This window comes from Cavia porcellus, unplaced genomic scaffold (genome assembly GCF_034190915.1).
Source record: "Cavia porcellus strain 051 isolate PalLab524CR breed Dunkin Hartley unplaced genomic scaffold, mCavPor4.1 scaffold_18, whole genome shotgun sequence".
Classification (NCBI taxonomy): Eukaryota; Metazoa; Chordata; class Mammalia; order Rodentia; family Caviidae; genus Cavia; species Cavia porcellus.
This window is the reverse complement of record NW_026947501.1, coordinates 53,357,791-53,497,418: the sequence shown is the minus strand read 5'-3', so window position 1 is coordinate 53,497,418 and position 139,628 is coordinate 53,357,791. Positions and strand designations below refer to the sequence as shown.

General features: G+C 52.0%; 4 protein-coding genes across 16 annotated transcripts; 2 read left to right on the top strand and 2 right to left on the bottom strand.

Annotated features, from left to right (window-relative positions):
* Window positions 1–2,005: 2,005 nt before the first annotated feature.
* On the top strand, window positions 2,006–14,676 carry Arid5a (AT-rich interaction domain 5A). Of its 6 annotated transcripts, none has more exons than XM_063229936.1 (7): window positions 2,006–2,128; window positions 8,490–8,605; window positions 9,320–9,440; window positions 9,743–9,795; window positions 10,139–10,236; window positions 10,590–10,749; window positions 11,060–14,676. In XM_063229936.1, exons 1-7 carry the CDS (start codon window positions 2,125–2,127, stop codon window positions 12,272–12,274), a joined length of 1,767 nt encoding a protein of 588 aa, XP_063086006.1. In that variant the 5' UTR covers window positions 2,006–2,124; the 3' UTR covers window positions 12,275–14,676. The 6 variants fall into 6 exon arrangements, with proteins under 6 accessions (XP_063086006.1, XP_063086009.1, XP_003471748.3 ...); XM_003471700.4 differs by having other exon boundaries at window positions 2,011–2,128; window positions 8,487–8,605; XM_063229939.1 differs by lacking the exons at window positions 9,320–9,440; window positions 10,139–10,236.
* Window positions 14,677–38,962: 24,286 nt separating this feature from the next.
* On the bottom strand, window positions 38,963–74,083 carry Kansl3 (KAT8 regulatory NSL complex subunit 3). Of its 4 annotated transcripts, none has more exons than XM_063229930.1 (22): window positions 73,944–74,083; window positions 72,458–72,718; window positions 69,206–69,376; window positions 59,800–59,890; window positions 59,507–59,692; window positions 55,610–55,741; window positions 55,093–55,209; window positions 54,811–54,912; window positions 54,656–54,727; window positions 53,313–53,387; window positions 53,050–53,207; window positions 50,886–50,949; window positions 50,328–50,528; window positions 50,025–50,181; window positions 48,646–48,720; window positions 47,592–47,759; window positions 46,991–47,075; window positions 46,507–46,637; window positions 45,543–45,652; window positions 45,000–45,222; window positions 44,560–44,693; window positions 38,963–40,871 (listed from the first exon to the last, which is right to left on the bottom strand). In XM_063229930.1, exons 2-22 carry the CDS (start codon window positions 72,670–72,672, stop codon window positions 40,851–40,853), a joined length of 2,688 nt encoding a protein of 895 aa, XP_063086000.1. In that variant the 5' UTR covers window positions 72,673–72,718; window positions 73,944–74,083; the 3' UTR covers window positions 38,963–40,850. The 4 variants fall into 4 exon arrangements, with proteins under 4 accessions (XP_063086000.1, XP_005004504.2, XP_063086001.1 ...); XM_005004447.4 differs by lacking the exon at window positions 73,944–74,083 and adding an exon at window positions 73,100–73,776; XM_063229931.1 differs by lacking the exon at window positions 48,646–48,720.
* A 928-nt stretch (window positions 74,084–75,011) lies between these two features.
* Window positions 75,012–120,231, top strand: Fer1l5 (fer-1 like family member 5). The gene is made up of 54 exons (XM_063230343.1): window positions 75,012–75,158; window positions 76,950–77,118; window positions 78,794–78,846; window positions 79,526–79,617; window positions 80,175–80,283; window positions 81,254–81,308; window positions 81,614–81,726; window positions 82,473–82,601; window positions 83,428–83,490; window positions 84,265–84,315; window positions 88,489–88,519; window positions 89,427–89,542; window positions 89,773–89,893; window positions 90,255–90,307; window positions 91,700–91,768; window positions 95,123–95,166; window positions 95,254–95,336; window positions 95,410–95,504; window positions 96,602–96,730; window positions 97,275–97,452; window positions 105,815–105,939; window positions 106,339–106,439; window positions 106,928–107,105; window positions 107,177–107,332; window positions 108,062–108,193; window positions 108,974–109,137; window positions 109,374–109,488; window positions 110,043–110,145; window positions 110,796–110,965; window positions 111,054–111,363; window positions 111,395–111,505; window positions 111,608–111,685; window positions 112,144–112,325; window positions 112,521–112,682; window positions 112,829–112,933; window positions 113,853–113,999; window positions 114,072–114,234; window positions 114,361–114,386; window positions 114,737–114,787; window positions 114,873–114,980; window positions 115,182–115,301; window positions 115,495–115,656; window positions 115,814–115,905; window positions 116,242–116,412; window positions 116,594–116,742; window positions 116,942–117,081; window positions 117,933–118,021; window positions 118,212–118,307; window positions 118,412–118,553; window positions 118,775–118,874; window positions 118,949–119,142; window positions 119,271–119,380; window positions 119,590–119,737; window positions 119,826–120,231. Exons 1-54 carry the CDS (start codon window positions 75,012–75,014, stop codon window positions 120,042–120,044), a joined length of 6,519 nt encoding a protein of 2,172 aa, XP_063086413.1. The 3' UTR covers window positions 120,045–120,231.
* An 846-nt stretch (window positions 120,232–121,077) lies between these two features.
* On the bottom strand, window positions 121,078–139,368 carry Lman2l (lectin, mannose binding 2 like). Of its 5 annotated transcripts, XM_023565817.2 has the most exons (10): window positions 137,634–137,752; window positions 137,455–137,536; window positions 137,024–137,096; window positions 134,777–134,894; window positions 133,961–134,043; window positions 125,729–125,761; window positions 124,656–124,817; window positions 124,462–124,576; window positions 122,604–122,723; window positions 121,078–122,278 (listed from the first exon to the last, which is right to left on the bottom strand). In XM_023565817.2, exons 4-10 carry the CDS (start codon window positions 134,784–134,786, stop codon window positions 122,136–122,138), a joined length of 666 nt encoding a protein of 221 aa, XP_023421585.1. In that variant the 5' UTR covers window positions 134,787–134,894; window positions 137,024–137,096; window positions 137,455–137,536; window positions 137,634–137,752; the 3' UTR covers window positions 121,078–122,135. The 5 variants fall into 5 exon arrangements, with proteins under 5 accessions (XP_023421585.1, XP_003471770.1, XP_063086004.1 ...); XM_003471722.5 differs by lacking the exons at window positions 137,024–137,096; window positions 137,455–137,536 and adding an exon at window positions 139,153–139,368; XM_063229934.1 differs by lacking the exons at window positions 137,024–137,096; window positions 137,455–137,536 and adding an exon at window positions 139,153–139,368 and having other exon boundaries at window positions 121,078–122,162.
* Window positions 139,369–139,628: the final 260 nt, after the last annotated feature.

Here is a 139,628-nt window from a genome sequence, read left to right as displayed (position 1 = left end):
TGGAGGGACACCCACCATGACACTAGAGAACAGATAAGTCCCCGGACCACCCTGAGCTGGGATCCTGTGACTGCAGGAGGGGGTGGAAGCATGTGAGACAGATTCTTGAGCACTCACTTAATACTTTGAGCAAGGCAAATGGAGATACCCTTTCTCTGCGGGATTTTTTAGCCATGGTAAATTACTTTCTATTGTAAGCAGTCACCTGGGGAGGCAATTAAATTTAGATCATATTATTCCCAAGAAGGCTGGGCAGGTGTTAACTTGCTGAGGTTTTGCACAATAGCCCCTGCCTTTAAGAGCATGGTGGCTGCCTGGATGGCAGGATATCCCTGTTCTGAGATGGGATGAGCTACTGCTTCGAAAGGTAGTGAGCTCTGCATCAGAGGGAACATCCATTCCAGCAGATGGCGGATAGGGGTTGGCCTAGACTTTTTAGAAACTGAGTGTCCAAACTGCAACCGAGGCCAGGGATTTAGCTCAGTGGTATAAGCACTTGTCTGGCAAGTGTGAGGGTCATGAGTTCAATCCCTGGTACCAAAAAAAACAAAACAAAACAACACAAAAAACAAACTGCAACCTAAATCCACATTTTTATCATAAAGTACCAATAGTGCAATTAAGCCCAAATATTCGGCTGCTGGGGCGATGCTGGGGTATTGTGGCTGGCGTGATGACAGGTGGACTCTGTGTGCCCCCTGTGGTACATGTGCCATAAATTCGGCACCACTGGACTAGACTGGGACCCTGAGGGCAGCATCCAAGTTTCCATGCCCAACTTTGGGCACAACGTGTGGCACCATCAGTCCTTACAGAGTGGATAAGTGGGACTAGAAGAAGGTTCGGCTTCCTGCTGGTTGTCCATCATAGTGTCCCTGCCACAGCCTCAGCTGTCCTGTGGGGACAGTGGTTTGTAATCCTGGAAGGGGAGGCTCGAGTGCAATCACTGGGCATTTTTACATATCGATAATGAGAAGGCTGTTGCCCAACCTGCAGAGCGTGGCTCTGACAAAACCACCTACGAGCTGTCAGCCCCAGGTGAGTGGGAAGCAGCTGCTCTTCGAGGGCCAAAGGGCAAGGGCCCATGTGTTAGGCAAGGCCACCCAGCAGCAGCCTGGTGACAGGGGCCCACAGGTGGGTGGGTTCCAGGTACCGGGACTCCTCTACCGAGCCTCGGTGCCTGGGTTTAGCTGCAGCTCTGCCTCTTACCAGCTGGATTACCTGAGCTCATGGACCTCTCAAACCTCAGTTGTACCCTACAAAGATGAATCACAATACTGTGCAGTGCACAGAGCCACTGTGGGTATTAAATCCCTTGGCACAGTTTTTGTGTACCTGCTGTGTGCTGGGAACACAGTTCAAGTCAAATCATAGGTAGCCACACCGTGAGACATAATGCTGTTAAATGCCAAGGCTCGGTCTCCTCTGTGACCTCCATGGCTGCCTGGGGACCTCCTCCTGCCTGTACTCACCCTCTTCTTCCTCAGCTGGGCGCTTTGCATTGCTCAGTTTGTAGCAGCTACTCTGTGATGATATTTTGAATATTGGCCACCAAGGGCAGACCTGGGACATCAGGCCTTTCTGGAACCCTGCAGAGCAGAGCTTAGGCCCAGGCTTGCTAGTTTAGTCCCTGTGAGGGTAACACTAATCCCTCGGCTCCTAGGTTGATGGCTGGGAAATGCCCAGGGCTACTTCAGGTCTAAGTCACAAGTGCTTTGCTCCACCACACGCCACCCTCAGTACATGGACTTTTTTTTTTTTTTTGCAAGACTCTATTTTTGCCTCTAGGAAATTGAGATTTAGGGCAGCAATGACCCCTGGGTGTCGTACTTCAGCCACTTTAGGTGAGATGGCTGGATTAGAGTCCCAGTCTAAACCAGTGGAAGGGAACGCTCAACTACAACTCCCAGACTTCCTTGGGTCTAAGGGGTGGACCTCGCCGGCTATAAAGAACTGGACTAGCCAATGAGAGCCCAGAGCGGGCCTGGGCGGGGCCCTGGCGGGGCGGGGCCGCGGGGAGGTGGCCGGCGAGCGGCGCTGGGAGCCAGTCGCGCCAAGAGCGCGGAGCCCGGGAGTTGTGCGCGTGGAGGGTCCTCGGGCGGGCGACGCGGGATCTCGCGGGCCATGGGTGAGCGACTGGGCTGCTCGGGGCAGGGCTGGGCGGCCCCGCGGGGAGGACGAAGGACAAGGCGCCGGGATCCCGCGCACGGCCGTGGGTGCGGCTTTGGGGGAAATTGAGGCGGGCCGGGGAGGGCTCGGAGTTAGCGGGGGCGCCCGGAACGACCCCGGACCCTCACGGGAGACGCGGGAGGGTAAGGCCTGGATGTCTGCGGGCAAGCTTCAAGAAAAAAAAAAAAAAAGGAAAGACAGAAAGTTTGGGGCGGCCAGGGGCTTCCCGGGCGCTTATCTCGAAACTCTCCTCCGTCCGAGCCCGCGCGCGCTGTCATCCCACTTCCTGCTGCGGTTTCAATCTCGAGCTGGGCTCAGCGAATTTGTTGTGACGGCTGTGACAGCAGCCTCCGGGCCCCGGCCGCCTCCCCCGTGACAGCCCCGCGCTTCTGAGAACCGAGAGGGGGCGCCGCGCGCGGGGCGCTTTCCACGCCGCCGCCGTTTCCCGAAAGCGGCCGCGCGGGGCGGAGAAGTCGCCCGGGGGCTTTGAAGAATCCACGGTTCCGCTTTCGGCCCGGCCGAGCCCCCCGCGCGCTCCCGGCCCCTACCGGGCTCTTTCTCTTCTCTCTTCCCTTTTTCGCTTCTCTCCTCCTCCGCTTTTCTTCTGCAGCCCGCCTCCCCGGCCCGTTTTCCCCCCTGCGCCCCTTTCTTCTGCCTTTCTTTCCCTTTCCTTTCCCTCCCGGGGCCCGGAAGGGTTGGGGGTCTTCTCGGGCCTCCCGAGGCGCGAAGGGGAGCAGGGTCGAGTGCAGATTGTGGGCGCCGAGAAGGAAAGGAGTTCGGTCTCGCAGGGAGCCCGGCCGGGGATGGAGCCCGGCCGGGGATGCAACCCGGGCGCGCACCCCCGACCCATGCAGTGTCCCAGGAAGGGTCGGGGTCCCCAGTTTTTACTCCGATCCGGCCCAGGTCTCCTGGTTTGCCCGGAGTCTTGGGCAGCAAGGAGAGGCCTGGGACTCAGTGGAGGGTAATGGGTGTTTCTCTGCTCACCCTCACCTTGGAACAGCCACACCTGTGGGAGGCTCTGTGCCCGCAGGTGGCATGGTGCAGTGTCCAATCCCGACCTGGAACTTGATGTGACAGAGGTAGAAATGGTCTTAGAAGGAGGCCTCCAGCTTTGATTTACAGTCAGATAAACTGAGGCATAGAGAGCAGCTCTGGTCTGGCAGGGGGTGAGGAATGGGGCTCCAAGACTCCGGGCCCCTGTCTCTTCATTGTGGCCTCCTGTTTCCCAGGGTGGGGCACCGGGTGCCTGGCCTGGAGGTCCTCACCTCCCTTCTAGGTAGACCCGGGGCACGGTCTAGCTTGGAGAGCCACATGGGGTTGGTTGGGAGCAGGGGCAGAGAGGAAAGGTAGGGAAGGTGTGGCAGTGCCTCTGCTGTGGGGCGACATCGTGCCAGAGTCCCTTACCAACTCCCGGATTGCTGCTCTCACCACCCCATCCCATCCTGGGATGGGATCTTTCGGGACGTCAGAGCTGGTAAAGAGCAGGAAGCCACAGTGGGCCTTGGGAGCTGGCAGGCTGCCCTATCCTGGCCCTCTCCCCTCCCCAGGGAGGTGCTGCGATGGGCTCCCTCGCCCCGTCCAGAGCGCTGGCCCTTGGCATGTCCCGAAAGGTTTCCCCTCATCGCTGTGCAAGCTCCACAACTGGACTCTGCGGGCAGCTGGCTCCAGAGCCATGGAGTGGACCGGCCACCTCAAAGGCTGTCATTGTTTGGGCTCAGAGAAATTTAAGCCCACAACCTGGGCCGAGGGGGTGGGGCTGTGCGCTCAGTGCTATTGTCATGTAATTGCGGCAGTGTTCTTGGTTGGTGACTTTTCATGAAAGGAAGTGTCACTTCCTTTCCCCTGTACCAAGGGTTAGTGGGGCCGGCGAGGGGCGGAGAGGAGTGTGCTGGTGCCACACAGTGAGGCTGGGAAGCCCTCAAGGGGCAGCGCAGTGCTGTGGAGGTTGTGGGCAGGACAGGCAGGTGACCGATGAGGCACGCCTTGGCACATACACTGACCTGTTTGCTGAAAATGCTGCCCACTGAGTCCGGAAAGGCTGAGGAGCAGGAGCGGTGACTGAGCTGGTGAAAGATGCACCGTGTGACGCCTGCCCCAGCCGAGGCAGCCTCCAGCTCCCCCTGCCCTGCTGGGTCTGTGGCTCCTGTCTTGGAAGCCCTGGCCCTGGTGGGCTGGGGCTGGGCCCACCCCTCCACTGGGCAGCAGGTGGAAGCTCTGAAAGGAATCTAAATAGTGTTTTTCTTCCTCCCTCAAGATTAGGGCAACAGTGCCCTTATTCAAAGATGGGGCCACCAAGGTCAGGGAAATCAATTCACAGGGGACAAGGGTCAGAACCCTCGCTCCAGCCTGCAGTGTGGGGCCTGGCTGACCAACAGCCCACACCAACCAACTCCTGTCCATTGAGTTGATCCACTAGGGGAAAGTGGGCATGTTTTTACCCTCTCAGCACAGACCAGAGTCTTCCTGTTTATAAAACAAAACAAAAATCCCTCTGAATCCCTAGGATTCAGGGCCTTGGGCAGTCAGACCTCTCCAGTTCTGAATCCTAGCTCTGTCACTGGGAAGTTGTGACTTCAGGCAGGTTACTTAACCTCTCTGAGCCTCTCGGCTGTTAGATGGCTGGGAAGATTGGGTAAGGCACATACAAGGTAGAGTACTACTCTGCTATGAAAAAGGATAAATCGAGTCATTTGTAGGGAAATGGAGGCACCTTGAGGCCACAGTGTTAAGTGAAATAAATCAGATAGGCAGCTTAAATATCACAAGGTTTCTCTTATATAAGAAACCCAAAGGATAAAAAAGATCAAAATAAAAAATAGATAATAGGAAGCAGAGAGGTAGATTTTTCTTAAAAGGAAGAGGACCAAGAGATGGAAGGAGGAGGCAGAGGGGAAGAGGGAAGGGGACACAGAGTGAAGTGTGGTGTCCTTCTGCTGACTCCCCATGAGAGTGGAATCTTTCTGTCTTGTAAACATGGATTTGTAAAAATTTATTTATTTATTTGTCTTTTTCCTTTTTATCAGGCTCGGGGATTGAACTCACGACTGCCTGCTTGCAAGGCAGGCGCTTATGCCGCTGAGCTAAATCCCCAGCCCAAAAATTTAAATTTTTAAAAAAGCAAGATACCTGTCTGGCAGTGGCCGGGGCACTGATGTGGGGAGGTGGAGCACGTGGCAGGGAAAGGGAATTTGGAATGGCTGAGAACGCGGTGGCTTTGGGCGGCTTTGGTGGGGCATCAGAATGAGCCAGTGACCCTGCTGTCACTGAGATGCACTCTCTAGAGAGACCAGATTCATAATCCAGGAGGGGCCATGGTAGCACCACCCCAGCTCCCCGCCTCGCCCAGGAGTGGGTCCAGAGCCTGGGCTCCTCCCCTGGGGTTGTGACCGCCAGGCCAGTGATATGAGGACACGGAGGGAGGTCCTGCCTTCGCAATCTGGGCTCCTCTGACCCCTTACCAGCTGTGACTTAGACAGCGGCTACGGGGTCCTAGGCAGGAGCAGTGCGGAGGCCTCGGGAGGGGACCCCAGCTGCCGAGGGGACCAAGGGGACTGGGCAGAGTCCATGGGGACCTGTGGTCCTGCAAAGAAAGAGGTGGAGTCGCAAAGCGGTTGTTTCTCCTCAGAGTAGCTTCTGAAGTTACCTGCCATCCAATCAAAACCTGACGGGCGCTTTTTTCAAGGAAGGTAACCCAGTTCCCCACCAGTTCAGATGGGCATGTAGTAAGAGTGAAATTGGGAGGCCACACACCCAAGAGCCAACTGTTGCACAAAGCCACCCAAAATTAAAACTGAGTATGCAGATGCTGGCATCTACGACAGGGAGGGCATCCGTGAGGACCACAGCCAACGGGAACCATGGCAGAGGAGATTCCTGATGTGTTCTGGGTAAACAGTGCAGTGTCAGTCCCTCTGCGGCTGGTGTCCCCCATGGGAGAAGTCATGTCTGATGGCGTTCTTGTGCAGAGCACTTGCTGTGTAGTTTAGCTGGGTGGGAACTCACTGTGTAGCCCAGGCTGGCCTCAGGCTCGCAGTGATCCTCCTGCCTCAGCCTCCTGAGTGCCAGGATTACATGAATGTGCCATCACTCCTGGCCAGGACCCTTTGTAGAAATTAGTTGGATCTATAGTGGGGCCAGGATATGGAACCTAGATTGATAAATGGTCAGGGAGGGAGGGATTAGGGGAGACTGGAGGACCAGTACAGACACATGGCAGTGGGACTCGAAATTATTTTTCATAGCAGAAGCCTTTTTACAACTCAGGATAACCTGGATTTATAAATGGAACCTGGGTCTGGCCCCCAGGTTGGGGAAGGAGAAATGAGGGCTGCCAGGGACGGGATGGAGGGCACTGTGGAGAAGTGAGGAGAGGACCCTCCTGGGTCCCCAGCCCAGGCCCTGCCAGGACAGAGCTCACCAGCTCTGCATGCGGAGGACAGGACCAGGTTCATCTGGGGACTCTGCAGGACAGGAGAGGAGAGTGCCTCCCTGTGCGGCCCCGGTCCCTGCCCCAGCTGGGGCTGACAAGCTCCGGCTGATGACCTCCTTTCCAGGTAACCCGAGTGCCTGTCGCCAGGTGATTTTTCCCTGTGCTCAGCAGCCCAGGCAGAGAGCTAGAGTCCTAGAACCGAACCAGGAAGGAACAGAGGTGCCTACCCAGCCTATTTACCCTGGGGAGCTTTCAGTTCCAGCGTCCCAAGCAAGACCTTGAGCATCAGGGTCTTTAAAATGTTCTCCCAGGGATCTGGCCCAGTCACCCGACTTTTGTTCTGTTTTGAGCCCAAGTAAGGATCTCGGTATGTCACCCAGGCTGGCCTCAAACTTGTAGGCTCAAGCAACCCTCTTGCCTCAGCTTCCCCAGCAGCTGGGACTTGTGACACTGCTTGGTTGAGCCTCCTCTCTCTGAACCCCAGGGAGAGTGATGTGCAGGAAGGAAGCATGGAGAAGCCCAAGTCCCACTCAGAAAGACCCAGGATCTGTGGCGCAGGGGTCTGTGGGGTACAGTGTGGGTTAGGGGTGGGAGAGCAGAGAGGGAAGAGAAGGCTGACGATGGAGAGTTAGCAAAAAACTCAGGAGTCTCATTTCCAGCTGGTGTGGTGGTCTCACCTATAATCCCAGCACTCAGGAGGCTGAGGCAGGAGGATCACTGTGAGTTCAAGGCCAGCCTGGGCTGCATAATGAGTTCAAAGCCAACTTGGACCACATAGTGGGACCCTGTCTGAAAAAACAAAATAACCCCTCCTGTGACTGTACAAGAGGGGGGGGGAGGCAGGGACACTGACCGAGGAGTCACGTGGGACACGCGTGAGCACCTGCAGCTGTTCTGCACCTCTGGGGTCAGCTGTCAGATGGAGGCTGCTTGGTGGCCCAATTCTAACACTGGCTGCTGGGTTGGTTGACGTTTGTGGTTCCAAGGGAGACGCTGGGATGGAGGTAACGTTTTGCAAGTTTCCAGCAAGCCAGATGGAGCAGAAAGAAGGCCGGCAGGAAGGTTGTCACGAGGTGTGGCTTCCCGGTGCCCGGGGCACTGGCAGCCTGCGGTGTGTCTCTGCCATGGCTGGAGTGCAGTTTTTGCAGATTGGCACGAGGCCGCCTTTGGGAGCGCAGCCCGGGCCCCTCAGGGGCCTCAGCCCTCCCTGCTTCCCTGGCTCCTGTCATGGGGCCTGGAGGCCTCACTGAGGGCTCAGAGGTGGACAAGCAATGGCACCTCAGTTAGGGTGATGCTGAGACGTTGAGGTCAGTGGGACAGGAGCGGGAAGCCAGGGGCCACCAAGGACTGGACCAGGGTCCCTCACAAGTCATGTCCTGGAGGGCAGCACAAGGCATAGGCAGCCGTGGCTGAGCATTGCACATGCTCAAGGAAAGGCCAGGAGTCCCTGCGATGGACACAGGGTCCCTGCTGGATAATTCCTGCAGGAGATGGTGTAGACAGCTGGGTGTCTGGGGCCACAGACTTGGAAGCCTTTGCAGGACCCTCCAGGTGGACAGGGGAGGTTTTGGAGACTCAGCCCTGTCCAGCCCTGGACTTGTCCTGAGATTTAGCAGTTCCTTTGGGGATGAGAGGGCTGGGATGGGAGGGGTAGAGTGGAGAGGGCCAAGGAGGGGAGAGGAAGGGGGCTGAGGGCCAGGGTGAGCCCCGAGAGTATGCACAAGTGTACATACGTGTGTGGTCTGGACACACCACCAAGGGCAGGCAGAGGACACACACACACCACGCTGGCAGACCGCAGCCAGGACGGCAGGATGGGTTCTCTCTATCTGCTCCCCTACCCGAGTCTCACATGCCCTCTCCCCTTTTGTCCTTCCCTCTCTCCCAGCAGCACCCCCTATCAGAGGAAAAAGGAAGCCGTCTGAGGAGGGTGACCCCCTAGATGCCCCTGCGTCCCCCAATCCTGATGGTGAGCAGAGCAGGAGCCAGAGCCCCATCCAGCTAGAGGTAAGTCCAGTGACGCCCAGGACCTTGTCCCTGCCACCCTCAGCCCGAGCACAGCCTCCAGGGGACTCACAGCCCCGGCAAACTCTTAGAGGGAGACACATATCTGTCCCTGACCCCATAGGGCACCCGTGGCCTGCTTGGAAGGTGCAAGAGCTGGGCACTGGACAGTGGGCTTCAAACATAGATTAAGTAGTAGACCCAACTCTTAAACGAAGATGACCTGGCACTGATTGCAGAGCCGGCAGAGGCCCCGTGTTTATACTCATCAATCCAGCAGCAGTGGCCAAGGCTGGGTGGACACTGCCTGGGAGAGTGGCCCCATGGTGCCCAGAAGCACAGAGCACCTGCTTTTACCCTGGGGGCCTGGGGATATTGAGCGCACCTCCCAGGAACTGGTAGAGCAGCCAAGTCGAAGACAGAACAAATTCAGAGCAAGATAGACACGATCCCCACCCAGTGAGGGCAGGGATGCCTGGGGCCCTGGAGATGTGGCCTTGGGCTCTGGGCCCTGTCCTGGCCATTGGGCCCCTGCAGCTGGCACCTGGCACCCTTGCCTGTGTGACCCAGCAACCGTCACTGTAGCCCAGGGCAGGAGGTTGGATGTTCTGGGAGCCTGGGCAGGGGCTGGCACCTCTCCCCCACACACCCAGTGGCCAACACTGATGCTCAGCCCTGGCCCCCAGGCCCAACCACACGCCTCCCTTCTTTCCCCAGGACTCCCCCGAGGCAGGTGGGGAGCGGGAGGAAGAGCAGGCCTTCCTGGTCAGCCTCTACAAGTTCATGAAGGAGCGACACACACCCATCGAGAGGGTACCCCATCTTGGCTTCAAGCAGAGTGCGTTCCTGGGGTGCAGGGAGGGCCCCTGGGGGAAGAGGGGGCCAAGCAGGGGACCCCTTCCTGACGGGGCAGCGGGGCCCGCTCCTCACTCCGGGGGGACCTAGGTGCCGCCCACCTGAGGGACGTCCCAAGATGCCTCCCTGCAGGCTGGGGCTAGTAGAGGCAGAGCCAGATTCCATCTCTGTGGGCTTCAGGCAGCCGCACTTGGGCCCAGCCTGCTCTTTAGCATCGTGAGGCCTGGCGTGGGTGTGGGGGACTACCGAGACTGACTGCTGCTCTGGCCTGTCCCCTCCCTCTAGTTAACCTGTGGAAGATCTACAAGGCGGTGGAGAAGCTGGGGGCCTATGAGCTGGTAAGCTGGCTGGGGAGACCCCTCCATGTCCATGCCCATCACCTCCCCTGGCACATCCCACCGCACTCCAGGAGAGGCAGGGAATTGAGGCAAGTGGCAGGGCCGTCTTGGCCTGCAGGCAGAAGAGGCAGAGCCAGGATCCCTGGTCCCAGCCCTGGCTGTGGGCGCTTTGCCTCTGTAAGCAGGTTCTCTGCTTGCCCATCTGTTCCTGCTGGTGCGCCTGAGCTGCTTGGGCCAGCAGTCAGCCAGGTGGCCCCTCAAGGGGCACTGTGGGAGGTGGGGAGGGAGGGTACCTTCACCCACAGTTCTGTTTCGGCCCTGGCCTCACCAGCCGCCTTTGCAGGTGACTGGTCGCCGCCTCTGGAAGAATGTGTACGACGAGCTGGGGGGCAGCCCGGGCAGCACGAGTGCGGCCACGTGCACACGGCGCCACTACGAGAGGTGGGAGGGGACCAGGTGCCACGGTGCCACTGGGTTGAGACCCCTGGGCTTTCCCTCTGTGCTTTGGTGAGAATCAGGATTGGGGGTGGCTGGAGCACGCCATCAGCTGCCCTATGTGTGCCCAGCGGCGGGAGCAGGATGACTGGACCGGCAGCCTGGGCAGTCGGTACCCCTGCGCCTGGCCTGCAGCAGCCCCTCCAGGGCCCGGAGGTATACGGAAGATAAGGGGCAGTCAGGTGGCTGTGTGCACCATAGGAAGAGAGGTTCCTGTTGGCAGCAGAGGTGGGGTATCGGGTGGGCCGATGGGGCAGAGCGGCCCTGGCTCCTGGTGGACGTGCCCGGCTCCTCTGCAGGCTGGTGCTCCCGTATGTGCGGCACCTGAAGGGGGAGGATGACAAGCCGCTGCCCCCCTCCAAGCCCAGAAAGCAGTACAAGATGGCCAAGGAGCCTCGGGGGGACGACGGGGCCACTGAGCGGGCAAAGAAGCCCAAGGAGGAGAGGCAGGTGGCACAGGTGAGCGCTGAGCATCCTGGCTCCTGTCCCCTAACCCCGTCCCTGCAGCTCCTCCCGGCCTGACTGTGGCTGGAGATCTCCCAGCTTGGGCCCCAGAACTGCATCCGGGCTGAGGTAGGGACATGGGTCCCCATGAATGGTGCCACACATAGACTCTACCGACCAGGCCCCACATCCTGATCCTGGGTCCACTCACAGCACTGGAGCTCACTGGGGCCCTGTGTAGCCCCGAGACTGTGCCATCCCTGGGTCCCCAGGGAGGATGCCTAGCCCAGCCCCAGTCCTGAGGCCTGGCCTTTCCTCCTTCCAGGTGACACCAGGAAAGACCAAAACGGATGCCACCGAGCTGGCTCCGCTTCCCAGCCAAGAGCCCCCCAGGCACAGCACGGAGCGGCTGGGCCCAGCTGCAGGGTCCTCCTTGCCCTTTGTGGGTGCTGGTGTCTGCCCGGAGGCCTACAAGAGGCTGCTGTCCACCTTCTACTGCAAAGAGACACATGGTGTCATGTCACCTCTGGCCAAAAAGAAGTTGTTGGCTCAGGTCAGCAAGGCAGAGGCCTTGCAGTGCCAGGAGGAGGGCTGTCGGCACGGGGCAGAGGCCCCTGAAAGGGAACTCCCAGAGAGTTCCCAGAACCTGAGGGGGCTGGCCGAACACTCTGGGCGCCAGCTGGCTCCACCGGAGGAGTTGCACACGCTGGGAGGTGGCCTGCGGACGGAGGCTTCAGGGGGCCCCTGCCCCGCACCCCCCGTCTTCATGGGTTCTTTCCACAGCTGCCCCACGGAGGTGCTGAGACCTATCAGCCAGCACCCCCGGGACTTCTTCTCTAACCTTAAAGACAGGGTGCTGCTGGGGCCCCCAGGCAAAGGAGAGGGGCTTTCGGCCAAGGAGCCCCAGCTGGTGTGGGGCGGGGATGCCAGCCGCCCCTCTGCCTTCCACAAAGGCAGCTCCAGAAAGAGCGGCTTCTACCCTAAGCCCAAAGCCTGCTGGGTGACCCCTATGGCCAAAGTCCCTGCCCACAGCCCTGTGCCACTGCCCACTGTCCCCAGCAGCCCCAGCCTGGGCAACAAGCGCAGCCTGGATAGCGAGGGCTTTGCTCATGGTGGCAAAAAACTACGGGCAGTGTCTCCTTTCCTGAAGGAGGCGGACACCAAAGAGTGTGGGCCCAAACCCGTGGCACCCAGCATGGCTGTCTCCTGCCTGCCCCTGGGGCTGGCCCTGGGGCCGGCCCCAGCAGAGGCCTACAGGGGCACCATGCTGCGCTGCCCGCTCAGCTTCGCCGGCACCCCAGACCCGCTCAAGGGCCAGGCTGCGCTGCCCTTCAGCCCCCTGGTCATCCCGGCCTTCCCGGCCCACTTCCTGGCCACTGCCAGCCACTCACCCGTGGCCGCTGGCCTGATGCACTTCCCCCCGGCATCCTTTGACAGTGCCCTTCGCCACACACTTGGCCCGGCTTCACCAACCTGGCACATGCCACCTGGCACAACCTACGCACCACCCTCCTTCTTCCACTTGAACACCAAGCTGTAGGTCGGCCCATCATATCATGCTGCACTGCAGAGGGCGGAAGTCCCCGGAGAGGGATGGGCACCACTAGGTGGCTCACTGCCCAGGACAGGTGGGCGAGGCAACCTGGCACAAGCAAGGTGGCAGTGGGAAAACTGGGTTTGTCTCAAGGTGGCAGTGGGAAAACTGGGTTTGTCTCAAGGAAGCAGAGCCTGGGGACCCTGATAGGAGAGGCCTTGGGTGAAGATGTGCAGGGTTGGTGGTGCCCAGGGGGTGACCCTGGTGCACGAGTTGGGAGCCGGTGGAAAAGTCTGTCTTGGTTAATGGTGTCCCTGATGCCCACCGAAGTCCAGTAAAAAGATATACTCGGACCTCTTTGCAAAGGCAAGTGGGCAGAACAAGCTGGTGGCCACCCATGTGGTAGCCCAGGAGATGAAGAGATTCCGTTCAGTGGTCCAGTTGCCACAGAAGAGGGACTAAGCAAAGCGTGGCCTCCAAGTTATTCCACAGGCCTCCTGGCAGATCCGGTACCTTCCTGGGTGGGCTTCAAGCCACCTGCCTGTCACCTCACGTGCAACTGGGAATCCAGCAGGCAGGTGACCTGGCAGGTGAGTGCAGGGCTGGGCAGTGCCCTCCTGCACAACCCTAGGTATGGAGCTGGCCCTAGAACTCTGGGCCCAGGACCAGGTGCACCCTGTGTCTGCTCAGCAGCTGTGGAGAGGGAAGGCACTTTCTTGGTTCCAGCCAAGGTTCCCTGGCTCCAGTGATCTCGGCCCAACTTTTGGAGCAGCTGAAACCCAAGGGTGTAATCATGGAGCCCAAGTCAGCCTGCTCTGGCCATGCTGGAGACCTGTGGGCTCTGCTGCTGCATGCAGTGGCCGTCACCACCCAGATGCACTTCCTGCCCCTTGCGGAAGACCAGCAAGGCCACTGGGGTCCTGTGGTGCTGAGGGAGAGGGAAAGCCAGCTGCTACCTGGGCATCTGCTTTGGCAGTGAGTTGCCCATGGGTTTCAGGTGTGCTTTTCTGAGGGAGTCAGCAGATGCTCAGTGTGGCTTCACTGCAAGTGCCAGAGAGGCAGTGACCCCTAACCCCAGGGATGCCAGGGCAACCCAAGGGCCCAGTCCCAGAACTTGATCTGCCCTCTGGGATAAGACCCTCCCATCCTGCCAGTCGTGGAAGGCTGAAGCCAGGAGTGGGGTGGGATCTCTGGGGAGCACAGACCAGGCCACACACAGCAGGTCTGGTGCCAGGGATGTGTCCCGGGCAGGGCTGCAGCTGCCTGTGGAGGACCTCAGGCCAGGTGCCCTCCAAGCAAGGCCAGCAGCAGGGTGGCTGTTGCTGCCTTGTGAGCAGGGGCCCAGGATGCCAGCCTGAGTACCTGGATGACCATCTCTGAGCTCCCCCACTCTGCAGGCACTGCACCATGCACTGCTTGTCTCTGAGCCTGGGGTTCCCTGTAGGTGACAGAACCAGGAGGTATGGAGTTCTGACCATGGTGCAGATGTCCTGGGTGCTGGGGTGATTGCATCCTCTGGGTGAGATGAGGGCTGCTGATTGTGGGGTGTCCTGGCTGGAATGGGGCAAGGTCCTGGGATCCCCTTTATTTGCAAAGCAATGCCTGTCTCAGCCTCACGGAAGGGAGCAGGTGGCGGTGCTCAGCGCTGGGGTGGGGCGCCCTCTGGAGGCAGATCTGGAAAACGCGTTTCTCTGCACCCCGAGTTGCGGCGGGAAGAACCCTAGCACTCAGGGTAGGTACTGATGATGCAGGAGCAGGGTGCAGGCCGGCCTTCCTGGGGCAGCTGAGGCCCTGAGCTTCAGCACACTGGCCTTGCACTGCCATTCTGGCTCATCCACTTGCCACGATTCCCCAGGGGTGGGACTGTCCCTGTTTACAAACAAGGACACTGAGTCCCCAGAGCGATGAAGCCCTCCGGATGTCTGGCTGTGCCACTTGGCTTACCATGGTCATTCCTTTGCTGTGTCCCTGTTAAGCTGCCCTGGGGACTGCAGTCCAGCAGGGTCAACAGGGCCCATGTGTGGAGTAAGTTGTATTTCAGGGCCATTTTTAGAACGCCTTCCAAAATGTCAGCGGCTCTTGAGTGGCTGATGGTGGCAAGGAGCAGAGGCCACTTTGGGAAAGCACTGACTGCTCCCGATGGCCCTCAGTGTGGGCCACGGCAGACCCTGGGTGTCCATGTGCTGAGGGCTACTGCCGGTGTGGGTGGGGACACTCAGAGCTCTGCCCCCCTGGAGCTGGCATTGGGCAGGGGCAGGAGGGAAGCTGGTGAGTAAATCACAGTGTCTGGGGACAGCGTGGTCCAGCAGCAGGCTGTGCAGTTTTGTCTGCTTTTGGGGCTAAAATGTTTTTCATTGTCACCTTTGTAAGTGTACAGTGCTGTGGCATTAAATGTATGCTCACTGTCAGCGTCACCATCGCTTGTTTCCAAAAACGGAGTGTTAAACGTATGAGAGGTCATATAACCTTTGGCCAGTGGTGCTGAACAGCATCTGGAGGAGGGGACTGAGCCTTGTGGGGAGTGGAGAAGCAGGGGCACCAAGCCCCCAAGGTGGTAGCAGGCAAGGGTGGCCTGGGAGCTGGAGGTTGGAGCAGTGGTGTGTGTGTGTGTGTGTGTGTGTGTGTGTGTGTGTGTGTGGCTTTGGGGGAAGCAGGGGTGTCCTGGCTGCCAAGATTTTGCAGGGCTGTGGCTGGACCTCTGGCCTTGTTCTGGGTAAACACTGCACCCTGGACCTTCACTCTGTTTAGCGAGAGCCTGGACTTCTAGGTAGAGTCAGATGGGAGCCCAACCCAGAGGAGGGATGATGGGGCTCTGAGCTCAGTGCCTGTGCTGCTCAGTGGGCACGGTGAGGCTGGGAACAAGTGACTTCATAGCAGACCAAGGCCACACTGGGATAGCACCTTCGCTCCAGAGACCCAGGTCCCACTGGAGGTCAATGGTGTGTAGCTCATTAGGAGAGCTGAGTCCCAGTCAGATGGGCCAGGGGTGCAGGACTGGCAGTGGGGGGCATGCTGGATGGGTGATGGCACCCACGAATTTGGGTCCCTGAGGGGCTCTGGGAATCTAAGGAAAGGAACCTCCTGAGAAGCTATCCCGGGTACAAGGAGGGCTGGGCTGGGAGGGGCAGCTGTGGGTCCCAGCAAAGCAGAGGAGGCAGCGTGGGGGGCGGGGGCCTGAGAGCCAAGGTGTGGGGAGCCTTGGGACCACCACGAGTTAGGAGTGGGGCACTGAGCAAGCACAGTGAGCCAGGGCAAGTGGGCAGGGTGGCAGGAGCTCTGCAGCAGGGTCCCAGCAAGGGCGTGGGTCCCGGGGTGGCAGGACAGTGCAGTGAGACAGCCCACACTGGAGGGGCCCAGGAGTGTTTCCCAGGTGGGTGCAGCTCCGGGGTGGGGCAGGTGGACTAGAACAGCAGCTGGGCTCATCAGGGAAGGAAGAGACTTCCATGACTGTGCAAGGGCTTAGACCCAGCACCAGAGCCACCAAATGGATGGGAGATGTGGAGCCACAAGAGGATTGCTGGGAGTTCAAGGCCAGCCTGGACTACGTAGTGGGATCCTGTCTCCAAAACTTTACACACACAGAATCCACCAGAAAATGTATGCATACTTAAGGAAAAAAGTTTTTATAAATATTTTAATACTAAATTGATTTTCTTTGGCCTCCACAATTATAAAAGGGGCTCGGAGTGGCGGCCATCAGCTTCCGGGCGTTTTTCTTTTCCTGCACTGTGCACAGTTTTTTTGATGGACTCTTTGTATATCTAGGTCTATACATTGACAGCATTAAAAAGTCAAATGTCACAGAAAGCTTTGGATGACAGGCTTCTCCTGAAGAATCAGAATCTGTCCCATGAGTCTCCTTCCTGAAGCTGAGGCCTGGCTGCTTCCCCTCGGTCCTTCCCCCTATCTCCACCCCAGGGAGCCAACCCATGCTCATGCCTGGGTGCCCATCAGGCCATGTCCTGCCGCTGCCCAGCCACTAGGTGGCGACTCTCGCTCTTCCTGGTCATCAGCAGGGCCAAGGCAGGTTTCCTGAGCAAAGGGCTTGGGAACATCGGGGTGTCACTGCTGGACACTCACGGTCTCCACTACAGGGTGCAGTGGTCACTGCAAAGTCACCGGGCCAGCAGGGCCAGGCAGCGAGGTGGACAGGGGCTGGTGTAGGCTCCTGGCCTCGGGCTCCTGAGATAGCAGCCAAGGCCTGCCTGAGCCCCATGCCCACATCTGAATGATGGTCGTAGTTGTTTGCAGGTTCTCTGGCCCAGAGTGGGGGTGCGGGGGCTGGCGGAGCCCTGAATGCACTACCAGTCCCATGAGGGCAGCCCTGGCACCCCAGCCTCTCTGGGTCCCCAGCCAGGCCTAGAAAGGCCACGTCACCAGCAACCCTGAGGGTCCCCCCACTGCACAGCAGGGTGTGTGGGCCCCAGGAGAGGGAGGGGCTGTAAGCAGGGAGGGGGGGAAGGAGAGGCTGGGCAGGGAGGGACGCTCCCCCGAAGTGGACAGGGTGTTGGGCTTTGGCCTGTGGCATGGAGCAGGAGCCAATCACAGTCCCAGAACATGCTGTGCCGAGGCTCAGTGGGGCAGCGATGGTTCTCAGACCCTCGCCTTGAGATCAACAGGCAGAAAGCATGGCCTTTCGCCCCAGCTGCTCGGGGACCTGGGGAAAAGGAAAACCTACCATCTACAAAGGATGTGGGAGGTTTCATTGGAGCTCATGGAAAGCAAGCTTAGTCCCCAAAAGAGCAGAAGGAAGCAAGGAAGAGAAGGAGAGAGATAAGGGGAGAAGAAAGTCTGGCCTCAGCAGCTGGTGCTGGCCCTCTTGGCCCTGACAATAGTTGTGGGCATCTGTGATACCCGAGGGGGTGCAGTCTGTGTTACAGTGGGAGTATTTATACCACCCAGAAACCATCAGGCTCACAAATCTGAGCTCCCCACCCCTAGCCTCTAGCCGGTGGCCAGACACCTTGGTTTCCCTGTCCAGGATGAGACTTCAGGGCAGCTGAAGCCATGCTCCATGTGTCCCCAGGCCAGGCCGTCAGCTCAGAGCAAGTGTCTGCCAGGTGGTGCACCTCCCTACCCGGCCCTGTGCTTCGGCCTCTGAGAAGTGGGAGTGAATCATCGCAATCTGGCAACAGGCGCATTTGGTAAAAGGGCTCCATTAACTAAAACCCTGCTGGGCTGAGTCATCTGCCTGGCCAACCTGGCCACCCTGCCCTGTCCTTTACCTTGCTGCTCTTGGAACTCCTGTGTGTGTTGTGACCGCTACCCTCCCACCAGTCTTCTGACTCAGAGTCACCCCAGCCTTCGGATCCTGTCTGCGTCTGGTCCAAGAATGCAGGTTGGTTTCCCCAGGGTAGCAACTAACAGATCATGGTTGGTTGTCCACCGCTTTGGGCTGACTCAGGGTGAAATGATGCAATCAATTAGTCATGTCTGCTGAGACCAGGCAAGGGAGTGGGGCTCACCATCTCAGTACCCATTATCATCCCACACCAGTGCCGGATGAGGGGGTGGCTAATGCAGGTCCCTGACTTCACTGCCACATCTCAGCCGCAGTGCCAGCACCGTGCCGCTAGGTCTCCTCCCACATGAGCAGGATCCCAGCAGCAGGTGACATCATGTGCCCAGGAGTCCTCGAGCTACCCGTGGACTCCTGAGCAGTAATCAGGGGGGAGGCAGCCATGAGCCTAGAGACCTCCCTTGGCCCTGAAGTGCATGCTGGTCCTGGATCTGAAGTCTCCCCATGGCTCACCCGAAGTCTCTTCCAGGAAGCTTTCTCCATGTAGGTGCCCATCCCCTGTGCCCCACAGCACCGTGTGTCTCCATCCCCATGCTGGTGACCTGCATACCTTCCCTGACCAGTTGGCTGAGTCCTGTGAGCATCCAGGTGCCCTGATCATCCCCAGCCCCGGGGTTACCTAGCCCCATGTGACGGGGTCCTGACCTCACACAGATTATGAGGGCACGTGTGAAACAGATCCTTGTGCATACCCGTAAACACCCAGAGCATCCCCAGGGCTCTGAGGGGCTCCCAGAGCCCACTCAGGAGCCAGCCCCAGGTTGTGCCACCTGTGGCCAGAAGCTTGGTGGTCTGGGGAGCAGCTCTTTCCACCAATGACCCAGTCCGTCACCAGCTGGCTTTGCAGGGAAACAGAACCCACCACGGACTCTTCCTTCACAGACGCGGGCCACGCCCCATCTTCCCTTCTCTGCACAAACTAGGACCAGGCAGGGGCCCTCAGCAAGATTTCACCTGAGTTTCAAGGATGTGGGTACAACTGCCACAGGAAGACACTTCTCAATCCTTCGCACGCCCAGCTTCTTCCTGGGGCCCAGGCCTCCAGCCATGGGCAGCTGCAAGTGGCTGCACCCCTGTGACCTGGAGCCTTGTTACTCACTGACCCTGAGAGAGGGGGAAGCTCATCTTCCTTCACCCTTTCTGCCCTTGGGGTGGCAGTGGACACATTTGCTCAGGCTGAACTTTGCTCTCAGTGAAACACAATGCACTGAAGCAGAACCCACCTCCTCTGAATGTGACTTCATTTTTGGTACTGAGAATTGAACTCAGGACCTCGTGCTTGCCAGGCAGGCACTTATGCGGCTGAGCTACATCCCCAACCCCTGTGACTTTAGTTGGAATAGCATCCTTGCAATGGGGATTGGTGAAGATGAGGGTGTGCTGTGGGGAGTGGGCCCCAACCCCAGGCAGTGGTGACCTTGAGAGAAGATGGTTACGTGACCGCACGGTTGGGGTGGTGTAGCCAAAGATGGCCACAGACCACTGGGAGTTGGGGAGAGGCAAGGAGTACTCCCCAGAGTACTCCCCAACTTGTCATTCTGTAGTGCATTAGCCTTTGTTGCCCAGGTGTCTGTAATCCCAGCACACTAGGAGGCTGAGGCAGGACAATTACTGCAAGTTTGAGGTCAACCTGGTCTACATAGGGAGACTGTCTCAAAACACAAACAAACGTACAAACTAACCATTGTTTTGGACCACTCAGAGTGTGACTGGTATCTACTGACAAGCATCCCTGCCAATCAACATCAGCTGCCCAGAGACAGTGAACCTCAAGCAGGCGGGATGCGTTTATCAGGCTCCAACTTTCTCAGCCCCCTGATGGGGAAAGTTCTCTTTGAACCCCTGGGTGAGGCTAAGGAGATGAAAAGCCGCGGAAGTCCCAGCGGGGTTAGGGCCAGCTTCTGGGTGCCCAGGGCAGCTTTCCCGGTGACTTGAGAACTGTTTCTGACACAGGGGTCTGCAGCATGGAGACTGGCTCTCTGAGGTATGGCCTGTGCCACCATGTCCCCCACCATGGACGCACAGTGTTGCTGAAGGGGGAGGCCCTGAACCAGGGCCAGGCTGGCGTCCAGGTTCATGTGTCTGTGACAACCTCCCAGGGCTCCCGAGGCTCCCTTCCCAGACAGGTGCCTGAGATTTGGTCATGGTGACCAAAGGATCTTTTTGTTCCCTGCCATCTTTGTAGCTCTACAAATGCTCTTCTGGCCACTGGTGTCCTTGTGGAAGCAATGGCCAGCCGGCAACGATGTCCAGGGCGGCCCTGCACTGCCTCTCTGCCAGTGCACGGTGCTGTCTGTCAATCTCCAATGTCCCTGGGGTGCGCGGGGACTCAGATGCAGTTTCTGCCCCTTGCTGTCCCTGAGGGGGATGTTGAGGCACTCGTCATGGATCCCAGGTGCCAGAGCGCAGTGACAGAGAAGGTGAGCCATGTCCCCTGCCCCAGGTAGTAATCACCAGGCCCCCGGCTACCCCTGTAGCCACACCAGATATCAAGCTTTTGCCAGGGGTCGTCCTGGAAGTCAAGGGGCCCTGGGCACCAGGCTCCATCTCACAGGCACCGGCAGGGCTCCCTCATGTGTAAGAAGGGCGAGAAGGCTTGCTGGGTGGTGAAGAATTTGGATTTTCAGGAAACACAGTGCCGGGTCCTAGGTCAAGAAGAGGGAGAGGAAGCAGAGCTGGCCACTCTTCCCCAGGGGAAGAGTGTGCACGGAGTGAGGGCCGCGGCACCTGGGGACGCCTCGTGTGCCAGGACACACACCCTGTGCCTGTGCAGGGCACGTCAGCCAGACAGGTGGAACAGGAACCGAGTGAGGGAGGAGAGACAGGGAGGCCGCAGGGGAGACCGGAGTCCGGCCGTCCTCCCCAGGAGAGGGGCTGCCCTCGGGGGGCAGGCAGTGAGGCAGGCGTGGTGCGTGGTGCTGCAGGAAGTCGGGCCCTGGTGCCACCCAGCGCCCTGGTGGCCGTAGGTGTCCTCTGCTTTCTTCCCCTTCATCACAAGTCCACCCTCCCAGGCACAAGCGATTGAAAACATCGGCTCCAAACTCTCAGTGCCTCTGAGGGGCCCTGTGAGCAATCAGATGAGACACACGGCACAGCCAGGAGCCCCCAGTGGAGGCAGGCAACTCAGTGGGCCCACGGTGACAGCGGTCACATCCTTGTGGGGAGGACCGGGCACCTAACTTGCCACTCTTTTCAGCTCAAATCAATTAGCAATTTGCACCTGCAGGAGAGAAAAAACTCTCGTGGATAGGAAACGTCAAGGGCTGAGGGGCTTTTCATTTTGTTTCGCTTAGTTTTTTGTTTTGTTTTGAGACACCGTTTCACTCTGCAGCCCTGGCTGGCCTTGAACTCTCAGTGACCCTCTGCTGGGATCACAGGTATGTGCCACCATGGTTGGCAAACTTTCTCCTGCTTTTTTAAATCCATTTTATTTCAAAGAGGAAAAAAGCTAAATAAAACTAAATTTCAAAACAGATCAGTTGGGGCAACACTGACCCACACATTGTGGACTCTCATTCCCAGATCAATCACCCAGAGCACAAGACACCTGCATTCCATTGTCCGAACAATACCAGATCTTTCTCTTCAGCAAACTCAGAAATATCAGTAGTAACTATCTTAACTAGTTATATACATAAAAACACACACATACAGTTTCAGCCTCTCACATCAGTGAGACGGTATGATGTTTACACATGGGTCTGATTTGTTTCACTTATGAATAAAATCTCAAGTGGCATCCATTTACCTATAGAAGTCTCCAGTTTATTCTTTATGGCCATGGTGGACTCCATTGTATAAAACACCACATCTTTTAAATCCATTTCTCAGTGGATGGCCATTTAGGTTGTTTCCAAGATCTATTACAAATTGTGTTGCTATATACAGGGGTGCACATATATCGCTGTGATATGATGTTTTTAATTCTTTTGGGAAGATACCCAGAAGGGCAATAGATAGATTCAATGGGACCACTAGTCCTAGTTTTTTGAGGAATCTCCATGGTGATTTCCACAGTGGTTACACCAGTCTACACCAATCAACAGCAAAGTGGGGCTCCTTTGTCCCCAGGCCCCTCCAGCATTTGTTATTGGTTGATTTCTTGATGATAGCCATTCTTTCGAGGGTGAGGTAGAATCTCATCTTAATTTGCATGTCTTAACCAGTAATGTTGAACATTTTTTCACATATATTTGCTGTTTGCCTTTCTTCCTCTGAGAAGTTTGTGTTCCTCTTAGATGCCCATTTTTGGATTGGGTCTTTAAATCCGGGAGGACTGATTTTTTTGTTTAGTTCTTTATATGTTCCCAAGAGTAACCCTTTGTCTGAGGAACAGCTGGCAAACAGTTTCGCTCATGTTGTGGGTTGCTCCTCACTCTGTTGGTGGTTTCTCTTGCTGTGCAAAGGCTTTTCAATAGGATGAGATCCCAGTTGTTGATTCTTTGTGATAGTTCCTGTGCAATCGGGTTTTTTTTTTAATAGTCTTTGCTTACACTCTATCTTCCAATTAGTTTAACTTCTTCCTTTCCTGTCTTTATTCCTTTCATTTCTTTCTGTTGTCTAATTGCTCCTGCTAAAGTTTCCAGGACTGTGTGGAATAAGAGTGGACATCCTTGTCTTGTTCCTGATTTTAGAGAGATAGGTTTCCGTTTTTGTCCATTTAGCATGATGTTGGCTGTTGGTTTGCTGCAGATGGCTTTTATCAAATTGAGATAAAGACCATCTATTACAACTTTCTGCAGGGTTTTTTTTTTTATGATGAATGGATGCTAGACTTTGTCAAAGCTTTTCCTGCATCTATTGAGATGATTATGATTTTTGACCTTGGCTCCATTAATATGGTGTATTACATTTATGGATTTATGTATGTTGAACCATCCCTGGGATGAATCCCACTCGACCATGGTGTATAATCTTCCTGATGATTTGCTCCATTGTTTGCCAGTATCTTATTAAGCGTTTTTGTTCACTAGGAAATTGGCCTGTAATTCTCTTTCTTAGATGGGCCCTTCTCTGGTTTTGGTATCAGGCTTGCTCCCAGGAATGAATTTGGGAATATTGCTTGCCTTTGAATTTCATTAAAGAGTTTGAGAAGTAGTGATGTTAGGTCTTCTCTAAATTTCATATAGAATTCAGCAGTGGAATCCATGAGGGCTTGGGCTTTTCTTTGTTGATAGGTTTTAAATTACATCTTTGATTTCATTGATTGATATTGGTTTAATATTCTTATATCTTTTTAATTCAGCTTTGGTAATTCACATGTATGTAGGAATCTCCATTTCTTCTGTTTTCCATCTTATTAAAGTAAAGTTTTCAAAGTACGTATAAGATGATCTTCTAGATTTCTGCAAGGTCTGTTGTGATTTCACCATTTTCATTCCTGATTGTGTGGTGTGAGTCTTTCCTTTTTTTGATAATGTTGGCTAAGGGTTTGTCACTTTTATTTAATCTTTCAAAGAACCACTCTTTGATTCATTATTCTTTGTACTTTTAGTCTCCAGTGTGTAATCTGCTCTGATCTTTGTAATTTCCTGCCTTGTACAAGCTTTTGGCTTAGCCTGCTCTTCTTTTTCTACAAGTTTGAGGTTCACCGTTAAGTTGTTTAATGTACTTGCTGTTTTCCTGATCTGAGTATTTACTACTATAAATTTCCCTCTTAAGACTGCATTCACTGTGCCCCATGATTTTCAGTATGTTGTACTGTCATTATCACTCAACTGTAAAAACTGTCTAATTTCCTTTTTTATTTCACCTCTAACCTACTGGTTGTTTAGGAGGGTGCTATTTAATTTCCATGTGTTTATGAAGTTCTTGTGGTTTCCTTTGGCATGGATTTCCAATTTCATGCCACTGTGGTCTGATAGCACGCGTGAGAGAATTTCAATTCCTTTGCATTTACTTAAGCCTACTCTATGAGCCAGTATGTGTCTGTTTAGGGAGAATGTCCCATGTGCAGGTGAGAAGAATGTGTATTCTGATGTTGTGGGGTGAAACACTCTATCACCTACTAAGTCCATTTGTTCAAAAGTTTGTTTTCATTCTAATATTTCATTATTGATTTTTTTTGTCTAGTTGACCCATCTTTTGTGACAGTGGGGTATTGAAATCTCCCAATTTTAGGGCTTATTTGATTTTTCATGTCTGTTAGTAATTGTTTTATATAGTTGGATGCACTGGTATTTGTTGCATATATGTTTATGATTGCTATCTCTTCCTCTTGGATTTTTAGCTCTATGAGGATGTAGTGAACTTCTTTATCTCTTAATCAGTCTTGGCTTGAAATTTACTTTATCTGCAAATAGAATAGCTACCCCTGATTTTTTCTGGGTTCCTGTCATATGGAGTATTGTTTTTCATTCTTTGACTTTCATTCTATGAATTTTCTTGAATTAAATGTGTTTCTTTTTTTTTTTTTTTTGTCTTTTTCCTTTTTATCGGTACTGGGGATCGAACTCATGACTGCCTGCTTGCAAGGCAGGCGCTTATGCCGCTGAGCTAAACCTCCAGTCCCTAAATGTGTTTCTTGTATACAGCATATTGTTGGATCTTGCTTCTTGATGCATTCCACCAGTCTATGTCTTTTGATTGGTGAATCGAGACCATTAACCTTGATGGTTTTAACTGATATGTTATAACTTATCCTTGTCGTGTTATCTTCCTGTTGTTGGCTCCTCTCTGTTTTTTTGTTTTTTTGTTTTTTTTTTTTCAAATCCCTCCAGTTGTTTGCCTTTCCTAGTGGATTCCTCCTATTAGGGTTCATGGAGTTGTAGTCATTACCTCTTTCTAGCATGTCCTTTGGAACATTTTGGAGTGCTGGTTATAAATTTCCTCATATGTTCTTCGTCATGGAGGTCTTATTTCTCCATCAATTTTGGAAGATAGTTTTGCAGGGTACATCAATCTGGGTTGAAAGTTGTTTTCCTTTACGACTCCAAGCTCTCCTTGACTTGAGAGTCTGTGCTAAGAAATCAGTTGTGATTCTGATGGGCTTTCCTTTTTGGTGATTTGTTTCTTTTCTCTAACAGCTTTTAAGATTCTATTCTTGTGCTGAATTTCTGTAATCTTGACTACGATATCCCTGGATGTAGGGGTTTTTTTTTATCATAGCTAGTTGGGGTTCTACATGCCTTATTTATCTGAATGTCAAATTCTTTTTCTCTACCAGGAAAGTTTTCTTTCGTGATGTCTGTGAACATTTTTAAAAATGTCATTTGTGGCACCTCCTGCTTTTTCATTGACTCCAGTCAATCTTAAGTCTCATTTTGTCTCATCTAGCAGCTGCTGGATTGGTTTCTCACGATCCCTTGTGTTTTTTGAGAAGTCCTTCTTTTTCTGCTTGCTAACTGCAAGCCTGTCTTCAATATCTGACCTCTTGTCCTCACCTTGACCGCCTCAGATACTCTCAGTGGAGTTTTTACTTTCCTGGATATCTGCTTGAATCTGCTTTATACATTCCATTCCTTTCCTGTGCTGAGCTTCCATAATTTTCTTATTCTTTTCTTTTTTTTTCTATGCATCAACCAGTAGCTGTGTTTTTCCTCATATTTTCTTGTTGCTTTTAAGTTTTTTTTGCTGTTGTTGTTACTTTTTGGTACTGGGAATCAAACTTAGTTACCTTGTCCTTGCCAGGCAGGTGCTTATGCTGCTGAGCTTTCTCTCTGGCCTATAATTTTGTTAAGGTAACCTATTTTTTTTGTCTGCATCTGCTCTAACATCACTAAGCATGGTGTGTATTTTGGTAATCTCTGTAGTTATGTGACAGATTATTTCTGATTTCATTTTTTCCAGAGCCTCATTTAATTGCTTTGTTGTTACCACTTCAGAGAGACCTGACAGGTGCTTTCACATTGTCCCACCTCATTGCCCCCTAGATTTGCCTTTGGTAAATGGATGTGTGAGGTTGCATTTTGCTTAAGTGTCTTCTCATCTTCTTTTCTCTCCTTTTTTAGTTTAATTCCTAATGCTTGTATGTTGCCTATGGTGGGTTGCTTTATTGGTAGTATTTCGGACTGTTAGGTGATAACTACTTCTCTGAGATTTCTTCCAGGTGTAGCTGGTTTTTGGGTTTGAGTCTGTTGGAAGATCTGACCTCTTCAGTTTGTTGGAGATGAGAAGCTGTTGCTTGTTTGGCCTGATCCCTGGTTCTCTGGCACTGTGCCACAGTATTTTCTGTGACCCTCAGTCAATCTCAGACATGGAGGAACAACTGTGTAGAACAGTTTTGTCAATTTTGGCTGTAGAAATACCAATGGCATCAAATAGTCTACAAAAATGGCAAACTGTTCTAACCTTTAATTTGCCACTTTTAACTGTGTGGGCTAAACTTGTGAATATATAAGAAAATGTAAACCAAACCAGAAAATTATATGCAGTATATAAGTCCTTAATGTGTCAATTTTGCCCTTGGGGGTTAAAATTTAAAATGGATTAAGCAGAAAATAGAGAAGTGGAAGAAGAGGAAGAGATTAGAAGTAAGGTTGAAGGACAAAGGGGAATCATACCCACTTTGGGAGACCTGTAGAAGACTGAAGGAAAAGAGATAAGGAAGAACAGAACAGAACAGAACCACACCCACAAAGGGGCTGGGGCCAGTCACACTCATAGAGAAGGAGAAGAGGACAAAAAAGTCCACTTCCAGGATTCTCCCTGGTGTCACTAGTAGACGACCTCGGAGACAGAGCCCAAATCATGCTGATCTCTCCCAACAAGCCAGCAGTAGCTTTTTGGTGGGGCAGTGGATAATCTCAGCAGGACTTCCTGGAGACCAGACACGTTGGACTCACTGCTCTCCCAGAAATTTTCATGAGTCTGAGCCCAGCTGCGAGCTGCTAGATGGAGCTGGCAGCAGTTCTGGGTTCTGAGCTCAGCTGCCCATCTCCAGGAGGGCTCCCAGCTAATCACTTTCTCCCTGCGGGAGGACTAAGTCCTCTGAACTCACTGCCAGCCAACACAGTCTCCACATCCACTGCTCCCCTCCACTGCAGGGTCTCTCTGCAGAGGCTTCTGGGGTCACCAGCTGTCCCGTCACTGTGACCATGAATCCCAGGTTCAAACAGCTCCTCTCACATAGTGAGTCCTGCCTCAGAGAAAAGGCACCACCAGCTACTGCCTTCTTCTTCCTTGAAGTTTCTCTCTTCACTCTCTGTGGGCTTCAGTTCACACTTCAGATTCTTCCTGGGTCCAGGGGACCCGCTTCCCTCCTTCCTGTCTTCCTCATGATGCTATTTTCCAGTGTCTGGATGGTGACTCTCAGAGAAGCTGTTTTCTCTGCTGCTTGCCACTCCACCGTCTTGGTCTTTCTCCCCTAATACTTTCAATGTGAAAAAAATGTTCTTCCCAAAGTAACAATTATTTATTACTAATTTTGTGTGGTGGTGGGGATTGAGCCCAGGGCCTCAAGGATGCCAGGCAAGTTCTACCAGTGAGCCACTTCGCAACCTCTTATTTTTATTCTGAAACAGGGTGTTAATCTCATTCACTGAGAGGAAGTGGGTTTTCCGCAGTCCAAAACCAGCCCCCAAGGCAGGCAGGGTAAAGAGGCCTAGATCAGATGCTATGTCAATTAACAATTCGTGGTTCCTAACACATCACCTTTACCCAGTGTCTAAGACTAAATGTAAGTTTATTTAAGTAATTTGAATCGCTATGCTGGTAACCTTTATATCCACAGCATGCCAACTAAAAACATTCCCAAGACCTTTAGATAAAATCACCTTGGCAGGGGTTGGGGATTTAGCTCAGTAGCATAAGCGCCTGCCTTGCAAGCAGGCAGTCATGAGTTCGATTCCCGGTACCGATAAAAAGGAAAAAGACCAAAAAAAAAAAAAAAAAAAAATTCACCTTGGTTAGGCTAAGGGTACCACTCGAGTGGTAGACCATAGGCTGAGTCCTGAGTTCAAATCATAGCATAAAACAAAACAAAAATACGGACTAATTCCAAACTGCATTAAAAGATAGTCTAAGACAAAATACTAAAATATTAATTATAAGCATAATTTTGAGTGCATGTGTTTTTATCTCTTTATATGACCCTGAAAGGCAGAAAAGAAAAACTTTGATTTTTTAAAATTTATTTTTGAGACAGGATCTTACCACATAGTCCAGGCTGAATCTGTATCCCCTGTGTAGCTCAGGGTGGCCTCAAATTCACAGTGATCCTCCTGCCTCAGCCTCCTGCGTGCTGGGATTAGAGGTGTACACCCCTAATTATAAACAGCTAAATCAGATACAACTAATATACAGCTAGAGAGGGTCTTGGCCTTCAAGGAAGTCAGCACACACACAAAAGGCATCAAAAAAAGATATCAGAATTGTGGCTGGAGGCCAAGCTGAGGAGGGAAACAGCAGCCTGAGATTGCATTGTGATCAGCATCATCTGGTCCAGAGGGCCCAGCGAGGCCTCTGGGCCATGCGGTGGGAGAGTGACCAGAACATCTGCACCTATACTTCCTCGCTTCCCTGTGTGGCCTGCTATGTGACTCGGGCCCATGTTAGTTAAGTGACTATACTTGTAATCCTGCAGTTTGACTGTAGTCTGACCCACACTGTGACTCCTCTGTCTAAGTGACCCCTGACACAGGGCCTTGCCAGCCAATCACTCAGGACCCTCCTGGAAATCCAGAACTGTCCTTATTTCCAGCAAAACTCTCCTAACTTCCTCCCCTGGCTCCCCTCCTCATGCCTCGATGTTATGAGATCACGAACTCACACATCTAACAGGTTGCGGGTTATATTTTTCCTATGTCACCATCACAGCTGGCCGGAAAGGTAACACTTCAGCCAAGCCAAATCTAAGAGTTTCGCTGAGCCAAGAATAATTCCAGACTTAGGTGACCCTCAGAACCCTAAGAACTGTGGTCAGCCCACAACTATGCACCCGAAGAGGCAGCGAGGCAGCTTCCTGGGGTTCGGCAAGGTGTTCTGGCTTCTGTGAGTCAGCGGCCTCCTGTCACCGCCACTCAGCTGCCGTGACCGACCCAGGTCACAGCAGGGACGTGGGAGAGGCTGTGATGCCTTAGGGAAGTGTGGCAGCCCTTCAGGTCACATCCAGCTTCAGTTCGGACGGGCCTGGAAGGGCGTTTTTGACACCCTGGGAAGGGATGTGCACAGATAGAGTTGGAAGTTTGCAGAAAGGAACTGTACTTGTTCAAAGCTGGCTACGTTTGATGGATTTATTTTTACAAGATTTTCAAAAGGAAATTTAGACACAAAATAAGAAGGTGACCATTTCTCTGTTAAAATGACATACTTTTCATGGGTTATAAAAGACTTAAGGTTATATTACCTCCTATGTTCCTTTTAAATCATTTTATTTTGTCTTTCATTAAACAGGGTTGGCTAGGCATTGTTCCCCAGTAATCCATGGTCTAAAGTGAACTCTGTGGGCAGCTTTTGATCTCTGTCTTGTCTAAATCAAGACCTGAACAGACTCTCATACCTAAAACTGTCTTTGAGGCTTCCCACATTGTCCAAGGACATCACAAAGGATTTGTGGTATCAAAATGATTTAGTCTCTCTGATATATGTGCCTGAATGAATTCAGGAGGCCTTGTCAGATGAGAAGAGAGGATTACATGGTACTGACACAAGCTTTTCAGAAGCTGTGTGCTATAGAAACTGCTGAGGAGGGCCATGTGTAATGACCCACAGGGGTCATTAGAAGCACTCAGGAGGCTGAGGCAGGAGGATGGCTATGAGTTCAAGGCCAGCTACATGGCAACCTTCAGCTCATAAACAAACAAATAAATAAATACCTAGCGGTACAAACTGAGTTCAAGGCCAACCTGAACCACATGGCAGGACTGTGTCTCATAAATACATACATAGCCACAAACTGCTGGAGAACCAGCCTGGTTGTCCAAGATGGGATCCCACTCATCACACATCTGGTGCTGCTTTGCCTGAAACTAAACCAAGAGGCACAATGCCATCAGCTAGAATCTGTTAGTCCTTGAAATGTTAACTTGCTTGGAACTTTACTTTTTAAATTTGAATCTACCATCTTCCAGGCTGGTGATTTTCAATTGGGGATCCACTCCTCTCATTTACAGTTTCACTACAATATCGGTGCATGGCTTTTAGGATTTAAGCCGTATTTACTGAGTTGCTTCCTTGATGTTCTTCATATATTCTTGGTGTCAAACTTTAAAAAAGCAGCAGATCCTGGACCTGGGAGCTGACACTCAGTGGTAGATCACTTACTTAAGATAGGTGGTCTTACCCTCACATGGGTGAAGGTCAATTCCCAGCATCAAAAGATAGTATTTGGGGAAGAAAGAAAACAGATCCACATGCAGTAGAGACTTCAGGGCTAGGGGTGAGTCTCAGAAGGGCAGCACTTGCTGGGCATGCCGAGGCCCTGGATTTCACATCCACTGTGGGGCTAACACCACAGAGAGAACAGTATCTCCGAGCTCAAGCAAGGAGGCCTTTCTCTTTATAGAGAGGAATAAATAAGCCAGAAAGAGAGAGGCTGAACTCTTCTATTTTGCTCCTATTGATCAATATGGGTAGCTGAGCTAAGCGTTCATGAGGCACAGAATGAAACATCTGAGGGTCTGAGTGTGCCTTGAACGTCCTGGCTAAACCTGGGGCGTCTAGAGAGTCTTGTCCAGGTGACATGGGAAAGATCTATATGACCTGAAGGGAAAACACAGTCTCCAGGTGACACAGGGAAGCTGTCCCCCAGAACACGGGGTTCCCAGGATGGCAGGGCTCAAGGACAGTGAGTCCTAAGTGCATGCTTGGTGCGTTCCTGATACATCTCCAGATTGTTATATATACTCGGGGTGGGGAGGTAGTTACAGTTTATAAGTATCTTTTCCTGAAAAGATTACTTTGATTTTTTTCGCTTTTGTAAGGTTGCTACAATGCCCACCTAAAAACCCTTTCCTTGGGGCTAGGGATTGAACAGAGGGCCCTGTGTGTGCTAAGCAAGCACTCAGTCCTGGAGTCAGAGTTAGACATTATTTTTATATTTCATCTAAAACTTTTGATTGACTTTATCTGCTTTTGCGTGCCCCAGAAACTACCTAATTTTCTTGTCAGTTTCTTGTTTTCTTGTCACCGTCTCGTAGTGAGTTCTCATCAGATCTTTCACTTCTGCTAAATCACGATAGTATTTTAACCACAGCCACTTGAGGCCTTTTGCCGGCTACAGATCTGTTCTGTTTCACGCTGATGCTTCTCTGAGGAAGAGTAACCTTTCTATGAGGTCACTTTTACCAAGATGAAGCTGACTGAGGAGGAAACTGTTTCAGCAGGAAATTGTGCACTACCATCCCGATGACCAGACCCTGGCTCTTGCACCTCTTTGTCAACTGCAGAAGACACATGAGAATTCTGTTTTGTCTGCTGGTGGTCTGACTGGCTTCCTGCCACTCTGTGGAAAAGCTAGTTTGGGTACCTGGATACACTGGATTGGGCGCTGTCACCTTGCCCAAATTGTCAATTCTTACAAAATTTCAATTCTGCCTGTTATTGTCAATATCTGGCTATAATCTTCCAAATAAATAAGTGTTTCCAGATTTTTTGACCTCCTGCTTAACTCACTATCAGGTGCCACCTGTCTTACACAGTCCTTTCTCCCGGCCTGGCACAGACTCAAGGGCCCATCTCAGCACAGAGCGCACAGGCCTGGACCTCTCGCAGGACAACCCACTGTCAGGGCCACCAAGAAGCCCAAAGAGATGCTCAGATATGCATGTGTGTGTGTGTGTGTATGTGAGCAGAATCAACACTGCACACAACGAGTGTGAACCCAGCCTTCTTTGTTAATATTCTCTTCTTCATTCTGAACATCCCCTTGTAAGATCCAGGACCCTAAAATGACTGTCCTTGGCCATCACCTCTCAGCAGATGGTTCAAATGATTCTGCAAAGACAACACCAACAAGGTCCTTGACTGATGGCTTCTTAGGCCCCGTTGCCTAAGTCACTTGGAAGTTGTTCGGTGATAGACAATACTCATCTTGAACAAAAGGGGGAACTGGTGATGATGAGCTTTGCTTCAGCCCTATCTATGTTCCCCAAAGCAATCCTGCCCTGCCCAGCCTGTGTTCCAGGAAACAGCGAAGCCCTGGCACCACTCTGCCCTGGCACAAACCAATGTAAGGCCAGTTTTCCTCCTTTAGCAGGACTTCCGCAGGACTCGGGGATGAAGCAGATGGCTCGCTCGCCCACCTGCCTGCTAGGGTCCCAGGTCTCTGCTGTGTCAATCACTTTCCTGATGCTGGGACAGAATACCCACTACCCACCGCATAAATGAGGAGGAGAGTTTATTTTGGCTCATAGTTTTTGAGGGTTCAGTCCATGGTCATCTGAAAGGGCATGGTTGAAGGGCCGTGGGGAGCAGAGCTGCTCCCATCATGGGAGCAGGAAGCAAGGATAAGACCACGAGCTTCAGGGACCAGTCTCTTCCCAGGGATCAGTCTCCTTCAGCCAGGCCGCATCCCTACCAGCATGTTCAGTGTGAACAGATCACAGGGCTACTCTACCGACGAACACACCAGCACCTGGAACCAGCCACCTCCCCAAGCCCTGCCTGTGTACAAGCTTTTTGGGGGGACATCTGCATCCACATCATAGCAGCGTCTTTTTCTCTGAGACAGCCTCACTGGTGGATGTTCTCCCAATTAATTAAGGGCTTCTTAATTGCCCTAGGCATTTTGTCTTTGATGACTTACCAGGTGGAGGAGGAGCCCTAGTTTGCTTTCAACATAGAAAAAGCGTAAATGCTTTTCCCAGCTAAGGCTAAAGAGCCAGTGAGGGAAAGTGGGCCAGCACAGGTGAGAAGAGCCTGGAACTTCTCACATGCTCAATAAGTGGACACGGAGCTGCTGAGAGGCATTCACAAATCATCCCTTCCCTCGGGGGCTGGCACATGGAGGAGACATGTTGAGAGCATAAATAACCACAACACGAAGCCAGGAGTACTATGCATTGTTGTGTTAGCCACACTGTTACCTTCCAGAATGAAAAAGTGCTCTGGGACTGGCCACAGTGGCACACGCATGGATCCTAGGTATTCAGGAAACTGAGGCAAGAGGATCGGGTCTGTGCTCAGAGACCGAATGGAGACCTGTGGACCTGAGTCACGTACCGAGGTAGTTTTTTTTCTTTTTGCGGTTCCAGGGAATGAACCCTGGGCCTCCCACTAAATTACATCTAGAATTCTTTCTGTGCCTGTCCCCCGCTGGTCGAAAGCGGCAGAGTTAGCAAAAACAGTATTTTTAAAAAACCACACGAAACTTGTTGGATAGAGGAGCAGGAAGTGGGCCAGTTATGCAGCTGCTGAACACACTGATCTTGGTCTGCCCCGCACCACCCTGCCTACCCAGGCTGGGGAGCGGGGGCTAGAGGGCTGCCACTGCCTCCTGCGGAGCTGCTGCCAGGACGAGGCACTCACTAGATGGGGGCTGCGAGCTGGCAGTGGGAAGGGACTTGCTTCTTCCATGTCACTTCCTGGCCTTCTGTTCTGATTTCCATATTTCGGAACAGAGGGATTTTTTTCCTTGTACTAGGAATTGAACTCAGGACCTTGCACTTGCCAGGCAGGTACTATGCCACTTGAGCTGTACCCTGGCTGGAACTGATGGAAATGTAACCCCATTTTTCTGTGTGTGCCTTTTTGACACAGGGCTTCACTATGCAGTTCAGGCTGGCCTTGTTCACTCTATAGCTCAAGCTCCTGCCTCAGCCTCCCGAGTGTTGGGATTATAGGCAGGTGACACCACGCCTGGCTGTGGCTGTTGTGAATTACAGTGGACCCAGGACATCTGCAGACCCAGCCTTGTGGCTGAGTCCGAAGCCCACAGCCCACTAACACCACATGGTAGCAGCTGGCTGAATCCCTCCATGTTGGCTTAGCCAGGAAGCTGAGCAGAAGGAAGCACTTCGGGGACTGAGACAGACGCAAGGTGGGGTCACCTCAACCTCCAGCTCACTTACCTGTCACGTGACTGCATCGAGGGTGGTGACTGAATGATCATGAAGCTGGCCAGGGACCACCTCCAAGTATGAGGGCCATGGAGATGCAGTGTCTTTATCGGCACGGATAAGTCCATCCCTGACAGTGGGGGTGCTGCTGTGGATGTGGAGAATGATTTCCCCTTCATTTCAGTGGGTGAGGACTCCAAAATGCTCCTGCCCCGGCCCAGCCAACAGGAGGCATCCAGGAACTTTAGGGCTGTGTGAACCCCCGGCTTTCTGCTCTGACACAGAGGTTGGAGGTCCTAACCACAACACAGAGGTCAGCTAAACTGGCAATGATATACTGAATCTGATGGGCAGAAAAGCACTATCGGACTGGACAGCCTGGAGACCTGGGCAGAGAAGATGGACCCCAGGAAAACCCAAGGGCCTATCAACAAGACATCTAGAGATACAATGGGAAGAGCAGGTGAAGGCAGGCCCACCAAGCGGGGCCTGGTGGCACCTGCCTGTGATCCCAGCACTCAGGAGGCTGAGGCAGGAGGATTGCTCCGAGTTTGAGACCAGCCTGGGCCACAAAGTGAGTTCCAGGCAGCCTAACCTGCATAGCGAGACCTATAAATAAAGACAGTCCAAAAAAAAACAAACAAAAAAAATGGGCGTGGTGACTCACACCTGTAATCCCAGCACTCAGGAGGCTAAGATGGGAGGATCGTTGCGAGTTTGAGACCAGCCTGGGCTACAAAGTGAGCGCAAGGCCAGCCTGAACTGTATAGCGAGACCCCGTCTCAAAAAAGGCATAAATAAATAAAGACAGTCTCTCCATGGGGAAAGGTGCTGCTGTACGTTGCTTCACTTACCCCTAAAAAAAGAAAACTCTTGGCGGACCCCTTTTGCATTTGGAGGGAATAATACCAAATTTGAGTGTGTTAATTCAACCCACTTGCTGTGTTATCAATTTCAAGGAAAGAAAACAATTTTTTGAGCAAAGACTGAAGCAATGGAAAATCTACATCAGGTCCTCTTATAGCTGGACCTTAGGACCCAGCACATGTAACACACAAGCGTCCGTGACAGACAGCAAAGGCCAGCGGGAGAATGGGAGAATCCCAGGCAGACTTGATGGCTTGGGGATTTGACCTGCCCAGATGGGAGTGCAGACCTGTACAGGAGGACGGGAGGGACCAGGCTCAGCAGGGCCAGAAGACACAGGCGCCTGCTGCTTCCCTCCCGTCCCTGTGCCACACAGCAGGCTCCTGGAGGCCAGCTGTAAGGAGGAAGTAACTCCGGTGACTGCAGGGCACACTCCCCGGTGGCCCTTTCGGCAAGGGATGCTGCAGCACTACGCTCCTCCTGGAGGTGATGCTAAAGGACGGATACACCGGGCCTCCCTTGGCACAGAAATCACACAATGTGATCAGAGAGCAGGCGACGACCACAGTCCTGCAGGATCCCATCTACACACGTCCCTGAAGATCCCATGGTCAGGTGGTTAAGGACCTAAAGGAGAGAAACTGAGGGCAGGGCTAACAAGAAAGAATTTGCTGAACACTCTCCAAACATGCGAGAAAGGTGTAAGGTACAGACTTCAAGAGCTCAGTGAGTCCGGTGGGGTTCCTGCACTCGGGAGGCTGAGGCAGGAGGATCACCACAAATCCGAGGCCAGCCTGGGCTCCATGGTGAACTCAAGGCCAGTTTGAACTACAAACAACAGAATAGAAATCCATGCCAAAGGGGCTGGGGATTTAGCTCAGCGGCATAAGCACCTGCCTTGTAAGCAGGCAGTTGTGAGTTCAATCCCTGGTTTACCGATAAAAAAACGAAAAAGACAAAAAAAAAAAAAAATCCATGCCAAGATAGGTCACAGTCAAATCTGGAAACCGAAGACAGAAAATACTGAAAGGAAAAGGGAGAAACACCACCTTATCCCTTAGAAATTAAAGAGAAACTGGGGCCAGGGATTTAGCTCACTGGCATAAGCGCCTGCCTTGCAAGCAGGCAGTCGTGAGTTCGATTCCCCGTATCGATAAAAAGGAAAAATATTTAAAAAAAAGAAATTAAAGAGAAATTAAGACATTTTCAGGTGAAGGAAAATTGAGTACAATAGATTTTCTCAAGTGTTTAAAATGAAGCTTAAAAGCAGGACTTTACACAGACCTGAGAGCCGGGACACGGGAACTCGGGCCCAGCTCACGTGTACCCTCAGGTACATACAGGAACACTTCAGGGCAGGAGCTGCTCAAAAAGCTATGGACAACAATGCAAAATTCTATTCTAGAAAAATGTAGAAAAGGTAGGAAAAAGAAAACAGTGTACAGAGAACAAACACCAACATGGCAGGCTTAAGCCTTCGCCTACCTGTAATTACATATAATAGAAACGGTCTGAAAACATGAATTAAAAGATTGACAGAGGAAGAAATCACACGCTGAATGCGGCTTGTCTACAAGACAGTTATTTCCAAGAGAGCAAGAGAGGCCGTGTAGAGCCAGCGGCAAAGCAGAGGCAGCATGCACCAGGCCCCAAGCACCAATAAATAACACAACATAAAATAAAGCAAGCATGGGGCTGGAGGTTTAGCTCAGCGGCATAAGCGCCTGCCTTGCAAGCAGGCAGTCGTGAGTTCGATTCCCGGTACCGATACAAAGGAAAAAGACAAACAAATAAAAATAAAAAAATAAAACAAGCAAGGGGACTACATTAACTTCTGAGAAAACAGATTTCAGGGCAAAAATATTATCAAGGACAGAGAGGGACATTATGTCCTAAATGGGCGAATCCACCAAAAAGATACAGGCATCCCAAAGGTGTATATGCCAAATGACAGTAACACAAAGTACATGGACCAAATACTAATAGTGATGCAAGGAGATGATTCCACAATTAGAGTTGGGAAGCAAATAACTTGACGGAAAATCAAGGACATACAAGAATCTGCTAGGCATGCTACAATCCTAGCACTTGGGAAGCTGAGACAGAATTTCCATGAATTCCAAGCCAGCCTGACCTACACAGTGAGATGCTATGTTAAACAAAAATTAAAAAAAAAAAAAAATAGAAACAACATAGGAAGGCCCCCAAAACCGAAAAACTTACTATAGGAATAATTACACACCTGAGTATACGTCCTGGAGAAAGAAAAACATAAAAATCTGTATGTAATAGCTTACAGAAGCCCTTTTTTCCCCAAAATAGTTCAAAACTGAAGACAAGGATGGGCTTGTCGTCCTGGAACTGTTGTGAGGCTGAGGCAGGACGACTCCGTTTGAGCTCAGCTTGGGCAACTCGCAGACTTAAAACTTTCTCTCCAAAAAACAAATAAAAGGGGTTGGGGCTATAGCACAGTACAAGGGCCCTGGGGTCAATCCTTAGTGCCATCAAAAACAGAAAACTCTAGAAATATTCAAAATATCCTGCAGCACGTGACAGACATAACCACGTGATGACGGCTTTCGGCAATGCACGGAATGAACTTCAGGTGAGCGCATCTTGGATGGACGTCAAGGGAATTACATGGGTGGGAAAATCTCCAAAGGTCACATCTGTACGATTCTGTTCATGTGCTGCTCTGTGCAGAAGTGGCAGAGAAGGGCAACTGCTACAGATTTGGAGTGGCAGCCTGGGCAGGGGGAGGCCATGGTGGGGCAGCATGAGGGAGCTCCTGTGCACACAGGACGTCCAGTGAGCTGGGGTGATCACAGGGACACACACCGTAGCCATGTCAGCTCCCGATCTGGATGCTTTCCTAGTGTTATGGCTTGTGTCTGGATGTCCCTGCAAAGCCTCAGGCAGTCCTGTGGCGGTGGGTATTTTGGAGGCGGCTGAACCTAGCTTGTGATGGATTCAGGGTATGAGGGTTTTGTCTGCCCTCGGGCAGGCAGCCTGCCTACAATACAAGGGACAAGAAGAGGCCTGTGCATGTGCATTCCTTTGTTGCTTCTGCTGTCTTCTGCTGCCATGAACTGCTGCCCCATGCCACATGCCACCCTGCCTTAGAGCCAGCCGGTGAGGGACCAAAACATCTACAAACCATGAGCTAAACAAATCCTTCCTCCTTTAACTTTGGGTGTTGGGTATTTGTCTCAGCAAAGAGACAACCAGTTATCTGAGCCGTGAGCAGCAGATGGGGTCATTGTTATATCACGTGTCCCATTAGCCCAACAGCAGTTTATGGTGTATGCCTTTTTAGCCTCTTTTCTTCTTGGAAAGGTAACAGGAACCACAAGCTCCTGCAGAGAAGAGGCCTCCTAAGAAGGCCTCCTCCTAAGAAGAGGCCTGCAGCCGTTAAGTCAGTCGGAATCTGAACAGGGACACAGCCGTCCATACAGCCCGAGCCGGGGACTGTGGACCCTGCAGGCTGCCCTCAGCAGAGGACACAAGGTACTCAGCAGACACGGAGGCGCCAATCTGCAGTGACCCGAGAGCACGGTCCTGCTCCAAACTCTGCTGACACTGAGTTTGCAACAACCTCGTAACCAAAACACAGGCACTTAGAAAAGGGGTGAAAGGGGCCTGCTGCATCTCAGCTCCTATGACCCTGCCCCTGCCCTCCTGAAGACAGACAGCTGTGACTTACACACCTTAAACCTTAGTGTTCTCACTCTCTCAGAATGGGTGTGGCTGACCCAGCCTTGGCCTCCACCAGACCCAATGCCCAGTGAGGGGCGGGAATGTGCTGGTGAGGTGGCTCCAGACATTCCCCACATACCAGCCAACCTGCTCAAGGGCTCTTCGGACCGTGACCCGCATTCGGACTAGCCACACCGGGCTGCGGGTGGCAGCGCAGCCTGCGGGGTCCCTTCCTTCCTCTGCAGCGGGGTTACACCTCACAGCACCACATGTAGGGGGTATAAGTAAAACCACAAGCTGTCACGCTGGACTTTCCTCTGACCACTTCTGTCCTGAAGGCTGTGACACACATGCTGTGTATATTGCTCCTTGCATAGCAACCAGTTCATTAAATGAGGAACCGCAGGAAAGGGACTCGTCCTTAGCCATGAGATGCCTGCATGACCACAGCCACCTCGAGGCTGGGAGTCACAAGTCCACTTCCAAGTCTTCACAGACTTGCTGGGGGCAGGGACACAGGTACAGAACATGCAAAGGGACACGGTCCTAGGGCCCCACCTCCCAACTCAGGCCCAGCCCAGGGGCCCCCACACCAGCAGTGGCCTGTGCTCCAGCCAGGGTAGGTCAACTGAGAAAGGTCACATGAGGCCAAGCGGACCCCACCTCCAGGAACAGCAGCACTGCTGGTCTCCAGCTCAGGAGCCCAGCACGGGGCAGAGCTGCGCAGCCGTCAGGGAGCCCGGCTTCTGGCCTGCCCTATGGGTCTCACAGGTGCAGAGTGAATCACAGCCCCAACTGTGGTGGGATCACTATTGGCATCACACCATCACCTTAGCTGTTTCTTGTGCCCACTCCTGGGTGGTCCCCAGAACAGTCAAATGAAAGCAAATGGAAGGGTTGGTTTTGGTGTTTTTAATTGGCTTTGCTAAGAACATAGCGACTCAGCTCCCGCCAAGACTGTGACCTCTCCCAAAGCCCAAAGCCATCTACAGGGCAGCAGCACGCATCTGCTGTCCAACAACTGAACACCTTCTGGATCCTTCTACATTTCCTGCCAAGAGCATCACCTTCTGAGGCCTCTGAGCTGGCTGTGTGACAGCTGGAGATGTGGGGAAACCTAAGGCTCAAGAAGGAGCGGGGAAGGCGTCGCTACATGGCGCCTCTCTTGCCCTGGGCTGGCCCTCCACAGTGAAGGCCAGTGTTCTTGGAGCCTGCTCTGCACCGCAGGCCTCAGCAGTGACCACAGGCAGGACGACAGCGAGGCCTTCTGCTGCCCGTCCGCCGGGGTCAGGGAAGCCCCTGGTGTTGTCTGCTGGGCTGCACTGCTATTATGGGGTGCAGGGGCTCCTTCACAGCCTCAGTCTTACTCCCCATTGCCCTTCCGGTGTCCTCTGGTCCTACCCATAAAGCTGCAAACCCTAAGCCCTGGATGCCTTATACATTTCATATCTTCCCTAAATTTATTAGATATCTTCTGAATTTCAGAAGGCAGTAACCTACCAGCTAATGGAAAGACACAGCCCAATTGTGTGTGAATCAAAGCAGGAGGCAAGGGAGAGGGCCTGGGGTTGGAGGCCCGCCTTCTCTGTGACTACCAAGCCGAGTGTGCTTGCTCTGGCCACCACCCAGCACGCAGGCACGGCTCTGGGACTGACATGCAGGCCCGGCCTGATGTGTACCACACCACGGTCAGGACCCTGGATGGACAGTCACATTCCAGGTGCCTTCCCTGGGCCTCATGTATTGCCCTGACTGGAACAGTCTAGATATGAAAGGGAAAGGAGCCTGCGCTGGAGCCCAGGCGCTGACCCCAATCCCACAGCACATTGCACACAGCCCTGTGAAGGTCAGGAGGGTCCCGGCGCTCCTCCCCAGGGAGCCTTTCCCCAGGGCTCAGGCTGGCACCGAGCACAGCACCGGAATCGCCATCATACTCTCCCACCTCTAGGCAGGAGACAGAAGTTCTGTGAACGGAAGCACTGGAGCGGCCTTCACTGTCCTGATGCCCCAGCTTCAGCCCTGTGCCAGAGACAGGGGTGGGGCTTTCCCCAGCCTGGCAAGTTCTGCTTCTCATTTCCAGCTTGTCACCAGGTCCTCAGGGGCCCAACACACAGCCCCGGGGTCAAACTGTCTGCGCCACTGGCCGCTGCACTCCACCTCTGTGGCCCTCAGGGCCTACAGGCTCTCAGTGGGGAACTGTCCACAGCATGATCAAAGAGGACAGGGCCAGCGCTGTTCCCCACATCCTAGAGCCAAGGGGCTGAAAGATGACACGGCCAGTGGTCACTGCCTCCATCTGGGAGCTCCTAGCAGGCTACTCTGCAAGTGCTGTGCTTTCTAAGGTGCTCCTTGGCTGCTTGGTGATGTGAGAGGTATGTCCACAACAGCCCTGGGACTCTGCCAGTCTGGGAAGAGCCGATCCTCTGTGGCCCCACACCGTGTGGCCCATGGAGGACACGCTGCAAAGGGAGGCTCCTTTTCCGATGCAGTGAGCCGGTCAAGCACATGGCGCCAGGAAGACGTGCCTCCGGTCCGTGAGCGCCGGATCCGTGACTGGGCTGTGCAGGGACCAGAATGTGGACGCTGGAGGGCACTGCTTCCCTTGCAAGCGCCATGTCCCTCTGCCACTTGGTTGCCTGACCCCAAAGACAGCAGACACAGAGGTAACACGGCTGCCATAAAGAGGTCTCCAGATACTCGGACAGCTCAAGGGGTGCATGTGTGCCCACAGCCACTGTGAGGCGACCTTCAACAGCCTTGTGAGGAGGACACATGCGCTGCATCTTCAGGGTGCGGGAGGCAGGCGCTGTGCAGGAAAGGCAATGAGCAAGGGTCAGAGCAAAGGTCAGAGCTTTAGGCGCCCACACCCCGCTCTTCTAACCCTGTCCCCCCACCCGAGTGGGTTCCAAGGGCAAACTCAACAGGAAGCAGCCAATGCACAAGGACACAGACTCTGGAGTTAGAGGTGCCCTATCTCAGGACACACAGCTCCTGGAGACCAGAAACCCCTTTTCCCTCACTGACGGGACCCAGGCACCCACCTAAGTAGCTGTGAGGATTAAGGGAGTCGGCCCAAAGCAAGCACCTAGGATATAGTATGCACTCAGCCACCATGGTCAGCTCTCACAAATGAGGATAGGAAGGGAAGGCAAAGGTGACCACTGAGTCACAAAAAGTGACAGAAATAAAGGCAAGATGCCGTAACTGTTCTGACGTCATTTCTCGGGTCACTGTGCAGGTGTGTGGTGGGTGCCACAGCTGCTGTGCCTCGGGACTAGGGCTGTGACCTAGGGACAGAGCACCTGACCAGCACACAGCAGGCCCTGCATTCCAGCTGCAGCGCTGTGAAACTGATAACCCACCACTGTGCAGAGCACTGAGGGTAGGAAAGTAGACAGGGGCCTCTGCTCTCTCCCAGCTTTCCCCGCTGTTCTGGACCTCACCCGGGAGAGGATGCAGTGGAGCGCGGAGGAGGGAGAGACGGGAAGCGAGCACAAGGCAGTCATTCGGGCTTCAGGGGCCCCACCCACCAGCAGCTGCCAGGCGCTGGTGAAGTGCTGGGCTGTGGCGAGGCTGGGAGGTCACTGTCCCGGGCCACAGCTCCTCCTCCCCGGCAGCAGAGGTCAGGATGGCCAGAAGGACAGAGAGGCGTGGCGGGGACTGAGCGAGAAGGACTCCTTCCCTCCACAGCCTGCTGCCTGCGAGCTCACGCCGTGGTGCATCCCATCACAGAGACATGGAGCCAACACTAAACAGTTCTCAGAGACCTTACAGAAGTCTACCTGGTGTTTACCGTCTTCTTTTCCCTTTGGTACTGGGGATCAAACCCTACTCTACTACTCTACTACTGAGCTACATCCTCAGTCCTTTTCTTTTTTATCGTGAGACAAGGTTTCACTGAGTTGTCCATGCCGGCCTCCAATTAGGGGTCTTTCTCCCTCAGCCTCTGAAGTAGCTGGGACTGCAGGCATGTGCTACTATGCCTAGTTTACAATCCTTTTTAAATTCATTTCATGGAGATATAGTACGTAATCCCAAAGTAAAAAAGTATTATTATGGCTGGAGATTTAGCTCAGTGGTGTAAGCACCTGCCTGGCAAGCACAAGGTCGTGAGTTCAATCCCCCCCAAAAATAAAAAAAAATTTTAAAAAAAGGATTATTAAAACTTAAACACAATACCATTATCATGCATAAAAGATAAACAATTCCTTTACATCAGGTGAAAGTTCAAATTTCCAACTGTTTCATCCATGTCAAAAATGGGTGGTTTTTCAATCTTTCAACATTTGTGTTTCCAAAGCCCGAGACACTTTGAGGTCCTACTAATCCCACCAACTACAAGTCACTGATTTAAGCCACTGAACTGGATCAAAAACTGAAGTCCAGAGAGGTCACCGATTTGCCCAAGATCACATGACTAGCTGGAAAAAGGACAGTCTGTCCTTAGTATCACTGTGTGCAGTATAAACACTGAGGTGGTGACTGGAAGGAAGCCTTAAGTGCATAACACCTGGCCCCCAAAGGACCACTGTGACACCTCTGGCAATCACACCCACCTGGCCCATAGGTGAACTAACCCAATGCCAGCACCACCAGGCAGAAGCCAAAACTTGCCCTCTACCCTGGCCTTGTTTTAGCCCTGAAAGATGAGGCTCTACTCTCTTCCTGCCACTGCCCAGCTCCCTAGGCCCAGCAGGCTGTGAGGACCACCTGCCATGGAGCAAGTGGTGTGGGTAGGGACCTACAGTCCAGCTGTGCATCAAGGTGACACTGCAAAGGTGAAGATGGCCTAAAACAGCCCCAAATGGCCTTGGGAGGTCACGCCCACCAAACCACCAAGGAAAGCAGCATTTCTACGTTACTAAACTCCATGCAGTACAGTATGAGAAAAAATAAGACACTACATATTTCACTTTAATATACAAAACCTTTAAATGTGGGTACAATAGAAGATCCAGAAATAGAAACCACTACATATCAAATAAAGAATGTGACAAACAGTTGGGCCGGGTGCACACCTGTACTCCAGCACTTGGGAGGCTGAGGCAGGAGGACTGCCATGAGTTCGAGGCCAGCCTAGGCTACATAGTGAATTCAAGGCCAGCCTGGACTACACAGTGAGATCCTATCTCAAAAAACTAAAAAACAGAGAGACAAAAGAATGTGATAATTCATAAAGACATGATGTTAGAAGTAATCAGGAAAAACGCATTATAGAAAACAGGTATTCTCATCACTGTGACTAGAACCAAAGATTACCAAACATTCAAAGGGCAGTCAGTCAGCACCTGGGCCACACTCTCCACTTTCTCTCTCTCGGGCTTTCAGAGGTGGCAAGAACACAAACTGCACACTGTATCAAAACACAAAACACAACCAACTGCCATATCACTGGAGAGGGGTGAGACATGTTTTCATAAATCAACGCGGTGGACCACTAGCCCAGCTCTCAAAAGGCAGTCAGGGCTTTGTGTCCCCCACAGAGAAGCATGTTACAAACGTCACTAATAAAGACTAGTTACAAAACAACTCATACCCTGTGAACCCTCTCCTGCGCCCCCCAAATTACCTACTGTGATTAGGAAGAAGTCTGCAAGTCCCTAAAACTAGCGTCACGGTGGGCATCACCTCCGGCAAGGGCACGATGGGAAGCTTTCATCTGAATTCATTATTTCTGCAGTGATTGAATAATTTAAAGCAAGCACAATTCCTTTTGCAGTTGAAAAAAAAGCAATTAAATAAAAACACCTCTAGCCCTCTGCAAAAAGATGCTCTATGATGCAAACGGGTATTAGGTGTCCCCTCAGCACCGAGCTTTCCCTTAAAGTGATGAAAACACAAAGGCTGTGCAACAGCTCGGAACCAGCACCTGCCAGCGCACCCAGGTGGGCCCGGAGAGAGGACAGCAGCCTTCCCTCCAGGACGTGCTGAGGCTGAGGCTATCCACAGGAAAGCACACTCCACTCCACTCCACTGGGCCACACCTTCTTAAGATTACAAACATTTTATTGATAAGGTCACGTTAGAGCAAGGGGTGAAGGCACACACCTGTGATTCCAACACCTGAAAGCCCAAGGTAGGAGGGTCAGGAAGCAGACACTAACCTGGGCTACCTAGTGAGACCCCACCTAAAAAACAGGAAAATCAAACCCAGGTCAACAAGTCACCATGGAAACCAGACTGGGTAAGAAGTGACGGTGACAGACTGGGACAAGCTGTGCCCTAAGACAACAGTGACCAGCACTATGACTGCGAAGGTGTGAGGCAGAGAGAATGAGCTGGGCAGTGCCCTGCGCTGCTCCAAATGAGGGCCGGGGGACAGGCGGAAAAGGACGTCAGGAAGCGGCGAGGCACCACTGTGTTCACCCCTAGTCCTTGCCACACCCAGGGAGTGTCACAGAGGAGACTCACGGTGGCTTTCCAGTGCTCAAGTGGCAGAGCCACAAACCCCGAGTGGACCTGATCTGGTCTGCTGACGGCCGCAGGGGACTCACCTGTGAGCTGGAGGCCAGTGCCTGGGACGTAGGCTCCTCAGGCCCGGCCGGCCCTGAAGCCATGGGGCTCAGTGTGGTGATCCTACTCGGCTGGCCGCGAAGTGTCAGAGTTATAGTGGTGGGGACCTTCAGACCTGAGCAGAAGAGAGGAAGATGGGAACAGGGCTTTCAGTCACGGCCCCCGTACTTCCCCCTGGGAGAATCTGCCCTACAAGATACAACCCTAGGCCTCCTCCCAGCTGGGCCTGCACACCCAGGCAGCAACCCCAAAGACTGTAGCAGGACACAGCCTGTGCCCCTCGCCTCTGGGGGGCGAGTCTGCGCAGCCAACCTTGAGGGTGATCCCAGGACGTATGCCGCTGGGTTTACACTTCGCCCACACAGCATGAGGTTCCGGAGGAACAGCCCCCCTGCAGTCCCCATGTTCCCATGAGACACACCTGAGGCTTGGTTAGAGATCTGAGCCAGGCCAGGAAGGCTGCTTGCCAATTTAGCGAGGCCCCCGTTGGTCAGCAGTTGGTGGATGGCCGTGGGTTTCCCACCAGGGGTGGTGCCCAAGGAGGAGAGAGTGGTGGCCACTGGAATGGTACGGACAAGGGTGCTGGTGCCCGTGGTGATCGCACCCAGGCTCTGCATGGGGGTGGGCAGCTTCACACTGGTGGCCTGTGAGACACACAAGCTCAAGCAGTCAGAAACTGCCCTCCAGCAGTGGTGTCCCCGTGTTGGTGCCCGCAGGACACTGCTAAAGGCTGATGTGCACCGGGTGCCCACCCATGGACCAGGTCTTCTGCTGGGCTCTGGGCATGCACACCTTTAATCCTTGCAACTTGGAAGGTGCCACTACTCTTTTCCTCACTTTACCAACAAGGGAACAAGATAGAGAGGCCAAGATACCTGCCCTTAGCTCCACAGTCAGTGAGGGGCCTTCCCCACTGGCAGGTCCTCCCCACCCTGCCAAAGCCAAAGCGGAAGCAGGAGCCCACCTGTGCGGCCAGGCCCGATGGGGAGTTTGGGGGAAGGCCGGAGCTCTTGCCGCTGATGTCCTGCAGGCTGAAGCTGAGGCCCTGGAGGAGGCTGCTGGCTGAAGTGGCCCCTAGGAGAAGGCACAGTAGGCGTCAGCAACTGTGCATAGGTCCCCCCAGGGTAGCAACTGTGCACATGGTCCAGCAGCACCAGCCCTAGACTGCTAGGTTCCCCTGAACACCTCCTGCCTCCAAGAGGGTCACTGCCATTGGTAGAGTGGGGTGCTACACAGGTGCAACCCAGAATTTGCTCTGCACATCTCAGCCTGCTCCCAACCCAGTGGTTCCCACTAGGTGGCCCTAGGTTCAGGACAGTGCTGGGAAAAGCCATGATTGCCTGAACCACACTTCAGAAATTTAAAGTCCTTCCGTTCTTCCCAGTGGAGAGGAAGGAAGTGCTCTTCAAGGCCAGTGGCTTCTGCACAGCTGACTTACCCTTCACCTGCACACAGTCCTGCAGCCTTGGTGTAAACAAGGGGTCCTCTTGGGGGGGTCTGCAGTGCCAGCCTTGGGGCTCAGCTAACTGCCTCTCCAAGCAGGTGGGGTCAGAGACAATGAGGCACAGCACAGGCAGGAAAGCAGCTCGTTTTGCTAATGACTAGGACAGCACTGTTTCCCCTTGTGTCCAGTCAGATGTGTTTAAAACCTCAAATACAACCCCAAAACACCCATCAGCTATTCCTCATCCTCAGTCGTATCCTCCATGCTGGGGATGGAAGCCAGCATCTGGCACCTGCTAGGCAAGCGCTCAACGGGAGTAACACTGCCCGCCCTGTTCCCAGTCCCACAGGAGAGGGCACAGCCAGGACCCAGCTCGTTCTGGCTCCGTCAGCCTCAGACACCCACGATGTCAGGATGGAGTTACACCTCCAGACCAGCTCCACAGAGGCTGGTCCAGGACTGCCCCCCTCCCCGGGACAGATACCTGGGAGGGAGCTGCCAGGAGACGTGGCCACCAAGCGGCTCTGGAGTGTGTGCAGGGCAGTGGGCGAGGTGCTGCTGGAGACCCCTGCTGGGGCGGGGCTGGCCGCGACTCCACCTTCAGACGAGTTTGACCTGGAGACAGACAGAAGCCTGGTTGCCCAAGGGTCAGCATGCAGCAGACTCTAGCAACACAGGCAGGGCTGACGCAGGCCTGACAAAACTCTTAACGCTGGACAGACCAGAGCCCGTGGTTTCTCTGACCCACGCCTGAGGCTGGCCTCCAGTCCTAAAAGTCAGGCTCAGAGAACCTAGTCCTTAGAGCAAGCTACTGCAACTGCCACCTAATGGTGAGTGCTCAATAGGCCCAATCAGAGACAAAGGTGCCCCTGACTGAAGAAGCTGGACTCCACCACCTCCCTGAAGCATGAGGAGCTAGACGGGGTGAAGGGAAAGCAGGGACCAAATAGCCACAGCAGCTGACTCACTTGGCTGTGGAGAGGAGCCCGGTGAGCTCCTTGGTCCCCGCCGATGCCTGCCCCAGCGTCATGGTGATGGGCTTCCCGCCTGCAGCTGCAGAACAGAAGCCCAAGGTCACTGTCAGCCCCACATGGCCCCTATCTTCCCACGTCCCTCAGCCCAGGCTAAGCACAAGACGCTGGGATGGAATGTGGGAAAGAAAAGCCATGTCGGCGCACGGAAGCCATCGAGGTCACCTCTGCTTTCCACTGTATTTTACTGTTCCGGTACCGGGAATCAAACTCATGACTTGCTAGGCAGGCGCTGTGCTGCTAAACTGTATCCCCAGCCACCCCTCCCATTTGTGAAGCTTCCTGGACTATCTTATCATTCACTGAAGTCGAAAAGAACAAACCACAGCACACGGTGCCAGGCAGCCCAAGTCTCCCCTCCAGGGCGGCCTTTGCACCAGGGAGCCAGGCTGTTGCTCCCAGCCACAAGGCTCCCGCTAGGCACTTTCTCTTTTCTGTATTAGGGCTACTGGCACAATTTAGCTGTGCAAGGCGGTTACCTCACAGGGGGAATCTGTTCCTTTGCACGGCACACTTTAGCTCCTCTTTCGAGGCTCACCTTCTGGGGCCCCTCCGGTCACATCCCCCTGGGAGATGAGGGACACTTTGATCTTTGGCCGCTTGGAGGCCTTGCTGGCAGGAAGTGGGCTGGAGGGATGGTGCCGCTTCAGCTGGACCCTCAGCTCCTCCTTCTCCACCTCCTCTGTCGGCTCTGAGGAAATGGGGACTGAAAGAAAGGGTGCACGTGAGATCCACCATGGCCAGAAACATGGACAAAGGGAGCCCCGAGGCATGGCCCTGGCTCAGGCCCACCTGTCACCCTGACCTAGAGCCACACAGATGGGTCTCTGCGCTGGTGGGACAGACAGAAGACACCCTGACCCTGGCCACAGGGACAGTGACATACACGAGGGGCTACCCACAGTCCTGTTGGACCCAGAATGCGCCACCTTCCAGTCACAAGTCCCACGCCCTCCCGACTGGAGGCCTCGAACACCACACAAAGCTCCCCGGAGGGGCAGGCCACCCATTGTGGTACAGGACTTTCCATGAGGCTTGCAGGAGCCCCCAGCTGAGGACCTGCCTGACCAATGGAGGCAGGGAAGACGGCACTGGGGCATCGCAGGGCCCTCAGTAACAGGGAGCAGCGGTCCACGGCACAAAAGAGTCCCCAGCGCAGTCACTGAACACAGCCAGCCCATGCTTTGGGGCCCTCAGCCATTCCCACCTCCAGGTCAGAAGCCCCGGCCCTCAGTACAGGCACGCAGGACAGGGCGGGGGTCATATCCCACAGAGGGACAACTCCGGGGACAGGTGTGCTGGCCGCAACCAGAGAAGGAAGGCAGGCAGAGAAACAGGAGTGACAGGTGTCACATAGAGAGGCGGCTGGTACGCTTGCATGGCCGGGATGGGGACAGAGGAGGGGGAGAGAACAGACTTCAAGACTCAGCTCACAGGCAACAGGCACACAGGGAAGCCAAGGAGCAGGCAAAAGGCACGGGGAAAGAGCAGAGCCTGGCAGCCGCGTGAGCAGAGTGGCTCAAGAACCAGGAGACGGGGACCTGGCCCGGGGCCGAGCAGAGCAGCAGCAGGCAGGAGAGCGCGGTACTCACCGACCAGACAGGAGGTGCCGGGAGGAAGCGCTTTCCTCACCAGCATGTTTTGTTTCAGAAAAGCAGCGAACTGTGCTGGAATGAATGAGAAAGAATTACAGGATCTCAGCCAGCCACAGAGAGGAGGACAGGAGAGAGAGAGAGAGAGAGATATGGAAGTGGCCAGCTCCTGCCAGGTTTCTCACTGCGGCGGGGCAAGCAGCTCCCGGTCTCCTTAAACCGAGGGCCTCACACAGGTACCTCCAGGGCCACTGCTGAGAGGCAATGGAGAGGGCGCTGGGGGCTGGGCCTCCCATAGGAGGTGTGGCCCCACCTGCCCACCAACTCTGACATCACTGCTGCTGCCCGGGAGCCCCTCAGCCCTGTGTTGAATACAACTTAGCCTGCGGCCTTCCAGCACTCCCTGGGTTCTCGACTGTCACACTGCCCAGAGACTGCAGGCGGCTGGCCTAGCCTCATCCAATGTCTCTGGGGACACCACCCACCAGCAACTTGGCTGTGGCCACTGCTCAGGAACAGCAGGTCACAGGCACCCTCACAGAGCTGAGTGGCCTGGCCACAACTTGGCCGTCACCCCCGACTCACATGGCTGTGCCTGTCCACACCACTTACAGGAGGCCTGGGCTCCACTAAGAGCCCCACAGGGGAAGCCAGCTCGGCCTCCTCTGCTCAACAGCCGGCTCAGGCTGCTGCCTCTTGGCAGGGACCATTCCCAAGAATCTCAAACACACTGCTCTTGGATGCATCATCAAACACCAGTGCTGAACAGGCATCCACCAGGACCTGGGTGTGTGGGGGGAACAGACACTGCTGCTGCTGCTGCTGTGCTCTCCACCCCCGACCTCTTCTTTCTTGCAGCTCCTCGAGGAGCACGTGTAGCTCTCCAAACTATTTCAACCATGCAAATGTTGCCCAGCCTCACCTAAACCTACGGGCGGAGAACCCTGCCCACTTCAATCACCCCAGCACAGGAAGCGTAACTCTTCAGGGGCAAAAGAAAGGACACGGGCCTGAGTGAGGCCTCCTAGGATCTGGGCATGAGGGCTGGCACCCCACAGGTAAGACCTGGAGGTTCCTTGACAGCAGGTAAGGCTGGCAGGGCTTGGGTACATGAAGATGCGTCCCACCTCGAGTGTCAGAAACACTCTCGGGCTGGAGCCCACGCAGTCAGCGCACAGCCCCTTCCCCTGCACGGCAAGGAAAGCGTAACGAGGGCCACAAAGCCCTGCTGAGGCTGAGGCGCAGCCTGTGCTGCCTGGACAAGATGCGGGGAGGCTGCCTCTCACTGCCCCTGGACAAAGCTGCGGGTCACGCACTTCCCAGCTCTGCACCACGGGGACTGTGGAGGCGGAAGCCAGTTGCTGGGCTGGGAGCTATACCTTGGGCTTGTTTGTGACTTAGTACAGCTTCTGTGCGCTGCATGTGCCTCTTCAGCAGCTGAGAGCTCCCAAGCTGACCGGACTTCTGGGCCAAGGGAACTGTGGTCACTCTGGTCTTGGGACTGGAGGTGGGGCTGCTGGATACGCTGGAGAGATCCTGAGTACAGGAAGAAGCGGAGAGATGAGCCAATGTCATCCGGGCCACTACCACTGGTGCGACCCCCAGCAGTGCCCTCGTGGGAAGTGAAGGAGCCACGCACGTGGTCCTCACTCCCTGCCCGCGGCCCTTCCAGCCTGTCCTACCTCTGAGCCTGAGGGTGACGCAGGCAGCTTGGCGGCAGGGGAAGCAGGCCGACTGCCCCGCTCAGGGATCTCGAAGGCCAGGTCTCTGCGGGACACATCTCGAGGCTTCTTCTTCTTCTCGGCATCCTGGTCCCGAGGCTCTGAGCCCACATGGCCCTCAGTGCGAGTGAGCACCCCAGTCAGGAAGTCCACGATTTCATCCTAGTGTCAGAAGCAGCCAAAGCTGCAGAGGCCTCCTCGGGGGGACAGGTAGCACCCAAGAGCTCAAAGTATGACTCCACCAGGCTCCGGCCCCCAGAGGTGGCTGGAGATCAGCGGGGGCCACGAAGGATGCCATGAAGAGGATGTGCCATGCACACCCTTGACCTTCTCTGCTCATGACACTCTCTGCCCCCTCTCTCCCTCTATTTCCCCTTGCTGTGTTTATAACTCAGGCCCGCAGAGGCCCAGGGGACACCCCTCGGCATTCAGAGCCGCTGAGGCTGCTGCCAACAAGACTGAACCTCAAGGATAAGAGAAAGGGGGTCCAGCCGAGAAGGATGCAGGACCACTGCATACCTGAATACATCTGTCCACCATGCTCTGCGTCAGCCCTTCTGATTTCTTTTTCGCTTTGCTTATTCTAACACAAAAAGGAGAAAACGTTTTACTTTTTCAGCATAGCAGTCCACAGCATCCTGCAGAAGTAAGAAAGTTGCAGCAATTAAACAAAACAGCCTGTATAGTTGAGTATGCTAACACATGCCTACAATCTCAGCACTTGGGAGGCTGAGGCAGGGAGATCATCACAAGTTCAAAGCTAGCCCAGCATGGCAAGACCCTGTCTGAAAATGAAAAAAAGAATCAAGTGGACAGTGCCAGAGATTGTCCACTCTAGATGTCATATATACCTGGCTTACCAGGTAAAGTCTATATGAACTGTAAGGTCCTCATTGAGAGTGCCCCCAAAATAGCCTCCCCCGACTCCGAGGTTACTGGATTAGGAGAAAGGGAGCGGGGAGGGGAAGCTCACAGGTTAAAGGGATACAACAAGAAAATGATTACAGACAGCTGCATTCCCCTCTTCCAAAGCTGGTCTTAAAGCGCTGGCTTCTAGCAAGGGATCATGGCAAAAAAAGACCAGGTCTCCACGTCACAGGACAGGAGTAACATTCTTGACACCCCACTGACCGCTGTCAGCCTTCAGTCTCCAGGGAGGTGCCTGTTAATGCCAGGCGTCATGGCACACGGCCGTAATCCCAGCCCTTGGGAGGCAGAGGCAGAAGGGTCACTGGGTATTTGAGGCCAGCCTGTGCTGTGTAGTGAGTCCAAAGCCAGCTGTACTACAAAGACAGACCCTGTCTCAAAAAAAGGCTATCTGGCACTTTTCACATTAGCACAGAGCTGGCCACACTAAGCAATTTACCCCGGCTTCGAAGCAAAGAGATCAAGGCTGAGGTCTCCCAATTCTCAGCCAGTGCTCTAGCATCATGGAAATATGACTCCTGACCCGCTCTGCAACGTGACAGGGTTCCTATCTCCAATTCCCCCACCCCAGGGCAACACGCTTTCTTCTCTTGCAGAGAAGAATGTCTGAATTACTAAGAAAAACAATGTGCTCACGTGGAAATATGGCAGTGAGACCCAAAGACTAAACAATAAATTTACCAAGAAGCTGAAGAATAACCAAAGCCAGGAGGACTTCTCCCAAACACTTGCATAGCAAACTGGAAAGACAGGAGCAGGGACCTGTTTCAGGCTCTCTATAAACCCATAATAAAAATTAATCTGGAAGACTTGAGGGTATAGAAACACAAGGCCACATAAATGTCACAACCTCATCTTCAGTGCATTTCATGAAAACCTAACTACAGGCCCACGTGCCCGCACTGAGCAAGCTGAGGGCCGCCCCACAGCAAAGCCATCTTGCAGCTGCCCTGCATTCAGACCCGAGACACCGGAGGAGGAGCATCATGCAAACACCATCTAACGTTCACTTTCATCCTCAGGGATAACTTTAAATTGCCAGCCCCAGTGAGAGTAGACAAAAGGTATGTTTACAAAGTCTCAAAGTATCTTCTCCCACAAGATAGCTACTGATTATACAGAGAAAAACAGTAATTTCACAGTGGAGAATCTGGCAGCAGCACCCTTCACCACGTGGTCAGGGGTCAGGGTCACAGCACTGGGCGGCAGGTATTCCCGACAGGAGGCGCCCAGCAGCTCACCACTGAGGCCCTTCTGCCAAAAATGCACATCTTGATGGGATCAGAATAAAAGTCAAAAACTTAAACCGAAAGAGCTTACAAAGCAACTGACCAGTAGTCTTCAAAAATGTCACGGTCATGAAAGATAAAGACAGATGGCAGAACTGAATGACATCACAGGAGATTAAGGAGATGCTAATGAGGGCAGTGTAGAGCCTGGGTTGGATCAGGGTCAGAAAAAGAGTACCAGGGAGACGAGGCGGGAAATCGGGGTCTGCAGACGTGACAACGCTGTCCCGGCAGCGTGCAGCTGGGAATCACACTTTGGTTACACAAGACATCCACACCTGGGAAATCTAGGTGAAGGGCACACGCAATTCTTTGCACCTAATTTTACTAGCTTTTACAAACCTGAAATTAAAATTTTCAAACTGTTAACATGACTCTTAACAGTACCAGACCAGCGTGGTTCCCTGCCCCTTGGGGTACTGCTCTAATGCTGCCGTGTGCCCTGCGCAGCTCGGGGACCTGCCCACCTGAGGTTATCGTCAGCGCCTCCAACCACCACCAAGCTGTTCTCAGCACGGATCTTTTCCCGGAAGTCCTCCATGGCTTCAGGGTGACACTGCAGGGAGTTCTGGCCAATGACAAAGAGGACTGGGGTCTTCATGTCCAAGAGGGGATCGTCCACATCCTGAAACAGGGATGGGTTTTAGAGTCAGCTGGCTCACACTCAGTGAGCACTGGCCCCAGCTGGGGTGCTGTCCCCCACTCCCCCCACTGTTCCCCTCACTCTTACCCCTCGGGGGCCGTCCACTGTCAGGAGAGGAAACCCAAGGCAGACGACAGCTGTGACATACTCCATCACTGACACCTGTGAACAGTGGCACTGTCAGTCTGAAGGGCAGGTGGCTTCACTGTCCCTCAGCCTGCTCAGAATCTGGACGTAGTCCAGACCCACCTGCCGGTCCCATTTCCTCTGCCCTTGCGCTGATCCCAGAGGAGTCGGCCAGGGAGGCAGCAGCAGGCCACAGCACACAGGCAGCCACCACTCAGCCTTTCAGCGGCAGATGGCTGAACCGCAGCCCAGGAGGTTTACTACCTTACCCGCCAGCCCCTGGCTATAGGGGTCTTGCTGTTTCTCTCTGCACTAAGATAAATGGAGAGGACATACGCAGGGCTGTGATGGAGACGCAGCTCAGTGGTCAAGGAAAGACCCCTGGTTTAATCCCAGCACCGCGAAGTACAGAAAAGAGAACAGAGGTTGCCATTCTCCTGTGCTGCGCTTCAGGAGAGCTCCTGGACACCCTAGAGCTCTCAGGGCAGTGAGGGACGGGGCCTGCCAGCCCTGGGCCTGTAGGGGGGTACATCAGACGCCTCCCCAATATTTAAGAATCGTGCTTGATAGAAGAATGAAGCTTTGGACACGTCAAGGATGCACTAACTGGTAGACATAAGAAGCTAAGATATTCAAAACATGTCCTCAATAGTATAAAAAAAAAAAAAAGAAGAGGCTAAGATAATAAAGAACAAGTGCCTCTGGTCTTAAAGGAACCAAACATAAACAAAACATCAAATTCTGGAGCTATTAATTTGTGCCTACTGGAATTATTAGTAAGGTGGGAGAAGGTGGGACTGACTGAAGACATACATAAATGATACGGCGTTTCAAACTTTCTTCTAAATAACCTGGGAAGCACACTGGGAGCACATCTGTAATCCCAGCACTTGGGAGGCTGAGGCAGCAGGATCATGAGTGTGGGGCCAGCTCGGACTGCTGAAACAACCTATCTGACAGGAAGCGGGAGAGGAAAGGAGAGGGAGACCCACACTGAACCCGGCTGGGGACTAAGAGACTGGGCAGTTAGGACAAGCCAGGCTGCCAGCAGACGGCCAGAGAGCTGGGTGAGAGGCCAAGAGTTTACTTTCCCTGCTTGTGCTTCTTTTACAGTTTTCTACAATAAAGTTAAAAAACTAATGCTTTTAAGATTACGATATACAGTGCATTAACTTGTTATTCTCTTATTTTATGAATTTTTTTCAAAAAAATAAAAATAATAAAGCTAGCAGCAATGGCAGCATTGTAACCCAAGACAACTTTAGGTTCCTCAGTGACCTCCAAATGAGAAGGGAATTACTTACGTGACAAGCCACCAAAGCTCCCGTGTTCCAGCCGATCAGGATGACAGGCTTGTGTGGAAAATGGCTGTGAACCTTTTTGGGAAAAGGAAGAATAGTGAAGACAGGAGGCCTAGACAAGGGCAGACCCCGCCCAGGGAAGGAGCAGGGCCCCTCACCTCCAGCACTTTGCTCCTCACTCCCCCGATCATGTGCTCCAGACACTGCAGGATGCCCACCCCGTTGCCGCCGTTCAGCAGGTGGGTGGCCACAGGGATGACCTGGAGCAGACAAGGACACCCCGCCAGTGGAGGTGAGCTCTGCTCATCCTGCGCCTGCCCTCCGACCCCAGACAAGCACCACCTGAAGACAGACACACAGGGCTCCCAGTCCATCTACCGACTCCCGCCCCCCAAGCCTCTTCCTGTCCTCCTACCCGGTGTCCTGAGGCCCACACATACCTTGCCCAAGCAGGACAGCTGAGACTGCCAAAAGCGGTGGCGGCGCGAGGTGGGGAACACGGAGCTGGAGGGGCCCGAGGAGGCGATGAGAATCAGAGGCGAGCCTGGGAGCTTGCTCTGAGGGGAAAGGACACCGCCCAAAAGCCAGTGAGGGGCAGCACCCAGCAACTGTTAGGTCAGGGCATCTATGGAGCCCTGTGAAGCTCTACAAAAACCCAGTTATTGCCAGGCATGGTGCCACACGCCTGCAACCCCAGGGACTTGGGAGCCTGGGGCAGCCTGGGCAATACCGCAAGACCCTGTCCCAAATAAAGTTTTAAAAAGGGGGCTGAGGATGCAGCTCAGTGCTCCCTGATTTCAATTCTCACTACCATTAAACAAAAATAAACACAAGTGTGAACTAGGAAACAAGAACAAGCTAATAAGGAGAAGAATTCCTCCCGAGAGCCATGTATGGTCCTCCTGCAGGGTGGAAGCACTTTGCATGGTGCTGTTAAGCCCGAGCCATCCAACTTACCGGTTTGTTGTGAGAAAGGACACCTACAGCAGGGTCCCATGGCCGCTTGAGGAGGAGGGACAGGGCTTCCGCACCTGCGGCCCCGGTCTTCGTGTTAGACGATACGAGCATGCGGTCAATCAGAGTCGGGATCTGGGAGGGGGAAGATGGGGGGACACAGATGCTTCCGGCCCATCCTCCGCAGGCAGTGGGAGGACAGGCCCCACCAGGCCTCCCACGGCTGCCCTGGGAGCAGAGGAGTCCTCTGGGGATGAGTGTTGAAGGCGTAAGCTTATTCCCTCCTTTACCCCAACAGTTCCACTTCCTTAGGAAAACACACCAAACCCAGGCACAAGGGTGAGGAAAGCTATCACAGGCAAATCTACCGGAGTAATGATAAAAAGTAGGGTACAACCTAAATGGACACAGAACAGGCAAATCTACCGGAGTAATGATAAAAAGTAGGGTACAACCTAAATGGACACAGAACTTGTTAAGTAAATTATTCAACTTCCTGGATATCTTCAAGTATTTATAAAAGCTTGCATGACACATAGAAATAATTTTAGTTGGGCATGGTAGCACAGGCCTGTAATCCCAGCACTCAGGAGGCTGAGGCAGGAGGATCACTATGAGTTTGAGGCTGCCTTCAGCTACACAGACAGTTCAAAGCCAGTCTGGATTACATAGCAAGAGTCTGTCTAAAAACAAACAAACAAACAAGAAGTCTTTTGCTAAATGTTAAAGTGCAACAGAAAAATTTTGCACTCAGGAAAAAGGCTAGAAAGTAATATGCTGAAATGTTTATATAATGATCTCTATGGAATCATGGGTCTTTTTCTTCTACAGACTTCTCAATGTACAAGAACAGTTGATTGTATAATTTTTAAAAATCTGCATTTTCCTCTAGAATACAGCATTCAAACTATGAACATGTGGCATATTACATACCTGCTGTATCCAAAAAATATATCTTACTGTACTGTAAATACTATGGTTTACACCATATCTTGTTTTTTACTATTCCCTAAAATGTGGCCTCACAGATATGTAAATGCAGGTTTCAGACACGCTGATGCTCACACTACGAGGAAATCTCTCAGTAACTTTCATACCACCCACAAAAGACCAGGGGATCTCTGGAAAAGAAGGGCTTTATGGTTTTCAGAAAAGCAAATGACAAACGAAAAAGGCTTTGAGGGACTAAAGAATAAAAAGTGCTAAGGTCTGAAACAGGTTATAAAGGTAGCAGCAGGTCCACTGTTCCTAGAGGCTACGGATGCGGTGCAGTGGTCAGTGCCTGCTTAGCACGCTCAAGGCCCTCAGTTCAAGCCCTAGCACCACAAAACATAGAGGGAGAGAGGGACTAAAAACTTTTTCCACGTGAGAAATTAGTAAACTATAACCCTGAGACTGTCTCAGTTAACACAGCAAAAGAATGTCTATGCAACAGCTGCCATCACAAGGTGCCAGAGGAGTTTATTCTACGAGGAGTGAAGACATACATGGGTCAACGTGGGAGAGACAAAAGTCCAGCACTGCTCAACCATCTGCCAGAGAAGGGGAGGTTACCAGGCAACTCTCAAGTGAGGATGAAACATGCCAAAGCCTATTTAGGGCAGGTGGGATGGTAATGGCAGAGAGCCAAGCGAGATGGCCACGGCTGGGGCTTACTCCAGGCATGCACCGACTGAAGCCAAAGCTCTGAGCAGAAGTGAAGCTGGTAACGAAGGCTACAGCCTAACTGCAAAGGCTCTCTACCTGACCTGGCCATTCTCTACAACTTCCTCTCACACTGTCACTGGACACTTGGCAGGCAGTGAAACCGAGCAGAGTTGACCTAAAAACCTTTATCTGCAGCCAGGCATGTGTGAGAAACCAAAAAGCCCTGACACCCACTTTCCATCCACATAGATTATCAATAACTGGCTTTTCCTCTCAGTGCTGGGAAGAGCAAGCTCCCTGGCCTTGCCAATGCTATCCTCACGTGATTCAGAGGCTGGGCATGTGTGGTCTCCACCCTGCTTGTAACAGAGCTCCTGGTGAAAGTGCCTAGGTCGACAGCAAGACACCAACGGCAAGACCCAGCTGCACCTAACACCCAGCAGGTGCTTTAAATGCACAATAACCCCTAATCATCTATGTCCCTTGGGAAAAACCAAAGCATCTGCTGTGACTCCGAACAGAGTCGTGGTGTCAGAGTAACCACATGGAAAGCACAGCCCAGCGTGGACAGCACCCTGGCCCTAGGACCACATGATAACCTGGTGGAACATACGCCCTTCCAGCTGACCTGCACAGTGGCCCAGCAACATGGCCACACCATCCCACTGTGCACACCTGTGGAGTCCCCAAAGGGGCCTGTGACATTCAAAATAGCTGATGCTCTCTCCCCATGGGAGACACAGCCAGTCAGCATTTACATGATTAAGTGTCTCTACAAACAAGGTGGATGCTATCGAATTATGCTGGCCACAGAGCCACCAGACAGCTGGGGACACCAGTGAGTGTCCTAGGCCCCATCAGCAGTCACCCCCAGGACAAGTGCACCAAGGCCGTGTCCGCACGGCCTTGGGGGACAGTGATAGGAGAAAAGACGCACAGATGCCCACATCACTCCCGGGCCACTGCTCTCTGCCAAGAGCTCTCCCAGACCCCAAACTACCCTGCCTGCACCTAAGCCCGCCCACCACTCACGCCCAGGCCGGGGTCCTTGCTGTGCAGAGCTCTCGGGCACTCTCCATCTGTCTCAGCCTCCACTGGAAAATGAGCTTCAGCAGAGCTCATTGTCTTCACCTGGGCCTGATGCATTGTTAGCATAAAATAAACAGTAGCTGAATAAAAAATGTGGGTCAAACTCCCTACCATGTACATCACTGACATACCCGATCCTAAGTTTAATTTCAGCACTAAAGCAGACTTCTTTAGCTTTCTAGCAAATGTATCATCCCACAACTTAACAGGCTAACAAACAGTCTGAAAGTCTGAATGACATGGCTGAAGGGAGGTGACTTATAGCAGCCAGGTGGGCCGGCAGCCTGCAAGAGAAAGACCAACTACAGATGGTGAGAAGGCATGCTGGGAGCCAGCTATGCCCGGCAGGCTCTGGTTCAATCCCTAGCACACATACCAAAAAAAAAAAAAAAAAGAAGAAGAAAGAAAAGTTTAAAAAAAGTCAAGAATTGAATTAATCAAAGTTGCCCGAGGCCTTTTTTGTATTGCAGCAAAACATGCCCCCATTTCAAGAATCCTAGAGGGACCCCACAGACACCCTTGACAGTCACTACAGTTCTCTATTTCCATTCATCTTCTCCAGGCTCCCTGATCCTAGGCAGTGTCGTGACCAGGCGCCCCTTTAGAGATGAGGAAATCTAGGCACTTCTCCAAGCAGTACAGCGGCTGAGAGGCCAGGACCGCTCTCCACCACACCTCAGAGGGCGGGCGGTCACTGACCCGGACTAAGCCAGCACCTCCAGTTTAGGCTGCGCACTGCTGTCAGTCAGAAGCAGGGCATGTGACGAGGCCTGCGATGAGCACCGCTGTCCCTGGCTGCTACCAAAGGCTCCACAGCACCTCCTGGCTTTGTAATCACCTCTCCCCCCTCCCCCCCCGCATGAACCCTGTCTCCTCCATGACACTTCAAGTCCACGAAGACTCAAATCATGAGCTGCAAGGCTGCCAGGGATGAACTGTGCTTTGGTGTCCAGGCCTCACAGCTCACGCTGATGGACAGGGCTGGAGACACTGACACCAGATGCAAGTATAAAATTCCGCTGTCTCCGCTATTCAGTGGCAAGCCTGCCATCCTCAGTCCTGCCCTCCCCGCTGACCAGATAACGACCTCACCCAAGCCCACACCCTGAGCCCATAGGTGAGGCCGGCTGCCCGCAGGACAGGCCACTGTAAGCACAGCCTTACCTTCCCTTTCAGCGTCTGCAGGGCATCCAGGTAGGCAGCCAACATGGGCAGACTCAGGGTCTCCACGAGGGTAGTATGCAGCCACTGAGTCAGCTTGGTGTCCCAGCTCACACTCGCCAAGGCCTGCCGCACCCTCCTCGCACACTTGTCCACGGCAACACGGCGCAGCACTGGCTCATTACAAGCCTGCAAGGAGAAAGGGAAGGAACACAAAAGTTCCCCGGGGTCACACATCAGTTGGCCACTGAGGCTGGACGAGGAGGAGCCCACGCAGGCAAGTTCTGGTGTCTTACCCCTTCATTGGCCAAGCGGGCAAGCCGGTCAGACTGCAGGGCTTTGAGGATCTTGTTGAATAGCTTGTTCTGGGCCACTGTCCAGCCAGTCCTATAATGGAAACTCTGAGGAATTAAGGTCAAACCCCGGAGACGTGCCCTATGTATGTACACCACACACAGAAGACTCTGCCATGTGTTTTGGGCTCATTATGAAGCAGCACATGGGAGCCCACTCAGTCTAAGACCATGGCTTCTCGTGTGAGACTGAGGCCCTGGCCCCGTCCTGTCAACAGACACCGCTGCACACATGCTGAGCACTCACACCACAGGGTAAGCGCGGAAGTCGTTCCGTGCCAGGAGAGGTAATTATCTATGCCGTAGCTAAAGCAATCATATTAGTGAATGAAGCAATAGCACAGACATACTGGAATTTCCTAAGTTTTGTGTTTCACATAAAGGGGGCATGAATTACAAGCCCTGTAATATACTAAAAACTCAGACACAGGTAAGTGTTCCAATAGAGTAGATCCAAGTCAAAAATTAGCAGACATATAACCACTGCCCCAATATTAATATTTCACCCCCTAATTTCTCTACCATTTCTATAATTTTCTAATTTTTTTCTGTCACAGCAAAATTTTTTTGTCACTGCAAATGTGTATGTTCCACGTCAGCTAGTATTTTAGGACACCAGCATACACATCTGCCCCACTTATAGACAGCTTTGGGTCTTCCACCTACTCAACTTTAATCCTGCAGTTAGAGCTCCCAGCTGTCCCCCCCCAGGTCACTGTACCCACCCCACAGCACGGGTCCTATCGACGTCCCCTTTACCCTACACCCGGCACTCTCAGTAACTCTAATATTCTAACTTGGACAGAATCTTGCTAAAGATTCAAAGGCAACAAAAAATACTCAAATTAATACAGGTTTACCAACCCTTCCTGCCACTAAAAAAAAGAAGAAGAAGAAAAAAAAAAGAAAGCTGATGATTAAATTATTTTTAAAGGGCCAGGGATACAGCTCAGTAACACAGCACCTGCCTGGCAAGCATGAGGTCATGAGTTTGATTTCTAGTACCAAAAAAAACCAAGAACATCTTGATAACTTATTTCTAAAAATACAAAAGGTGGGCGGGGGATTTAGCTCAGCAACCTAAGTGCCTGCTTGGCAAGCACAAGGTCATGAGTTTGATTCCCAGTACCGAAAAAAAACCCAAAAGGGTACGAGCCCAAATGAGACAGACCAAGGTAGGGTTTCATGTCACGGATGAAGTTGCTAGCAGGGTGGAAACAACCACCAGTCAACTGAAAAAAAGAAACTCTAAGTCCCTACATATCGTTCTTCATACCAAATAAATTTCAGATGTAATACAAACCTAATTACCGAAACAAACAGAAGCCACCAAAGTTATAGAAAAAAATAGCTACCTAAAAAAAAAAAATACCTGCCTACCCACCTACCTACCTACCTATCTTTGGATAGGACTTTCTAAAGGTGACCCCGGACACAGAGGAAGAAAGATAACTTAACTACATAAACATTTCAAGCCTGTGTAAAAAGAAAATATTGTAAGGTTAAAACATAGTGGAAAAATAACAGCACTGCATTAAAACAGAAAGAGGCTCTAGAAAACAAGATAGATAAAATATTTAAAGAGCAAAAAACACAAAAAGGCAGATTACAGGAAAGTACAGTCAACCCCATTTCAAAATTCAGCTAATGCAAATTAAAATAATACATTATTTTCACATATCAGGTAAAAATTCAGTCTGCATTTTGAGGGTGTAAGTAACAATATCCTGTTGATGAAATATAAATCAGACCCCTGGACTGTCAACTGCGAGAGTCACGGAGAAGTCAGTCAAGACCCTGCTCAGACAATCACCTGTCCTCAGCCCTCCTAGGCCCGAGACAGGCCGCAGGTCCCCCCAGATCCCACTCCCCAGCCTGGCCAGGGTCCTGCAGACGGGCCTTTCCACGCATCCCACAGCTCACACCACGACTCCCGGCTGCTCTCCTACCCCGCCTTCTGCCACGGCCTCAGCCCTTCACATCCCTCGCCCTGCTGAGCACACGGACCGAGCGGCAGAGGGCTCCGGAAAGGTGGCTGCTCTCCAGCGGGGCTACTAAGGATGGTGCTCCACCACTGGCACCAACGCCTCTCCAGGCTCTTCACTTCTGAGGCGGAGCTTGCTGGGTTGCCCAGGCTGGCCTTTACCTCTCGACCCTTCCGCCAGTCCCCAGGGCCTGGGGTTACAGGTGTGCACCATCAATGTGACTCATGCGTGGCGACCACCATACCGAGGTGGTCAGGTTCAGGGATGGGCCTGAAAGGGCGTCCTCAGCCGGCCCCTTGTACCTCCCAACAGACCAGCATCCTTCCCTCCAGCCCACCCAGCCAACCCATGCTGCAGGCCAAGGCCACGGGACACAGCGCCACGTCCCAGTGGGTTCACAGAGGTGACAAATTACCCTTCATACTTCTTTCTAGTATCCCTGCAGCAAGCAGATCTCCACTACGAGGGAAGAACGTAATAGTTTAAGTCCTTCTCTTTCTGTAAAAGCGCATCTCCACCTCCCAGCTCTCTGGTTCTCTAACTTATCAAAGAACCCTCACCAGGAGACAGGACTCCACCTGGCTGTGATGACACCTAAATTCCTTAAAAATTCAGGTTAGCTATGATCACTGATACAAGAGCAGCTAAATCTACATTGAGAAAGAAAGCCCTGGGATTCTTCTAAACTACTTTCCACTTATCTTCACAGCTTTCTTTATTCAGCTAAATCTCTTCCTAACCTCCAACGCTGCTCATGTTCCCCTCCGCCCCCTTCTCTTCTCTTCCCATCTCTTCCCCTTTCTTCTTTCTTCCTTCTTCTTCCCGTTCTTTGGCAGTACTGGGACTAAACTCAGAGCCCTGCCTGAACTACATCCCAGTCCTTTTTTTTTTCCTGCCTTGAGACAGAGTCTCACGAAAGCAGTAAGTTGCCCAACTGGGTTGAACTTGCGTTCTTCCTGCCTCAGACTCCCAGAGTGCTGTGGTTACAGTCAGGCCTGACTACACTGGCCAAAGCTGCTCTCTTTTAGAGTCTTGCGGCCAGTGCTAGAAGCAGCCTTATGTGTCTGGGACTGTCCTTTTTCCCTCTTCCCCTCATTCTCCTGGCATGGCTCTTGTTACTTCATCAGATTCCGGTCTGTTTTGGTTGTGACTCGCCATCAGAGTCTAAGCTGGGGAGGTGGACAGCGAGAGCCCCAGCTGTGCTGGGAATCGGGCACCTGACAGCGGCTGGCCTGCTGAGCCCAGCGCCCTGGGCTATGGCTGTGTAGCCCCCTCCTCCTCCCCATGCTGAAACGCACAGCACACTCCAAGAAGGCCGGCTCTGCACCGTGTCTCTCAGGTGGGGGTTAAGAGCTGGCCATAGGCGGGAAGAACACGAGACACCCACCAAGAGTGTGGAGAAGCGCTCTGGGCAGCAGTGGATAGCATCTCCCTGTGAATAGTTCTTTGTTTTTAATGGCTCGTTAGGTTCTACTCCATTTTGAGGGATTCAGGTTTCTTTTATTGCTATTTATTTGGTTTGCTCTTTTGAGTCTCACTATGCTGCCCAGGTCAGTACTGAACTCCTAGGGTTAAGCAGCTGGGACCACAGCCCGCTTCACTGCTATTCACATATTTCTTGTATCAGCTGAGGGGACCCTCCTCTCCACCACTCACGCACACACCCCTACCCCTTTATACGCCGAGGCCATTCCTCTGAAGAATAATGTCATGAAATACAAATGAAAGAGCAAACGCGGTCTGTGTTTCAATTTCTAAATTTCAACTTCTGCGAAAACAATGGTAAAGAACCTGTGGTATACGAAAGTGGGATTGTATCGGAGCCTTACTCCAGGAATAATGCTCCCTTATAACCAACCAGGTTGGGTGGGAATGAATACAGTTTCCATGCAGTCAACAATTTCTGGAACTTTCTTGAAACCTACAAATCATTACAAACTTTTGCTCCTAGACTAGAAGATGTGGCATAACTGATTGTTAAGGAACTAACAGCATTCCCAAAATTGTCTTGGCCTTTATTATGTAATAGGATATTTTCTCTATTTTTTTTCCTTAGTCTATACTTGTTCTGCAACTCAAAATGATGTGGAAAAGGAGAAGAGGGTTAGAATGCTATTTAAAAATTACCACCATACATCAATCACTGCTGAAATTACATTTAAAACCATAATGCTTAAGAGTCTAAGTTCTCAGGAAAAGTCCTCAGATTGTTGCTGGATATATAACAAAGAAGTGAAATATGTTCTTGTATTTACTGTGTACTCTATATTTGGTCAGCTTCGTGGGAGGCTGGAAAATTAAGTGGGCAGAAAAAAATGATCTAACCCAAGATTAAGATAAAGAGCATGCAAGAGATATAATTAGGGAAAATTTAAAAACAGGAGACAGAATCCTAAACACAAGTCTACGTAGTCAACGCACTGATGGGAACTGTGGAGCACCAACTCCCTCTGCCCATCCATTCAATTTTCAGGGGTGCAAAAATGCCTTTCCTTCACTTCTGACATCAGATCAGAGTCTTTTGCTCTGACCAAACCCGAATGATATGCTGACCTCTGACTCATCCTATTCGAAGCACCCAAAACGGTACACTGGGCCTAGAAAACATGGTTATCAGTGTATCCCTGATATTGTTTCAGGAGATTCAGTCAACATTAAAATGTCTGAAAGATTTTATTATTTAAACTGCAAGCTCAACAGAGAGACAAAGAATACCAGAGAAACTCAACAGATTGTCACACTACTGAGACAGGAAGCAATGAAGGAAAGAAAATGGGGCCAGGGAGGGAGACTGTAACGAGATATCTTAGACATAGAGTTTCAAATATCTGGTCTAAGGTTTTACATAGATACACACAATATCGTGACATACAATTAGAGAAAGTTCAGAAAAGGAAGAGAGTTTTTGGGGGACTAGAATTTAGAAGTTTCAATTTCTAAGAGAAGACAGCCTGCTTTCCAACACTAGCTTGCACTGAAATGCTGGAAATGCCTCAAAATTCATGGAAGCAAATGCTGAGAGGTATCACAGTAAGGAGTATTTTGTTACGTGTCTTTCAAAAGCTGTGCATTTAATAAAATTTGCCACTGGACAAATACAGAACCTAGAGAAAAACAAACAACAACAACAAAAGCCAGCCCAGCATCTTTAGGACTACACTGTTATGCCGGCAAACACGAACCATTTTCAGAGCTCCTCCAAGTCACATGACTGGCACACAGACACGAGCATGACCCAGACCCAGTTGGCTAAAACACTTTTCTGTTTTGAGAGGCAGTTTTCCTATGTTGCTAAGCCTGGCCTCAAACTCCTGAGGTCCAGCAATCTTCCTACTGCAGGGCCCTCAAGAACTAGAACTAAAGACATGCACCACCATGCCGGCTCCAGAGTAACCTCCACAAGCGACCAGACAGAAATACTTAGGGCCTCTGCTGCAGCTCCTGGACTCTGTGGCTGTAGTGCACAAGCAGCCAAGGGCACCACCCAGTGGGTGGGCAGGGATGTGCGATGCTAGTAAATTTTATTTCTGGACACTAAAATTTGAATTTGGCTGAAGATAATGGCCTATGCTTGTGATCCCAGCACTTAAGTGGCTGTGGAAAGAGGATTTTGAGTTCAAGTCAGCCCAAGCTATGTAAAGAGACCTTGTACCTCCAAAAAAAAATTGCATTTCTTAAATTTCAAGCTTATTAAATGCTATTCTCCTTTTGATTTTTTTGTAACCACTTAAAAAAGCATACAATCCACTCATGTCTCATGGGCCAGACTGAGTCTGTCTCACAGTGAATCAAGCAAAGGCAGATTTAACCATCTCACAAAACATCAGCTACTCGCAGAGAAAGGCAGAGTCAGACGGGGCAGGCTGTCACCTCTACACAGCAAACACAACTAATTACTGGGAAACAGATCCCATGGAAAACTCAAGAGGGTAAAAAGAGCCCTGACAAAGAAATTAAGTTTCTGACTCCACAGACAAAAACAATCACTACGCTCCCTGGAGGCACAAATCTAGAGGTCCTGCATGTTGTCCACAGGCCCTGGAGTTCTCCATGTGGGAATCTGTAATTTTACATGACTTTCCACAGGAAGAGAGGAGGCAGCAATTTCACAATCAACTTAAGGCAGAGAACAGCAACCAGATGACTATAATCAGAGGAGGGAACTGCAAGCTCCGCAGGCCACAGATTCAGGGACAGGGTCATAAAACGGTGACCTCTGAGGCTGAAGCCAATGAGGATCCCTAAGTAACAGAATCCGTGTGTGCAGAAGTGGCCTGCCTGAAGAGCCCACCGCCGCTGCTGAGAAGGGCGCCTCCAACAGTTCATCTGACACTAGAAGTCACATCATCTGAAGTGAGTCCTAGCAATGTGCAGCAACACCCAGCAGAAGGATGGAGACCCGTGGGGACCAGAGAGAAACGGAGGCGGAGTGCCTGCAGTGCCTCTGCAGGCAGGACAGGGCCTGCTGAGAACCAGGAAACAGGAGCAGGGAGCCGGGAGCCAGGAGTCAGGAGCCAGGAGCCAGCAGGCGGCATCTAGCTTCACTGCTCCCGGATGGCTCCTGGAATTCAATGCTGCCTGACTCTACCAGGAAAGGACGTGCCTGGCCAGGTCACTCCACTGCCTTGTGCTCTGCAGTGCTCTCTCCTTGGAAAGCAACAGACTGCTATTCCCATGGATTAGGTCTCTAAAACCTTGTAAGTACATGCCCGGGTGAACTGATTAAAGACGCTGGAAAGCTGCAGGTGGGACCGGGCACAGGTGACACAGAGAGGCGCAACCACTGAAGCCCTGCTCTTGCTCAGCCACCATGAATCAGGCCTTCTCGCTGCTTTGCTGCCCTCGCAGCAGGAGGCACAGCACTCAAAGACACAGGGCTTGGGTCCCACTGCTTGGTTTAAACAAATTCCTCCTCCACGGCCTCCTAACTCTGTCCCTTTGGGCCTCAGGCCTGCTTCTTCATCTTGTAAAGCAGAGATGGAGGAGGGCCCCATCTCCAAGGGGCACTGGAGGATTAAACAAGGGGACGCACTGGAAGCAGGGGCTCGGTGTCTGGCCCCAGAAGACAGCGCAGCAGCTCCTTTGGGTTCCCACCATCATGGTGCTCTTTACTGTCATCCACTGTATCAGGCAGAAACCCTTCTGTTAAATTCGGTGACTGGCCACACTCTGGGAGCTGACCTGTGACAGCCGCTCCCTCCTCTTTGGAAACTCCAAAGGGCGTGTCCCATCCTTAGGGCGCCACACTCATTCCAGCTCAAGACCCCGACCACCTGCACACTCTTTCCCCACGGCGCCCTCACTGCTCCCTCTGCAGCAGGCGCACCTGACTGGTCACCCCAGCTTCCAGGCAGCCTCACCAACCATGCCCACTGCCTCCCAGCCCCTTGCTAGCTCTGGCACCCACATTGCTGTAAGAGTTGTCTAACAATATGGAGCATTTGCCACCCACTATGCTAATTCCTAATGCAGGCAGTAACTACCTCACACACATGAGTCCACGAAGGTGCAGCACTGCTAGAAAAATGAAAATTAAAACCCACAATGAGAATGACAATAAAGACAAGTGTGGGCAAAGAGATGGAAAAATTATAATGCTCAAATACCACTGGTAGGAACGTGAAATGGTGTCGCCACTCTGGAAAGTAGTCTGTTAATTTCTCAAAAATTAAATGGGGCCTGGTGTGATAGCAAATGCTTATAATCCCAGCACTCAGGAGGCTGAGGCAGGACTGCCACAAGTTCGAGGCCCAGGCTACATAGTGAACTTAAGGCCAGGCTGAACTATAGAGGAAGACTCTGTGTTTAAAAAAAAAAGAAAGTTATGGGCCAGGGACTTAGCTCAGTGGCACAAGCACCTGCCTAGCAAGTGTGGGGTCATGAGTTCGATCCCCAGTACCGTTAAAAAAAAAAAAAAGAAAGTTAAATGGACTGTTACCACATGGTCCAGCAATTCCACTTCTAGGAATGTACCCAGAAAACTGAAAACCCACATTCACACATAAAACTTCTACGCTAGTGATGTAGTTCAGGGGAGAATGCTTGCCTACCATGCTCCAAGTGCTCTGAGTTCAGTCTCTAGCACCACAAAAAACAAAAACAGAACAACCCGTCCACAGATGTTCCCAGTAGCTTTATTCACAGCCGAAGTGGAAACAACCTAAATGTCATCTATTAATCAGTGCATAAATAAACTGCAGGATGCCTATTCAATGAAACATCATCTGACAGTAAGGAGGGAAGCACTGGAAATGTCACAGCACACACGAACCTTGAGAACATCCTGCTACATGACAGAAATCAGACACAAAGGCCACACTGCCGGATTCTATGCAGAACGTCCTGAACAGACCAATCAGCAGAGGTAGAAAGCAGCTGGTGGTTCCCAGAGCCTGGTGGGCTAGGAAGGAAGGGTGAGTGACTGCTAGTGGGTTCTCTGTGGGGTGATGAAAATGCTCGCCAAGCTGATTACGGTGACTATGAGGAGACACCAAAAACCACTGTTATACTCACCGAATGGGTGTGAACTGTGTGGAATGCAAACACCTCTGCCAGGGGATCATGCAATAAGCAAAACCAATGTTCACTAAATGAACACAGAAAATGACCAAGAGAGGAGTGCTGAGTCCCCTGAGGGCTGGAGGCATGGGAACAACACTAACCCGAAGTCTCAGGAAAATCTGTGAAGGGTAACCTCAAAATAAATGACTGCAAATCTGTTTGTTAAAGCCATTCAAGTGGCTCTGCAGCACAGCACCTGCCTGGCAAGTGCAAGGTCAGGAACTGATTCCCAGTACCAAAAAATAAAAAAGTCACACAGTCACTTATCTGTTAGCTTTTCATGCAACTCCAAACATTTTGATTTTCTTAGACACAGGCCACAAAAATGCTCATGCACATTTAATGTTTTTTGCAGTCTGGGCAACCCTTATATCGTATCATAAACTACAGAACTAGTCGTAACTATCAAACTGAAATCACTTACTTATTCCACAAACCTGTTTCCTTTCTTTAAGGGATGGGTGCCTCTAAACTGCCCAAACTGGCCTTGAACTGCTGGCCTCTCACAGTCCCCCTGCTGCCTACCGCCCAAGCAGGTGAGGCCGCAGATGCCCACATCCACGCCTGGTCTCCCCATTTCCCCTAGACTCAGGATTCCAACTCAGGGATGCTGAGATGGCCACATACCAGCCCTGTTCTCAGGAGCTCACAGTAGAGAGAGTTGAGAAATTCAATGTGGAGAGGACATTGTGACACACGTGGCTACAAATGAAATAAGCTCCTGATAAATGTGCTTCAGTGAAGACAGTGACACAAGGCGGTGACCACTATCCCCATAGGGACTGCACGGAGCAGCAGCCTACCTGTTGACGTGCTCCTCCCAGTCCTCTGGAGGGGGCGGGGCGTCGGCATCAGTCCTGGCGAAGATGACATGCCGCTCACACTCGTTCATCACGCTGCGTGCCTTCTGGTTGTCATAGAGTGGCACAGGAGTCGATGTGACCGTCTCCACATCTATGGGGACATCTGATTCACTGTAAGGAAATGGGAGGGAGGCCACACATACGTCATGCATGGCGGGTGTTTAATGATCATCTGGCTGCCAAAAACTCTGCTCTTTAGTATAGCATATTACATCCACAAGAAAATGTTAGTCCCAAGTAATTTTTTACACTCTTGCCTAGATCGCTCCTGTGACATGTGCTATATAAAAATGACACACAGCTACTTAAAAAACACACACACACAAGTACATTCCATGAGCAGTTGTCATGTCAAAACACGCTGTCCAAAGAAAGAAATTAAAAGCCATATGCAACAACTGAAATAACTGTGAGTTAATAACACCAAACAGAGCCTAAGAGTCAGTTCCCACCACATTACCCACATTTCAAGTGCTCAGCAGACAGACATATGCAGCTACAGGCTGCCAGAGTGGGTGTTACAGGATTAGGACATTCCTGTCACTGTGCAGGGTTCTGCTGGACAGCACTGGACTAGTTCTACATTATTCACACACTGTCTCTTTCATTAGCAAGTCAACCGGTGATATGCTTGTTTTACAGGCCTCTGACAGCCTAAGACAGGTCACCTGGAATACTGTAGACACCTGAGCTATTTAACTCGCTGTGCATAGAACCTAAAACAAATACAAGCAGGTTTCTGAAGGGTCTTTCACATGCTAAAGTGATGTTAGTGAAATCTCAGTGCCTAAGTGTTCTCCCTCCACCTCAAGGTACAGATACTGAACCGACCTGGCTGCCCAAACACGATACTAAACAAATTGGCCCCCTGGCCATTACTAAATATCATTTTTTTTCTTGAGACAAGGTCTTGTTTTGTAGTTCGGGCTGGCATTGACATCACCATGCAGCCCAGGCTGGCCTCAAACTCAATGATCATCCTGCCTCAGCCTGCTGGGATTACAAGTGAGCGCCACCACGTCCAACACATCCCATTAATTTTTGACCTCGATGATCTTATTGCGCTCATTCTCAATGACCAGAAGAATTACATCATCATGAAATGAAGTGAAATAAACATGTACCGAGATTTGGCCCTAAGTAAGGAGCTGATTACCCTAGGTCAGCAGTGGGCTCACACTTGGGACTCAAACAGCTAAAGCAGTCACCTTGATTTCGTCAGCCCAAACCATCATCCCCAATCCTCCCAGCTCACGGTACCACCCAGCTGCTCAGCCAAACAGATAAAAGTCATCCTCATCTTACCTTTCCCTTCCCCGGCCTCTGCTGGCTCCCACAGCCCAGCCTGCAGGCTCCACCTAAGCAATTTCTCTAGGCCGCCCGTTTTCTGTGTGAGCTCTGCCCACCCTTATCCAGGCCGCCGGGATCTCTGGACCACCTCCACATACAGCAACAGCCTAACCCGGTTTCTGAGTGCCACTTTTGTACTGTCATCTATTTCATAAACCAGAAAATGAACTTTTCTAACTCTACATTGGATCTCTACCTTAAAATCCTTCAGTGACTCCCAGCCTCGGTCAACACCTCCCTTCCTCCTACTTGCACCCCTATGGCCACCAGGGTCTAGCTACAGTGACCTGTGAGTCCCTCTATGAAGCCAAATTTCCCACTTGGGGTCTGTATATAACTTATGTAAGAAAATAATCACCTAAGCACCAAAACAACCAAGTCTACAGAACCTCAGTTTAAAAAAATGTCAGGCAATATGGACCCAGGAGTTTCAATGGGAGCAAGAATTTTCACATAGGGTCAGGGCTTTAGCTCAGCGGCATAAGCGCCTGCCTGGCAAGCATGCAGTCGCATGCTTGATCCCAGATACCCAAAAAAAAAAAGAATTTTCACATAGCAGAGAAGAAAAGAGTTCATATTTAAGGAAATGTTTAGTTATACCTCAGGCCAGAGGCATCGAGATTCAAGTTACTAGATTCAAGGTCAATAAGCAACATGAAGTTTATTTCCTTATGTCCTTATTCTCCCCGAAGTCACAGACCCTGTGCCTTAAACAAAAGAGCCAACAAAATATTAACATCGTTGGAAAATGAAATACAAACTACTATTCTACATGCTTTTTTTTTTTTTTAATCGGTACCGGGGATCGAACTCATGACCGCCTGCTTGCAAGGCAGGTGCTTATGCTGCTGAGCTAAATCCCCAGCCCCTATTCTACATGTGTTTAAGACATATCATGGTCTCTCTAACTCATTCAAACTCAATGGGGGGATTTGAAGCAAAATACAAACTAAACAACTATCCCCCAACAAAATCTATAACTTGTACTTGAGGAAAGATTAAACATTATGTCAGATTAAAAACAAACAAAACGACTAGTCTCCCACAGCTTACAATTAAGGGCACGACGTTAGCTGGTGTGGTGGTACACATCTGTGATCCCAGCACATGGGAGGCTGAGGCAAGAGAGTCATGAATCTGAGGCTAATTTGGACTACAGAGGGAGGACTTATCTCAAAAAACAAATAGCCTTGGCTAGATTATCAGAACACAGCAACAAATTCTGAAATACAAGAAATCAGGGTGCCTTAATGCTCAAAAGAACTGCTAGGCAGTTTTAGTTAGGACAAGTGTGACTGTGTCACCTCCCAGGTAATAAATTTATGAAACTTTCTTCCTCTATAACGTAAGTCTGCTGAAAATATTAGTTAGACCTAAGAAGGGTCTGGATTAATCCGTGGCTTGGGAATTGGCTCCTAACCTTTGTGTACAATGCCAGGAAAAGCAAAAAGACACCAGTATAAAAGGGCTGGCACTGGCACTGTCACGCAAAGCCGAGCACCACATGGAGAGGCAGACGGTCTAATCCTGAGCAACAGTCTTTTCAAATCAACTTTTTAGCCCATTTCTTCATCAGCTGAATCCTCTTCAATGTCCCTGTTTCCTAAGTGAAAGACGTGTTCTGCTTTGCTCTGTGCCTTGCCTTCCTAACTTTTATGAGATGTCCTGTGGGCTACTGTTCACACTTAGGCCTGATAGTGCTACACTGCTTCACAGAGAGGCCTGAATTAAATATCCCAACTCCCTAGCCGAAGTCCCCAGGAAAATCCTCCCTCATCCCCACAGTCTCATCACTGCCTAGCCTGGGTATTGGTCACCCTAAGGAAAGCAGCTCTGACTCACATGGTATTCTCCTGCTGCCGCCGGGGAGTGACAAAGAGCATGCGGGTGGGGCGGGCGCTGCTGGCATCGGGGTGGGCACTCCATGGCTTGGCATAGCTGTGATCCAGGAAAACCAGGTCCAGCTCCCGTTCGTGCACCGACAGCTGGAAGAGCAGGGAGGTGCCCATGCGCCGAGCCGAAGTCTGGAAGTCCCTTTCCCCACCCCGGTGGGCCATGTCAGTCGAGGGGCAGCAGGTCAGGGCATGGGCACATGCTATTCACCTGCATTGAAAAGATTCAGTCAATTCAAATATCCTCAATCGCTCCCAACCTGAACTAAAATACTGACCTTTCCTTCTTTCTCATGAGTTCAAGATGGCCTCAAACTCATGACCATCCTCCTGCCTCAGCCCCAGTGTTGGGATTACATGTGTGCACCACCAGGCTCCGCTAAAACACTGACTTTGATGACTCACTGTCATTTGTATTGAGGATCTAACATTCAGAACACCTTGTCCAGGCAGAGGGCCCCTGAGATACCAACCACACACCACACAGGTGATGATGCTTCGAGCTCCTTGTCATGCCACAGCTCTGAAATGTGACTGGGAGGGAAATTGGACAGGGTCTAGCTATAATAGTTCAGGCTGGCCTTGAACTCACTGCATAGTTGAGGCTGGCCTCATAAAGGAGCAATCCATCTGCCTCAGCCTGACAAGTAGCTGGGATTACAGGCTTGAGCCACCATGCAAGGCGACAGACATCTTCTGAGAGCCGGGTCAGACCTTGGTTTACCGCCTTTTTGCAGCCTTATAGTCCCCTATTTTTCTGAGGGCTCCCTAGCCGGTGCAGATCCCACCTAGACAGACTCCCAATCTGAGAGCCAGCACCATTACCTACAGGGCACGGTGTGTTTGCGCAAACCGTAAGAATCACAAACCCTTCCAGCCCTCGGATCTACTCCTCATTGGGTGTAGAGAATGAGACCCGCGTGGGGCCCGCCCCCGGGGACCCCAGGAAGAGCAGGGCAAGGCAGGCTGCAGGAAGCTGCTCCCACCAAGGGCTCGCTCGCCCCGCTCCGCGTCAGGAGCAAATAGAAGTTCTGCATGTACTTTGTGACGCTCGGGAGTTTGTGAAAACATAAAAACCAGAGCCTCCAGCACAAGGCCTGTGCCGGGTGACAACCCGCAAGTGCCCGCTCCCTCGGCCCGGGGAGACCTCGCGGGTTCCCGCCCTGGCCCTCAAGGCGCTTCCGATCTCATTCCCGCCCCAGGGCTCCGGGACGCGGCCCTGGTCGCCGGGAGTCCGGACGAGGAGCCGCCGCCGGCCCGGCCCGGCCCCGCGTCACCACGGCCCCCACCCGTCCGCCCCGACCCTGCGGTTCCTGCCCCGGCCCCCCGCATGCCGGGGAGCCCCGAGACCCTCGCTGAGCCCCCCCGCCCCTCCCCCACTCTGGGCTGCGGCCCCCACGGCCCGGCGCCCCCGCGGGGACCGACGCGCGTCTCACCCGCAGTCCTCGGGCCGCGCGCTCGCCCGGGCCGGACCCCAGCGCGCGTGCGCGCCACCGCCTCCCGGGCGCCCGGGGAAACGCGGAAGCGGATAACTGCGTGGGAAGGGAGCGCGGCGAGCCGCAAAGCCCGGAATGGATTCAGCGGCGACGACTCAGTCCCTAAGAGAGGAGCCGAGAACGCGCGCGCCTGAGTGCGTCTCCGCCGCAGAAACACTCAGCCGCTGCACTTTTGGCAGGGAAGAGGATCCAGGAGCTGGGTAGCTCTCACTGCTCATCAATCTCCAGCCCCACCCCAACAGCCTTTTGCGCACCCGCCCAATTTTCTTATTAAAAACTTCCTGGTGAGCCGGGGCGTGGCGGCTCATGTCTGTAATCCCAGCATTCAGGAGGCTGAGGCAGGAGGATCACTATGAATTTGAGGCCAGCCTAGGCTACATAGTGAGATCCAGCCTCAATAAAAGGTTGCTTTTTTTTTAAGGATGGGGGTGTAGCTTAGTACTAGTACACTTGCCTAGCACGCTAGATACTCTAGGTTCAATCCCCAACCCCGAAAAAAAAATTATTCTTAACATTAGAAACACAAAAGGGCTGGCGATTTAGTCTCAAAGCACGTGCTTGGCAAACACGATGTTGTGAGTTCAATCCCCAGTACCAAAATAATTAAAAATGAAAACACAAAAAGTTGCCATGAGCCAAAAAAATGACTCTTAAAAAATAGACTATTAAATGGGGTGTGGTGACTCACATCTGTAATTCTAGCACTCTGGAAGCTGAGGCAGGAGAACTACAAGTTCTATCCTAACCTGAAAATGTAGAGATTTGGCAACATCTTGTCTCAAAACAAAACCTAAAGTCTGTTAAAAATACTTAGGGACTGGGGATGTAGCTCAGTGGTAGTGTGTTTGGGGAGACCCCGGGTTTATCCCCAACACCTACAATAAATAAAATTTTTTTTAATTACAGGAAGCTTTGCTGAGTGTTGTTGGTTCCTACAGAGGGGCATCTGGCTTATGGTTTTCAGAATTCGGTCCATGGGAAGCTGACCCCAAGCATGGCACCTGCGACATGGATCAGGGCACAGTACAGAAGAGGAACAGGCAAGGGACCAAAGGCAGTGCTACCCAGGTGCACCCAGCATGCGACATGTGTTTCACCACTCTGCTGGGCATTTCACAGCCCAATGAAGTCCACCTATCAGGATTGACGGTCACGGTATTGTGTGCATACAACAGATTGACTCAGCCAGGAAGAGGAAGACAGTACTGATACACCCTGCCACATGCACAAAGTTTGAAAATATGCTGACTCTGATATGAATTTGGCCAGGGTTTTGCTTTGGAATAGTCTATTCTACTATTAAGAGTTCATTCTATAAAAGCAAATAATCTTTTAGATATTAAATATGTTGCAAATTTTTTGTACTCTGATATTTGTCTTTTAACTTTAAGCTCCATTTTCTATACAGGAGTATTAATTTTAAAAAAAGCAAAACAGAAAAAAGGATAGAAACAATACTGAATTTCAAAAAAATAGTAGGAAATTAACACTTGTTAATATATTGTATATTGTTATCTTAGAAGTAGTTGCTTAGGTAACAAGATTTAGGCATTAAAAAAATGATCAAACAAACAATGAAAGCCCAAAGTGTTTTTGATGAACTAACAGATTAATAGTTTAGTTATCTATAGGAATATTAAATTTTATTAGGCAAGTATGTCAGCCTTTTCCTCTCTGAGGTATGCTTAGTTTGAAAAATCATTAGCTTGAAAAATCATTAGCAAGCTCATGCATGATGGTACAGACCTGTAATCCCAGAACCCTGGGAGGCTGAGGCAGGAGAATCACAAATTGGAGCCCAGCCTGGGAAATTTAGCAATTTAGTAAGACCCTGTCTCAAAATAAAAAAGGGCTGGAATGGAGTTCAGGGCAAAGGTCCTGAGTTCAGTCCCTAGTACAAAAAAAAAAAAAAAAAAAAGGAAGGGAGGGAGGAAGGAAGGAAGGAAGAAAGGGAGACAGGAGGGAGGGTCAATCATCATTTTGTGTTTATAGAGTTCAAGGAGTGCTTTCTCTTTAAATCTGCTGTCTAGAAAAGTGTTGCACTGTGCTCACACATTCAGCTTTTAATGCCAGGCACCTTTTAGAATGCACAGTAAGCTCACTGCTAATTAGTCTGTCAACACATACTTTAAAAATATTAACTTTCATTCTCACCACAGGTGATGGTGCCATTTATACAGTATTAGAGGCTTATCTCACAGGAACCATAGAAGAGAATGACCCAGCTCCATCTTTAAGAGTAGGGGCCTTGGGAGCCATAGACAGTCACAGGGAAATTACTGGCTTATGGGTTTTTTTTTTAACTTTTACAAACCCAGCCAACATAAGAGTTCATTAGTCAAAGCACTGATTTTCTTAGCTGGGTGTGGTGGTGCATGTCTATGATCCTAGCACTTGGGAGGCTGAGACAGGAAGATCTCAATGAATTTGAGTCAGCCTGGGCTACACAGTGAGTTCAAGGCCAGCCTCGACTACCTAATGAGCTCTGTCTCAAAAAAAAAAAAAAAAAAAAAAAAGCTGACTTTCTTTTATTAAATAAAGACTCATACCTAAATTTAGGTGTCCTTCAGAAAAAAGGAACCCTCAATGTTGTCTTCCCCCTGGGCAGGGCTTCCTCTGAGCCTTCACTAAAGTAGTTCTTGATTTGCTTTTACCTGTTCTCCCATGGCCTGCCTTCCTTTGCTCGTCTAAACTGTGGGACTTTGGCAGTGGTCCACTCCAGACAACTTGGCCTATGTAAAGAAAAAGAAAAAAACAAACTTTATCACAAGGACAGCGAAGATGGGAAAGAGAAGAGAAATCAGCGTCAGAGCAGCCCTGTCCCTTGATTTCTGTCTCCAGTCCCTGGCTGGATCCACACTCTGTGGTCCTTGCTCCTGTGGGGGCTGGCATAGGGCTCCAGAACCAAGGCACCCCCCCCTCTGTGACACCCCCCTCTGTTGCTAGGCCCCACTCACCCAGGGCCACCAAGAGAAGCCTGGGAGCAAAGGGTTCCAAGAAGGAGACAGGGCTGCCGGAGGAGGGGGCGCCATGCTGCGGCTGGTCGTGGAGTCTGCCCGGATTGAGCCGCCCCTGAGCCCCCCGCCCAGACCCTGCCTGACTGTCTACTTCAGAGGTGAGAGCCGGGCTCCCAGTGGGCAGAACCGGGTGCACTGATGAGTTTGCTGATGTGCTGCTGGGTACAGTGATAAGGTGGGCGCTATCCAGCTGTCTCATGAAACAGTTTTGCAGAAAGAAGAAGGTCACACTTGTTAACCTCCTTCCATGAGCTCAGGCTGTGCCATAAACAGGTTATAGGGTGTGGTGTGTGGGTGTGGTGGCACACACCTGCCATCACAGCACTTGAGAGGCTGAGGCATGAGGGTGCCGGTACATTTAAAACTAGTTTGGGCTACATAGTGAGTTCAAAGCCAGAAAGAAAGAAAGAAGAGAGAGAGAGAGAGAGAGAGAGAGAGAGAGAGAGAGAGAGAGAGAAAGGAAGGAAGAAAAGAAAGGATGGTCCCTGCTTTATAGGATTGATATGAGGATTTAAATAGAGAATAAGCAGGACAAGGTGGTGCACATATGCCTGCACCATCTGAGAGGCTGAGTCAGGAGGATCACAAGTTCAACCCAGCCTAGGCAATTTAATGACTTAATGAGACCCTGTCTCAAAACATAGGACTGAGAATGTAGTTTAGTGCCACATCCTGAGTTTAATTCCTAGTACGAACAAAAAAAGAAAAAACACATGGAAGCTAGGTGTGGTGGCACACACCTGTAATCCTAGCACTTGGGAGGCTGAGGCAGGAGGACCATAGAGTTCAAAGCCAGCCTGGGCTACAAAGTGAGTTTGAGCCAGCCTGAACTGCATAGCAAAACCCCATATCAAAAGAAACAAAAAAATTCAAAGTATTCTGGGGAACGCTGTGTCTGTACTGAACAGGTGAAGGCTTTATCTTGTCACCATTCCTGAAGTAGTACAGTACAGTAACAGTTCACATAGTGCATGTGTGTGTGTGCAGGCGTGCGTGTGTGAGTGTGTGTATGTATGTATATTGCGTGGGATCCTGTAAATCAGCTAGGCTGATTTACAGTTACATGGAGGGATGAGTGCAGGTTGGAATGATATGTAAATGATATGCAAATATCATGCCATTTTACATAAGGGACTTAAACACACATGGATCTTAAACACACTATCAGCTGGGGAGGAGCATCCCAGAACCAATCCCCAAGGACAATGAGGGACGACTCCAACTCCTGCAAGAGAATAAAATGCCTTTCAGGTTTTCCCCTGTTCTATAAATTATAATAGCCAGACAGGGGACATTTAGGACTCTGGACTCACAGGGTGACATTCACTTATGTCTCCAGTCTGTAAGTCTATAGGCTGTGGGAGCTCGGCATAGATTGGCCAGGCAAGAGAAATGCTGCTCCTCCGTGAGATTCCAGCCATCCTCACCTCTGTATCACGGCACCATCTTGCTTTCTCCTCCGAGAAATATCTCTTATAAAAAGGCTACCTGGGGGCCAGGGGTTTAGCTCAGTGGCACAAGAGCCAGCCTCCCAAGCACAAGGCTGTGAGTTTGATTCCTGATACCAAACAAACAAACAAAAAAGCCTGCATACCAGCCGTGGTGGCCACACCTGCAACCCCAGCATTGTCCAAACAAAGGGTGACGCAAAATGAGACAACGTGAAACTCTCAAAGAAAGAAACAGTCGCTGCCACGTCACAGCTGCCGATGTCCTACCTCTGTGGACCCCATTCAAGCCTGGATGCTGAAACACCCTTGTTGTCTTCACCAGATATCAAGAAGAGAACTCGTGTCGTGGAAGGGAATGACCCCACGTGGAACGAGGTAGACACCCTGGGCAAGGCCTGAAGAGGGACCAACAACCTCAGCAGCCCGGGGGAAGCCGGCATGGTGGCCTATACCAGTGTTCCCAGCACCTGTACGAAAGGGTGGGACTGCCCCAGTAGGAAGACCCTGTGCTCAGTCTCCGTTCTAAACAACAAAATACAAACCGATAAGGGGCAGAGGAGGGGTCCAGGCAGGGGTTCAGACATCCCAGAAGCAGCAGGTAACCCCCAGCTTCGCTCCAGGCTGAAATATCTTGGTCTTGGAGTTAGCCTCTGCCCTGAGGGCCACAAAAACACACAGCTGCCCACAGCTGTTCTTAGTTCTCCCCACACTGATGGGCATGGATCATGGTGTGGCCCATCAACTAACCCAACCAGGCCCTCCGGATGCACCTAGAAGCCTCCCTATGCAGCCCTCCTTCCATTCCTGCTGCCCTGACCCCCACACCCTTAGCTCCTAAGGCGCCTACCAATGCAGTCCAAGTCACTGAGACCCAGGTGAGATGCTCCACACCCGGGCAAGGCAGCAAGCACCAGCTTCTTAGGAAAATAGACACGAAGGAGGCTCCCAAGTTCTAGAGAAATGCAGTGCCAGCCCTCCTGGCTTCTCCTCCTCTCCTGGGGTGTGGCCTGGGAAGGGCTGGGCAAAGCAGCTTACTCCTCCGTGTCCCCCATAGACTCTCATCTGGCACCTCTGGAGCCGCCCCCTGGAAAATGACTCCTTCCTGCAAATCATCCTTCGGGACATGGTCCCAAAAAAGACAGAAAGGTGAGCTGGAGATGGAGGAGCCTAACTGCTGGACCGAAGGCGTAGCAGACGATGTATGTCTTGTCTCAAGCCCATAATTCACCACGATGCAGGGACCAGAGCCCACTCCAGCCGCTAAAGGAAAAGAACAGGCCAAGGGCAGGTTTTGGAAGCCTAGTAAGGCTGGGAAAGCAAATCAGCGAGGACTAGGGGTCCCAGCCGTAGCTCTGTTCTGAAGCCACAGACCCCAAATCTCTGCTTTTCTCCCCTGAATCCTGGTTTCCCATTGTGAACAGAGACCAAGCTCCCACGCAGGGTGGCGGTGTAGCTCATCAGGGTAAGGTTTCCAGGGAGGGAGAATCTGATTGGACCAGCTGTGGTCAGGTGTTCACCTCTGATCCAATCAACGGTTACCTTTTTTTTTTTTTCTTTTAGACTCCAAAGCTCTGAGCCCTCTGGTGGAGTCCCACCTTACTGGGGTTTTCAGCTTCTAGATGGAAACCATCTATAGCTAAAGCGACACCCTGGGACCCCCTTTCCTTGGGATTGCATCTCACACCTGCTCCTTGCCTCTCCAGGTTCATTGGCCTGGCCACGGTCCTGCTCAAGCCATTGGTGCAAAAGCCCAGGAAGGTCCTTTTCGTGAAGGACCTGACTCTGCTCAACCATGCCATGATGCCCACAGATGTGAGTCAGACCCCAAAGAGCAGCTGGAAAAATAACAGCAGCTGGTGTAGCTGAGCTCCTCTGGCTTCCTACCCCGGGGTCTCCTTCCTCTAACTCCCCATCCTGCCCTCCATCTACTGACAGGGGTGACTGACCTTTCCCGGGCCACTGTGCTCGCCACGGGGAGACAAAATAGAGCTTTGGCAAAGACTCAAAAGCAGGCACGGGTGGGAAAGCTTGGTAAGGGACACTGAGAAGTCTTCCGGTTGACCCCCTGGTTAGAGGCTGTTGGCTTGGGACAGCAAAGGTAGGGTAACTAGAAGCTCAGCATCTCATGCAGTTGGTTTTGGGGTGCATAACTGGTTTTCTCCTGTTGGTCCTAAGTTGGTAGTGGGAACAGAAATTAAGGCAGCTGTCACCTTGTAATTAGTCATCAAGCCCTGGCTATTTGGGCCTGATTAGTATTGTTCGGCTTTTTTAATTGGTGTGAGAACAGCATCTGACTACAAGCCTTCCTGGACTGATTACTGCATATAATGTATATGGCATCCCTCAGAAGGGAATGCGTTTTCCCAGTGGGCATTAAGGGCATGGAGAAGGGATAGGTTCGAGGAGGGTGAGCTCCCTGCACTCCTGGTACATGGTAGAGGGTGGAGGAGAAGAGAACAGAACTAAGACTGGGTGACCGGCAGAGACCAGAGGGAGAAGGCCTGTGGTCTCCATGCTGAGCACACCCGGTCCTGGGCTGGTCCCTTATCGCCCTCTTGTATCTTCTGCCATCGTTACTACTACGTGGCCCCTCTATTGTCCAAATCTCGCTGCAGTGCATTGTTCTGTCCTCACCAGTTCATGTGCCTATGGGGTGGCTCTGTCCCATGCCAGCATCATTGTCCCCAGGAGGGCACCAACCTAGCCAGCCTGGAGCGGGAATAGGTGCTAAGACTCAGCCAGGGCTCCCAGGGTCCAGCTTACTACTTCCCTGCCTTTGCAGAGCACTGTCAACCTGCAGGTGGCCCATGTGACCCACTGGGACAGTGAGAAGACAGGTACGTCCTTCTCTGGCTCCATCCCTGTCTTTCAAGCAGAACTGGACAGGCTTTGAGGGAGCTTTGAGACCAAGCCTTTGAGGTTAGGGTGCCTAGAGCCCTCCTGTGTCCCGAGTCAGGTCCAGGGCTCCATGGTGACGAGGCTGGGTGGGGCCTTCGGAGTGCCCTGGGAGCGCATGCACTTCATCAGGGCCTCTTGGGCGTGGCTCTGTCCAGTGCTGGTCACTGTGGACATAGGGTAAATTGGTAGAAATGTTCCATGCCTGCCAAGCTCCAGCCTCTGACTCCCACTTGTGTTTCTCCAGGCGGTGGAGACCCTTTGGGCATAACCACAAAGGAGGCGGTCCAGCAGAAGTTTCCGATCCCCGGCTCCACAGGGATGCCCAGGATTCTGTCCTCCAAGCCTCAGCACTTTCAGGTGAGGACCCTGCAGGCTGAGACGCCACATGGCCCACCTGACCCTTTTGCGGGGCTCCTAAGATGTCTGCTCCCCGGCCTAAGGTTGGCACTCAGACCCAGCTTTAGGTCCTCAGGTTTTCACTGAGTCACCAGCTCCTCCATTCTGAGTAGCTTCCATCTGTGCCTGAGGCAAGAGAGGCATAAGGAAGGGCTGTGGTGCCCCCGCAGGCCCCCATGGGTGCTGGGTGGGGGCAGCACAGACTGGCCTGTCCCAAGCCCTCGAGTTGCTGACAAAACAAAGCTAAGCCCACGCAAGGCCAAAATCTCTGTGCAAGAAAACCAAGAGGTGTGGAGAAGGCTGGGAAGCCCATCCCACGCCTCACTGACCTCCGTCTGAGCTGACCCCAGGGCCTGGCATCACTGCCACATTCCGTCAGCTCCCCGGCCTGCCAATGCCAGGGGCTCAGCATCCAGTCCATGATCACCCCCACTTCTGCACTGCCACTCCCTGCCCCAAGCCACTCCTGTCACTTTCTGGACCACCCCATCCAGACAGCCTCGTCCTGAGCTCACAGTCAGCAGCTCTCTCTTGGCCCTTCTTTGGTCACTGTAGTCTCTCAGAGAGATCTGTCTGCCCTGTGGTGCATTTTCTTAAAAAGCCTGAGTGTCCTGGGACCAACCTCGCTCCTTACACAGGCTCCTGGTCCTTGAGAATCCAACCTTGTTTCTCGAGGGAGCCTGGTCCCCACTCACTCTCCTCTGTAGGTTCGGGTGAAGGTGTTTGAAGCCCGGCAGCTCATGGGTAACAACATCCAACCAGTGGTGAAGGTGACCATCGCAGGCCAGCAGTACCACACGCGGATCAAGATGGGAAATAACCCTTTCTTCAATGAGGTGGGCTGAGCCAGGGCTGGTTGGGCAGATGGGGCAGCCAGCAGCTGTGTGCCCTCTGCAGGCAGCAGGCACACTGTCCTGATGAGGGTGTACAAAAGTGCTTGTTCTCCAAGTGTTAACTGAGCACCTACTGAGGGCTAAGCACTGGGATACAGTAGGGTACAATTCAGAGCCCTGCATGGAGGAGCTGGGGTCTGGTGGTCAGTGCTAGAGCCCCAGTCTGCAGCATCATATATGCCTCTGCATAAATACTTGTTCAGGTAGCTTTAAAGAGAAGAAAAGCACTATGGGATGTGGGAGGAGTGAGCCAGTCACAAGGCCAGGATCCAGAGAGAGAGAATTCAGAAAACTTCTACCAGGGAAAGATGGGCTGGGAGGAGAAAGATGATTGAGGAAAGAGGAACCGTGTTTACAAAAGCTGGGAGCAAGAAGCAGCTCAACTCATGGGCAGAACAGGAGACGAGGGTGTGAACCTAGAGTGTGGGTTGGGGTCTTGTCACTGACACACTCAGGATCCATGGACTAAAGCAGCGAGGTGAGAGGAGAAAGGGGTTCTGGGTCCTGCAGGAGCGCGGTGGGGTGGACTTGGGGTGATGTGGGAGGAGACAAAGCCTCTAGTCACCATCCTGGACCTGGAGCTGCTCACTGCTCTGGGGAGCCCCTACTGCTGCCTGTCCCCTGGGAACCCGCCAGGCCCCGGGTGCTCTTTGCGTCCAGAGGGGCGACAGGGTCTTTAAGAAGCCGTGGGACAGGCAAAGTCAGGGAACAAGCGTGCAGCGTGGTGGTGGAGGAAACACAGCCCTCCACCTTCCTTTCTCTGCTGCAGATCTTCTTCCAAAATTTCTATGAGGTCCCTGCGAAGTTCTTCGAAGAGATCATCATAGTCCAGGTGAGGAGTCAAACTGGTCCCCAGCAAAATGGGTCCAGCTTTCTTGTCCTGCCTCAATACTGGGAATCAATTTGGCCCCAGCCCTGCCCTGAGGACTAGCATCCCTTGAGAGGCAGCATCTCTACCACCTTTGTCACCCACTCCCAGCCCAGATTCTTTATTTACTCAACAAATGTTACAGATTGCCAGCTGGCAAGCTCTGAGCAGGCTCTGAGGTGAACAAGGCAGCCCTGTCCCATGTGGCAGGGTTCTTGTCTCCCCAAAGATGTTCATGTCCCTGTGTCCAGGTGTGACTGTGGGCTACCAGCTGCCTGAGGAGGACAGGAGGCTTCCCCTGGAAGTGTTTGATGTTCTTAGGGAGAAGACAGGAAACAGCCAGGACAATGAGTAATGTGAGAAGTTACTGCGACACATAGTTTTGTGTTGAGCTGGGGGAGTGAATCCGTCTCTCCGATCAGTTTCCCCCACCCATGAGATGGAACTGAAAACCTGAACCTCTTAGGGTTCCTCTGAGAAGTAAGTGAGGGCAGCTGTGCTGAAGCACTGGCTGTTAGAAACAGTGAAATCGGGGCTGGGGATTTAGCTCAGCGGCATAAGCACCTGCCTTGTAAGCAGGCAGTCGTGAGTTCGATCCCCGGTACCGATAAAAAAGGAAAAAGACAAAAAAAAAAAAAAGAAACAGTGAAATCCTGGGGACCCTGGATATGCCGCCACTATTGCTTCTACACGAGGTGGGGGTTAATAATTAAGATCTTTCTGGAAACTGCCTTGCAGGTGCTGAACTCCTCTGCTATGAGATCCAAAGCAGAGATTGGGAGATTCCAGGTGAGCCCTGTATATAAGACAGGAGGCTGTAAAAATGCTTGTAGAGACAGCTTAGAGCCTAGGGGATTTGCACACAGAAAGGTCCAGATTTAGATCCACCTACTTAGAAAAGTTATTCCTACTAAATGACATAGGTAGGGGCTGGGGATTTAGCTCAGCGGCATAAGCGCCAGCCTTGTAAGCAGGCAGTCGTGAGTTCGATCCCCGGTACCGATAAAAAGGAAAAAGACCAAAAAAAAAAAAAAAAATGACATAGGTAAGCCTCTGTTTCCTCATCTGTCAAGTGGAATAATTATTTACCCAACCTGCAGTGTCATAAATTACCAAAACCTGTGAGCTGTGGACAAAGTTTGTATCTCCCCCTAATGAAAGCAGAGGTTCCAAAAAGGCCAGGCTAATTTGTAGAGACAGACAGACAGACAGACAGAGACAGAAAGACAGAGAGGGCCTGCTGTCTGTGAACGCAGAGTAAGCTGATATGATCTTTGGAGCCACAGGTAGAGAGATGAGGGACCTCACACACACACAGTTGTGACGGCCTAACCCAAGGCTCTCCAAATCCAGAAAGATCAGGAAAAGGTGGGTCATGAAACTAAAGACAGGATGGCCCATCATTGCATTTGACTCTTAGGGCAGCAGGCTGTGGCCACACCACCTGGATGGTGCCAGATCGCTCCTGATCCCTCCTAGATCCGTCAGAGAGTAAAATTACAGCCATTTAGCTTAAAGATTTTAACTAGCTTTGAGGTTCTAGGATGAGGCAACACATCATTCCCTAAAACAGAAGAAGCGATTCTCCGGGCTGAGCAGAAGTTGATTTTCCCAGGCATGGTGGCACACACACCTGTAACCCCAGCAACTCTGGAGATTGAGGCAGGAGGATCACGAGTTCAAGGCAGCCTGGGCAATTTATCGATCTCCACTCCATCTCTCAAAACAAAGAAAAAGAGCTGGATTTTATGCACAAAGAAGCATAAACAAAGAACAAAATGCTGATTGGTCATTCCAAAGTTACTTCCTTTTTGGGAGATAGACAGGGAGACAGAACAAGAAAATAACTGATTGGTTAATATCAGATTACTTGAAGTCCCTTTAAAATTTTTTTTATTTAAAAACTTTTATTGTTACAAGTACACGTTTGCGGGGCTGGAGATTTAGCTCAGCGGCATAAGCGCCTGCCTTGCAAGCAGGCAGTTGTGAGTTCGATCCCTGGTACTGATTAAAAAAAAGAAAAAAGACAAAAAAAAAAAAAAAAAAAACAAATACATGTTTGCAGTAGCCAATGATTACATTGACCACGGGGAGTCAGTGCATACGCATAACACTTCTTTCTTTCTTTCTTCATCCCCTTCTCCTCTCTTCCCTCTCCCTTTCTCCATTTCTTGGCTCCTTTCCCATTGCAAAAGCTCTATCTGCTCACTTCCTCTTGTCCATCTTTCACTGCACTCTTTAATTTATTTGGACTTTGGATTTCTCCTAGAAGAGAAGCCACAGGGCAGTTAGCGTGTGTGTCTGATTTATCTCTCTTAACCTTATGGTCTAAGGGTGTAAGACTATAAAGATTAAAGCAGATGGAAAGTCATTGTCCTGCCCGCTGGCCTGTTTGAGAAAAGCGGCCACCTCCCTCCTCTCCGATGTCTTGGAAGGTTAGATAACAATTCAGTTTCTGTTCAGCGGGATGGCACTTCAGTGAATCAAGGCTGTGCTGGCTGGGGTGACAGTGTGGGTTCTGGGTCTTTCCGGTGCAGACTTGGGCTTTCTCTGAAACTCAGTGTCCCCCCTTGCAGAGCAGGTGAAGATGGGCCTCCTTTCCAAATTGCTTTAAAGATTAGAGTAGTTGAGAAAGGCTGTGCTGCAACACCAGCAGCCGGTTAATCTGAATTGTCTGCTGGACTGGGTTAAGGGACTCCTGCAGAGATGAGTAGGAGGGGGAGCCTGGCTGGAGGAAGTAAGTCACAGGGTGTGACCTGGGGGACTACATTGTCCCTGACCCTGTCTTCTTAAAAGCTTTCCCTCTCTTTTCTTCCTGGCTGCCATGAGTTGAGCAGCTGTCCTGTGCCACACCTTTCTGCTGGCATGTCCCTGCCTTGCCATCAGCCAGCCATGGACTGAACCCTCTGAAACTGGGAGCCAAAATACACCTCTCTTCCCTTAAGTTGTAAGATCAGGAATTGAGCCCTGGTGGCCAAAGCTGACCAATACAGCATTTTCATCTGCTTAGCTGGTATTACTAATGTTGGCTGGGGTCTTGATAATCAGCTTTCCGTCACTGGAACAAATGTGTGATAATCGACCTACATAACAGAGGGTTACAGTTCTAGAGGTTTCAACCCATGATCATCGGCCTGGTTACTCTGTGTTTTAGATTGTTACGTTTGTGAGTACAAGCTGGCGGTACATAAAGGTTAGTGGGGAGTTGGTACACATACACAGCATCTCTTAACTCCTTCTCCATTCCCTTTCTTTTCCCTTCCCTCCCCTGCTTCCTCCTCCCTCCATCTCTTGCTCCCCTTCCCATTTGTAGAACTTTTATCTTCCTGCTTCCTTTTTAAAAAATTTTGAGGTGTATTATCTTTTTATATTTTTTATTTTTTATATTTTTTATTTTAAAGAGAAAAAAACAAAAATAAGAAGCAAACATAAAAAACAACAACAAAAACCCATCAATAGCTATATAGGTTTTCAAAACAAGATGATAAAAATTTAATGGTAGTTGTTATATTGCATATTGTTATCTGCAAAATAGTTGCTCAGGTTACCAGATACAGAAATACAACAAAACAGTAAAACAGAACAAAATATTGGATTTCAAAAACATGACAGAAGCAAATCCCCCACAGCTGCCACAGTGCATACTGCCATCCTCCAAATAGATGCCTAGACCGCCAGCTCCAGGGCTGCAAAGTCAGTCAAACAATACAAGCATTAAGTTATTTTTTTTCTATTTCGGTTGCTATCATGGAAGCCTGACTCACTCCAAATCAGCCCATGGCTTACCAGGGGGTGGGTGGGATTTGCTCTTCTGGTGTCCCAGGCTCATGGGAAAGTGTGGTTTGACTTCTTGATTCTCTTTCTGCTCCCCATGGCAGCTGCCCCTGGCTTATGAGAAGATGTGGTTTTCCTAGTATTTATTTTTTTATTTTGCTCTTTATAATTTAGGTTTCTCATATAAGAGAAACCATGCCATATTTAAGCTTATGTATATGATTTATTTCATTTAACTTCATAGTGTCAAGATGTATCCATTTTCCTACAAAAAACCTCAATATCCTTCTTTATGGCAGAGTAGTACTCTACTGGCTGTAAATATCACACTTCCCTTACCCACTCATCTGCTGATGGACATACAGGCTGCTCCCCAGGTTTAGTGCTGTGAGCTGTGCTGCTACAAACTTGGGTAATGATGGATCACTGAACTGTGCTGTCTCTGACTCTTTCAGGAAGATGTCTAGAAAGAGGATAGCTGGGTGCAATGCATTTTTGCTTTAGCTCTTTGAGGAATCCCCATAGTGGTGGTCCTGGCTCACATTCCCACCAACTGTGTGGGAGGTTCCTCTGCCTCACAGCCTTGCCAGCGTTATTTCCTTGCTAGATAAGGGCCGCTCTTTCTGGGGTAAGAATGGATCTCAGTGGTTTTTTGTTTGTTTGTTTTTGTCTTTTTCCTTTTTATCGATACCAGGGATCGAACTCACGACTGCCTGCTTGCAAGGCAGGTGCTTATGCCGCTGAGCTAAATCCCCAGCTTTGGTTTGCATTTCTTTTTTTTGAGTCAGGGTCTCACTGTGTAGCCCAAGTTGGCCTCAGACTTGTGGCAATGCCCGTGCCTCCGCCTCCTGAGTGCTGGGATTACAGACATGCACCACCACACCCGGCCTCAACGTACATTTCCCTAATTAACCTGGTTGCTTTGGTCCCGTGATGTCACAGCATAGTGGGGACATGTGGCAGAGTAAAGCCACTTGCTTTGTGACCAGGAAGCAAAGGGGAGAGAGAGGAGGGACAAGGCTACCATTTCCTTGGAGACACAGTCCCCGCCCCCAGTGACCTGAGACCACCCATTGGGTTCCCTATTCCCCATAGCACTGGGTTGGGGTCTAAGCACAAGCTGTGACCACTGGGGTCTAAGATCCAGACAGAGCTGGGCTCTGACCACCACCCGCCCTGTCTTTGCAGACAGACGTCGGGTTCGTCTACCATTCTCCAGGTAGGTAAAGGTGGTTGCAAATCTGCGCACCTCGAGAAAAATCAGACCAGGCTCAGACTAACTCAGGATCGCCAACAAATGAGGGGAATATTATGGGGTTTGAGCCATTTTCTGTACTTGATAATATTTTTCTGAACTATATGATATTATCTTTATAACAATAGCATTTTTCTCTAAACAATTCAAGGTATTCCTTTGAGTCAAAAGCTAACCTTTTATTGTAACCCTGGGTTGGATTTCTATATTTTTGAACCCAGTTTTGGGAGATTGAGGTTGTTAACATCTTTACTTGACTGCTAATAATTGTACATGTTTATGGGGTACCCAGTGACAGTTTAATACATGTATATGATGTGAAGATCAGCTCAAGGTAGTTGGTATCACCATTGCCTCAAACATTTATCATTTCTTTGTGCTAGAAATATTCAAAATCCTCTCTACTAGCTATTTTGAAATTAGCAACGATTGTTAACCATAGGAGGCTGAGACAGGAAGGGCGAAAGTTTCAGTCCTGTCTGGAAAATTAGTGAGACCTGGTCTCCAAATACAAATGAGGGTTAGGAATGTATCTCAGTGCTAGAGCTCCTCAGGGTTCAATCCTTAGTACCAAAAAACAAGGAAGCATACTTGCCTGTGGGCAGAACACTGCAGGATTCGCACTCTGTACGCCTCTCCTCTGTAACCCTAACCGAGGATACACCCTTCTGGCTGGTTCCCAGGGTGCCCAGAGGGCTGCCTGTGAGTACCCTTCATCGCCTACTTGGAGAAGGGACCCCCATTTCCTGCTGTCACAGTGGGAACCCAGTGCACAAGACACAGGCATCCCTCTCTGTCTCCCCTGGAAACGCAGCATTAGGGCAGCATGGTGGGACTGGGCCTGGTCTCCCACAGTCCTCTCCTTCTGCAGGCCACACTCTCCTGAGGAAATGGCTAGGCCTCTGCCTGCTGAACGAACCCGGCAGTGGAGTGAGAGGCTACGTGAAAGTCACCATCTGCGTCCTCGGTGTCGGAGACCAGGCCCTGGTGAGGCTTCCCCCAGGCCCTGAGACCTTCCCGCCCCTGGCTGGCTGCTTCTTGGTCACCCCTGGGCCCTCGAAGTGGCCATTCTCCTGCAAATCCGTCCTTTGTCTTCCTGTGCCATAACAGGGTCGTTCCACTCTCCCTGCACCAAGTGGGAGGTTGGGGACACAATGGGTGGCCTTGGCTGTGACAGCCCTCGACCCTGAGGCTTCCCGGATCTCTGGTCCCTCCAGGTGGATCAAAAGCTGCTGTACGGAGCTGACACAGACGTCGAGGTTATCAAGTCCGCGGCCGTGCAGACGACCATGGCTTACCTGCAGCTCTTTATCTACTGTGCTGAGGACCTGCACCTCAGTTAGAGTCGGGGAGCAGGGCAGGAGGTCCCCCAGATCCTCAAGGGGCTCCCCATCCCTTCTGACACTGACCTAAGATGTGGGCTTGGGAGTGGGAGATGATGAAATCCGCCATGGGTTGCTATTCAAAGGCCCTGTGGCCAGCCTTCCAGAGGGGCAAGTGCCTCTGATGCCCTTGTGTAGACCCAGGCTCCTGTGACTGTCCTGTGACTGGCCCACCCTGGGCCACTGTGAGAGTGATGCACAGAAGGGACAGAGTGGGAACTGGGCATGGGGCGGTTCTGCAGGTGGCTGTCACCTCTGCATTTCCACCTTTAAAATGCTGCTGCCCTCTCAGTCATCCTGGCCTTCCTTATTCACAGGGACACAGCAGCCAGCCAGTGCAGCGTTGGAGGTGGAGCTGATCGGGGAGAAGGTACACTGGGCGAGGCTCCTGGCCCCAGACAGCACCGCCCTGTGTGGGACCCAGAAATCATATCCCAGCTCAACTTCCCACAGCGTGGGGTGACCTGTGGGCCCGGAGCTCTGTGGAGAGGTCAGGTCGCATATTCCCTGTGCCCAGGGCATGCCTGTGCCTGGCGGGGGGAAAATGCCCCAAACATCCGGCTGCATGGGGGAGCAATGGGGGAGTGAGGCAGCCTGCCAACAAGAAAACAGAGGCCAGTGCTGGCACACACCTGGTATCTCAGCACCTGAGAAGCTGAGGCAGGAAGATCTCCACGAATTCGAGGCCAGCCTGGCTACATCACGAGTTTAAGGCCAGCTTGAGCTGTACAGCAAGACCTTATTTCAAAAAACCAAAATATAAAATGAAACAATAAAGGGCTGGGGATGTAGCTCAGTGGCAAAGACCTGCCTGACAAGCACAAGGTTGTCAGTTCAATCTCTGGTACCAAAACAAGCAAACACGAATCCATCAGCAGCCCCTCTGGCCTCAGCTTCCTCACCTAGAAAATAAAAATTCCCAGCAAAAGAACTGTTGACATCCCACAAACTTCTATGACTACAGAGTAGGATTTTCCAAAGTGTGCTGGTGAATATTAACCTGCAGAATAAGGGTCTAGTGTGCAAGGCGGGGGACAGTTTTGTGACAGATCTCAAGTCACCATTTCTGTTCTCTCTGTAAAAGGTGATCATTCCGTACAGCTACACCTGGAAGGAGGGTTTAATGTCTACCCCTCCAAGGAAGTACCAAGAATCCATTGTGGACATATTTATTTATTACTGTTACTACTATTGTTATTGGGCTTTTTTTTTTTTTTTTTTTTTGAGACAGTCTCACTATATATGCTCAGGCTGGCCTTGAACTCACTGTGCAGCCCAGGCTGGCCTCAAACTTCCAGGGACCTTCCGGCCTCAGCCTCCTAAATGCTGGGATGATAGGCATGTACCACCACACACAGCTGAATCAGTCTATTGAAAATAAAATCAGCTGACGGTTTTTATAAGGATGTGCTACTGCCATCAGATATTATTTTGGTCATTTTTCTGTTGGGAATCTCAAAATGTATCTAACAAAATGTATTTGTGTGCACGCACATACTAAAGTTAGCAGCTGCACAATCTATGTCCATGAAAGGGCTGGCGGGCAGCTTGGTGGTAGGGGCCGGCCTCATGTGTGAGGCCTGAGTTCCGGTCCCAGCAGCATGTAAAAAGAAGGTGGAGCAGATGAGAAGTTGTTCAAGCACAGCTTCAGGCCCAGGATTAGCCCTGTGGCCTGGGCGATACAGAAGGCCACGTGGTGGGACAGGGTTGGAGGGTGGGGCCGGGGCTGCCCAGTGCTGACCCAGCTTTGCAATGTTCTCAGCTCAGGACAAAGGTGCGACACCAAACTGACAATCCAATATGGAACCAGGTCCTGACCTTCCAGATCCAGGTACGGGCAGAAGGGAAGGTCCAGCACCTGTGGGGTGTGGACAGGAGGGGGGCCAGCATGGCACTGCCTTCAGGGAGGTCGACGAAGCCCTGGGTGACTTCCGGAGACCTTTATCCTGTTTATCCAGCGCCAAGCAGTGAGTGGGCCAACATTGGCACAGACTTCCCAGAGAATTTAAACGTGCTCTTTCACCCAATTAAAAAAATTAGTCACTTTCAAGACGTGTTCTGAACTGCTCAGGTGGTGCCTGCCTGGAATGCCAGAACTTTGGGAGGCTGAGGCAGGAGGATGGCAAATTCAAAGCCAGCCGGGGCATTTTAATGAGTTAGTGAAAGACTGTCTCAAAATAAGCAATAAAAGACAAAAAAGGCTTAGGAATGTAGCTCAGTGTGAAGGCCCTGGATTCAACCCCCAGTACCACCAAAAAAAAAAAAGTGTCCTAACTTGTGTTTTGCATTTTTTCATCTGGCACAGTGACCCAGGAGGTACCTGTGACTCTGCAGAGGCAAAGTGGTGGCCCCTGTCATCACTGTATGCAGCACAAAGCTATTGGCTGCTCCTCATGGCTCCCTATTCTGGTCTGTGAAGTCTTCTGTCCTTCCTGGCCCCCTGGCAGCCCCACGGGTGACTTCTCTTGAAGCCTTAATGACCTTGTGACTCCATACCAGGCTTCCAGCTGTGTGGAAATGAGAATAAATGGGTTTTGTTTTGTACCAGGACCTTGCACTCTTCAGGCAGACACTTGTGCCCTGACCAGGGTCTAAGTCGTTTTGAGAGAGAACTGAGCTCTACCAAGTGCAGTTGCAGAGAATTCTGGCCCACAGCAGCCTGGCTCCCAATGTTTAGCGTTTTAAATTCACAGTGCCTGATACAAACCCAGCAATTTCTTTTCTCTTCTGCATCCCCTCCTGCTGTTTTTAGAAGCCTCACCAGTCAGCCCACCGGTGAGGCATCATTGGGAACCATTCCTCAGCATACTTCACCTCCTTGGATGATTGACACACTTTTTCCCCAGTGCTGTCAGTTGACCCCAGAGCCTTTGAACCAAGCTACATTCCTACCCTCCTCTCCCAGACAAGGTCTTACTAAGTCACTAACTTACTGGCTCGGCTTCAATTTGGAATCTTTCTGTCTCAGCCTACAAGAGTGCCAGGACCAGCTTGATTTTATACTCTCAGAGTAGGAAGGAATTTTAGAGGCTGCCAAACCCATCTACCACTCTGGCTGGGCTCCCTGGCAGTGACGAGGACTGGTGGCCCAGGCCTCAGATGCCGTGAGGGTACTATCACCTTAGCAAAGTCTCCAAATACCCCTAGAGCTCGGTTTTCTCCCCACAAATATGGTCCCCAGAACTTGGTCACTTCAATGTGGGCCTGATTGTCACACTCTTGGAAACAACCATCTGTCAGGGGACAGAGCCTCACAGGGGCCTGTGCCAGCGGCCCATCCAGAGTCCCCAGGCAGGAGGGGAACAGCATTCCGGAGTGAAGGCGAGGAGCTGGGGAAGGTTAGGAGGGAAAGATTGCTCAGCCATGAGTTTGAATTCGGAGAGCGAGACCAGGATGTCTGTGGTGCCCTCTTTGCCCTGAGCCTGGGCTGTGGCCCCCGGCTTCTGGCTTCTCGGCAGGGGCTCAGCCAGAAGCCTCGGCCCCACCCCCACCTCCGCCCAGCCACCAGGTGAGCGGACAACAGATGGAGGACCTGGGAGCTTCCTAGTAACTCCAACCCCAGAGACCCTGGGGCCCCACCCAGGTCTCAAACCCAGCACCTCTGCTGTGCACGTGAGGTGGGGGCTCACTTTCACATTAACAGCTAAGAGAGCTGCAAAGTGGGGGCTCAGAGCAGGGCTCAGATCCTGGCTCCACCCTTTACTGTGTGACCATGAGCAGGTCCCTGGGCCTCACCCCTATTTGTACTGAGGGACCCATCACAGCCTCCCCAGGTTAGGGAGTAGTGGATTAGACCTCTGAAGCACCCTCTGCACATGCAGTGTGAGAATTTTAGGAACATAACCTCTTTGTGCCTCAGTTTCCCCAAATGAGGATGAGTGCCTGCTCAGTGGAGGAGTCTGGGCATTTCACTCAATTGCTGTATGGACTGGGGGCAGCAGGAACTCTGCCAAGGCTGAGGCTATTATTATTTACTCTTTGCTGTTTAAAAAGCTAACTGGTGGGTGAGCAGGTGTAGAGAACTGTGAAGGGCCATGGGGACCCTAATCCTGGGTCACTCCACAAGCAGATGAGCCTGGGCCTCTCAGGTTCTGCTGCTTGATTTTTTTTCTTTTCTTTGAGTCAGAGTCTTTCTGTGCAGTGCAATCTGGCCTCGAACTTGCTTATTTCGCTCAGGCTGGCCTCAAGCTATCAATGATCCTCCTGCCTCAGCCTCTTGAGTGCTGGAAAAACAGGTGTGAGCCACTATGCCTAACCTATGCTGTTATAAGGGCAAAAATATAAGGGCTGAGTGTAGCCCAGTTGTAGCACCTGGCATGCCTGAGGCCCTGAGTTCCAACTGAGTATTTTTGGCACTCAATCTGAAGCAGCACTGAGGAGACAAAGGAGGAGGCCTTTAATGAGGGCCTGGGAGAGCTTCACAGGAGTACAGAGGCTCTCAAAGGAGAACAAAGAAGTGGGACTACTTTATCAGTTCTGGCTGGGGGAGGAGTTTGGGAGGTGGCAAAATGTCATTAACTGCCAATTTAAAGGAGCATCTGCCTGTGTAAAGCATGAGACAGATTTCCTGGGGGCTGGAGGTGGAAGCTTGGGCAGTTGTGGAGTCTTGGGATTGGGGAGGGCTTGGTGTATGTACAAGAGGGAGCAGAACGTTTATCTCTGGAATAAGGAGAACGTAGAAGTTACTCTTGGAGAGAGAAGCTGTTTCTCTGGGTCCAGTACCAAGTGGGGAGAATGTAGCTAAAACCCAGGCTAGCAGAACCCATCAGGCTCCATATCCTGCACCAAAATAAGATCAAATACAGGAACAAGTTTCCAAAATGCTAAATGGACACAGCCCCAGGTCTTGTGAGGGTCCCTAAAGAAAAGCCGGGTAAGTGCCAGTTCATCTGTGATGCACTGATAACTGAACCGGGCAGTGGACCCAGGATTGCCCCACCACTCTTAACAGGTCTCAGAGAAGCCACACCTTTAAAGGGGTACATGTCTATAACCCCGCACTGTGGGAAGCTGAGGCAGGAGGATTGCCTGCTGGAGTTTAGGAATCTAGAGAGATCCTGTCTTCAAATTAAAAGAGGGGCTAGGGATATTGCTCAGCACAAAGGCCCTGGGTTCAGTCCCGAGGACCAGAAAACCATGGGCACCTCCTGTCCGCTTGTGCTCACGGCTCTTCCCGGCCCCGCAGCTGCCCTGCCTCTCTAGCTACATCAAGTTGCGAGCCCTGAACTGGTGAGCCACGGACAAGAGGCCAGAGCAATGCAGGGTGGTGCAGACCCCGGAGGCCACCTGGCTCAGCCTGCAGTACTGTCTCCACAGCGCCAGGAACGACTGCCTAGAGGAGATTGGCGCAGCCAGCCTGTCCCTCAGCCACATCTCCTCCACTGGAGAGGAGATTGAAGGCAAGCCCAGGGCCGGACCTCCCGCCGCACCCGCACCCCGGCCCTGCCTGCCCTGTCACGGCTCTCCTTGCAGGACTCTACTCCGGTTTCCTGCCCTGCTTCGGCCCCTGCTTCCTGCCTCTTCACGGGGGTCCTCAGGCCCCGATGAGGATCCAGGAAGAAGCTGCCGTAAGCTTTCCCAGCAGCTCAGGGAACACTGGCGCTAAAATGGGCCTAGGAGCTGGGGGGGGGGGGGGGCGGTGTTGGCCCTGATTTCTGCCCATTGGAGCTGCCTGTATGTGGGACACAAACGGGGGAGGAAGGAACAGCGCAAGGGCCACTGAGACCTATATAAGAGTTCTGCAGGAAGAAAGGAAACACAGGTAAACACAGAGAAGCATGAGGTTATTCAAGACAAGTGAGGACCTGGCATGGCCCTTGGGAGGCAGAGGCTGGAAGATCTCTGAGTTCAAGACCAGCCTGTCTTAACAAAACCAACAAACAACAGGTGATAAATGCCAGAAGCCATGCTAAATTGGGAAAGGAAAAGAGGAGGAGGCCAAGAAGGGCTGCAGGCGCCAAGCCTTGAAGGCCTGTACGAGGTTCTTTCCTTCTCCTCTCCTTCAGCCTTTAACATCTCCCCTCATTCTCTTCTGTGTGTCTCTGTCTGTTGTCCCGCTGGGAACCAGGACCCAAGCAATGCAAGATTTTTTTTTTTTTTCCTTTATGGTACTGGGGATTGAATCCAGAGCCTACTAAACTACATCCTCAATCCATTTTAAATATTTTTATTTTGAAAAAAATTCTTGCTAAATCACTAAATCACCCAGGCTAACTTTGAACGCCCAATCCTCTTGTTTCAGCTTCCGGTGGTGCTGGAATTATGTGCAGGAACCACCACGCCCTAGTTTAAGGAAGCATTCTGATTGGTCTTTTTAGGTCACATGTGCTTTCTTTGGACCAATCCCTGTCACCAAGGAGGCAGGGCACGTCCTGATTGGCCAGGCAGACAGCATATGCTGTAGTTATAATAGTGCTTCCTAAGCCTAAGCATTTGGTGCAAGGTCTCTTAAATTCATTGGTGGGTGGAAGGAGCCACAGGAGTGCTGGCTGCTAAGGGGCAGAAGAGGGGTTGGGTCCAGAGGCTGCCTGGTGCGGAGGTATCTGGGGATCTGGAGTTGTCTCCTGGATTATGGTTGGAGATCTGGACGCTTCCTCTATGCTTAGGCCTCCGGGAAGAAGCATCACTCTGTTCCCTTTTCCCTCCATTGTTCTGTCCCTCCCAGAGTATTCCTGACCCTGTTGGGGATGGCTTATCTTACCGAGGTCGAGTCCTCCTGGAGTTAACCACCCAAATCAAGTCCCATCAAGGCAGTACCATAAAGGATCTCTCCCACGAAGTGGCCAGGATAGAGGTAACCGGGGGAGAAATCACTAACCGGCCCTCCCTGGCCCCAGATGAATAGGTTGGAGAGGAGTGAGTTGGGGTTACCCGGTGCAGGGAAATGAGGATACAGCAGAGGAGAGCTGGAGGAAGGAGACAGATCCCAGAGATACTGTGGAAACAGAACAGGCAGAGTCAGTGACCAGCAGGAAGTGAGCTGACACCCCCCCCCCCTCCAGCTCAGGTCCCTTAGCTGCCCCGGGTTCCTAGCTGGCCAGGGCTGACAGGCACCCAGCTGGGCTCCGTGGAGGAGGAGCAGATTAGGGGCTCATCAGTCTTCACAGTTTGAGCCGGGCCAGGATAGATGGAATGGAAGAAGGGAGCTGAGCCTAACAGGGCACTGTAGTCTACAAGGCCCTCGGAGGAGGAGGGAGGAGAGGAGTGGTCAGTAATCTTGAACCCTAACGGGAGCCAAGGGGCTTCTGAGAGAACAGGTCATCTCTTCCTCACCTCCCTACTGCAGTACAGTCTTGTCCATCCTTGGCTGTACCTGGGGTTGTGTGCTGTCTTTCTAGAAACACCAGAACCGCCTAAAGTATGGGCTGTGTGTCATCTTCCTGTCCTGTACCATGATGCCCAACTTTAAAGACCTCATCCAGTTCGAGGTCAGCATTGGCCACTACGGAAACAAGATGGACCTGAATTACAAGCCTCTGGTGTCTGCCACCCAGTACAGCCCTGTGATATACGATGGTGACTGTCAAATTCAAGTCCTTCCCATGATGCTCCATAACTTTCCTGACCCCATTTCTCCCGCTCCCTCAAACCACCTCCCCTCCATCTATCCAGTTACCATCCACCCTCCATCTGTCTCTTCATTTATATATCCATCCATTCAGCCATTCAACTCCAAGCACCCACCATCTCAAACGCCCAACCACCTACCTACTCATTCATCCAATATAGACTTGTTAGGCACTAACATGAGCACTGTGGGGTAGCAAAGTCCCGGGGCCAGCAGCATCGCCTGCATGCTTGTTAGAAATGCATATTCTGGTTGTGTGTGGTAACAAGCAGCTCTAATGCCAGCTATTCAGGAGGCTGAGGCACAAGGATTGCAATTTCGAGGACAGCCTGGGCAATTTAGTGAGACCCTGTCTTAATAATAAAAAAATTGTTTAAAGGACCAGGGGAATAGCTCAGTGGTAGAGTGCTTGCTTAACATGTCTGAGGCCCTGAGTTCAATCCCTAGTACCACAAAAAGTAGCTGGGCATGGTGGTACATGCCTGTAATCCCAGAACTCAGGAGGCTGAGGCAGGAGGATTGCCATGAATTTGAGGTCACCCTGGGCTGCGTAGTGAGTGTAAGGCCACCCCGAACTACATAGCAAGACCTGTCTCCAAATTAAAAAAAAAAAAGAAACACAGACTCTTGATTTCACTCCACAAGTATGGATTCAGGTAACCTGGAGATTTTAACAGAGTGTGATTTGGGTGCATGCTAAAATTTGAGAACCCCTGTAATGGAACAATACTTTCTCCCTCCCATCTTTGTCAGCCTCACCTGTCACTCACTGGGAGCCTTTCCGTGCACCTCACTCCTCAGCCTGTTTTCTAAACCAAAGCTTTGCTGAGACATAATTCCACACCATACCGTGTGCCTGTCTGAAGCACGTGATCCTGTGGATTTCAGCACATTCACAGCATCGCGCAACCATTGCCGCAGTCATTTTTAGAAAGTTTTTTTCAACCCAAAAAGAAACCCCAGGCCCACTCGTGCTTGCTCTTCACTCCTCTCTCACCTCCAAACACTACTCCACTTCCTGTCTCTAGTCTGTGCATTCCGCATGCATACAATATGTGATCGTGTGTGCCTGGTCTTTTTCATTTAGTTTAGCGTTCTTATATTTTTTGTATTATGATAAATGTGTACAAAAATATATAAATATATTGATAGTTTTAAAAAGAATGAGTTCCCATGAACTCACCACATAGCTTAAAAAATAGAAAGTTGTCAGTGTCATAAAGTTTTAAAAAGAATGAGTTCCCATGAACTCACCACATAGCTTAGAAAATAGAAAGTTGTCAGTGTCATAAAGTGTCCCTGTCTGGCTTTGCCCCTGCAAACTGTGGTCCTGTCTCCTGTGTTTTATCAGCCTTTGCTTCATTTTAATCTTGACCCCCTGTGTACAGGCCTGTAAAAAGCATACCATCATTTTTTATGCAAGTGGACTCTCAATCCTATTCATTTGCAAACATAGATCTTTTGTTCAACGTTACATTTTCATCCAGGTTCATCTTCACTGTGTATATATGTTACCATATGATTACACCACAAATTATGTGGCTCAGTAGACAGGGAGGTTGTGTCTCTTTTTGGTAGTATAATAATCTTGTTACAGTCTTGTACATGTCTCCTGGTCATAAGTGCAAGGCTTTCTCTAAATTATATACCTGGGAATGGAGGAGAATCGCTAGACAAAAGTGATTATTCCAAATTACACTCTCATCAGAATGGTATGAGAATTCCTTCAACGCTGCGCTCTCACCAGGATTTCTTGCCCAGCCTTTTAATTTCTGCCAATCTAGTGAATGTGAAACAGTATCTCACTGGGCCTGAATTGCTCTTGCCTGATTATAAATGAGGGTTAAGCCTCTTCATACAGATACAGGCATTTATTTATCTATAAAAAATAAAAAATCTGTTCCTCTCTTTTATCCATTATTCCATTTGGCTTTATTTTTCTGTTGATTTGTATATTAAATCTCTTGCTAGGGCTGTGTACCCATGATCCCACCACCGGATGTAAAATATGGAAAATCGGATGTTCTTACAGCTTTCTGTGGCAAAGAGACTGTTTCCTGAGGGTGTCTTTTTATGCCGAATTGCCCGCGTTCTTTTATATTTTGGATACAGGTCCTTTGTTCGAGATATTTTGCTCATGTTTTTCGGTCTATGGCATGGCTTTTTAGTTTCTAAACAGTATCTTTTAAAGGTCATGCATTTCTAATTTTGGTGAAGTTCAACTTGTTGACTTTTTCTTTTATGGCTAATACATGATGTAGTCTAAGAAATAATTCCATTACATCACACATGCCCCAAATCATGAAGCCATTGTTTATTCTGCAAGCTTTATAGTTTTAACCCTATGTTTAGGCTTCTATCTAATTTGACTGATTTCTTATGTATGGTGTGAAGGAGGGGCTGAGGTTCTTTTTCTCTACATATATATCCAGTTCAGAATTATTTGCTGAAAAAGTGTGTTCCCACACTGAGTTAGTTTTGCTGAGTTCACCTTTGCTGAAAATTAGATAACAGAATGCTTATTCTGTTCCATTAATTTATTCCTCTATCCTATGCCAATTCACTCAATATTTTCTTCTTGTGTATAATATACAATGGAATTATACCAGTAAAACTGCATGTATCCCTAATATTACCTTTATTATACATTGCATTTTTTTCTTTTTTTGGGTGGGGGAAGTACTAGGAATAGAACCCAGGGCCTTATACATGCTAGCAAATACTACACCACTGAGGTACACTTTGGTGCTTTTATTTAAAAAAGTTTTTTCAGATAAGGTCTCACTGAGTCATCCAGGCTGACCTTGAGCCTGGGCTCCTGCTCAGCCTCCCAATAGGTGGCTTTCAGGCCTGTGCCAGCGTCCTCAGCATTTTACAAGTTATTATTAATATTATTATTAGATACCTGGGATTGAACTCACAACCTCATGCTTACCAACAAGTTTTGTTTAGGAAATTTTTGTACCTATGTTGATGAGTGAAATCTTTTTTTATTTGGTGGTACAACCTACGTATCATAAAAGGTATGTACCATAAATATATTAAATTTATGTGGCATAAAATTCACTTGTTTTAGCTTTGCACAATAACATATGCCTGTAATCCCTGTACTCTGGGGCAGGACTGCAAGTTTAAGACCAGCCTGGACAATATAGTCACTTTGTAAGACCCTGTCTCAAAATTTTAAAAATAGCCGGGTGTGGTGATACATGCCAGTAACCTCAGCACTCGGGTGGCTAAGGCAAGAGGATTGCCATGAGTTTGAGACCAGCCTGAACTACTCGGTGAGTTCAGTGCCCTCCTGAACCTTGTCTCAAACCTTGAGACCTTGTCTCAAAAAGACCAGAAAAAAAAAAAAAAAAAAAAAAAAAAGGAAAAAAAAAAACCTAGAAAGGACTTGGAATGTGGCTTAATGTGACGATTCAATCCCCAATACCACACATCAAAAAAAAAATTATTTTAAAAATCAAGTAAAAAACCAAAAAATTGTTTTTAGTAAGATTTGGACAATCACACCTCCCCCCCAGTTTTAGAACATCTCCATCACCCCAAGAAACCCTCAGTGCTGTTTGGTGGGGTTCCCTAAGCCCACAAGCCGCTCACCTGCTGCTGTGTGTTTATTTTCTGACTACTTCGCATAAACAAAACCATACAGTGCATGGTCTCTGCACTGGCTTCTTGCACACTACACCAGGTTTTGTGGTCTATTTATGGCGAGGCACGCACGCTACTTCGTTCCATTTTATTATCAAGTAGCTGGGCTGGGGACAGCTCAGAGGCAGAGCTGTTTACCTAGGGTGCCCAGGGCCCCGGGTTTACTCCCTAGCTCTGCAAAGCAAGCAAGAGGAAAGTGTGTTCCATCTCATAAAGGCAGCGATCTCCAGGGACGGATGTTGTTTCTGCTTCTTGGCTGTTAAGAATAACGCTACTGTGAACTTTCAGGTGCAAGTCCTGGTGTGGATATACTCTTGGGTTTCTTTGTGTCTTTTTGAGACAGGGTCTCACTATGCAGTTCAGGCTGAATTTGAGCTCGCTTTGTAGTCCAGGCTGCCTCAAACTCACAATGATCCTCCTGCCTCAGCCTCTGGTGTGCTGGGATTACAGGCGTGAGCCACCACTCCTAGCTTATACTCTATTTATCTTGGGTGAAATATTCAAATGTGGATTGGTTTTGTAAGGCACTGCTGAACTTTTCTAAAGTGGTTGCACCATTTTATATTTCCCCAGCTGTTTAAGATGATTTCAGTTTCTTATGTCCACATCAGTGTTTAATCTTCTCTCTCTTTCCTACTGCATTTATGACAGTGGGCATGTAATGGTGTCTCATTGTGGTTTTAATTTCTGTTTCCTACATCTAATGATACTGAGCATCTTTCCATGTGATTAACCATCAGCCTTCTTTGATGTGTCTGTTGAAATCTATGTTTTAATTGGTTTATCTTATTGAGTTGTAATAGTTGGTTATATAGTCTGCATACAAGTCTTTCATCAGATATTTGATTTTCTAATAGCCTGTGGTTTGTCTATTTTCTAATGGTAGTGTTTTTTTGTTGATGTCTTTTTGTTTTGGGGGTTTATTTATTTTTATCTATTTATTTTTTGGACCAGGAATGAACTCAACACTGCAGGCTTACAAGGCTGGTGTTGGAGCTAAATCCCTGGCCCTGTTTGTTTATTTTTAGAACTGCTGATCCTCCTGCCTCAGCCTCCCAAGTGCTAGACAGGCATGTGCCACCATGCCTAGCCAGAATCATGTCTTTTTTAATTACTGATTTTTAAAATTTAATTTTTTTTGGTTCTGGGAATTGAACTTAGGACATTGAGCTTACCAGACAGGCGCTTTGCCACTGAACTAAATCCCCAGCCCCCAGCCCCCAGATGCTATATATATATATTCCCCCCGCCCCTTTTCTTTGTACCGGGGATCCGGAGCTAAATCCCCGGTGAAGTTCCCTTACTTTTGTTTTCTTGGCACTGGGGATCAAACTTAAAACCTCATGCTTGCCAGGCAGGCTTTTATGCTGCTGAGCTAAACCCCAGGCCCCCAGATGCTATATTTTTAATTTAAATCAAATCCAGTTTACTTTTTTCTTTTATGGAGTCGTATCTAAGAACTCTTTGCCTAACCCAAGGTCATGAAAATTTTCTCCTTTCTTGTAAAAGTTTTATAGGTTTAATTGTTACAGTGAGCTCTGTGATTCATTTTGAATTAAGTAGTATGTGGCTATTGTTGTTCAGGCAGCATTTGTGGGAAAGAAAAACCCCACCAGCAGACTGCCTGTATTTCCCCATGGGAGTGGTCTTAAATTATAGGTTAAAGCATTGACTCTGCTCCAGTGATGGGTTCCATTTATGGGTTTAATGGTTCTCCTTCGTTTTCCTCTGTGTCTGCTGTTTTCTCTCAGATCCTTTTTTGACTCTTTCTGCTGTCTTTGGGTGACTTTCCTTCTTCCTGTCTTCCTTTCTGTGCCCTCTTAGGGTGTCAGCGAGGGCTGGTTCTTGGGCTCCTCGCCTTCTCTGTTCTCTTCCGAGCTGCTGGTTTGCTTTGTCCCCCTCCTGGGTGGTGAGTGCCGGGTTCTTGTTTCCGCCTTTCCCTCAGGGTTTTCGCTGGCCCTGTCTGTGACCCCTGCTTCCTGCTGTCACCTGTCATCGCAGTTCTCTTCCTGGTGCCTCTGCAGCCGGCAGCCCACAGGGCTCCTGCAGCAGCCCGGGTTGCTTTTGGCAGCCAGGATGTGTAGTCGGAGTCTGCACATGACATGGTCTCTATCTGCTGGAATCAGGCTTATTTTCCTTCTCCGTGTTGCTTTTGTAAGCCAGCCAAGGGCAGAAAAGGAAAACTGCATCTTGGCCTGAGCTCCTGCAGAGAGCGGCTGTCTTGGGTCTCTGCTTATTTACCCTCCTGAGGATTCCCTTGGAGCCAGAGTCCATATCTGGTGCCTTCTAACAGCTTTGGGCAATTCTGATTTTTCATTTTGTAAGTTACTTCTTCTTTTCTTTTGTGCCCTGCACCCGCAGCCCTTTTCTAATTTTGCAACAGCTAAGTTGCTAAGTCACCTAAAGTGGGCTTGAACTTGCAATCCTCCTGCCTCAGCCTCCAGAGCGCTGGGATGACAGATGTTCACTGCCACACCCAGCTGCCCTCTGTATTTTAAAATCTCTCTCCATGTTCGTCTTGTTGTCTCTTTCGGCCATATTCTGGGTAATCCTAGACCTCAGCATTGTCAAGGTCGCAATGATCCTTTGACTTGGAATGGCCCAGCAGTCACCATCCCCTTGCCCCCTTGGCCTGTCCCTTGGTACGTGCTGTGTTGTTAGTACTGATGGTCCCTTTCACCTTTCCAATTGTTTACTTCTTAACTCAGCATTTAGTCCGAGGACAACACATCCGTGGAAATGTACCCAAGCCACAGCGTCCCCTAATAATCCCAAAGCAGACTCATCCCTTCAGATCTCGAAGGGCCAAGGGACTGTCTGCTCTGCTCCCGCCCCAGCCTGGCAGTCGCTCTCTTCTCTCCTTTTCACCATTTCTGTTTCAGTCTCACGTGAACGAAACCATGCCATGTGGGTCCTCGGGCCTCTGGCTTCTCCGCCCATCGGTTCATTTGGGAAAAGCTCACAAATCTACTTGGCATCAGGTCAGGCAGAGCTGCAGCAGGTGCTCGCCGCTGCACAGCACAGTGTCCTGAGAATGCAGGTGGGCGGGGCCTCACACATCCCAGCTCCATGCATCTGGCTGACGGAGGCCAATGTTACTCAAAAACAATTGCATCAGAGCCAGATGTTTGTGGTGACATCTGTCATCCCAGCACTCTGGGAGGCTGAAGCAGGAGGATGGCAAGTTTGTGCCTAGCCTGAGAAATTGAGCAACTTAGCAAGAGTATCTCAACCTAAAAATGGACTGGGGGTTTTCCTCAGTGCAGAAGCCCTGGTTTCAATCCCTGGTGCCGCCTTCAATGCCGCTTGCATCTGTTCATTCCAGCCATTTTACATAGCATTTACTTGATCCTAGGCAATATAAGTCAGCTGGAAGTGGTTCAAAGGATGCAGGAGAATATAAATAGGTTATAGGCAAATGTGCTGCCATTTTCTATCAGGACCTTGGGCATCTGGGGGCTTTGGTACCCGTGAGACATGCTGGAACCAACACCATGGAGAAACAGGCCAGGTGTGCACCATGGTTTATTGCTTGTCTGCAGCAGGCTTTCGGGGCCATTCCCACTTTGGTCGTTCTGGTCAGAGCTGGGGAGCACGTTCAGGGTCACTTGCTGAGGCTTCATATGGCCTCCTCTCGGGTAGATGCCTAGGCGTGGGCTCACTGGGGCAGGAGAGATGTATTTGGCTTCTAACCAGCTCCTTTTTCTGAGTTTCTTGGGACTTTGAGGTCAGCTGAAGTTTCGTTCTCCAATCAGGCACCAGGTTAAACTTCTTTGTATGACAGCCTATGGCCTTCGCAGGCAGCCTGAATCTCATCCTCAGGCCAGGGGCAGTTTCTCCCAGCCCAGCCTGCAGGCCTGGCCCTTTCCGTGGGATGTTACTTCCCCAGCTCCTTCCTGGCCCTGAGGGTGCTGTGCTACGTGCACAACGGGGTGGCTGAAGTGAGAGAAATGGGTTCTCTCACAGGTCTGGAGCAGACAAGCTGGAAATCCAAGGTCAGTGTTGACCCCTGCTGAGGGTTGCCTCGGCAACCTGGTGTGCTGGGATTATGACCACATACCAGGACACCTGGCTTTGTGTCACTGATTTTATCACTCTTACTCCCCACCTGGACCTCTGTGTTGGTAGGTCCTCGGGGGCTGCTGCCCTGAACCAAACCCATTCCTCTGGCTCCTGGACCACCTCAGTCTGAAGACAGGCCCCTGCCTTGGTGTCTCCCCTGAGGTTCCGAACTTGGCCTGGAGCCGGGTGCCTGTGTGATGACCTCTGGGCCATCACAAGCCTGGGTTCTCCCACCTGGAGGCCGGAGACTGTGCAGAGAAAGCCAGGGTTGCCAGAGGACACAGGTCAGGCCCCAGCCAGCATCTAGAAGGGGGCCCACTAGTGTAGTCAACACAATGTGTCCTTGAGCAAAAGTCGCCCATAGGAGGTCCCTCACAGGGACATGACTGGGTTTGATGGTGCACACTTGTAATCCAGGCACTCTGGGAAGCTGAGGCAGGAGAATCACAAATTTGACCCCAACCTGGTCAGTTAGGTGATTTAGCAAGACTTGTCTGAAGAAAAAAAAAAGAGAGAAGGTGGGGCACATTGAGGGAGACCCCTGAGACCCTTCCAACACCTGCACCCCACCCCACCTTGTGTCTCATGTCCCAGGCAACATCTACTACTACATCCCCTGGTACAACACCAAGCCAGTGGTGGCTGTGACATCCAATTGGGAGGACGTCAGCCTCCGAATGCGTTGCCTCAACCTGCTCCAGTTCGCCAGGGACCGCCTGGTGAGTGCACAGAGCCTGGAAACCTCGGCCCTAGGCACTCTTAGCACCGTGAATCCACGCCAGAGCAGCACAGGGCGCTGGGGGAGGCGCTGGGCACCGAGGTGCAAAGATGGCCGGGCAAAGCACTCCCTGGTTGCCAGGGAAGTGGGGTCTGCCCAGTTACTGTTCCCGGGCACTGCTTCCCAGGCCCACCCATCCCAGGTCCTCCTTCCTGCCCATTTCTTCTGCTGGGTAGCAGGAAGTGGGGGTCTGGGAGCCTGACTAGCACATGTGACAGCCTTGGACTGCTAGGCCCAGTGCCTGGCAAGGTCCTGAGTCCTGAATGAAATCGCCCTCAGCCCTGCCCTGTGCCATGTGACCTCTGTGTTGAGCCTGGCACTCTCCTTTCTCTCCTGCCAGAAAGCCAACTTGGACACCCTGAGGTCCATGCGTAACCCGAGGGACCCTGCCCTGCTCCCACAGTGGGAAAAGCTGCTGCAGGAGCTGATGGAGGACTGCAGGTAGCTGGCACTGTGGGCCAGGGGCTGGGCCTTGCGAGCCCCGCCCCCCAACCCCATGCTGTCCCGCTAGAGTCTAGCTCTGCAAACATGGCCTGGTCGCCCCTTCTGGCACTGACTCCACACCTCAGCCACATTTCGTTACCCCCAAAGATCTGCGTGGCTCCATGCCTGTCAGGCCCACACTGAGGGTCTCCACAGCTCTCCTCACTGTTTCTGCCACCCCGCAGGGCCCCACAGGGAAGCTGCCTGTCCTACAGGCTACCAGAAAGCCTCTCAGCCCCTATCCCAGGTTGGGTGATTCCTGTCTTGGCTGTGTCCCCTCCATGGCTGGTCCTAGGTACAGGACGGACACTTGATGGGCAGAGCTCCCAGGCCAGGCCAGCTATGTGCCGGGCAGGGTCTCAGCCTGTGATAGGACCAGAGGCAGAGACATGGGGGACAGGAGAGAGGCCTAGCCCGGCTGCCTGCCATTCTTGTGCTGCCCACAGGCGCCCTCTGCCCTGCATGACAGATCAGCCCAGAGCCACTGACCTGGACAGGAAGAGGTGGGAGCTCCGCAGCCTCCTCCTGCAGGAGCTGGCCCAGAAGGCCAAGGAAGCCAAGCCCAGGGACATGGTGCCCACCGTGGAGGGCTGGCTACGCCGTCTCAATGCTGTGCTCCCCGAGGTGGGTGCTGGCCAGGGGGCGGAGTAGGGCTGGGAGCTGTTGTGCAGGTCCTGATGGCTCCCTGTCCCCAGCCCCAGAGGAGCCTCCCGGATGTGATGATCTGGCTTATAGCCAAGGAGCAGCGCGTGGCCTTCGCCCGGGTGCCCGCACACACCGTCCTCTTCTCCCCGGCGGGGCCCCTACACTCTGGCAGGTTCTGTGGGAAGATCCAGACCCTCCTGCTGCAGGTGGGGAGCAGGGGGAACCCTGCCCCTTCCCGAGGATGGGGCAGCTTCTCACTACCTGGCCTATGACCCCAGAGAAAGACAAAGGCCTGTCCTCATCAGCTGCAGGCTGGTGCCACATCCATGTCCTCCACCATGGTCCCCTAATCCTCCACCTCCATTACCCTCACGGCCACCACTTGGTCTTGTACCTGCTGGACCACGATTGGGTGATCTCCAGAATATATAATGCCATAGATTTGGATCTTCCCTGGTATCCCTCTGCCTCCTGGAGAAGGTGCCACCTCCCTCTCAGCCCCTGGACTTCCTTGGCCCCAAACATACTGCCCTAGCTCTTCCCGCCACCCAGTTCAGCCCCTCTCTCTTGCCCATGACATTCCTTCCTGTCCTGCTGAGATTGCATCTGCTCTGCTGCTCATGGGCTCAATAACTCCTAACCGTGTCCAGGCCTCAGTCTGCTCCTCTGTAGAAAGGGGATGGTGATACTCATCCCCGCCACTCTGTGGTGTGTTGAAGGTCACAGCACTTAGCGCATGTTAGTGAGCACGCTGCAGATCACGCCTCGCCCCCCTGCCCCCAGCCCGCTTGCGCGAGGTGAGCATGAAGCTTAGGGTGCGCATCACTGCTCTCAAGCGCAGGCAGAAGGGACAGGTGTGACCCACTGAGGGAGCTCGGGGCCCCTGCCTCACCCACATTCCCGTGCCCTGCGGGGTGGATCTGTCTCTGATTCAGTACCCAGAGGGGGAAGGACAGCAGAACGCGTCCCCAGCCCATCTCCGGGTCTGCATGTGGCTGGGCGACGTCACTGACAGCAGGGACCTGCAGCTGCTCCGCCACGGCGACCTGGTAGTGTACGCGGAGACGGTGAGCAGCTAGGGGTTGGGGGGCTGGGTCCCACGAGGGACAGTGACTCCACAGGGAAGAGCTGGGCGGTCCCTGATGACCCAGGTAATTATGGGGAGCTCAGCTCTAGATTTGATGGCTCTGATGGCTCAGGGAAGGAAGATTAGAGTGTCCAGCTCCTGAACTCACCAAATGGAGACATCACCTAGTTTTATGCTGTGTATGTGGCCAGCTTCATGCCCCTGCCGATTCTGGTGACTGTGGGCGGAACACAGGGTTTGGCCTGGGGTGGTGGCATCTGTGCTGAACACGTGTGGGCTTTTTCCTTAAACAGTGTGGTGGAACAGCTGCTTCCATCGCATTTGCATTGGTACGTAAGCTCTTGGGGAGGATCTGAAGTGGACATCAGGTGGCCACAGCTTGTATGCAAATACCAGGCCCTGAAAGGACCAAAAAGACAATAGCAGTCGAGGATCTAATATTCCAGGGGGTCCTGGGATCTCTTCCTGAGGACACCAAGGGACAACCATGCGTCTAAACTCAAGGATGAGGAGCTGGAGAGCGATTTAGGGTATGGTGCAGGAATATCGCTAGAGGCCCTCTGTTCCTGCAGGTCCCATTAAAGGCACCAGCTCTAACCTGTGTCCACCCTACTCTACTACCAAGCAGCATGGGGCAGGGTTGAGGCCTGAGCCCTCAGTCTCCTTACCCATGCAATGGAGTGTAGCCATATCTAAGGTTGCGGTCTCAGTGAGGCCCAGCATCCACAGAAGACACTGACGGAGCCTCTTCCTCCTCCAGTATGAGAATCAGGCCAAGTACAAAGACCAGTGGGGACAGCAGGGCCTCTACCAGTGCCCCAACTTCTCAGACGTCATGGGGCACAAGGCCCTCCCCAAGTCGGAGTTCAAGGCGCCCCCAGGGTGGCACTGGCAGGACAGCTGGAGAGTGGAGCCCCAGAGGAGGTAGGCCAGGGTTGCAGGCCCGAGCCTGGATACCCCTGGTCGCATCCCAGTGGGGTGAACTTCCTGTCACCTCCGAGGGCCAGTGAGTGGCAGCCCAAGATGAGCCCAAAGCCACAGAGCCTGGTCCCTGGGCCTGGATGCAGAAGACATGGCCCTGCCCACAGCCCTGGGATGGGGGTGCCACGGAGGGAAGCATGAGGCCAGCAGAGGGAGATGTGGGAGCTTCCCATCCCCAGATTCCTCCTGGACATAGACATCAACAAGAGCCAGGTTCTGGAGGAGGTGTATGAGAACCAGGACCGTGACAGCACAGGCACCTGGGTGCCCTCCGCTACTCCAAACACCGACGTGGTGAGCAGGACTGAAACCACCTCCAGGGAGGGGGCCAGGCAAGGCTACCAGGCAGGGGCCGGGGGGCAGGAGTAGAGGAAAGAGCCAGGCCTGAGCCCAGCTTTTCATGCACAATGGGGCCCTGGGTGAGTTGTCAGCCTCTGGCACTTTCCCCCTCACCAGGACCCTGGACCCCAAGCTGGCAGGCAGAGGTGCTGTCCGGAAGACATCAGGACCAAGGGAGGGAGACAGCTGTCCCTCTCAGGCCCCTGCCAGGGACTGGGGCCCCAGCACCAGGCACTAGACTGCTCTGCAGGTGGGGAGGTTCTGTCCTTTGTATTCCTTGCAGTAGCCCTAGGTGGTTGCTGGCCAATGTACTGGGCCAGGACAGTGCAAGTCTCGAGTGCAGCTCCCTGTTTCAACAGGGAGGGAGCAGGTGACAGTCCAGCAAGGCCCCTCATGACAGGGGGACAGCAGACAGCAGCCAGCACTGTGTCTGGGGGAAGAGAGGTCACCGTGACAGCTGTGTGTGGGCCAGTTCCTCCCTCTTCCTCCTTGCCCCCATGTCCCTGCAGAATGGACATTCAGTACCAGCTCGGGACACGGTGACATGCCCCAAGGGCTGGCATTTTAAGAAGAACTGGGCTGTGGAACTCAATCATGCAGTGGACAGTGAGGGTCAGTGCTACGATCAGGGTCAAGAGGCAGGTGGGAGGGCCTGGGACTCTAAATTAGGCAAGCCACAGGGCTGTTCTGAGCAGTTCGGGGTACCTGGTTCTTCCACCAGCCTTGAGCAGCGAAATCACCCGGAGTGTTTATTTATTTGAATCTCACTATGTAGTTTAAGTTGGCCTTGAACTCATGGTGATCCTCCTGCCTCAGCCTCCTTAATGATGGGATTATAGGCACATGCCACCATGCCTAGTGCTCCTGGGTGGAATGAGCCTGGATTTCTGAGGGTCCCTGGCCACTAGGATTCAGGAACTCCACTTGTCCCCCCAACACAGGCCCTAGCTAGAGTGGAGACAGTGCGTGTCCTCACTGCCTCCTGACCCAGAGCACCGCTGGACAGATATCGGTCACCCACGGTGTGATGGGTTGGAGACCTCCAGCCCCAGGCTGAAGACAGGGTCTCAGCTGTGTGGCTGTGAGGGAGTCCCTTCCCTGTCTGTAACACAGGCTGTCAGGCCCAGGGCAGGCAGGTGGCAGTGTGACCACACCTCCCTGGGTAGAAGGAAAGGCACTGACCGTCTCGGGCCCCTCTCAGGCCAGTCCAAGCCCCCAGCTCCAGCCACTGAAGGACTCGCAGGCCCTGGTGTCGCCCACAGGCTGGGAGTACGGCGTGGGGATCCCACCATCAGGACTGCCCCGGGTGTGGACCTCTGTGGAGAAGAACTACCACTCCTCTCGCCGGCGACGCTGGGTGCGCATGCGCTTCCGGAACCACAATGACGACGAGCTGAGCCTTGAAGAGCAGACCGTGTCCTTCCTGCAGATGGTGAGGCCCCTCCTCGGCAGGGCCTGGCCAGGTCACAGGTGCGGCCCTCTTGGGTGGTGTCAGGAGCGCAGCCTGCCTTCCTCTGCAGCAGGGGCTGGCTGATGCGGGAGAGGAGGGCTGGGAGTATGGCAGCCTGGGCTCCAGGTTCCACCTGGACCCGCAGCCCCAGAGCCGCTTCCGCCGCCGCTGCTGGCACCGCAGGCTGGCGCTCAACATCGACACGGGCGTGGCGCCTATATTCCTCCTGGAGGGCTCCTTGGTAAGGTCCTGTGGGCTGAGCCACACCTACTTGCAGGAGCAGGGACCAACCCCAGTGGGCCACCGGCAGCTGGGGGCTGGGAGGACAGTGGCACCCAAAGGGGAGGCACGTGGCTTAAGGAGACCCAGGAAGCACTGGTGCTTCAGGGCAGGCTGTCCTTGCACAGGCTATGGACCTGAAACAAAAACGGAAGAAGGATGAGAGCAAGGCTCGGGCCTGGACTCAGGCCCAGGGGGACCAGCGGCTCCCCACCATGCCCTTCATCTACTACACCCTCCACAGTGAGTGCTGGACTGGGGGCTCTGGGACCAGCTGAGGGTGGGGGCCAGGGGACCTGCAGGGCCCCTTGGGGCAGGTGACAGACACTGCTCCTTCCCTCCCAGAGCCCCACTGCTACCAGCTCTTCTGCTACATCTACCAGGCCCGGAATCTGATATCCAAGCAGATCGTTGCGTTCCAGGGTAGGCATGTCCCTTGTCATTCAGCTCTTGTCCCCAGGCCAAACAAAGTCACCTAGCAGAATAATACATACCAGAAGAGCCAGGGTGTCATGCTGGAGAGACATGTCTCTTGTAGGACAGAAGGGGGACAGAGATGAGCCCATCGAGTGGGAGGAGCCTTGTGAGGAAGGCCGACTGCGGGGCTCAGGAGCAGGAGCCCTGCACTGTGTGTCTGAGCCAGGGCAGTGGGTGGCAGGGACCTGGAGGCAGCTGCCAGGCACTGTGTCCTCTGGGGGTCCAGCCCACCTTGCAGGGCCACTTGCTGCAGCAGCCACGTGGAACCTTATCCCCAGTGCACCACAGTGAAGCCTGGGCCTCCACCTCGGGGGCATGGAGCACACAGGAAAGGAGCCCGATGCCCTGGCCTCCGGGTGGACACCCAGGTCAGCCGGCTCGCGCTCAGGCTGCCCACCCTGCAGGGCCCTTTGTGCGCGTGGTCTTCCTCAACTACAGCCAGTGCACCCAGCACCGGCCTAGCTCTTCGGCGCCCACGTGGGCCCAGACGCTCATCTTCCAGCACCTCCTGCTGCACGAGAGCCCCCAAGACACCCAGAAGAGCCCCCCACTTGTGGTGTTGGAGCTGTGGCAGCGCGATGCGCAGGTCCAGTGGGATGGACAGAGTGGGAGGCAAGAGGGGCTGTGTTTTAGAGGAAAGCATCCAGGGGAGAGGGCCGGCCATGCACAGAGCACCGTGCAAACTTTGACATTGAGATCCCATCCTTATGGGGAGCCCAGGACAAGAGCCGGACCCCTCCATTCTGGCCGATGCATTTTGTGACTGTCTCCTCCCCTCCAGGGAAAGGAGAGCTTGTGGGGACGGAGCATGTGGCCCCCAGTGGTCTGGCTGGACCTGCGGGATTGGATGCTGCCGCCTCTACGGTGGCATCCGCTTGTGAAAGAGCTGGGGGAGGAGGAGTGTGAGATCTTCGCATCCTGTGAGCTGATCCTCGAGACAGAGGTACTGGGAGCCACAGTGTCCACAGCCAGTGGAGCCACCCGTACCCCACATCCCACAAAAGGGCTGGGGCTTCCTTGGCCAGCCCTGTAAGGATCTGCTTGGGTTGGGGGTGGGCCTCATGTACCTACACCCCTTTTGTGCTCCAGAAGCTGAAAGAGAAGCACCTGCCTCTCTTAAGCATTCCCTGGAAAGACGGGGCCTACACGCTGCCCAAGAGCATCCAGCCCACAATGAGGAAGACGGCCATTGAGGTGAGGGTCAGGAGGGGTCGTCCAGGCAGCATGGAGCCCGCCAGCTCTCTGCTGGGCCTTCCTAAGCATCTGTTTAAAGCTTGCATCCTGAGAAGATGCTTTGGGGACGGGGAGGGTGAGGGAATGGAGGGCACAGGCTCTGCAGCCACATCATGAATCACTTTCCCGCAAGCCCGTGCTGTGGGTGGCAGCCAAGGGGCAGTAACATTCATGCCCACCTCAGTTCCACCACCAGGCAACAGAGACGCTTTTCAGGGTAGGAAATGGGGCAGGGTATGGTGGCCCACGCCTGCAATTCCAGCCTTTGGGAGGCTGAGGTAGCTTACAAGGATGGCTGCAAATTTCCAGACCGGCCTGGGCTACATAGTGAGACCCTGTCTCAAAATAAAATGGAGGCTCTGAGATAGCATACTCCATGCATGGTGACCAGGGACTAAGAGCCACAGTTAAGGCTCAGCCCTGCCAGACACCAAATACCAGGATGTGATTTTGGAGAGCAGCATGGAGGTCCCCATGCTGGAATCTGTACCCTGCCACAAAGTTACTAATCAGCAAAAGATGGTTCGGTCTCCCAGGGACAGGAGGCCTCTTCAAGCCCAGGCAACCCAGCTGGTCCCCTTGGTAGGCCAGAGGTGGCCCACAGGAAGAGGCCATGGTCATTTCCCAAGGTGCCCAGTGTCCGTTGAGACATCGCAGAGTGCTGGGCCACTGACTGACCGTGGGGTCCTCCAGGACACAGGGCAACCATGAACTGGGTGACATGGGGACCCCTGAGAAGTCAGGAAACCCCTGCTTCTGTGAGTGGGTACAGGGAATTCATGGGTAAGGCTGGTGACATAAAAGACCCAGCCACCTTGTCTCAGGGAAGGACCTTGGTGTCCAGGCCTTGATGACGAGAATGTCCCTTCTGTCCTGGCAGGTCCTGGCCTGGGGCCTCCGCAACCTGAAGCGGGCACGTTACCCCCAGCTGCTGGTGGAGTGCGGGGGCGAGTCCCTACAAACGGAGCCCATCGAGGACTTCCTGGCCAACCCCAACTTCCCCGAGTCCGCACTGCTGCTTACAGTGGTAAGAGGCCCGGGACGGGGCTGGAGCCTACCTCTCCCCCGGGACCCTCATGCCTGCTCTCCCTGCTGGCAGTACATGCCCATGGAGGAGGCCTACACGCAGTCCCTGGTGATGAAGGTGCTGGACAACCAGAACTTCGGGCAGCAGACTGTGGTGGGCCAGGCCAGTGTCGACTTCCTGCAGCCCTACTTCTGTGACCCCTGGGCGCCAGACTACCTGCCCCCACAGCTCCCAAGTATGACACCGTCCACTCGCCTTCCTAGGCCCCTGAAGGTTGGGGGGTCTGGTTCCCCACAGGGTGGGTACCCCTCCTCCTTGGCCTGTGCCCTCCTGAGGCTCACGGCCATGTCTCTCCACACAGTGCTGTCTGTGCAGAAGAACCAGAAGGTGGGCAAGCGTCCCCGCTGTTCACGGGAACAGCCCTGTCCCTGAGGAGGGGTGCTAAGCTGTCCTGGCAGATGTGCCCAGTGTGACCTCAGCCAGGACTGCACGTGACAGTCACATGGGCTTTGTTAAGTTCTGAGACCCAGGCCCCAAGGAGCCACCCCAGAGTTGCTGAGAGAGGACTCCAGAAGCAGAATTTTGTTCTCATCCCCAACACACACATCCCAACCCTGGCCTGGTGATTCCTGGACGCAGGAAACCAGGGAAATGGCCTGGCTGGAGCCTTGTCTTCTGAGCCGTCAGAGCCCAGCCCTGGACTGCAGGCCTCACACTGCTTGCCTCCCGCCTTCTAGGTCATAGGGTTCCTCTATGACAAGTTCTGGTTCAAGCCCGGCAAAGCTGAGGTGAAGTAGGCCCAGTCCCAGGAACCGGAGCCAGTGGGTCCGGGAGGGAGGCCCCCTGCCCGCTGCCAGCACCCTCTTCCCCCAGGAGGAGTATGAGTACGAGTACGAGGTGGACTGGTGGAGCAAGCTGTTCTGGGCCACGGGAGATGACAAGTCCCTGAAGTACAAGTACCAAAGCTACCACACGCTGAAGGTCTGAGGGACCGAGGGCGGCATGCCGTCTCCCAGGGGAGGGTCACAGACCCAGCCTCGGTTCCTCTGAGGGCGGTCTGGGGGCGTTTCTGTTGTTCCCAGAGATGAGCAGAGACTCCCCTCCCCACTAGAGGCTTTGGAAAAGGCCCAGGAGCCGGGGTCCCCTGTCTCCTGACCCTGGCTTGGTCTTCCTGCCCTGCAGCTGTACGACTGCGAGCTGGAGGCGGTGCCAGCCTTCCAGGGCCTGCAGGACTTCTGCCAGACCTTTAAGCTCTACCAGGAGCAGCCCAAGGCGGACAGCCCTGTGGTAGGGGAGTTCAAGGTGTGTCCACGAGACAACCACCGCGCTGCTCTGGCCAGCATCCTGCTGAACACTGCTTCCTGCTGCAGGCCGCTGCTGCCCCTGCTGTTCTGTCCCCACAGCCCTCTTCCCCTGCGTCCCCTCTGCTGGTCCTGGGCTAGGAACCCTCCTTGGGGGTTACAGAGCTGCACCCCAACACCCTCCCCGCCCCCAGGGTCTCTTCCGCATCTACCCCCTTCCTGAGAATCCAGAAGCCCCCCAGCCCCCACGCCAGTTCTTGGCTTGGCCGGAGAGAGAAGACTTCCCCCAGCTGTGCCTGGTGCGGGTGTACATGGTTCGAGCCATCAACCTGCAACCCCAGGACTACAATGGCCTGGTAAAGAGCGGGCCCGCCCAGCCCCACCCTGGAGCCCCTCAGGCTGCTGAGCCCCAGAATGCCAACCCCCCACCCAGGCTCCATGCCAGGGGCTCACTGCTGCCCCAGTCCCACCAGCCCTAACCACTAAGCCTACCACTTCCTGACCCTCCCCTAGTGCGACCCTTACGTGATCCTGAAGCTGGGCTCCACGAAGCTTGGCAGCCGGGACAAGTACAAGCCCAACACCGTGGACCCCATCTTTGGCACGTGAGCCGCCCCTTCCTTGCCCACTGCTCCCCTCCGTGCCATGCTGCAGCAGCTCCAGCAGAGGCTTGCATTCCTCACAGCAGCCACCTCATGCTGTGGGGCTCAGCAGGGTGGACAGGAGGATGGGAGGCCCAGCTTTGCCCTCCCTTGCACTCTGCCTGGGAAGGACCTACAGTCCACAACCTAGGCCAACAGTTGCTTCCAGCTGGGCCCAGGGGCTGCTGACGGTGGACACAGCCTGTGCCGTGCTCTGCTCCCAAATCCACCATGCAGGCGCAGGGGCAAGAAGGGGCCTCTGGGCTGAAGTACTGGCCCATCACAGTCTCTGGCCTCTAGGATGTTCGAGCTTACCTGTACCATCCCCCTGGAGAAGGACCTGCACATCCAGCTGTACGACTTTGACCTGTTTTCTCATGATGATGAGATTGGAACCACAGTCATCGACCTTGAGAACCGCCTCCTGTCTGGGTTTGGGGCACGGTGCGGACTCTCCAAGTCCTACTGCCAGTGAGGGGACCAGTGCAGGGCCGGGTGGGTTGGGGCTAGTGGTGTGCCTGTGCCTCCCCTGGGAGAAGAGGGGAACCAGGGCTGGACCTGCCCCATCTCCACCCACACTGCCCTCACTGCACACCCTGCAGCTCCAAGCTGCAGACCGCCCCCAGGACCCACATTATCGTCCCTCTCACAGGTCAGGACCATTTACGTGGCGGGACCAGATGCCCCCGAGCTTCCTCCTGGAGCGATATGCCAAGCGGAAAGGGCTGTCTCCTCCGGTGTTTGACCCTGAGGGAGACTCTGTCTTATACAGCGGGGAAAGATTCACGCTGCAAAACTTTGGTGAGCTGAGCACACTGTCTGAGAACAGAGACACAGGCCTTGGAGCAAAGAGCTGCAGGCTGGAGAGGCGGGCGGGGGGGGGGGGATCACCCCTGAGCCAGAGGACAGCCTACCCCGATCCCCACTCGTCCACTCCAGCCTGGGCTGGGGAGGGAGCCTTGAGGGCTAACACCCTTGTGGTCCCTTCCTTCCAATCCAGAGTCTGAAGCCCCAACTGTGCCAGGTCTGGGCCCCAAGAAGGAACGGCTGGCCCTGTACATTTTGCACACTCAGGGGCTGGTGCCCGAGCACGTGGAGACACGCACGCTGTACAGTGACAGCCAGCCAGGCGTCGACCAGGTACGAGACTGGAGGTGCTGCCCCCTTCCTGTGCGACACATGTGTTTTGCACATATCCATAAGATGGCTCAATGATGTCACCTGGAATAGAGGACATCAGAGCTGGAAAAGTCACCTGCATCTGCTAGGGGAAGCACTAAGGAACCCTGGCAGCCAGCACCCGGAAGAGGTGGCACCTAAGGTCACAGTGCAGACGGGCCAGCCTCGCTTCTGGCTGCCAGCTGCAAGCTGTTCTGTCCATGGCAAGGAGCTCTGAGCACGGGGTGGGCTCCCCAAGGACGACCTCATTATCTGCTGCCCTCCGGCTTACTTCCTGAAGCACTCCGGCTGAGGCGCTTTCTAGAGAAAAGTCCTCTTCTGAGCTCCTGTCAAACCATCATTCTCATTACGTCTCTTTTCTCCAGTGGGTCATTTTGGGAGGAAAATTAGTGCCAGTGCCTGGAAGGACAGAACCTACTCCTGTTTTCCAAGGCTGGCTATGCTGCTCTTTGACTGCTTTTTTTCTCAGCTTTTCAGGCCCTGCCCTTGGTGACGGGCTCCAGAGCCTGAGGCTGTGCTCACCTGACCCTCAGCCCACTCATGGGGCAGCCTGTTTAGTAAATGAAAGCCCCACCACCTTCTAAGCTCCAGCACCTCTGTCCAGGGCTGCCTAGCTGGTGCCTGCCACACCCGACCCCGGTCATGAGTGAAATCATGGCACTGTACCCCAGGCCTACAACCGGATACTCACCCCAAAGGAGAAAGGGGCAGCTCTCTGCCCTCTGTGGGGTGGGGATACAACCCTGGGATGCGGCTCAGCTCGAGGGCAAGCCAGGCTGCCCTACCTTAAGCGCTATTCCCTCTGATCCTAGGGCAAGGTGCAAATGTGGGTGGACATCTTTCCCCAGAAACTGGGGCCCCCCGGCCCCCCTGTCATAATCAGCACTAGAGAGCCTAAGAGGTCAGTGGCACCCACCTCCCCATCACCATATTTCAGCTGAGCCCCAACTGTCCTCAAAGGCTGAGAGGCAGGAACCCTCCTCTGTTGGGAAGAGAGGAACCCCAAATTCGCCGGGAGCCTGGTGGGCAGCCCCCGGCCTCACCCCTCCTCGAAGCTACACAGGGCACAGCTCACAGCACCACTGCTGCAGGTACGAGCTGCGCTGCATTATCTGGAAAACCGCACAGGTGGACCTGGTGGACGAGGCACTCAGCAGAGAGAAGATGAGCGACATCTACGTCAAAGGGTCAGGGGGTGCCCTGCTCAGGGTAGGGGTTGGCGGTTGGCTGCCACTGTGCCTGGTGGGAAGGGGGACCAGACATGCGAGCGGTGAGAGGACTCTGGCTCCAGGTGGCTGTTCAGTTTAGAGAAGGACATGCAGAAGACAGATATCCACTACCACTCCTTGACTGGGGAGGCCATTTTCAACTGGCGGTTCATCTTCACCATGGACTACATGGCAGCAGAGCATGTGTGCATTGAGAGCCACAAGGTGCCCGGGAAGGAGGGGTGGAGCCTCAGGCCTAAGAGCGCACCCCCACACCCCCCACACCCCCATCTGCAGTGACGTGCGTGTAGGAACAGACTTCGGAACTGTCTGCGGGCAGAAACCCTCTCCTTGGTAGTCAGGCCGTCACTGCAGGATGGAGTGGGCTACGCAGGTATCCTGGGGATGTCACCCTTGCAGGCTGCATCATGTCCTCTGTCCTCCAGGATTACATATGGAGTCTTGACCCTACATCTACCAAGTTCCCGGCCCGGCTCATCATCCAGATCTGGGACAACGACACCTTGTCCAGTGATGACTTCCTGGGTGAGGCTGGCTCTGGGTGGTGACCGGGGCTGTGGGGCACCCTTTGCTGATGGGGTTTTGTTTCTTGGGTCCAGGGGTCCTGGAGCTGGACCTGTCGGACATGCCCTACCCAGCCCGGCATGCCAAGCAGTGCTCTCTCCACATGCTGGACACTGAGCCCAAATGGCCCCACTCCCTCCCACATGAGCGCATCTCTCTATTTAAGAAGAAAATTGTAACTGGCTGGTGGCCCTGCCAGGTCCAGGAAGATGACAAGTGGCGCCTATCGGTAGGAGCTGGGGAAGGTGTCAGCTCCGGCAGCCTTCAGGGGACCTCAGCTGCACCTTCCCTCCCTGTCCTCAGCAGGAGTCCTACCTACCTCCCTTGCTGAGCTCCGCCCCACCCATGTGTCCCCAGGGCAAGGTGAAGATGACACTGGAGGTCCTGTCAGAGAAGGAGGCCTTGACCAGGCCAGCAGGGCAAGGCCAGTCAGAGCCCAACCAGTACCCCACACTGCACCCTCCCCTGTAAGGCCTGCAGGGCGGGGTCTCCGAGGGTCTCAGTCCTCTGTCCCTCTGTCCATGGGGTACAGGGGGCAGTCACTTCCTACTGTGCAGCTCAGTTACAAACTGTAGAGCACAGATTTGGGCTGGGGCACCCTGAAGGGAAAGCCCTCTGCTCTGGAGCACCTGACCAGGTTCCCCTGCCTTCTCTGGCTCTCTCCCGGCAAGGGCAGACGTGCAAGCAGCGCGTTCATGTGGCTGCGTTCTCCTATTCGAACCCTGTGCCTCGGCCTCTGCAAACGCTACCGATGCAAAATCCTAACCTTCTTACTCTTGCTGGGCATAGGGTTTCTGCTGTTCAAATTTATCTACTCAGCTCCGGTGAGTGGCCAGCTCGGGGACGGGCACAGCTGAGGAGTGAACTTTCCAGTTGCTGGCTCAGCCTGACCCCACTGTTGCTCCTCTGCAGAACTACTTGGCCATGAACTGGATCCGCCCTGGTCTCCGGATGCAGACGCCCATTAAAATATATAACCTCCTCACTTCACCCACTGTCAGCAATGCCAGTCCTTCCCCCGCTGCCACCCAGGCTCCAAGCCTGCAGCCCTCCACAAACCACCAGCTGCCACTCCTCCAGGCTCCCAATCAGCACCTGGATGACATCTACCCAGAACTTCCAACTCCCTAAGACTGAGGTCCCCAGACTGATCTCAGTGTGTCTGCCTGGCTCTCCTGCCTGATGTCAGCCGTCCCCTGGGCTTCCAGTAGCCCTGATTCCGCTTTAAAGGACACGCACAAGGGGCAAGGTTATTCTGCCTGTTATGTCCACCGGGGCAAGCAGAGACATAACTTCTCACTGAAATAAACATGTTTTGTAGCAGACCCACCTTGTCATTTACTTGGGGGGCTGAGGACAGCATGAAAGGACTCTCAAGGGCCAAGGAACCATGCTGCCTGGTCTCCCCAGTGCAAACAGGCTCTCAGCACCAGAGGATGGTGAGTGGGAGGGGCAGCCCCCATGGGTAAGCTGTGCACAGGGGCCACATGGCGAAGCCAGCATGGCCCCAGCCCAGCACAGCAGGGTTACAGCACCAACACCCATGCTCGGCCCACTCGCCTTGGGAAGCTTTTGTTTCCAGCAAAAAGCAAGGGCTGGGCAGGATACAAAAAGCTAGGTTGGGTGGTTTACTTAGGCTACCATTTTTCTCAGGACAGTAGCCTGGTCCCCTACGCTGGGTGGGGACTCCATTTCCCAATGCCCTGCCCTCTTTAAAAGGCCTCTAGATGCTCATGAGCTGGAACCACAGAAGGTCTCTGTCCCCTCCCACTACATGCTGTCTCTGCCATGTCTCGAGTCTTCCTAGATCCTCCGGCTAGCAAGCTCTTTCATTCTCCCCTTGAACTCAAAAAGCCACCATCTTCCTCTTCATTCTCCCCAGTGCAGAGGCCACATACGAGGTTGGCATTTGCCTCCTATCCTCTGGAGCTGCTCTGCTGTTTTGGGAGGTGATGGGAGGGTGGCTGCCACCTCTGCCCACCTGTGAGTCACTGCAGGCCTGCGTGAGGTGAGGTAGAAAGCCCTTGATGGCAGAGGTGCACTGTAATGGAGGACCTCTCCTTCCGTGCAGAGCTGAGACACTCCCACCCCGGAGAAGGCAGAGGAAGAGCGATGGGCCAGACTCCCCCAACCCAGCCCCGAAAGGAAGGACAGAGTCAGAAGCTCACGACTGGTTCTATCATCCACTCTAGAATTTCCCTTCAGTTACAGAGGTCCAAGGACAGCTGTCCTTCGGGCACCTCCGAGGCCAAAACACCTCCATCCAGGCAGGCAGGGGAGCAGCACGTGACCCTTGTCAGATAAGGCAGTGGAAGAAGGGTCGACAATTCGGGCAGCACTCAGGCTGTGCTGCTCAGTGGCCACTTGCCCTCCCAGGCTTACGACATGAGAACAGTGACTATTTCTTCTCCATCAAGGAAAAGAAGATGATTTTCCTCCAGGGTGGTGGGGGCACCAGAATAGGCAGGAAGAACAATGCTGCCTCGTACTTTCAGTCTCAAAGCAGCTTTCCCAAAATCCCAATCAGCAGAGAACATGCAGGCTCCAGCAGGTCCAGGGCACGTGACAAAGGCCGCTTTCTGTGGCAAACTCAGACCTAGTCAGCTACACAACCTTTTCTCCAGCTACTCTCAACTTGCACGCCGACTGCCAGCCAAAAGTGGCACAGAGGGACCCAGGCATGCCGACATACCCACGGCCCCTGCAGAGGACAGAGCTGGAGCCTTGCACCAAAGCCCAAGCCCCAGAGCCTTCAGGGAGGGTCCCTGAAGCCTCAGTCTCCCTGATAGCCCCACAGAGGCATCCAGCTCAGGCTGCATATCAAAGGACAATGGACAGTGGGAGGACAGGAAGCAGGAAAGAAGTTCCACACAGGTTTCACGGGGAGCTCCTCGGGGTGTGGAGGTTTGGGCAAAGAGCAAAACCCAAATGGCCTGAAGGTATGAGGGCTGCCCCGAGTGGATGTGAGGATGGGCCACCCCGTGGTTCCAGCACCCAGGCCTGCAGCCGCACGCATGCTCTCCATGCCTCTTCACTCCGGGGGAGGGATTCAGGGAAAGGCACGTCACAGCAGTGGCCCGGGCTGCAGTCAGACGTCCCCAAGGGTGACCCTGGGAAGGCAGAGTCCTTGAATTCATCCAAAGCGAAAGTGATGGAACAAAGTCCTCATCCAGGCCAGCTGAGGCCACACCGTTGTCACAGAGGGGATGGCAGCAGGAGGGCTCAGTAGAAGCGCTTTCGACTGTGTTCCTGCCATTTGTTGTAGAGGATGACACCGATGACAATGGCGAACACAGAAAACACCAGGGAGAAGAAGACGATGAGGAAGAGGGCCAGGCCACTCAGGGGCTGCATTGGGACTGTCACTGGCAGCAAGAGGGAAGCGCGTCAGACAAGGAGCCTGCCCACTGGGAAGGATCACTTGCACGCTGTCCAGTCCCTCCCATTTCTGAGAGCCAGTTTGGAGAGCCAGGGCTCAGGTGCCCCCTTCCCTGAAGGCTCGATTTCAATATGAGGCTACCACCTGCCACTGATTGTGATGGGAGTGGGGGTGGGGAGGGCAGGCAGGGACGCGCATCCCTCCTTCAGAGGATGCCTACCTCACATGCTATGCCTGAGAGTCACCCCAACCGTGCTGGCACTGCCACCCCCTCCCAGCCATGGGGCCCTGTCCCAGAACCCCACACTCACTCTCAGGCAGCTTCATATTGTCCACCGAGGGCAGGAACACGTCACGGTGCAGCTTTTCCTCCTCTGGGGTCCTCTCCACCGTCAGCTCGAACAGCTTCAGGGAAATGACGTCGTGGTTGTCTAGAGGAGAGAGCAAGGAGGATGACTCTGGCCATCGTGGAAACGGCACCATGCCGTGTTTCAAACCTCTGATCCTTAAGCAACGCAACTGCCATCTCTCCGTCTGTCACTTCAAAATAGGCATGTGGGGGAAAAGAACTTCGCACAGGCATGTTGGGTATTTTTCTGCATACTAGAGAGCTTAAAAATTAGTCATCATCCTCAAGAGAATCCAATACTGTATCACATGCAATACCTTCCAGCACAGGAGGGTGCGTGGTGAAACTGCACTTCACCTCCCCTGGTGAAATCATCCTCACAGGGCCCCGGGGCACCTGTTTACCAGGTCAGAGGCCATGGCAGGCAGAGAGGCCACTGAGCCTATTTCCCTCTGGCTGCTTGCAACTGTTACCCTGAACCTCCCTAATAATTATCAGAGAACAGATCAACGAAATAGCGACTGGATTTTTCTTTTTAAAGTATCATTATAAATCCATGCATTAAAGTATTTTTCCTAAGCTTCAAAGCAGTGATATTTCACTGATGTTCAACTCAACTGATCTCTGTAGGTGGGAGCTTGCCCAAGGTGGTTCCTGAGTTTTTCTCCACCAGGCTGGACACTTCTGATGTTTCCCTTGCTTTTCTGGGAAAGTCCTAGTTTGTATGTTTCCTGTCCAAGACCTGGCATGAGCCATTTCTTGATGAAGTTCTGTCCTTTCAGCTGGAACTGGCAGCCTGAGACCATGAATGTGTGTGCTGGGTGTGCTTGCTGGTGGCTTTTAACTGCCTGGGGCCAGGACTTCTGTCATTAGGATGTGATGCACAGCTATGCACTGCTATGATCTTCAGCAGATCCCAGATGGTCAATACGCATTCATCTTCAATTGGAAAAGTGTTAGTTATAGAGCTTATTTAAGTCATGGGATAAAATAAAATCCAGGTAATAACCCTCACAAGGCAGGACCTTCAAAACCTGGGACAAGCTGAGCACAGTGGTGCACACCTGCAATTCCAGGATGAGGGGAGGCTGAGACAGGAGGGTCATAAAGTTGAGCCTCATCTAGGTAATTTAGTGACTTAGTGAGAGCCTGTCTTAAAATAAGAAATTAGAAAAAGGCTAGGACTGTAGCTCTGGGTGAAGGCCCTGGTCTCAACCCCCAGTACTGGAAAAATTAAGTTTTGTTTGAAAATCAAGTTTTATCTGTAATAAACTGTTAACCAGAAGAACCCTTACCTCTTTCTTATCTCTTCCCAACAGACATTCTGAGTGGGGCTAAAGCCAAGGTGGAGAACAAGCAAAGAGAAGCTATGAATCAGGCATGACAAAGAGAAATCAGCAGTGGCAAGAAGGTGGCAGAGGTATTACTGATGTTACAGTGAAGGGAGCCAAGTGTCAGAGCAGCTGCTTGGAAAAGCAGAAGAGGGGACCTCGGGGAAGCCCAGAGCAGAGCCCTGTGTGTGGCCACGCAGTAGCAGCTCTCTGACAGGCGCGGGTTGTGTGGCAAGGTCCGGGAAGAGGTGGACACGGGCGATAGAAGCCTCTGTGCACAAATGTGCCCAGAAGTCTGTGCAGGGGGCCCAAGCACAAGATGGCTGGTGACCTGGTTCCACCAACAGCAGGGCTCTGGGCACGTCAGTGGTGGAGGGAGGGGAGCTTGACAGCAGAGAGGCAACAGCCCTGACCCTTGCCCTGCCCTTGGGTTGACCAAGGCTGGGTAGCTGAGAGGGGGCAGCGAGTGAGGAGCGTGGCGGGCCGCACCTGAGAGGTCGCCGGTGATGGAGGAGGTGCCGAAGTAGTACCCGCGGGGCAGGCGGACGCCGGGCACCTCCAGGCAGTCTCTCCACTCATGCTTGCCGTCGATGTCCATCATGATCTAGGACACAAGAAGAGCCAAGTAGGGACGCCTGGGGGGCAGAAGGCAGCCAGCGTGCCCGGTCCCACTGGGGGCTCACCGTCAGGTGCCTCTTGGCGTAGCGGATCACGAGGAAGGTGTCGTAGTGCAGGTTGCGGACGATGGCTGTGCAGCCCCCCAGCTCCGTGGGCCGCCCGTCGCGCTCGTGGTCATAGCTGAGGGAGCCGTTGTTCACCATGACGGAGATGTAGGGGAACACGCGCTAGGACAAAGGAGTAAGTGAACGCAGTGAGGAGACGTCCGCCACAGGGCTTCAAGTCACAACAGAGCCCTGTGGATCACGAGCCAAGCCCCTCACAGCGGCCCACATGGCCACACTGCTCACCCGTGGCCCAAGGGGCGCTCAGGGGTCAGGAAGTCACCCTGTGCACACTTGCTTGGGCCACTCCTTGGTGCTGCCTGGGTTTGAAGTTCCCCGCAGGAATGGAGTGTGCGTGGCCTCTCCCGGGGAACCCCTCTCGCAGGCCTGCTCTGCCCAGTACCAGCGGCCTCCTCGCACGACTGTACACTGACTACTTCTTGGGGAAATAAACCATTTATTTGGCCTCTTTCATCTCCACCTTGGTGCCCCCTCGCCCCCACGCAAGGCTGCTCTGCATGGAGCGAACACTCTGCAGGGCCGTTTCTCCTGAAGACAGCACCTTTCCACTCTAACATCCGACCAGCACAGGCGCTGAGGACAAGGACGAGGATGAGGACTCGGAAGGTACGCCTCACCAGCCACAGTGGCTATACTGCCTGGCCAGTACCCTTCAGGCCCACAGCTGGCTCCTCCTCGACAAATTCCTCCAGCAATCCCAACAGTAAGAGGGCCACACTGTGCCCCGCAGGAGGACAACCCAGCTTCCCGCCCGCTTCCCAGGCCTGCTCCTTGCAGCAGAACTGACCAGCCAGCTGCCCAGGGCGGGTCCAGGGCCGGGCAGGAGGACGGGCAGAGCTGAAGGAAGGGTACACAAGGCATGCCACGCCGGGGTGAGCTCCCCACCGTCCCACACTCCACATGCAGGCAGAGACACAGTCCAGGTCCGAGACTGGGCCTCCTGGGACAACAGCACAGGGATGTGAGTGACAGGTGGGAATGAGGATGGCCACAGTGGGTCAAGAGCCGAGTACCTGGACTCCCGGAGAGTATCGCCTCTTCTGGGCCTGAGAGGGTCCAGCAGGTTATTAGGAAAACAAAGGAGGGCACAGAAGACAGAAGACCAAGTCAGCAAGAAACACCATGAGAGCTAGGACCCACGCTGCAACGGAGGCACCCACCCAAGTCCTGACAGCACAGCAGGGTCCACGAATGGCATTCAACACGTTCTTGTTCTCCTCAAAATTACATACAAAGCCAGGGCTTGTCACAGAAGGTCTATGAGTGTTGGTGGATTCTCAAGGGTCCCCTAGGAAGGTCTCTCGGGGCCTGAGTGTCCTGAACCTTTCAGAAGCTTTACAAAGTGTCCCACTGGCCAGACAGGGCCTGCATAGATCCTTGGCAGTCAGACAGACAGCCCCAAGTTTGCACCCAGACTGCTCTTCTCTATAGCCAGGGACAAGACAAAACAGGGCCTCTAACTCAGAGCTATCCCTCCCTCTCCAGGGCGTTGGGACACAGCTCTTGCCCAGAAAACAAAAATCCCACTGTTTGAGGGACCATGAAATTAACTCAGATCCAAAGGGCTTATTTGCCCTCTAATTGAGCCTATGGACACACATTCCCAAGCCACTGCTGGGTCCCGACCTCTGACAAGTGGGTGAGGGAAGCTCTGTGGGAACCCAGCAGCACCAGGGCCTCGAAAGCCCCTAAAACCCCTGGGATCTGAGCTCCTGGCACCATGGAAAGTGATGGAAGCACAGCCCAGCCTCAGTCTGGGGCAGAGCGGCAGGGGTGTGCAGCCCTGAGCATTCCCTGCTGGCACCTGCATGACAGGCTGGGCGCTGCCTGTAACGACGCTGGGGCCTGCGGCAGGCAGGCAGGCAGGCAGACAGACAGATCTCTCCTCTCCTGGAACTGACACGCAGTAAGAAGACAAACACAATCATTTCAGACAGCGATGGCTCCACAATGAATGCGACACAGGCAATGTGACAGTCTGATGAGAAGCCCTCTCTGAGGAGGCCACACCTGAGCTGAAACTCCAGCTCTGCAGCACAAGCTGAAGGAGCAGCTCAGTAGCAGGGCACGGCCTGGCACACACGAGGCCCTAGGTTTAACCCCAGCACCGCACAAACAAAACGACCACAAGAGACAGGATGGGCAAAGTGCTTATCACAGAACCTGGCAACACAAAGTGATGAATGAATGCTATTTTTAAAAAAGTAAAGAACTGAGCATAAAAAGCACAGGGCTGGTATTTTCGTGGACTTGCAGGGGAACAGTATATAAGCCCAGCTAGAAAGAATATACCTCAGCCCAGGGCCTCAGGGACACAATAACAGGCTGGGGAGGCCCAGAGCAGGGCCCCGTCCAGGAGCACACAGGATGTGGAAGGCAGTGTTGGTTGAATGGTAACCAACAGCTGGCCATGGCATTCGGGCCATGAGTTCACCACCACTGGAAGGTTACTGTGAACATGCATGCTACTAAGCAGTTTAGAGAAATCTTTTAGAAAGCTCATCTCTGTCAACAGTTAAAGGAGGGACCAAAATTTAAAATGCCCTGAAGGGCCCGAATGACCGCAGGATTTGCTTCATTTAATCACTTCCACACCCTCATCAGAAGTTGAAGCTAGCATAGCATGGTGGTGCACACTTGTAACCCAAGCACTCGGGAAGCTGAGGCAGGAGAATCAGAGTTCAAGGCCAGCCTGGGCTACATGGTGTCTCAAAACAAACAAGCAAACAAACAAAAAGCCAAAATAATACTAACAATAATAATAATAACTTGAAACTGCAACTGCAGAGCACCCAGGCCAGCAATCCTTAGGCGAAGGGTGTCCTGCTCTTCCCGACGGATGAAGTACCTAATTATACACGGACAGTCAGGGGCAAAATGTCCCAGAAGCATTCAGGGGGCTTCCATCTGCACAGAGTGGGTACCCAGGGAAGAGTCTAGAATAGGGTGCAGGGGATGTGGGGTTTTCTTGTTTTGGGTTTTTTTTTTTTTTTAGCATCCAAACACAGACTTTATAAGAGGAAAAGTGGATGATAGCGACAGACCCAGAGATGATCGCTATTAGGTACTATTAGGGAAGGACTTTAAACAGTTACTATTAAATATGTGTAAATTGTTTTTCCGCTTTATTTGCTGCACAGATTAAAGTGTTTCACTCTGGCAAATGTGTACATGGCCGTGACAATACCTGGGCATTTCCACTTCCTATCACCTCCTTGCCACACTCTCCCCCAAGCCCCACTGTTTCCACCCCAGGATGTGAAATGCATCTCGCCATATCTACTCTCTGATCACCCCCTCCGCCTCCCTCACTCTGCCAGTTACTCCTTTCTTGCTGTCTAACAAAAACGTGGTCTATTCACCTGCCTGAGTCTGGCTTGTCTCCCTCTGCACACTGGTGGGGGGACCTGTTTTTAAAGCAACACAGAAGCCCATGATGTGCCCACAGATGAGGACCACTGCACCAGGCAGAGCCCCGAGGCTCCTCGCTGCGGTTTATCCACCTCAGCGGCTCAGGACAGGGCCTTCAGCTTGTAATCCAAGTTTATTTTCTGTTCCTAGTCAGACATTCGAAGGGTTGCTCCAACAGCCACTAATTTCAACACAGCAGTGGATGGTTTTCTCCTGGAAAGCAGCCTGCAGCTGGCACCAAAGGCTAAAGAATTATACTCATTCAGACAAAATGATAGTTTCACTCCTAATTTGAGAACCGCTGGAAATGAGGAACTTCTATTGTCCAAATGATTACTGTTTCCTGGGTAGAGAATTTTTTTTTTTTTGGTATTGTGAGGCCACTTAAATTTTTTTTTTTTTTAAATCTACTATAGTTGGGGGCACTCTGGGAGGATGAGGCAGGAGGACCATAAGTTCAAACCCAACCTTGGAAACTTAGTGAGACCTTGTCTCAAAAAACAAGAAGGGTTGGGGATATAGCCTACTGTACATTTAGTTTTTGGCACCTCACTATCAATCAATCAATCAATCAATCAATCAACAGGTAAAAGTCCTCCACAGGATACTTTTTACCTCCAGCATCCGTGGCCTGAAAAGATACCTAAGAGCCTGTGGATTTACGGAATCTATACTAAAATTCCAAAGGTCCAAAGCACACAGGTCGTGAATGCCCAGACAGCTAAAAGAACATGCAGGGTGTGTGGGAACACAGTGCCACACACAGCTGCATGGCCCCATGTGGACCATCCCGAGGACATTTTGTCTCCTTGCTGGAAGCAGGGAGAACTGTGCATAGGGATAATCACGGGGGTGAAAGGAGACAACACGGGGTGTTTAGGGCAATACCAGGCATTCCTTCAAGGACATTTAAACTTACCTCTTTCTAGATACACATATTGTTCAAAGGTGCAGCCGCAGCCTCCCCACTGACTTCCCTTCATAAACCGCAACATCATCACTATCTAAGAAACTTGTGGAATGACTTGTATCTCATGTATCTTAGTTGTGACCCCACGAAAGCCATCCCAAATCTAGCAATTTGAGGGCTTCAACAGAGTACTCCATGATCAGAAAACTTTAATCTGATGTTCACACACTCATGCTCACAACCCACTCCCTCAGGTTACACCAAGTCCCAGCACGCCAGCTACCATAACAGCTGTGGCTACTTTCTGGGCAGGAGATGAGCTATGGACTCTGTAACAGGAGTCTTCCCTACAGTTCTACTTCGGGGAACCCAAGCTTCCTAAACTGATCCATAACCTCCCCTGTGCCCGTGCCTCTTTCTATGGGGTGAACACTTTTACCGGACCTTCAGAGAGGTCAAAACCCCAAGAAAAGACTGATAAGACTGACCCAAAGCGACACTTGCCTTTGCTTTCTCCTTCTCCTCCTCCCTGCCTCACAGGGCACCAGCAGAAAGCCACACCGTTTCCCAGGGCAGCCAGCTCCTCAAAGAGCACAGCCTCGAGGCCAAGCCACCTCCAGCCAGCCTGCCTGCCAGTGCCCCACGGGCTGGGTACCCAGGATTCTCCCTCAGGAAACGCTACCCTCCACAGGCCTAGAAAGACTCAACTCACTCCCAAGCCAGGGGGTAACAAGGGAACTAAGGAGGTGCAGAACTGAGCCCCTTTAATAATGTAAAGACTCCTTGCCAGCAGAGAACAGACCAAGAGGGATCAGCGCCTTCACCACGATAAAGCCTTGACAGACAGCATTTTAACACTGTTTACTTTTGGTGGTGCAGAGGATGGAGCCCAGGGCTTGGGTGTGCTAAGCACGCCCTCTACCACTTTGTCACATCCCTGGCCAACAATGGGTTTTTTTAACTGGGCACAGTACTGCTCATTTTCTTCTAGTTCAAAGGAGAAAAAATATCCACTGCCATCAAAAATATGTGTGGGGAGCACCTCAAACAAGCCTTGATCCAGGAAGACCAGGAAGCAGCTCGCACGGCCAGTGACCAGCTGCTTCTGCCACCCTGGGTGAGGCATGAATCGGCCACAGAACAAGGGCTGAGGCTGCCAAGGCTGTGCAGGGTGCTCTCAGCCCAGGAGGCCTCGCACCATACCAAGCGCAGACGGTTATCTGCCAAGCCAGCCACTGAGCACCCCTCAGCTTTCACCAGCATCTGGGTTCTCTTGAGAAACTGACATTCGTCAGCTGACAAATTCACAGCGTCAAGAAAAGATCACATTGAAAAGATAACGGCAATGCTGAGAAATAATCCATACACCACAAGATTCACCTCGCGCACACAATTCACTGGCTTTGAAATACGCAAAGTTAAGATTATGGTTAATTTCTTTACTCTAAAAAAGAAAGCTTGTATCCACTAATAGCAGCTCTCCTGATCCGTACCCCACAGTACCCCAGCCCCAGACAACCTCTCCAGACCTGCCTGCAGGGACATGGACCTCTCATATGTGCCACTATATGAATACATCCACTCATCAGTTGATGGATATTTAGGCACGTCTATTTTTTGGCAGGTACAAATAATGCTATGACCATTCCTATAAAAGCTCTTATAAATGGGCTGTAACACTGTAATCCCAGCACTGACTGGGGAGGCTGAGGCAGGAGGATCGCTGCAAGTTTGAGACCAGCCTGGGCTACAATTCGAGCACAATGCCAGCCTGAACTGCATAGCGAGACTCTGTCTCAAAAAGACAAAAAAAATCGGAGCTGGGGATTTAGCTCAGCGGCATAAGCACCTGCCTTGCAAGCAGGCAGTCATGAGTTCGATCCCGGTACCAATAAAAATGAAAAAGACAAAAAAATCCTCTTATAGCTGGACATGGTGGTACATATCTATAATCCTGGTACCCTGGGAGGCTGAGATAGGACAATTTCAAGTTTGAGCCCAAAAGCTTAGTGAGACACTCTTAAAGACAAAAATCTTTTGTGCAGACGTGTTTTCATTCCTCTTGCATGTATACCTAAGAGTGGAACTGGTAGATCATTCGAACTATCTTTAACCATTTGAAGAAATGCTCATTTTCCAAAACATTGTACACTGTTTTAAAGTTCCACCAGTCACATAAGAGAGCTTCACATCATCCCACACTCTTGTCAACATTTGTCCTGTATTGTATCGACCTAGTGGCTGTGACATAGTATCTCATTAGGGTCACTTGCTTTTCCCTGATGGATAATAATGTTGAACATCTTTACTGGTCATTTGTTTATCTCTTTGTGTGTGTGTGTGTGTGTGTGTTTGAGACAGGGTCTCATCATGCAGTGCAGGCTGACCTTACACTCACTTTGTAGCCCAGGCTGGTCTCAGACTTGCAACAGTGTCCCTGCCTCAGCCTCCCCAGTACTAGAATTATACGAGTGTGCCACCACACCGGCTCCATTTATCTTTTTTGGAAAAATATCTGTAAAGCACCTTTGCCTATTTTTCATTAGGTTCTCTGAGTTGTGATAATTTTTTGTGTTCAGTTTTAGTTCTCTGAGGCTGAGTTCCACCACGAAGCCCAGGCCAGCCTTGAACTTGCGATCTTGCTTCCGTCTCCCAACCTGTGGGGAGGACAGGCCTGCACCACCACACCCGCTTTTTTTTTTTTTTTTTTTTTTTTTTTTTGTCTTTTTCCTTTTTATCGGTACTGGAGATCGAACTCACAACTGCCTGCTTGCAAGGCAGGCGCTTATGCCGCTGAGCTAAATCCCCAGCCCCCAACCACACTCGCTTTTAACAGGTCTTCCTTGGGCCCTGTAGGAGTGTCTAGGACCTATCACCTGCAAACAGTTCTCCTTCCTTTCCCATCTGGACCCTTTATTCCCACGTCTAACTGCTCTAGCTCGAGTCTCCAGAACAGTGCTGAAGTGTTAAGAACAGGGATCAAGGGCTGGGGATTTTGTTCAGTGGCTTAAGCGCCTGCCAGGCAAGCGGGAGGTCATGAGTCTGGTTCAAAAAAAAACCAAACAAACAAAAACAGGGATCTTTGTCCTATTACTCATTTTACGAGAAAAGCAAGATGTGAGAGACAAGTTGGTTACGAGAAACAGGAGAGGTCGTGTGGAACGGTTTGCCCGGTTCTGAAGTGGTAGTGAAAACTTGTCTCCCTCGTCTGGCACATCCTCCTCCTGTGAACCACAGATGTTTGCCAGTTTTCAAAAGGCCTAGTAACTCTCACCCTCTGCTTCGGTCTTGAAATAACAAAGTGAAGTATTGAGGCTGGCGTCCCTGCAGTCAGTTCCACCACCCATGTGACACTAACAAGTTCTATAGCCTTCCTACACGCCCAGTGTGAACTGAGTGCGTGGAAGGGTTTGTTTCTGGGAGACAGAGAGCCAGCTTTAAAACGCCCGTCAGTGCTGAAACCCACATTTTCTCAGGTATGTTACTAGCCACCATGGCTTCTTAGTATGCCACACACACAGACTCTTCCATCCTTAAAATCCTCAGTGCCTGTACCTATTAGGATCACATTCAGATCCTCGGCACCACACAACCCTCCAGAACCTGGCCCCACTCTGCGTGGTGAGCAGGAGTCACAACGCAGGCTGCTGGGGGACGTGCCTGGGAGGGACGGGGGCAGTGCTGAAGAATGCACGGCTGCTGAGCCTGCTCTTCCTCCTGGTCCCATCCCTAGCCTGTGCTCCTGTATTGCCTCCCCCCCACACACATACACACGCACTGCTTCCTCCAAGTGGAACACCGGATCCCTTTCCTACAGACCTCAGCGTAAATGTTACTTTTCCCAGGATGCCCTCCACCACTGACCCACCACCAATGCTGCCAGCTCTGAGGCCACACACAGTGCCCCAGAGCTCCCCCACTACCCATCTCCATGGCGCTAGGGCGGCACAGGGGGCTCATGCTGATCTTGTTCAACAACAGTAACTCCCAGGGTCTGGCACCTACAAAATGTTCGGTGTGTGCAGCACAAAGAGAAAGCCAGAAGGAACAGAGAGGGGCAACTCTCACTGACTCACAGAAGTGCTCCTCCTAATCCGGTCTCCCTTTGACCCCCCTCATGTGAGCACATGAGAAATGCTACCCACTGCACTGGGGGCCGGAGACACAATGCTCATTCTATAAGGTTTAAATACCTCATAATAAACCTGGGAAAAAATAAAATGAACTCTGCCTTCATTCCTAATCCTGCCTTCCTCAGCTACAGGACACTCGGTGACTACCTGTCATAACAATTCTGCCACCATCTGATGGCAGTGCCATACGACAGAGTATACCCTGTTGGCAGTGCAAGAAAATAGTAAAGAACCCTTAAGGTCAGCTCATAAAACACAAGGGCTCTGCCTATGGTCAGGCCCTGGGTTCCACCAAAATTCTGGGATTCATCGATTTCCGTGTGCCGGGAGCCTTTCCTACAGGCAAGGAGAACCGGTGTTCACGATGGAAAAGAGGAAGGATGAAAAAGATGCTGGGGGGGCAAGCAAGCTGCAGAAGAGCACAGACTCACGATGGAGTCAGAGTGGGGGAGCCAAGTTACACCGAGCCAGCGCGCCCTGGGGCTGCTTTGGCAGCCTGTCACCAACTGGCCACCTGTGCTCCGTCTCCACAGAGACGGAATTTGCAGGAGAGAGAACACAGAACACCGTTGACACTGAAGCAAAAGCAACTGTTCGTGACAGCTACTCCCACAGGGCTGTGCAATCATAAACAGTCCTGGAAAAACAACTGGCAAGAGCATGAAATTTCTGAAGTCCAGTGGATGAAGACCCCTCACTAGCTGTCCCCTGTCCCCTCCTGCACACCACTCCTGAGAAAAAGAACCGTGATGTCAGGGCAGCTGACCTAAGGTGCTGACACTCGTCATTACCTCTTGCTGCTTCTCCTCATTGGGGTAGGTGTCTACAAATACTCCCAGCCCCACAAATTTGTCCATGTTTCCAAACACAGGCCCTAGAGAGAGAGAACAGATGAACAATGAGACAAAGCCGAGAGTCGATAAAAGAATAACAGCTCCCTGTGATGAAGGCAAGGCAAGATTTAATGACTCCCAGGCCTCTCCTAAGATGAGAACACACAGGTAAACGCAGCTAGCAAAGTGTGGGGCCTGAAATCAGGGCCAGTCTGGAGTTGTTTGCTGTGGAAGGCAGGGTAAAAGAGGAGGCCACTGCGATCCTGGTTAGCACTGATCCTCACTGTTCCTGATCCTCACGGGTTGCTAAGGAACCCCTGCAGAATATGCTTCACAAACACCCGGTGCAAATTATGTCCCCAAGAGAGAACTGAATTCCCAAGTTCTACTTCTTGTTGCAAAAGACAGCAGGTTAAATCAGGCTGCACCTCACATCTACCTACAGCAAGGATCCAGCACGGCAAGGGAAAATACGTAACTCCTATCTCACTCAGAGCACTGAGACTGCTCACTGGACGTTCCCGGAAGAAACCAGCTCACCAACCAGTAGTGTTCAGGAGAGCCTGGGCCTCACCCAGCCACTGGGCCAAGTTTCACAGGGAAACTTGGGAGGAACCAGTGAGCCAGAAATCACCCCATGTGAGCCATGCTCAGCTGGATTCAGACCCCACGCTACAGACACCAAGGGAGAAGGAAAGCCCTTCTCCACAAGAGGGCACAGAAAAGAGTAGGCCCACCACCCCCACACGAGCAGCAACCCAGCGTCCCCAGTACCTGGCTGCATCCGATCCTTCGTGTACCAGATGGCGAGGCCGTCCCCGTGCAGGTTCTTCTTGCCCTGGCCGTGGATCTTGAAGTGCACCTGCAGTTCCCAGTCCCTCAGGAAACATGGCTGCAGCCAAACAGACACTGGGTCAGTGGGGAGCAGGCACTCAAATCCCTCAAGCCTGAGTGTTACCATATAGACTCGGGAAACATAACTGCAGCTTGAGGCTGAGGCTTAAAACCCAAACCTAATTTCTGTGAGGGTTCCGTTATAATACTGAACAGACTGAGCCACTGGAACATTTAAGACATTTACTACAAAAACAACAAAAAGCCCAATTATATTCAATATCTCGCAGCAGAAACATGACAGTACTCCACAGCTAGCAAAGGCAAGAGAGACCACCATGCTCCTACAGCTATCCAGAAAAGCCTCTAGTCTTCTCAGTACACCTGCCTGGATTAATCCTCATTTGCTCTGACAGAAAAACTCTAAAAAGCTAGGATTTAAAGAAAGGTCAAAGCCTTATTCTTTAAAAAGAATAAGAAAAGTTAAGCCATTATGCCAAGGGTTTCCAGGAATTAGTGGATGCTATAAACAACTCTAATTCACTGGCCCTGGCCCTCTGCCCAGGTGAAGGGTAAGCACAGGTCTCACCAGAAGGGGATGTCATGGTCCCCCACACCCTCAGTGCCACGCCAGGAAACACAGATGTGCCAGAGATGAACACCATGCTCACCATGGGGACAACCTCTGCGGACACATTATGTGGGGACCCCTATTTCTCTTGTTTGAATTGTGCATCAAGACTTTGTAAAAACAGAGGAGGCAGCGAGCGGCTAAGTGCTCTGAACAATTTAACACTTTTAAGGAAATTTAGGGAGGCTCCTAGTTAAAGTCCACTGTGAATAAAGAAGATAAGAAGCAGACAGACCAGCTGGGTCCAGCCCAGGACTCTGCAAATAGATTGTTCTGGCTCATCGGAAGTACACTGCTAGGTCATTTTCACTTTTCATTGTGGATTCCTGGGATATTTTCCAAAAGCATTAGGAATACAAAGTCAAGATGAAAGGGGGTTGGGGACTTCTGCTTTTGGCAAAGAACCTGGAGATCTCTAATAGCTGAGCCTCCTCTAATAGGCCCAGTCCATCTTAGCGTTTTAGGGCTTTATCTTCCTGCTTTTTTCACTTGGGTTTCACAACAAGGTGAAGTTCAGTGGCAAAAAGCTGCCCCACAGCCATTAGGTAGTTATGAAGCCACTGGGAAGACCAGAGCCAGTGAAGGTCGCACTAACCCAAGAGGCTTCTGGCTCAGGCAGCAATGCTCCATGGTTTTCCTCTGGGCCTAACAGTGGTTCTGACACTTTGTTGCACTTAATCTCCATAGGGAGTTAGAAATCCCAGTAGCCTAGTGTACTCTCTTCTAATTACATCAGCAGCCCTGGAGGTGGGACCCAGGTGTCAAGCCAACAGGTAGCCAAATTTGAGAACCACTGTCCAAACAAATGTGTCCCCTACACAAACAACTCAAGAAACCATCTCACAGCTCTTTCTGATGATCAGGGAACAGAGAACAGAGAACACTGGTATCACAGAACGTGAAAAAGGGACAGAGAATTAGAGCTAGGTTAGAATCAGCTAGAGACACCTCCTAACACAGCATGGATGTAATCATTTAATTCTCCCCAAGAGTTTCATCAATGAAACCTGTAACAGGTTTCCCTAGCCATTTTAACTTTCCAAAGTTTTTTCATGTCTATTGTCTTGTTTTATTCTCACAACCAGCTCGGTGGGCAAGTAGAACAGGTCTTACGAAGATGACGGGAAAGATGGAGAAGGGAAAACTCTCAGGGCCCACGGAGGGCCTAGAACAGAGCTGGATTTAGAAGCCACGTCTTTCAGCTGCCCTTTGTATCTGCTGCCGTGCTCTGCACTCTGTCCAAAAATGAGCCTGGCACCACAATCTGGGTTACGGGGCCAGCTTGTGTGGAGAGAGCTCAGAGAAACTTTTCTCACCCCTCTGCTCCTTGAGAAGTCTCTGCTTCAGAAAATAAACAAGGAGAAAGAAAGAGTCCTCTTTTCTGAGGTTCATTCATCTACAAGCAATCAGAGGAACTATATGTAAAATATTATTTTTTTTTACTTATGGGAACCCAAGAGAAATTGTCAAAGGACGCCAAAATGACCCCCCAAAGTAACATAGTCATAAAAGATTTAGAAAGAGCCCTGGAAACTAAAAAGAAAGCATCATCTTACACTTGTACAAAATCACAGTGCAGCCACACCAGCAATACTGCATTCACTTCTTGTCTCAAGGAAGACAATGTAGCTAGAAAAAGTCCAGAGAAGGATAAATAAAATGACCAATAGCTCAGGGATTTTTCACATGAAAAAAAAAGTTTTTTGTTTTTTGTTTCTTTTTAATAGGATTCACATGTAGCCCAGGCTGGCCTTGAACTCCTACACTCAAATAATCCTCCTGCCTCAGCCTTGCAAGAAGCTGGGATTACAGGCGTGCTCTACCTTGCAGGCTGTAGACTTCTACTTTACAAAGCAAAATAATTAAGAGATGTATGCTATTAAATCCCAGTAAATAGTACCATTGGGTCATCAGGAATTACAGACATTTCTGAAAACAGGTTCAAAATGAATTGTTTGCTATGATTGGGACAATGGCGAGTATTTACCTAAATATCAGATTTCTCTGTTCGAAAGGGTACCATAATTTCTGAAATAAAAGATCGCTGGTATCTATAAGAACGCAGAATACTAAAATAGATAATAAAAGTAAGTTAGTATGTCACTGCTGAACTTTTTAGGACATCTGGGACTGTCAGCAACACAGGAGGGAAAAAGTCCTTCTTACCACCCGGTTCCACAAGGCACCCTGTTTACTCTGCATATCTGGAGTGAGGCGGATGTACTGGGTCATCACCATGGCATTGCCCATCAGATTCCACAGTGAGGAACTGCCCGTGCCCACACCTACAGGGAGGAAGTGGATCAGTTCATATTCTCCAACATCAACCCATCCAAAGACCTACCACAGGTCCTCTGTGAGTTGGAAACATTATCTTTTTTTCCCATTCTTGTCACTCAACTCAGTCTCCCACCTCTGTCATACTTTTTTTCTATTTAAAGGAGCCTCATTATGTTGACTAGGATGGCCTCAAAATTCTGGGCTCAAGCGTTCCTTTAGGCTCAATCTCCCAGGTAGTCGAAACTACAGTCACATACATGTGCCTGGCTACACATAAATTTTTTTGTTTTTTTGAGTCTTGTTATGTAATCCAGACTACCCTTTGAATTTGTAATCCTCCTGACTCAGCCTTCTGAGCGCTAGGATTATGGCAATGTGCCACCATAGACACACCTATTTTAAATCCTCCCCATCTGTACAGCTTCTCTTCACAACACCCTCATAAGATGAAGACCCCGAAGTACATCGGAGCTATCTCTTCATGTGTGCCACAATAATAACAGCTCAGATCTACTCCCATTTTATATGAGTGAACTTTAGCATTGTAACAGAAAAAAAATTCCTGTTATAGCAAAAAACCATGGTCCTCAGGCCTATGGGCTTAATTCTTTAATTAGTCCATTAAGTATAAGCTATTTTGTCCCATTCGTAGACTATAAGCTCCAGGACAGGAGAAACTTGGTTTCTATGACCTGTTGTATGACCAGCACATAGCAGGCAATGTCGCTGCTGGGTGAATAAATGATACTTCAGCAACAGTATTGCATATACTCTTTTTGTTTCCTGTTCCCATAACCACACTTCAGTGGAAAAAACTACTTGTGTTAAACTGCCTCAATGATGTGGTCTCTTTTATATGTAACCGTACCTATTTTCTGGTCAATAAGCTACTCATACTAGGGTCCTATGATCGGTACAATAGCAAAGTCAACCAGCCCTTTTCATCATTAAGGAGCCTGGTCAGGAAAAGAGCAGTATTATAAACCAGCAACAGAATTTTATCTTCTTTCTCAGCCTCGTCAAGTTGTCAAGTTCTACCCCAGTTCTTCCTCCAGTTTTATTTCTGGCACACTCACTGCTCCATCGCGATCCTGGCTCAGGACTGGAAGCCCCCAGTCACTCCCCCACTGTTCCCACGCCTTCCCACACAGCTCCTGTCCACTCCGAGGTTCTTGGGTCGTCCTACAGCTGGTGGCATGGGAGCAGCCAGCCTCGACCTACTGGAAACTTCCAGGACTCCAGAAGGGGAGGGGGCGGATCCCTGGCCTTCGGACCTGGGTGCAAACGTGGATCCCTATACATCCCCGGCCGTTTCCTCTGAGCCGAGAAGCCCCGCTACCTCTACCGAGGAGCGCAAGTCGGGAAGCCCCCCTCCCCATACAACCACCTCGCCCGGGTGCCTCACCCTGGTAGGGCTTCGACAGCGAGTGCTCCCGTTTCAAGTACTCGAACGCCTGACCCGCCCCGACTTGCCGTGGCCCCTGCCCAGACCCCAACAACAGAAGAAGAAGCAAAATCCTGGACCCATCCCTAGCCGACCAACGCCGCCGCCAGTGTTGCCACCAGCCAGAGGAGCGCAGAGTCACCGCCATGTTTCCCACCGCCGTCCCTTCATCAGAAGCCCGCCCCCTCGCCCAACCCATTGGTCTTTAGGACCAATTTCCTTGCTTCCCATTGGTTCTTGTTGAGCACCCGCCTCCACAGGTGAGTATCTCACCGATTGGCTGTTTTTCGTATCAGTTGCCTTGCCAACCCAGGAAAGGGGCGTGGCCGAATGTTCCGACTCCCTTATTTGCGTGTGTCCTGCGCTTTACTAGGCCTGCTGGGTTAGTAGTGACTTTTATTTTGTTTCTGCGTTCTATAGTAACTTTAAAGTGACAA

Bases quoted from the DNA above. Each gene is read 5' to 3' on its own strand.
- Arid5a (XM_003471700.4), top strand. The intron at 9,796-10,138 runs GTAAGCTGGCTG...CCGCCTTTGCAG, and splicing joins AGCTGGGGGCCTATGAGCTG to GTGACTGGTCGCCGCCTCTG. The intron at 10,750-11,059 runs GTGAGCGCTGAG...TCCTCCTTCCAG, and splicing joins AGGAGAGGCAGGTGGCACAG to GTGACACCAGGAAAGACCAA.
- Kansl3 (XM_063229930.1), bottom strand. From the start codon at position 72,672: ATGGCCCACCGGGGTGGGGAAAGGGACTTCCAGACTTCGGCTCGGCGC. The intron at 69,377-72,457 runs GTGAGTCAGAGC...ATTTCCTTACAG, and splicing joins CGGCAGCAGGAGAATACCAT to TGAATCAGATGTCCCCATAG. The intron at 53,388-54,655 runs GTAAGTAATTCC...CACTGTTCACAG, and splicing joins GAGCTTTGGTGGCTTGTCAC to GTGTCAGTGATGGAGTATGT.
- Fer1l5 (XM_063230343.1), top strand. From the start codon at position 75,012: ATGGATCAGGGCACAGTACAGAAGAGGAACAGGCAAGGGACCAAAGGC. The intron at 107,333-108,061 runs GTGGGGAGCAGG...TCTCTGATTCAG, and splicing joins TCCAGACCCTCCTGCTGCAG to TACCCAGAGGGGGAAGGACA. The intron at 119,738-119,825 runs GTGAGTGGCCAG...GCTCCTCTGCAG, and splicing joins AATTTATCTACTCAGCTCCG to AACTACTTGGCCATGAACTG.
- Lman2l (XM_003471722.5), bottom strand. From the start codon at position 139,339: ATGGCGGTGACTCTGCGCTCCTCTGGCTGGTGGCAACACTGGCGGCGG. The intron at 125,762-133,960 runs GTAATGACGAGT...GGACCCTCTCAG, and splicing joins ATGAGGAGAAGCAGCAAGAG to GCCCAGAAGAGGCGATACTC. The intron at 124,577-124,655 runs GTGAGCCCCCAG...CTTGTGTCCTAG, and splicing joins ACGCCAAGAGGCACCTGACG to ATCATGATGGACATCGACGG.